Here is a 144,179-nt window from a genome sequence, read left to right as displayed (position 1 = left end):
TGAAATGTACGAGAGTCTGGTAGAACCAGGCTAGCGGAGAAGGCCATTCTTTGTGTTCTTAGTTAAGAATTTTCTGAGCCTGATGAAGTCGGTATAAATATGTTTAATACAACAAAATATGCCCGATGTTACAGTTACTGCACTTGCCGCCCAGAACAAAAGAGAACATCCCAATCGAGTGAAGGGATTTGTGGAAACTGAAATGGAAGCACACATCTTACCTAATTCAGACTAAAACACATCTATTTAGCCTCACATACTGACTTTATTTGTAGTTCATTATGTTTTAATACCCTGTATTTTCTTTCTCATTTTTAGGAAAAGCACTTAATTACCATTGCTTATTTCTATACCAAATGTCATACACTTGCAATGAAGCTAAAAATATAAACAACTACATCATTATGTTGATATCCTATATTTTTACAATAAAACTTACGATAACATGTCTTCTAATATCCTCAGTTGTTGCGAATACCGAGCTGCATCGAACACATTTGTAAATTACTTTCCTTGAACCCATTGTGCAAGTTCACTTTAATACCGCATGCTTTATATACATGTTGCTGCTGATTGGACTGCAGTTCTGACACACCCACCCAACAAGGTATCTCAAACATAGATATATATATAAACACTAGATACCTCGTACGCGCTGTTGGCCAATGGAGGTCGACGTCCGCACACGGCGGCCATCTTGCGACAGGGTGCTCGCTCACTCGTTTAATGGTGCATGTACTTTAAAATAACCATAACTTGCTCAATTTTCTACCGATTTTCAAACGGTTTGGTTTGTTATAAACGTCAGAGATGTAGTTACGACACTGCATACATAAACTGCATAGGCTACATATGAAAAATTGTAACATGCATGTTCAAGCATTCGGAATTATAGCCATGTTAATAACGTTTGTAAGAAACCAAACCGTTTGTACATCCGTCGAGATTTCATCGAGATATGAGGATTTGTGTACGTGCTTGATCATTCACCTTAATGCACAGAGCACTGCCGTAAGATGGCCGAACGGTGATGCCGGAAGTGACTGCGCCATAAGACATCTAGCGTTTGATGATCTCAAACCCCCGTTCCACACCGGTGCACGACGTTTCCAGGAAACATGAGGACACGACACGTTCAGGACACGTTCAACCCGGAAACTGTAGCAAAACGTTGCGCACCGTTTTGAACTTGAACGTGCCCCTGGATTTGCTAATTCAGCCAGGAGATAGAACTAATTAGTGAAATCAGCTGGCTGAGTTCATGGGTGGAATAAACATATGGCAGGACTTCTACTTTTTGACCCCTGGATATACACCTCTGAATTTAAATTAGCATATTTTACTTACATTTTACGATTTAGTCTGGCAGCCATAGCTGCCACTCAATTTACCCTTTTTTATGATTTTTTTTACAATGAAGGTATTTGTTTGTAATAATTCAGAAAATACCTGTGAAATAACAGTGTTTTTCGGTTTATTTAAATTAGAATATTTTACTTTCATTTTACGATTTAGTTTGGCAGCCATAGCTGCCAGTCATTTGACCATTTTTTTAACGATTTTTTTTAGAATGAAGGTATATTGTGATAATTCAGGAAATACCTGTAAAATAACAGTGTTTTTCAGTTCATTTAATTTATTTAAAGTAGTTTTACTTTAATGTTACAGGGTTTTTTTGGGCTGCCAGTCATTCGACCGTTTTATCATTAATTAAACGTTTTGTTTAATTACAAATTATATTTGTAATTTTACATATATTTTTATGTAATTTAAGAATACGAAAAAATACTGTATGAAAAATACAGTAGCTATATTTTCTGTATAAAAAATGTGAATAACTGCAATTTGTCATTAATGTCCCAATACCTAAAATAACAGTTTTGAGTAAAATTTACAATGAAAGAAAATTAACATCAAAACATCACAGTTATTTTCTGTAAAAATTAGAAAAAAATTTTTTTTCACAGTTTATGGTCACAACATTAGTGACAACAACACAAATGTTTGGAAATGTTCAATAGGGGTGCCATCTCTGTATAAATTTGTAGACATATTTAATGAGGCATTTGTGTAATTAAATAATAGTTAATAGTGTCTGATAGACCTGTTTAGACAAGCTAAAGCATAAATTCAATAGGGTGTACCATCTCTGTAAAATTGTATACATTTTTATAAATTTGTAGACATTTTTAATGAGACATTTGTGTAATTAAATAATAGTTAATAGTTTCTGATAGACCTGTTTAGACAAGCTATCCATAAATCAAGCAAAACCTTGCAAATTAGCCCTGCAACTTGAAGAACACATATTGTAGAGACATTTCATATTGTTATTTGATGATTTGATAATTGCATTTAATATATTATACTTTTAATAATACATTTGCAATGGGTTTGTAAAATAAGTTTTTATGCATGTTTTGGTTTGTGCATGTTTTTATGCATGTCTTTCTTGTATTTAGTTTTGACCAGCACAGGTCACAGCGTGTGTCCCGAGCGCTTCGAAACAGTGAATCATTTTGCAAAGCATTTGGTTCAATTGATTCAATGCTTAGGAAAGGTTCGGCGTAGCAGACGAAAATCAAATGCAGTGTGTAGCTCCTCCTCGTCACGTTGCAGATCAACGTGACTGGAGTTCCTGGTCGCGCGCCTTAGCTGAACGTGACACGAGAAAAACACTGAATGTGTGTCAAGCGCGCGCGGGGGGGGTTGTGGTGGGGGTTGACCTACTTTTCACATGTGTATGATGATACGTTAGGTTAAGACGTGGAAAAGGTACGTCAATTTTACAAATATATTTAGACTATTTTGTGTTGTTAGCAATGCATTATTAGATAATTTCTTGTTTTTGACTTTGAGTTACATAAATGTTCTTATTGAATGCAGTAGTGTTGTGCGTGTCACGTGACTGTGGGCAGTCCTGCCATCATAACAAACAACTTACTAGAAGTCAGATGAGTTTGAGAGCTTCGCTTCTCCTGTCGTGTTTGTAGTTCAGGTCGTTAGTTTCTGTCACTGATCAGAAAGTGCATTAGTAACGGTAGCTGTGGATTTAATCTCCCTCATCCAGAGCTCTGCTCTTACTCGAATGGTGAGTTATATATATAATTATATTATTATTATTATGATTATTATGATTATGATTATTATTTTATTTATTTTTTTACATTGATATATATCTATATAGAGGGGGATTTGAAATGCTTGTCCTCTGTTTTATTGGTAACGATTTTTAAAGGTATTTGGTAATGAGTGACGGAACGGTGTCAGTCATTCCTGTTGTGTTTTCTATTCTCTCGTGCGCGCGTGCTCGTGAAGTGTAGTAGTGTAGTGTACTGGTAATTTAATAGACGTGCCGCGCCTACTTTTTCGATGTAAACAAGTCACACTCACAATTTTTTCCTTCAGTGGTTTATAATAGTGCGATCGTACAGAGTAAATTTAATTAAAATTACTGATTTGACTCATGTACGACTCTTTGAAGCACACTGTAATCATTCGATCAGTCATTCGATTATTATATTTATAATTTGATATTAGAGGGGAGGGGGGGGGGGGGGTTATACCATCCTGAGGAAATCATGATCATGAACAGGGAAAGCCTAAATAAAAGGATTCTTTAAGTAGTTTCGCATAATCATATTATTTATTGGACAAAAATAAGTTTTTAATTGATATTAATATGTTTTTTAACTCTCAAACAAAACAAGTCATTCAAAATTTTGTGTTTATGCTCTTTGTTTTTGTATTACCATTTTTAAAATCATTTAATCAAAATATTAGTTGCCATAAATGTTTTTGAAAACCATATTAAACCAACATATTCTTGTTGTGTAAAAAACTATTGTTGGTTTAACTTAAAAAAGTAAGTTACCTGGTTGCCTTAAAATTTGAGTTCATTGAAATAAATAAAAAACAATGAAGGAAATTGGTTTAATTAATAGAAACTCAAAATATGATCCACATTAATCATCTTCTAAGTTGATTTGACAAAAGATAAAAAGTTGTGATAAATCATGATAATAGTTTTTTATAGTGTAAGAACTTGGTATTGTAAACAGCATCTTTATGTTGGACAGTTATATTTATCATTTACCCATATACACAGTGAGTGCAAAATGTAACTTGACACTAAAATCACACTTAAAATGTCTGAATGCCTTTGCATTACACACACAAATGTGTGGACGAGGATAACTGACTTCATGCAATCACCAAAATGCCATTGGATTCAAATACATTGAGCGAAAATGATGTAGAAAAGTGTTGTGCCGGTAACACTAGACAAATTTACTCTAATACCTATACTTTTGGGGCATTTCTCTCCTTTGTCCAATGTTTGACAGGAACATGTCCGTGACACCAGCTGCATGTGATTTTGGGCTGCTGGCCAGGCAGGAGGAGGACATAAAACCTCAGGCAGCAGTAATTCGGCGGAACCTCTTCGGCCCTGTGGACCACCAGCAGTTGCAGCAGGACTTCCAGAGGCTCTTCTGCATGAGTGTGGAGAACGCCAAACAACGCTGGAACTTTGACTTTCAGAGGGACCAGCCTGTCCCTGGCTGCATTGAGTGGGAGGAGCTGCGGTGCCAGGACGTGCCAGCGTTCTACCATAGCTGTGTGGTCAGGCCCGGTATGGCAAAGCAAATGGTGGAAGCAGCTGTTGGAGGAGGATCCTGCGCTTGTTCGTCTCCAGCAAAGGCCACAGAGAAATATCTGGAGCTTTGGACCAGAGGAACTTTGAGGGGAACCAAGCCAGAGAAGAGAAAGGCTGCATTGCTGGGGGTCAAACGCAGACAAGCAAACATCACAGGTATACAGTCGCACACTTTACATTCTCAGTTTCATTGGGTTAAAGCCAGACTGATGTGAGCCGGGACATTGTTTAAAAAAAACGAATAATGTTATTGTTAGTTGTATAGCCACTAATATTAATATTAAAAATGCTAAAATGCTTTTCTCTCTTTCAGACTTTTTCAGAGTGTCAAAAAGAAGATTTCTTCATCACAAAGCTTCACCAGGACAGTAAACATTACTTGGACTTTTTTTGTATAAATGTACATACAATATTTGCTCATGTAGCTCTTCTAACTGACCAGCAAATAAGGCTTAATAGGCTATATATATATATATATATATATATATATATATGCTGCACCTATTAAAAATCTTAACCTCTTGTACTTTTTCAGATTTTATTGTTACAACATGGAATCATGACTATTATAAATTAGATCCAAATTCAGATTTTATCGTACATTTGAATAATTAGAAGCAATTGATTCCAGTCATTGAATAAGCATTCACTCTCTTGCTAAATCAATCAGATGCATTTTGAATGCATTACTAAACTAAAAACTAAATTACTTTTATATTTTGTTCCATCCTGTGTTACACAGTCAAATTTGAAAATGTTATGGAATGTTTTTTTTTTTTTTTTTTTTTGCACTGAATATACATTCATACATTTATTTATATATAAGCAAGTACTGTGAACGTTTACAAAAATGCACTACAAAAGGACTGTTTGGTTACATCATAAACTTTTGCATTCCTCAGATTCAAAATGCATTGATCCTTTTAAGTGGCATCAGTGCCGGCTAACAATGTCTTACCATTATTCTGTCCCAATTTTGTTATTTACATTCCTGTTTTTACATATTACAAAAAAGGTATGTTTAACCTGAGCCATTCATGTTTTTCTTGAAGCAAATTAATTTGGGTATAAAATAAAAGTGACTATTATTACAGAGTTACTTGTACTACATACAAGGTATGCTTCGATATCATTGAAGTTATGTAAAAAGAGATTTTGTAAATGTTTTTAAATGGATATTGCCCTTGAAATATTGTTTGAGGAGTGACCACGTTTCCTATAATTGTGCATGAGGCTTCGTCTTGCAAAATTGGGGGGAAATGTAATATGTTGAAAAGCTACATTTGTCTTAAGTTTGAATCTTACCTGTAGTATTAGCAAAAATTGCAAGGACGTTTTCCATCAATCATTTGTACCATACTTTTTACAATACTGTATTTTTGTCCTGTGCATGTGTGATATATTCAAAAATATGTGTTAAATTTGTTCAATTAGCTATTTGTTTGAAATTATTTGGTATTAAAGAGGCAGCTGATGCAGTTAACCAAAATAATTGCTCTACAATAAATAGAAAGCCTTAAACTGCTGTCAGGAAGATCGAATTAAGTCTAAACCAAACCCACATGCTGAAATATTAAACTGCAATTTAAACAGAATTTGTTAAGGAGAATTCCAGTTTCAGCTTTTTAAAGACATATTTGTCAACTAGTTGTTCAGGCAATTTATTAGGGCCCAAGCCCTGAAAGGGCGAAGGCCCTATTGTTTCCGGTAGGATTATTTATTAGGGCCCAAGCCCTGAAAGGGCGAAGGCCCTATTGTTTCCGGTAGGATTATTTATTATTATTATTATTATTATTATTATTATTTTGTCAACCTTTCGGGCACTTTTGGGGCTCTTAACATGCTCGAAAACTCTTGAAATTTTGCACACACGTCAGAACCCGCGGCCATCAGGTCCGGACTGAAGCTGGTACCCGGGCGTGGCAGGGGGGCTCAACAGCGCCCCCTGGAACGGGATCCGAACACGTGTCCATAAATCAAACACGCTTGCATGTAATAATATGAAACTCGGTACACATATAGATCTCATCGGGCCGAACAACTTTCGTGCTCTAAGTTTTACGCCAGCCAAACAGGAAGTTGGCTATTTAGCGTTGTTTGGAAACGCATGCTGTGGAATTTAATGTACTCCTCCTAGGGAATTCATCGATTCGCCTCCAAACTCGGTGTGCATGAAGTCAAGACATTGAGGATGCTAAATTGCGGACGGATTTTTGATATCTTGAACGGTTTGGCCGTGGCGAGGAAACAAATTTATGGCGAAAAAATTAAACAGGAAGTGTGTTATAACTTCTGCATACATTAACTGATCTTGATGAAACTTCAGCAGTGTGTTCGTTGTAAGAGGCCGATCACATGGATGTGACTATTGTGAGTCAAAGTTATAGCGCCACCAACAGGCAGCAGGAAGTACATCACTTTCAAAATGCTTTGAAATCAGTGTCTTATTTTTACCCGATTTGCTTCAAACTTTATGTGTACAATGTAGACACACGGCAGATGTAAACCTGTGAAAGGATTATTGATATCTTAGATACTGTTACCGTGGCAATGCATCAAACTTTAATATTCTTTTTTGATGCTTTTGAGACTCTTAACATACTTGAAATTGCATGAAACTCAACAGACACATCACATTTATTAGCCAGTAGACATGTGCAAAGTTTCAGAAACGGGCATGGTGGAATGGCTCAGTAGCGCCACCTTTAGTCAAAAATGGGGGCTTAGTTTTTCCTAGAATCACAAAACTTGGTATGTGTATTGTTCTCATCAAGACGGACAACTTTCTAATTTACATGAACCATCTCCGACCAACAGGAAGAGAGATATTTTGGTTTGAATGTGGATTTTCTGAAGAATTTTCTCTCCCTCTCTCTGTGTCTGTGTGTGTGTGAGGGGAGGGGGGGATTTGACTCTTGCTTTTATATTGTTAATCAAGGTTTCAGGGGCTTTTGGGGTCCTTAACGTGCTCAAAAACTCTTGAAACTTTGCACACAGGTCAAAACCCACGGCCATCAGGGCCGGGCTGAAGCTGGTACCCGGGCGTGGCAGGGGGGCTCAACAGCGCCCCCTTGAACGGGGTTCTAAAACTTGATCCATATATCAAACACGCTCGCATGAATTAATATGAAACTCGGTACACATATAGATCTCATCGGGCCGAACAACTTTACCCCGGTCAAGTTTTACGCCAGCCCAACAGGAAGTCGGCTATTATGGGTTGTTTGGAAAACGCTTGCTGTGGAATGTGAAATACTCCTCCTAGAAAATTCACTGTGTCCCCTTCAAACTCGGTGTGCATGTAGTCAAGACTTTGAGGATGCTAAATTGCGGACGGATTTTTGATATCTCGAACGGTTTGGCTGTGGCGAGGAATCGAATTTATGGCGAGAAAAGAGAAACACGGAAGTGGAATAACTTCTGCATACATTAACTGATCTTGATGAAACTTCAGCAGTGTGTTCGTGGTAAGAGGCCGATCAGATGGATGTAGCTATTGTGAGTCAAAGTTATAGCGCCACCAACTGGCAGCAGGAAGTGTGTCACTTTCAACATGCTTTAGACAAAAGTGGGGGGGTTAGTTTTAACTACAGTAAAGAAAAAATAGTTTTTATATTGTTCTCATTAAGCCGGACAACTTTCTAATTTACATTCAATAGCTCTGGCCATCAGGAAGTCAGATATTTGGGTCTGAATGTGAATTTTTTTGCAAAATCAGCCTCTGAATTTTTAGCCACTCCTCTTAAACTATTTATTTTATTCGTACCAAACTTTTTCAACATGATGAAACTACATTAAATATGCTAAGTTGTGAATGGATAATAAATATCTCAAACGGTTTTGCTACGGCGAGGGATTAATGTCCAAAAAGGAAACACTAAAAATCTTCTAAAAATGTAATTATATACCATTTATTTCTATATAAAAGTATACAAATATCACAACTAAACCCATTTTATTCTGTTTTTGCAATTCAAGAAGAATGAAAAAGTTAAAAACAGGCTATTTAGTGCTATTTGGTTCAACAAAAAAGCAAACATAGGGCTATACTGCCCTCTTGTGTCCAAAAGGACATCAAAATAGTATATAAAACTTTTTACCAGGTAGGCCAATATTGTATTTAAATATACATTTATTAGGTATGTGTCTGAGGATATTTTCCCACCGGTTAATCGACGTGTGACACGAGTGGGTGCTTTTAAATCGCTAATATAAAAGTGAAAGTAAAAAAACGGACGTCCGCACGGACATTGATAATGGTGCACGTTGGAAAGAATGATACTTTTAAACATAACACTAAACCGCCATTAGGTGTCGCCAGGCGACCATCTTAATGAGCGAGTCATTGATTCATTCGTTCAAATGATTCGTTCCAATGACTGAGTCATTCATGATTGAGACAGATGTTTATGGATTGACCATTGAATCTTTGAGTCAAGCGATTCGTTTCAAAATGCTGAATCATTCAGTAATGAGAAAACAAGTTGCTGTGATCTTTGTTTAACTATTTTTGCTGCTGAAACAGAACAAAAACAGTCAATATTGCATCTAAAATGTAAGTGACTTAATTGTAACTGTTTATTAACCTGTTGTATGAAATCAATGTCACAGTTTCAATCGTGATTGTATTCAGGAAATAGTTGCCTACTCGTCAAGTGAGGTTGCTTAACTCTATCATATGTTATAAAAAATATAAAAACTCCATATTTGTAATTTTTATAGTCAGTATGTTGTTAACTGGGTTGCTTTTTTGTGTGCTGCGCTCATTTGTTTACAATTCTCCTGGAGAAGCAGCATGAGCCTCAGCAGTGCAACCCCATTGATCAGTAATACATTTATTATTAACTGATGATTGCAACTTAAAATGAATGTAATGAAATTAGAATAATCTCTCGTTTTAGTGATTCCCAAGTTATTTTTTTGTTATTGACGTTCTAATCAGGCTATACTCTGGTCGGGCAAGTAAAATTCTCTTTCAGGTAGGCCTATTGTATTTATATATAAATATATTAGGGATGTGACTGTGATAAAATTTTCCCACCGGTTAATCGACGTGTGACACCACTGAGCGCTTTTAAATCGCTAACTATAGTATACTATATACTAGTAAAATACAGACGTCCGCACAGACATTGATAATGGTGCGGAGTAGAGCGAGCATTTTCAATTTATTCCTATGGATGTAGGAATTAACTAAAACATTTTATTTATGTTTTTGTGTCCACTGTTCAACCGCAACCGCGTCACACACACACACACACATTCCAGAATTGCAATCTTGACATCGCAGCCTGTTCATTATAGCCCTAATACAATATAATAATAAAAATAGTCAACCTAACATAAACGAATTACACTGCTCTGTTTAAATAGTCAGTAGTACAATCTGTACCATTCACAGTAAGCAGAGCTCCACTGTGATGTTTCCAAGAACATTTTTGCGCGTGTGAAGAGGATGATTTTTTCCATCGATATTGGAACACGAGTGAAGTACAAAGCCTATAATAAAGAATAGTTTAGCATCCAAATACATCGCAAATATTGAAACATTTTGATTCTAATGAGAGGGTTACGTGAGACCAACACTGCTTACTTTCGTTTTTATTTTTACATTAAATTTAAAGGATTTGTTGTGGAATATTTTGGGTGTATCATAAAATCAGAATAAGGTAAGACAAGTAAAATTTTCTGTCTTATATTTATATATATATATATATATATATATACGTATATATATATAAGTATATATATATATATATATATATATATATATATATATATGTGTGTGTGTGTGTGTGTGTATATATATAGATATTTATATACATATATATATATGTATATAGATATTTATATATGTATATATATATATATATATATATATAAATATAGCTGCGAGCAGCGATGGAGGGCCAAAGCCGGTGGCACCGCCATCCCCGGTGCCTTTAGGTAACTAAAGGCACCGGGGTGGCGGTGCCACCGGCTTGGGCCCGCAATCGCTGCTCGCAGCTATATTTATTATTATTATTATTATTATTATTATTTTGTCAACCTTTCGGGCACTTTTGGGGCTCTTAACATGCTCGAAAACTCTTGAAATTTTGCACACACGTCAGAACCCGCGGCCATCAGGGCCGGACTGAAGCTGGTACCCGGGCGTGGCAGGGGGGCTCGACAGCGCCCCCTGGAACGGGATCCGAACACTTGTCCATAAATCAAACACGCTTGCATGTAATAATATGAAACTCGGTACACATGTAGATCTCATCGGGCCGAACAACTTTCGTGCTCTAAGTTTTACGCCAGCCAAACAGGAAGTTGGCTATTTAGCGTTGTTTGGAAACGCATGCTGTGGAATTTAATGTACTCCTCCTAGGGAATTCATCGATTCGCCTCCAAACTCGGTGTGCATGAAGTCAAGACATTGAGGATGCTAAATTGCGGACGGATTTTTGATATCTCAAACGGTTTGGCCGTGGCGAGGAAACAAATTTATGGCGAAAAAATGAAACAGGAAGTGTGTTATAACTTCTGCATACATTAACTGATCTTGATGAAACTTCAGCAGTGTGTTTGTTGTAAGAGGCCGATCGCACAGATGTGACTATTGTGAGTCAAAGTTATAGCGCCACCAACAGGCAGCAGGAAGTACATCACTTTCAAAATGCTTTGAAATCAGTGTCTTATTTTTACCCGATTTGCTTCAAACTTTATGTGTACAATGTAGACACACGGCAGATGTAAACCTGTGAAAGGATTATTGATATCTTAGATACTGTTGCCGTGGCAACGCATCAAACTTTAATATTCTTTTTTGATGCTTTTGAGACTCTTAACATACTTGAAATTGCATGAAACTCAACAGACACATCACATTTATTAGCCAGTAGACATGTGCAAAGTTTCAGAAACGGGCGTGGTGGAATGGCTCAGTAGCGCCACCTTTAGTCAAAAATGGGGGCTTAGTTTTTCCTAGAATCACAAAACTTGGTATGTGTATTGTTCTCATCAAGACGGACAACTTTCTAATTTACATGAACCATCTCCGACCAACAGGAAGAGAGATATTTTGGTTTGAATGTGGATTTTCTGAAGAATTTTCTCTCCCTCTCTCTGTGTCTGTGTGTGTGTGAGGGGAGGGGGGGATTTGACTATTGCTTTTATATTGTTAATCAAGGTTTCAGGGGCTTTTGGGGTCCTTAACGTGCTCAAAAACTCTTGAAACTTTGCACACAGGTCAGAACCCACGGCCATCAGGGCCGGGCTGAAGCTGGTACCCGGGCGTGGCTGGGGGGCTCAACAGCGCCCCCTTGAACGGGGTTCTAAAACTTGATCCATATATCAAACACGCTCGCATGAATTAATATGAAACTCGGTACACATATAGATCTTATCGGGCCGAACAACTTTACCCCGGTCAAGTTTTACGCCAGCCCAACAGGAAGTCGGCTATTATGGGTTGTTTGGAAAACGCTTGCTGTGGAATGTGAAATACTCCTCCTAGAAAATTCACCGTGTCCCCTTCAAACTCGGTGTGCATGTAGTCAAGACTTTGAGGATGCTAAATTGCGGACGGATTTTTGATATCTCGAACGGTTTGGCTGTGGCGAGGAATCGAATTTATGGCGAGAAAAGAGAAACACGGAAGTGGAATAACTTCTGCATACATTAACTGATCTTGATGAAACTTCAGCAGTGTGTTCGTGGTAAGAGGCCGATCAGATGGATGTAGCTATTGTGAGTCAAAGTTATAGCGCCACCAACTGGCTGCAGGAAGTGTGTCACTTTCAACATGCTTTTGACAAAAGTGGGGGGGTTACTTTTAACTACAGTAAAGAAAAAATAGTTTCTATATTGATCTCATCAAGCCGGACAACTTTCTAATTTACATTCAATAGCTCTGGCCATCAGGAAGTCAGATATTTTGGTCTGAATGTGAATTTTTTTGCAAAATCAGCCTCTGAATTTTTAGCCACTCCTCTTAAACTATTTATTTTATTCGTACCAAACTTTTTCAACATGATGAAACTACATTAAATATGCTAAATTGTGAATGGATAATAAATATCTCAAACGGTTTTGCTATGGCGAGGGATTAAAGTAAAAATCTTCTAAAAATGTAATTATATACCATTTATTTCTATATAAAAGTATACAAATATCACAACTAAACCCATTTTATTCTGTTTTTGCAATTCAAGAAGAATGAAAAAGTTAAAAACAGGCTATTTGGTGCTATTTAGATTAGATTAGATTAGATTCAACTTTATTGTCATTACACAAGTACAGGTACAAGGCAACGAAATGCAGTTTAGGTCTAACCAGAAGTGCAATAGCAGCAAGTGCAGGATATACAGTGGTTCATAAGTGCAGAACATGGATATGTACTGAATAAATATAGAGTTGAATACTATTATAAACAAAAATTTACAGATAGATTGTCCTATGAATATAATATACAGATAACTATTACTGTGAACAGAATTTACAGCTAGATATGTACTGAATATAATAATATACAGATGGCTATTACTATAAACAGAATGTTTACAGATAGATATGTACTGAATATAATATACAGATGGCTGTTACTATAAACAGAATTTTACAGATAGATATGTACTATGAATATATATACAGATGGCTGTTACTATAAACAGAATGTGAGCATAATATACAGATGGATATTACTATAAACAGAATTTTACAAATAGATATATGTATAAGTTAGGCTAATGAGCAGTATAACAATGGATTTAAGTAGTGCAAATAAAGTTTGGACAGAAGCTATCCGAGTGAGTGCAGTGGAAAGTAATTGCATATTACAGTTAAGGTACGATATTGCAATGTATATATAAACAGTCGGTACTGTAAATAAACAGTCGGCAGTGCAAATGAGCATATTCCAGTCAAGGTAGTAGTGCAAGATGCATATGTAAACAGTTGTTACTGTAATAAATGGAGGCAGGTGTGAGGAGGGAGAGGAGAGTCAATCAGTATATAAGGGGAGTGGGATCAATGAGGGTTAGAGTTTAATAAAGAGACAGCTCTGGGGAAAAAACTGTTCTTTAGTCTGCTGGTCCTGGTCCGGAGGCACCTGAAACGCCTGCCGGAAGGCAGGAGAGAAAACAGTCTGTGGGCTGGGTGAGAGGAGTCCTTAAGGATGCTGCGAGCTCGATGCAGACAGCGTTTCCTCTGGATGTGCTCGATGGCAGGTAGTGGAGTCCCAGTGATGCGCTGGGCGGTTTTCACCACCCGCTGCAGTGCCTTGCGCTCTGCAACAGAACAGCTCCCATACCACACTGTAGCACAGTTGGTCAGGATGCTTTCTATTGCACAGCGATAGAAGTTCACCAGGATAGTGGAGGAAAGCTGATTCTTCCTCAGTGTCCTCAGGAAGAAGAGGCGCTGGTGAGCCTTCTTGACCAGGCTGGAGGTGTTGGTTGTCCAGGTCATGTCCGCCGAGATGTGGGTCCCCAGGAACTTGAAACTGGAGACACGCTCAACAGCCATTCCATTGATGTGGATGGTGTCGTGTGTGCCTCTTGACACTTTCCTGAAGTCCACGATGAGCTCCTTCGTTTTGGTGGTGTTGAGGAGCTGGTTATTTTCGGTGCACCATGTGGCCAGGTGCTTGATCTCCTCCCTATAGGCAGTCTCATCGTTGTTGCTGATGAGACCAATCACCGTAGTGTCGTCCGCAAACTTGACGATGGAATTAGATCCGTACACAGGCTTGCAGTCGGAGGTGAAGAGGGAGTAGAGGAACGGGCTTAGCACACAGCCCTGTGGTACACCAGTGTTGAGTGTGATGGATGTGGAGCAGTTGGAGCCTGATCGAACATTCTGGGGTCTGTTGGTCAAGAAGTCCAAAATCCAGTTGCACATGGAGGTGTTGAAGCCCAGGTCTCCAAGTTTGGCTATTAACTTAGTTGGGATGACAGTGTTGAATGCTGAGCTGAAGTCAACAAACAGCATGCGTGCATAAGTGTTCTTATTGTCCAGATGTGTGAGCACAGAGTGCAGTGCCATGGAGACTGCATCCTCTGTGCTCCTATTGCTACGGTAGGCAAACTGGTGTGAGTCCAATGTGGATGGTAGAGAGTCTTTTAGGTGTGCCAGGACCAGCCGCTCAAAGCACTTCATTACGATGGGTGTGAGTGCTACAGGGCGGTAGTCATTAAGGCACTTCGGGCTGGAGTGTTTTGGCACTGGCACAATGGAAGTGCATTTAAAGCATGTTGGTACAGTTGCTTGGGCAAGAGACAGGTTGAAAATGTCTGTAAAAACCCCAGCGAGCTGCTCCGCACATGCCCTGAGTACGCGTCCAGGGATGTTGTCTGGTCCAGCAGCCTTGTGCGCGCTGATCCTGCTCAGTGCATTGCAGACATCTGTGGAGGAGAGTGTGATCGGTGGGTGGTCAGCTGAGGATTTGAGCTTGGTGGCAGTTTCTCTGTTGTCTCTTTCAAAGCGAGCATAAAAGTCATTTAGCTCGTTCAGGAAGTTGACATCAGTGGCTGCGGGGGTGGAGTGAGAGGGTTTGTAGTCACTGATGGCCTGAATGCCCTGCCACATGCGCCGAGGGTCAGCGTTGGAAAAGTGTCCCTCTATCTTAAGCTTGTAGCAGTGCTTGGCCTCTTTGATGCCCCTTTTCAGATTTGCTCTGGATGTGCTATAGGCTTGTGCATCTCCTGATCTGAAGGCAGTATTGCGTGTCTTCAATAGGAGTCGCACTTCCCTGTTCATCCATGGCTTCTGATTTGGGTATGTGGTGATCTGCTTCTGGGTTGTAACACTGTCAATGGTGGTATTAATATAATCCAGTACAGAGGAGGTGTAGCAGTCAATGTCCGTGTGAGAGCCACTGGTGGCTTGAGAAGCAAACATACTCCAGTCTGTGTGTAGAAACCTTTCCTGGAGTGAGAAATCTGCCCCCGCAGGCCACACCTTGATGGTCTTCACTGATGGCTTCACGCGATTGATCAGAGGTGCATATTTGGGGGTGAGGAACAAAGAAAGGTGATCTGACTGTCCCAAGTGGGGGAGGGGTGTCGCGACGTAAGCTTCAGCCATGTTTGTGTAAACATGGTCTAAGGTTTTGTTTCCTCTGGTGTGACAGGAAACATGCTGGTGAAATTTCGGTAGCACTGACTTTAAGTTTGAATGATTAAAATCACCCGCAACAATAAACGCAGCTTCCGGGTGAACGGTCTGTTGTTTACTGATGGCTGCGTGAAGTTCTTTCATAGCAAACTTGGCATCAGCATCCGGGGGAATATAGGCTGCAGTTATAATAGTGGAAGTGAACTCCCGCGGTAGATAAAACGGTCTACATTTAACCATGAGAAACTCAAGGTTAGCTGAACAATGTCTCCCAACAATTTGGTTCAACAAAAAAGCAAACATAGGGCTATACTGCCCTCTTGTGTCCAAAAGGACATCAAAATAGTATATAAAACTTTTTACCAGGTAGGCCAATATTGTATTTAAATATACATTTATTAGGTATGTGTCTGAGGATATTTTCCCACCGGTTAATCGACGTGTGACACGAGTGGGTGCTTTTAAATCGCTAATATAATAGTGAAAGAAAAATAATGATAATGTTGCACACACAAATCACACACATGTGGGAAAGAATGATGCTTTTAAACAACACTAAACCGCCATTAGGTGTCACCAGGCATCCATCTTAATAAGCGAGTCATTGATTTATTCGTTCAAACGATTCGTTCGAATGAGTCGATCATGATTAAGACAGATGTTTATGGATTGATCATTCAATCTTTGAGTCAACCGATTCGTTAAAAATGCTGAATCGTTCAGTTATGAGAAAACACGTGATGCGTGATGGTTCTGCCGTGATCTTTGTTTAACTATTTTCGCTGCTGAAACAGAACAAAAACAGTCAACATTGCATCTAAAATGTAAGTGACTTAATTGTAACTGTTTATTAACCTATTGTATGAAATCTAAGGGTGGGAGAAAAAATTGATTCTTAGATGCATCGCGATGCGGACGTGGACGATTCTGAATCGATTCACAAATGTCAAAAAATCGATTCTCTAAAAAAATATTTTTCTAACAACGTAATATTGACGGAAGGCAAAAGGCGGAACTCTAAGCGGACGTGCGTGCAGTCTGTGGCGCGCACATAACAGAGAAGTTTCTTCTGCTCACCAAGGCTGCATTTATTTGATTAAAAATACAAACAAAAACAGTAATATTGTAAAATAGTATTCCAATTTAAAACAGCTGCTTTCTATTTTAATATATTTTAAACTGTTATTTATTCCTGTGATCAAAGCTGAGTTTTCAGCATCATTACTCCAGTCGTCACTGTCACATGATCCTTTAGAAATTATTCTAATATGATGATTGATACTCAAGAAACATTCATTATTATTTTAAATGTCGAAAACAGTTGTGTACAGTCTTTGATGAATAGAAAGTTCAAAAGAACAGCATTTATCTGAAATCTAAAGCTTTTGTAACGTTAAACACTACCGCTCAAAAGTTTGTGGTTAGTAATAATTAAAATTTTATTTTTGGGGGAAAGAAATAAAATAAATCAGTACTTTTATTTATGAAGGATGAGTTAAACTGATCAACAGTTACAGTAAAGACATTTATAATGTTAAAAATATATATATTTGAAATATATGCTGTTCTTTTGAACTTTACATTCATCAAAGCATTTTGAAAAAAAAAAAATCTGTACACAACTGTTTTCAACATTGAAAATAATAATGAATATTTATTGAGCATCAATCATCATATTAGTATGATTTCTGAAGGATCATGTGACACTGAAGACTGGAGTAATGATGCTGAAAACTCAACTTTGATCACAGAAATGAATTACTATGTAAAATATTTTAAAATTGAAAACAGCTGTTTTAAATTGGAATAATATTTCACAATATTACTGTTTTTGTTTGTATTTTTAATCAATAAATGCAGCCTTGGTGAGCAGAAGAGACTTCTCCTAAAAACATTAAAAATCTTACTGACCCCAAACTTTTGAACAATAATATATATATATATATATATATATATATATATACATATATATGTATGTGTGTGTATGTATGTATGTATGTATGTATATATATATATATATATATATATATATATATATATATATGTATAAATATAGCTGCGAGCAGCGATGGAGGGCCAAAGCCGGCGGTACCGCCACCCCGGTGCCTTTAGGTAACTAAAGGCACCGGGGTTGCGGTGCCACCGGCTTGGGCCCGTAATCGCTGCTCGCAGCTATATTTATTATTATTATTTGCATTCATTGCAAACACACATGTTAAACATTTCTGATACATTCAGTAACTTCCTCTTAAAACAGTGCATACATTTGAATATTTTTAAAATGCAGTAATAGAAAATATTAGTACTCTACCTCATGAAATGACAATGACCTTCATTTTATACACACTTACACATGTATAAGAAAACAAATATGTAAGATGTAGCGTTTGTTTGTTTTTCCCTCAGAAGTACAGCAAAATTTCAATAAATTTTCTTGTACTTCACTTCAGGTTTACAGGACATTGTGTGTACTTTCATTGTTCCAGTTCTGTTTTTGAACAACTTTTTGAAAAAACTCACGTTCACTTTATTCTGTCATTCTGTGTTTTCAAGTGCCTCTTGATATCACCAATTAACTATTGGATTTTGCACTATATGTGGTCATAAGATGTGATGCCAGCTGACTTTTACCCCGCAGCTTTTGTTGCAGATATGTCAACAGTGTTGTATTCAGTGCATGATACTTCTTGTGAATTTGTAGTCATGTATACTCCTATATGATTGAATGTTACTTATGGTAAAACATGTTAATACTAGCTGATTTTATATGACTGATGTACGAGTTTGCATAGTCATCAAAAATCACTGATAAAATGTTTGTTTATAATATTTTTGGAAGTATGTCTTTATTTGATTGTAATACACTATATATATCAGAATACAAATGAACATAATACATTTTTTTTAAAAACACTTTAGTACTGTTTTGACAAGTGCTACGGTTTCACAGTTCACAACTCCAAACTAATCACTTGAAGGCAGTTCATTCAAAACCTTCTATGTGCCTTCATTAAGGTCTACATATTTCTTTACATATAATTACTTCACAATAAGTTTAATAAACTAAACACAACAGATTTGTCTTTAATTTCAGACCGGTTTCAAATTTACCTTTTTTAGCCAAGGTTTTAGAAAAAGTGGTTTTTAAACAATTCCAAACTTATATTACAATGAATTCAATAGTTGAGCCTCTTCTATCAGGATTTAAGTCATGCCATATCACTGAGACAGTGTTGGTCAAGGTGTTAGAATTACATTTTTCTATCATTGGACAATGGAGACCCACAAGGGTCAGTCCTTACTCCGTTACTTTTGGGGGCTATCTTCCGAAAATACAATGTTGCATTTCCTTGCCAGTGGATGATACTTAGATTTATGTGCCAGTAAGACAGTCAAATACAAATTAAATGATTTCTACAAGACATCAAAGGCCTGGATGGCTGCAATGTTTTTTAAAGCTTAACGAAGACAAAACCGAGATAATTGTGTTCGGCTCTGACAGTGATGTTGTGAGTCAATCTTAAAAATCAACCCCCTCTCTGGTTTTATGAAATCCAGTGTGAAAAATCGGGGTTTTGTTTTGGACAGTAACTTAAAAATGGAGTCAAATAAACTGTTTGTTTTTTTATTTACGTCTTTTTGCTAAGATTTAAAAAAAATGATCAGTTTCAGATTTTGAGAAAGCAATTACAGCTTTGGTCTTCACATGAATGGGCTATTGTAACTTTCTTTTTTATGGAATTGATGCTATATCACTTGCCCGCTTACAGAAAGTCCAAAACGCAGTGGATAGGATCATTTTAGTCTGCCAAAAAATATGACTTATGCTGTTATTAATTTCATTGAAATGGCTGCCTGAATGGTACAGAATTCGGTATACAATTCTCATACTTGTTTTTAAGGCTCTTCACAATCAGGCACCCAGGTCTGTCCAGTATGTTGTCAATATATACTCCCCCCAGATCCTTGAGATCGGAGAATAAAATAAGCCACTGGATTCAATACATTGAGCGAAAATTATGTCAAAAAGTGTTGTGCCGGTAACACTAGACAAATGTACTCTAATGCCTATACTTTTGGGGGAAGTATATTTTTTGCTATCTTTTATGTGTTCGTAGGACAAAATATAAACATGGGAGACAGAGCTTTCTCCCTTCTCTATAAGATCAGCCAAATCACTTTCAAATTTTGGTTAAAATCACTCCTGTTAAACGCTATGTGAGAACTCACGAAGTGGTTTTCGACTGCAGCTGTGTCTATTTTATGTAGTTCTATGTATTGTTATCTCTATGTATTGATGTTGTATTGTGATTGTGAAGGACTTTGGGCAACTCGTGTTGCACTAAATTGTGCTATAAGAATAAAAATGAATGAATGAATGAATGAATGAATGAATGAATGAATGAATGAATGAATGAATGAATGAATGAATGAATGAATGAATGAATTGTTGACCTTGCTCCGGCATATGGTGCAGCCAGAGTGGGTGACTAGTAGCTCTTGATGGCTGTTCTGTCAAGTCTTTGGCATCAGTTAGGAACCTGGGTTTGATAGCAATATGTCTGAAAGCCATATTTATACCATTTGTAAATCCACATTTTTCCATCTTAAAAATATCTCTAATTTACGACATATAAAATGTGGAAATGGTTACTTACTTGCGTTCATGACCTTAAGGCTAGATCATTGTAATGCTCTACTGGGTGGTTGCCCTGCGCTTAATAAACAAAGTCCAGCTGGTCCAACATGCAGCAGCTAGAGTTCTTACTAGAACCAGGAAGTATTAGCCCGTTCTGCAAACACTGAAACTCAGTGCTCCCTATTACACATTGCATACATTTTAAAATCCTTCTCACTGTAAAAAAAAATTAAGCTTGAACAACAAAAAAAATCTTAGTACTAATTTCCCTTATAGCTTTTTCTTGTTGACTCAACTTTTGTAAATAACAGTTATACGAACTGAAAATAATATGTCTGTGATACAAAAAAAAAAAAACATTTAGTTGAGTCAACTTGACATTATTTGTTTTCTGGAGAGGTGGAACTATTCTGTAACAAATCTTTTGTAGTTGAGCCAATTCACAAAAATGTGTCTATTAGTAATCATTTGGTCATCACAGGCAGTTTGACTCTTGGCTTTTTGTGTGTGTTTTTGTGGTCTTTGTAACAGTGTTTAGCAAAACACATAATTTGTTGCTATGAAAAAGAAACCAAGATGATCAAGTTTTAGCCTCATAAACTAGAATAAATCACTAATCATATTTCTGACCAAAATTGATTATTTGTTCTATTAATATTTCATCAGCAAAACTTTCTTGCAGTTGGCAATTGGCTCACCTACAAAAGATTTGCTACAGAATAGTTGCACCTCTCCAGAAAACAAAGAATGTCAAGTTGACTCAACTAAAAGTTTTTTTTGTGTGTCACAGACTAACTTATTTTCAGTTCGTATAACTGTTATTTACAAAAGTTGAGTCAACAAGAAAAAGCTAGGGGAAAATAGTACTACGTTTTTTTTTTTTGTTGTACGAGATTTTTACAGTGTGGATTTTTGCTGAACCAACACATCAGAATCAGTCATTTCAACTTTTTTCAAGTTGTGTTTTTACAGTGTAATTACTTAAAGTACTACATGGTTTACTCCCCCGTACTTGAGCAAGCTTTTAACGCATTATAGATCTTCACGTCTACTGCGATCTCAAAATTCTGGCCAGTTGATAATACCTAGAATATCAAAATCAACTGCAGGTGGTAGATCCTTTTCCTATTTAGCACCTAGACTCTGGAATAGTCTGCCTTGACTAAAAAAACACCTCTTTAACCTGGCATTCACATTATCACATTTCTAAAATTTAAATCTGTTAAAGGATTGTTAGGCTGCATAAATTAGGTCATCCGGAACCGGGAAAACTTCCTATAACATCTGATATACAGTACTTGTTACACCAGTTTGTCGCATCCTTATCCTGAGGTTACCGTAGTCAGCCTGATCCGGTCCGTATCCAGATCAGATGGTGGACCTGCACCTAGACACGACCATAACAGCCCTGAGTGTCAACGGAGACCACAACAACTACACAAGCCCTAAAGATAGACCTTGTGTGAAGACCTCGTCGACACCACAGTGTCTTCAGCAAAGACAACGAGAACCAGACAAGTCCTCTGCGCAGACCTATGGCAGGCTTCGACGACTCCTCCCACCATATGCAAGCTTAGAGCCCAATCTTCAAGCAGAAGGAACTGGATGAAATATTAAGAATGATATCTGATACTGAATGATATCAGTCCACAATCTGACTTGTGATGCAGCCTGGAATCATAACCACACCATGTTTGTCCATCTGGCCAGAGGAAAACTGGCCCCCTGACTGAGCCTGGTTTCTTCCAAGGTTTTTTCTCCATTTCTGTCAAAGACATGTCTATTTCTGCCAAAGACATGCAAGATACTGTAGGTGAACTGAACACCTTAAACTGTCTATAGGTGTGACTTCAAGAGCTAATGATTTTTCTGTATTATCCCAGTGATGGACTGGTTTATCTTTGCCTGAGATGCTGGGATAGGCTAATGTTATTAAATGTATAGCTTACATGTCAACTAGTTTGCCATGTTATTTTCAGTATTGTACTGGCAGGTAAACTGACACTTCAGGGATGTGTTGTGGTCGTGTCTAGGTGCAGGTCTTCCATCTGATCTGGATACAGCCCTGATCCGGCTGATTACAGTAAACCTCGAAATAAACACAAATACATTAGTGTAGATGCCATTCTTCTTATGATGTAACGAGTACATTGGGTGTTTATAGGAAGTGTTCCCGGTTCCGGCTGACTTAGTTTATGCAGCTTAATAATGGAAGAGATGGAAAAACTGGAAGACAGGGCAACTCTCTGAGAGAACAAAGGAAATCAGAGGCGGACAGAGTACACAGCTTCATTACTTGAGTAAAAGTACAGATACCCCTTGCTAAATTTTACTCAAGTACAAGTAAAAGTACTACAGTCAGATGTCTACTTAAGTAAAAGTACTAAAGTACTTGTTTTTAAAAGTACTTGAGTATCAAGAGTACAAGAGTACATTTTCTAAATATTGCATTACTACTGCCACAGTGCTTACATTGGTAAACACAGCAAACACTTGAAGCGAAAACTATCATTAACTTGTTCAGAAAATTTAAATAGTCTGGCGAGGTGGGGCCACGGGTTGGCACATTCCCGGGATGCGTTTTTTTTTTTTTTTTTTCAGGATGGTAGGGGAAGACTCATGAATATTCATTAGGGAAGTCATCCCTGATTGGTCTAATGATCTACCCCTAACCCCACCCCTAAACCTACCCGTCACTGGGGGTCTTATGACCTCCATAACCCCGCCCCTAAACCTACCCGTCACTGGGGTTAAGACCAATCAGGGATGACTTCCCTAATGAATATTCATGAGTCTTCCCCTACCATCCTGGGAAAAAAAATATTGCTCCCGGGATGGACCTGCTGCGTCTTCATCCATTGTTTCGTCCATGGTTTCGTCTCTTATCTAAATCTGACCATGGAGTTGACTTTGGCGGAAAGCTGAAGGTGATTGCTGATAGGCTGTCCCAATCAGTGGCGCCTGCGCAATCCAATCACATTTGAGAGGGTTTCCGAGATGTTTATTTTTTCCTTTTTTTTTTTAGAAGTAGTAACGGGTACTCACAGTTATGGATAGAAATGTAGTGGAGTAAAGAGTACAATATTTGCCTCTCAAATGTACTTGAGTAAAGTCATGAGTACTCCCCAAAAATTATACTCGAGTAAAGTTCAGATCCCTCAAAATTGTACTTAAGTACTGTACTCAAGTAAATGTACTCAGTTACTGTCCGGCTCTGAAGGAAATTAACATTTGAACTCACTCTTGTGCACCATTTGAAACGCAATCTACATCTTTTTTTCAGAATCATCCTAATCTACATCTTTTTCCCTCTTCCCCCATTCCTTCTCTCACCCAAGAATCTATTTCGTTTAATGTGAATAATTATCATACAGTATTACACATGTTTGGTATCATTTGAAATGTCTTAGTGTGACTGGTACAAAGGTCTCATTCCCAAAGAAGTAAACCAAAAGGTAATAAGGTATTTAAGAGTTTCGAGATTTTAGACACAGAGGAGGGTGTGTCTTCCAGGCAAATGGCATCCTGCTCTCAAAGGTGTATACTCAATGCAAATTCCCGTTGTTAGCAAATGTTTCCATGTAAATCAACCTCTGTCCCAAGTTAGTCTGGGACGGTGATTAATGCAAACTCCCACTGTGAACTTTTACATTTGAAAAGAGGTTTCTGCCTTGGTCTGAGTATTTAGGGAGATGCTGAAGAAGGCTTGTGGCGATTTGTAGCTCAAATTAGCCCGTGATGCTGAGAGTGGTCAAGACTCTCAGCATCATGTATTTTCTAATGTCAGGTTCGCATGTTTTCTCTTTATTTCAGAGCATTTGATGTTTGTATTTATTATCTTTGAACTGATAATGAAATTGGCATGATACATTTACCTGACATAATAATGTGACGCTCGGTATAAAACGGGGGATTCAATTGCAAGAAAAATGATGTTTATTGAGAACAGGATGGTAATATTGCAGTTAACAGTCTGGTGAAGCAAGTGCCCGGAAACAGTCTCTCTTGGCAGCGAAGGGACGCTGATGAGCAACCCGATCCTCTGTGGTGGGCGAAGGAACGAAGGCAGTCCAAACTCGAACTCAGAACAGACTCAGGAACTCGAAGATAAATATCCTCCGTAAAAGAAGGCAGAGCGACTGGATTGGTCCACTGTGAAACTCAGGGAACTCGGAAGCAGGCAGGAGACAACAACAACAACAACAACAACAACAACAACAACAACAACAACACCGGGAAAACATCCACAATGATCTGACAAACACAAGATGAAACCTGTGAGTATAAATAGGCGCTGCTGATTAGCTGCAGCTGGCGCCGATGATCAGAGTGGTGATCAGTGACCACGCCCACACGCACACACGACAACACAGCAAGAAAGAGTCTGTGAATTCATGAACCGTGAAAAATAAATTGTTATATTTGATTTTATTCTCACTGACTCTGAAATTGTTTTCCCAAGTAGATTAAACGGATTCATATGTTCCCGCAAGTTTTGCATCAGATTAGTGACGACTAATATTTGGCATCAAGTGTAGGCTACTTGGTTTGCAAAGACAAGAAGTGAATTTCCATTTAGAACAGCAAATGCTGCTTGACCAATCTAAATTTGAGTGTATCTTACCTCTGTTTTAATTTAATGTTACTTTAGATAAGTGTACGTGTGAAACCACGGCATGGCCAATCCAAAGCTATTATAAGAGAAGTAGGCTAATGTTGGTCGGCTTACATCTGTAATAGTGGCATAACATCATCTTTTTTTTTTTAGAAAAGGTCTGTACATAGATCGATTGGTCAACCAAGGGGAATCCCAGATTAATTTAAGACCAGAGATAAAGTACAATTAGGCTTTCAGTCTATATTTGTATGGATGACTCCTAATAAAAACGCAGAATGAATTATATTATATTCTAATTCTACAATTCTATTGATTGAAATGCATGCAATTGATTCATTCTGCGTTTTTAATAATTCAATTCAATTCACATTATTTGTATAGCACTTTTCACAATGCACATCATTTCAAATGAGTCCATATTACAATTTAGAGTGTTCTGTTATCAGGTAACTGTATTTCAGAAATGTACATATACAAAATCACTGTTAACTAAAAATGAATTAATTTAAACAATGTAGTAATTTAATGCAGATACAATGAGCTCATTGAAGTAATGAATACTTGTTTGTTAACAAATGATTATGACATTCAGAAAATATAGCATTGGAGTCATCCATACAAATATAGACTCAAAGCTTAATTTTACTTCTCTAAATAGTCGATAAGCATGTATGTTACAGAGTTCTCTAACAGAGAGAAAAGGGGGGCACAAAGAGTTCAAGAACAAAAATATGATGATAAAGCTATGATGCTGGTCACTATTTTTATTATTTTTATGTTATTTTTTGGGATGGATTTTTTTACATACTGTAGTCTTTTTTTTACAGACTGTTGTACCTTAACTTGTACTCTTAAGATTAAAGAAAATAGTCCAATGCCGTGGTACAACGAGAGAGAGCAGCCAGAAAAATGAAGCGCAACTGGAAGAAAACAAAACTAGAGGTATTTCGCATTTCATGGAAAGATAGCTCGATTGCATACAGAGAGGCCTTAAAAGCTGCTAGATCTGCTTATTATTTTTCAACCCTATTAGAAGAAAATAAACAAAACCCTAGGTATTTATTTGAAACAGTGGCTAAACTAACGAAAAATAAAGCTTCAAGCCCAGAAGTTTCCAAGCAGCACAGCAGTAATGACTTTATGAACTTCTTCACTCATAAGATTGATAATATCAGGGAGAAAATTATAACTATGCAACCGACTACTACAGTATCGCATCAGGCAGTGCATTGTAGTTTCCCTAAGGAAAAATTTGATTCATTCATTGCTATAGAAGAGGAAGAATTCGCTAAACTCATTAAATCATCTAAATCAACAACATGTATGTTAGAACCTATACCGACTAAGCTACTGAAAGAGATGCTTCCAGAGGTCATAGATCCTCTTCTTAATATCATTAATTCATCTTTGTCATTAGGATATGTACCAAAAACTTTTAAGCTTGCTATGATTAAACCGCTTGTTAAAAAAACGCAACCTGATCGTACAGAATTAGTCAATTACAGGCCGATCTCGAATCTACCTTTTCTGTCAAAGATAAGACAGAAGATAAGACGCTTTATTAAGAAGGTGATAACAGCTGCCAGTCAGGCAAACAACACAGATAGTCCACAACACAGATGATGGGTCAGACAATCACAAACTCAGATGGTGGGTGACGCAGGGACCTTGGTGGACAACCAGTGATGGTGCTCGGTGATCCAGTGCTGTATCCCTTGTGACGGTGCTCGTAATTCCAGTGCAGAGTGCAGGAATCCAAACGAAAGACACAACGAAGAACAGAGGGGGAATCCACAATCCAAACGAACAGCACAGGAACAGAACAGAAACACAACGGAGAACCACAACGATCTGACAACATGAGACACCAGTTACTGCACATATAAAGGCACAAACAATTGGTACCAGCTGGTACTGCTGATCAGCAGTGATCAGTGACCACGCCCACAAACACACACACACACACACACACAGAATACGCAAGACGAGAGAGAGACAGTGGATTCATGAACCGTGACAATAGTACTGAGACAGCTCTCATTAGAGTTACAAATTATTTGCTCTTATCATCCGATCGTGGATGTATCTCGCTATTAGTGTTGGTAACACTTTATAATAACGCTCAGTTGTAAGTCATTTATAAGTGGTTAGTTAATGATGAACTAATCATTTACAAAACATTCCTAAATGATTAGCAAGTGATATACTAACATTTTTGTTACAGTTTTGTAAATTGTGTTACAAGTCATTTACAATTGATTAGTAAATGATTAACTAATTATTTATGAAACATGACTATGCATTCATAAATGATTAATTAGTGATATGTTCATTATTTTATGTATGTTTTGTAGATTCAGTTATAAGTCATTTACAATTGATTAGTTATTGATTAACTAATCATTTACAAAACATGACTATGCGTTTCATAAATGTTTAATAAATTATGTTACATTTTTTTTTAATGTTTTTCTCACATCAGGTGCACAGTGGTTAGACTCCATGTGTTTCAGAGAAGACAGCTGTCTATACCCTCACCAGTCAGCACTTACACTGCAGTACACACTAGTGTTCAACACCTGTTATAGATGTGTAAACGCATGAATAAATCATTTACAACACTTTCTGCATCCCCTAATCTGTGTAACTATTTATCACTTGTAAATGTCTTACACTTCATTTGTAGATTACCACTTCAAGAATCAAAAAGGCATACGATCTACGAATGTTATCTACAAATGTATATGTAACACATTTACAAGTGATGAATAGTTTACACTTTATATTAGGGGATGCAGAAAGAGTTATAAATCATTTACAACACTTTCTGCATACCCTAATCTAAAGTGTAAACTATTCATCACTTGTAAATATGTTACACTTACCTGTTACAAATGATCTGAACGTGTATTCAAGGCATTTACAACACTTTCTGCACCCTCTAATTGCTACATACATACACTTTTTTTTTTATAATAATAACATTATTTATTAAACATTTAAGCATAATGCATATTCATGTTTTGTAAATGATTAGTTAATCATTTACTAATCAATTGTAAATAACTTATAACTGAATCTACAAAACATATATACAATAATTAACATATCACTTATTAATTATTTATGAACGCATATTCATGTTTAGAAAATTATTAGTTAATCATTTACTAATCACTAGTAAATGACTTGTAACGGAATTTACAAAACATACATAAAATGTTAGTATATCACTTGCAAGTCATTTATGAATGTTCTGTAAATGATTAGTTCATCATTAACTAACCACTTATAAATGACTTACAACTAAACATTATTATAAAGTGTTACCAATCATACTCATCTGACCGTTATCAGTTTGTAGCAGTAAATGAAGAGATGTCTCATCGATCACAAGTTCAGTATGGTGTACCACAAGGCTCAGTACTAGGGCTGTTGCTGTTCACTCTGTACATGCTTCCCTTAGGAGATATCATTAGGAAGCATGGTATTAGTTTTCACTGTTATGCTGATGATACTCAGCTCTATATTTCTTCACGCCCTGACTAAACTTACCAATTCACAAAATTAACAGAATGCATAGCTGATATAAAAAACTGGATGACCAGTAATTTCCTACTACTAAATTCTGAAAAAACTGAGATTCAAATTATTGGACAAAAAACTTCCACACGTAATAACCTAGAATACTGTCTAACACTTGATGGCTGCTCTGTCAAGTCTTCGTCGTCGGTTAGAAACCTGGGTGTGCTTTTTGATACCAATCTTTCATTTGAAAGTTTTTTTTTCTATGTACATTTCTGAAATGCACTTTCTGTAAAGCTGCTTTGAAACAATATGTATTGTGAAAAGCGCTATACAAATACATTTGAATTGAATTGAATTGAATTGAAAGTCACATGTCTAGTATCTGTAAAACCGCATTTTTCCATCTTAAAAATATATCTAAGATACGTCATATGCTCTCATTGACAAATGCGGAACAATTAGTTAATGTGTTCATGACATCAAGGCTAGATTATTGTAACGCTATTATGGGTGGTTGCCCTGCACGCTTAATAAACAAATTACAGCTGGTCCAAAATGCAGCAGCTCGAGTTCTTACCAGAACCAGGAAGTATGACCATATTAGCCCAGTTCTGTCAACACTGCATTGGCTCCCTATTAAACATCGGATAAATTTTAAAATATTGCTGATTACTTACAGTGGGGAGAACAAGTATTTGATACACTGTCGATTTTGCATGTAGAAGTCTGTAATTTTTATCATAGGTACTCTTCAACTGTGAGTGACGAAATCTAAAACAAAAATCCAGAAAATCACATTGTATGATTTTTAAGTAATTAATTTGCATTTTATTGCATGACATAAGTATTTTATACATCAGAAAAGCAGAACTTAATATTTGGTACAGAAACCTTTGTTTGCAATTACAGAGATCATATGTTTCCTGTAGTTCTTGACCAGGTTTGCACACACTGCAGCAGGTATTTTGGCCCACTCCTCCATACAGACCTTCTCCAGATCCTTCAGGTTTCGGGGCTGTCGCTGGGCAATGCGGACTTTCAGCTCCCTCCAAAGATTTTTTATTGGGTTCAGGTCTGGAGACTGGCTAGGCCACTCCAGGACCTTGAGATGCTTCTTATGGAGCCACTCCTTAGTTGCCCTGGCTGTGTGTTTCGGGTCGTTGTCATGCTGGAAGACCCAGCCACAACCCATCTTCAATGCTTACTGAGGGAAGGAGGCTGTTGACCAAGATCTCGCGATATATGGCCCCATCCATCCTCCCCTCAATATGATGCAGTCGTCCTGTCCCCTTTGCAGAAAAGCATCCCCAAAGAATGATGTTTCCACCTCCATGCTTCACGGTTGGGATGGTGTTCTTGGGGTTGTACTCATCCTTCTTCTTCCCCCAAACACGGCGAGTGGAGTTTAGACCAAAAAGCTCTATTTTTGTCTCATCAGACCACATGACCTTCTCCCATTCCTCCTCTGGATCATCCAGATGGTCATTGGCAAACTTCAGATGGGCCTGGACATGCACTGGATTGAGCAGGGGGACCTTGCGTGCGCTGCAGGATTTTAATCCATGACAGCGTAGTGTTACTAATGGTTTTCTTTGAGACTGTGGTCCCAGCTCTCTTCAGGTCATTGACCAGGTCCTGCCGTGTAGTTCTGGGCTGATCCCTCACCTTCCTCATGATCATTGATGCCCCACGAGGTGAGATCTTGCATGGTGCCCCAGACCGAGGGAGATTGACCGTCATCTTGAACTTCTTCCATTTTCTAATAATTGCACCAACAGTTGTTGCCTTCTCACCAAGCTGCTTCCCTATTGTCTTGTAGCCCATCCCAGCCTTGTGCAGGTCTACAATTTTATCCCTGATGTCCTTACACAGCTCTCTGGTCTTGGCCATTGTGGAGAGGTTGGAGTCTGTTTGATTGAGTGTGTGGACAGGTGTCTTTTATACAGGTAACAAGTTCAAACAGGTGCAGTTAATACAGGTAATGAGTGGAGAACAGGAGGGCTTCTTAAAGGTAGGGTAGGTAATCCTGTTCAGAAACACTTTTTTTTATACTGGGTGAAATGGTCATTCCATCCTGATAGTAGTCAATACATTATGTGTTTAGAAAAAGGAATGAAAAAAATCAGACCTCTGTAGCAGCTGCAGGACAGTAAAAACTCTGACCAATCACTGCCATTCGGTGCGAATGTAAAGAACCAATCAGATGCCTTCATGTCTCGTGCCCGAGCCCCACTGCGCGCGCTGCCCTGCGTGCACTCATCACATGTCACCGACCGTTCCGGAAATATTCAGCTCAAAGCACCTGCATGCAGTCAGCGAAGGCAAACAAGGCAAAAACTACTTCCTCGGACCCTGCCCGCACTCTTGAACGACCTCCTCTGCTTCGCCCTCAACCCCGGACCTGTCCTCGAACCGACGATGCGGTACTTGTCTCCGGACTCGGAGTGTATGTTAGTCTTCAGTCAACAATGTTTTCATCATGGAAACTCTTACATGCAAAACACCGTATATGTTATGAATCTTACACGAAATTCACCTTCATCACAGTGTAACTGATGGTAATGGAAAAACGTGTATCAATGCAACCTGTTTTTAGTTTTGCCTTATAAATATAGCTCGTTACCGAATGAAACTTTTCCATTATCGATATGCTAGCTTGATAGTGAGTACTAAAAGAAATCTTATTTGTTTATATTCATAGTGATAAAGTTAGGTATTTTATTACATGTGATTCTGACATGATGTCACTGTATGTACTGCGCTCCTTCCTCTCCACTCGTCTCAGGTAATAAATGCGTCTTCCAGCTGAGCCTGAGCGTTTGGCGTCGCGCGTTCATGTGTTTTGGGGGCGTGGCTTTGGAAGGAGCTCAGAAGGGAGGGGGTGGGAGTGAATGGAAATAATGAGTTGTGTTTATTGCAGATTAAAAGGTCTACAGTCACTCGATTTTTATATTTTCTTTTTCAGAGTACTTACATTTTAATTATGTATTGGTATATAAAGACAGTTTAAACAAATTTGGAATGTTTTTTTTTAGAAAAAAGATTACCTACCCTACCTTTAAAGAAAAACTAACAGGTCTGTGAGAGCCGGAATTCTTACTGGTTGGTAGGTGATCAGATACTTATGTCTGCAATAAAATGCAAATTAATTATTTAAAAATCATACAATGTGATTTTCTGGATTTTTGTTTTAGATTCTGTCTCTCACAGTTGAAGTGTACCTATGATAAAAATTACAGACCTCTACATGCTTTGTAAGTAGGAAAACCTGCAAATTCGGCAGTGTATCAAATACTTGTTCTCCCCACTGTACAAAGCACTAAATGGTTGAGCTCCGCTGTACTTGAGCGAGCTCTTAACGCATTATAGTCCTTCACGTCTATTGCGATCTCAAAATTCCGGCTAGTTGATAATACCTACACTGTTAACCCTTGCTGTAAAAAAAGGCCAAATTCTGACAATATCATACCATTTTCCATTAAAACAGTAATATACCGTAGAAAAAAAAATAGCCTGCAGGAATATACTGTAAATTAACAGTGATCAAAATCGACACTCAGAGGCTGTTTTCACAATCACACCCTATACCCTCATTCACTATTCCCTACATTAGTTCACTAATATGGTCCACTTGACAGAGTGAATGAAAAGAAGTGAGTGAATTGAGACACTGATGAACACCTGATAAGCAGAATCACTGAAGGACAGAGAAACAAGAACAGAAACAAGAGAAACACAAGAACTACAACTGACTTCCAGCAACACTGAGTATGAAAACAGTTTACAAACCAGTTTAACATTATTTCTCTCGTACAAAAGTTATTGTTGAGAATTAATAGATATTTAGTTGTTGATATTTTACTGAAAATAATAGTTATTATCACCATGATGGAGATCGGTATTTGTTTTAGTTGGGCTCTTGAACCATTGACTTTATTATATCAGTTTTTCTCTGACTGATTTAACTATGAGTTTATAAAACACATTTGTTATGGTAAGAAAAAGTCAATTGAAAGATGATAAGGTGTTTTCAACCATTGTGATGATTACATAATCATCCTGGACATGTCAGTCTCTGATCTTAACCAGTGTATAAGCTTTGGATTCATGGGTATTTCATATTTATCGTATGTCTTTTAATCTACAACATGAAATACAGCAATGTTTCTGTAATCAGTTATTCTGAAGAATATTGAAATAATATAGTGCTTTAAAACATTTTAAACTGCTTGACTCAGACACACAGAGACATCAACAATAATCATATGAATCTCAACAATGGTGACAATAAAAAGTTTCATGTCGCAATGCATCCTGGGTTCCAGGATAGTATAAAACTCCCAGCATGCATTGCTGCAGGAATAAATAAATAAAAATAAATTACTGCCACCATTGATGAGAGACATATGCAGATTTTTGATATCTCTGTGTTTCAACAATACATCTGTTTCTTTTTTAGGTTGTGCGTGATGTGTTAAAAAAAAAAATCATCATTGTACTTCATTGCTGTAGTTTCACAGCGTGGCACTGTAACACTTTTGATTCAGGATTAAAAACTGAATGAGACTTAGTGAATGAACAGGCTATATGATGATTTTGTCATCATAATCAATAAAACCACAATCATTCACAAACCATGTGTGCACAAGTGTGACCTGCAAATACACAGTTCAAGCACCAATTGATAAACTAATACTATTGCAAGGGTCAGCATCCCAACTAAAGCAAACTAAACATCTTTATAATGGTAACTTCAAACCAAACATTTTCAATTAATCATCTTAATAACAACTTTTGTAGATCTATGACAGAAATAAATTCATACTGGTTAATAAGTGTAAAAATGTGTAATGGCTGGAAGTCAGTTGTAGTTCTTGTGTTTCTCTATTTTCTGTTCTTGTGTTTCTCTTTCCTTAATTCAGTGATTCTGATTGTGCAGGTGTTCATCACTAATGCTCAACAATCACTTACATATTCTCTTAATTATCTCACTGCAACACTGTCTCAATGTTACTTTTACTCTTTGTAGTGTGGATTTTCCTGTGGGGTTGAAAGGGTTAACAGTGTAAGATAAAAAGACACACCCACAAAATGTATTTAAACAGTAATAAACTGTAAGTTATAAAACAGGTATAATTTACTGTAAAATTGAGTTTTTTGGGTCACCGTTGTGCTGAAGAGTAGCCTGTGCTTCAGTCCAGGAGAAGATCTACAAACATTGATGATATGCTGCATGTTGCTTTATTTAATAGGTGGTCACTGTGTAGTTGCTGATCCAGTGGAAATCTTTTTATGTTCAATAGTTTTTTAGTGGTCTCAAATGAAATAAGTTCACAGTAATAATTTGCTCACATTATTAATGCATTATAAATTTTAGTTAATACATTTAAATGATAGTTGGTCAATTTAAGGCAGTCGGTTTCTCCAAGTGAAATTAGTTAACTCAGGTTTTAATTTAGTCCATTTTTACAGTAACACACTGTAGATTAAAGTAAAGAACTGTACAATTAACAGTATATTACTGGCAACAGTGTTGCCAGTTTTTTACTGTAAAAAAACCTGGTAAGGTCTAACAGTGTAGAATATCAAAATCGACTGCTGGCGGTAGATCCTTTTCCTATTTCACCAAAACTTTGGAACAGTCTTCCTAATATTGTCCGGGAAGCAGACACTTGTCAGTTCAAAGCTAGACTAAAAACACATCTCTTTGACCTAGCATACACATCACACATTATAGACTTCTATAATTCAATATTAGGCTGCACAGTTTAGGTCAGCCGGAACCGGGAACACTTCCCATAAATCCTGATGTACTCGTTACATCATAAGAAGAATGGCGTCTACGCTAATATTAGTCTCTCTGTTTATCCGAGGTTTACCGCAGTCCGCCAAATCCAGGCCGTATCCAGATCCGATGAAGGACCTGTGCCTGGACATGATGACAACGCAGTCCTGAAGTTCCAACCAGTCTCTCCCTGTTTACTGAGGTCAGCTGGACCCCGGCCGTATCCAGATCAGATGGTGGACCTGCACCTACACCCATCCATGACGCATCCCTGAAGTGCCAGCCTCATCAGCCCTGTGAAGGCCTGATCGTCACGACCAATCGGACTTCTGACCCGGAATGCTGCCTGGATCATAATCATACACTGTTCGCTCGTTGGCCAGAGGAGAACTGGCCCCCGACTGAACCTGGGTTCTCCCAAGGTTTTTTTCTCCATTTTGTCACCTGATGGAGTTTTGGTTCCTTGCCACTGTTGCCTTGGCCTTTGGCTTGCTTAGTTGGGGACATTTAATATTCAACAATATTATTGATCTGCCTTACTTAAGGTGGACGATGACACAATTTTCTTCTAGAAACAAACTTTGTTGTATTATTTTCATGTTATCAATGTGAAGCTGCTTTGATACAATCTGTATTGTAAAAAGCGCTATATAAATAAAGGTGACTTGACTTGACTTGACTTGACTTAATAGTGTTAAAACATGTAGACAGGTTAATGGCAGCAGTATTTAATCACTAAAATCTGTTAAACATCTTCAAAGCAGCAAAATATCAGTGCTGAGATTATACTCCATTCAGTATACTGCTTCATCTGTAGACAGAGCCATCAGCCCTATATCATGGTGGAGACTAAAATGAGACAGACCCAAAAAAATTCTAAATTTAAAGGCCTCTAAATGTATAAAATCTGAACTGCCTGGAGCATGATTTCTTTTAACATCTCTGTGTCGATAATTTTCAACTGAAACACTGTGCTTTACTATAAATAGCATATCACTTATGGCACAGGCTTAGATAGCAGCTTTTAGCTGACTTTGAATGAGAGAGAGACTCTGAGGCATTCAGGACTGGTACACTGCATTTTCATAAACTTGTAACATCAGACTTTATACCTACTATCTTTTGACTCTAGCCCAGCTTAAGACATCTTTGCCAGAAATTACATGCGTTTTCAAATAAACATCTTTGTATATTTTTGCAACTCATATGTGTTGATGTCATTGTCTGTAATTTTACATCAACCTGTATTTATCCATTCACAAAAAAAGTATAGATCTTTCCTTCAAAAGGATTCTTAATCTTCTGACATTATTTTTATCTCTTGTTCTTTCTCAGACGAAAACTTTAATATCGTCATATTAAACACTGATCTTCTTTCAAACCCACATTAACACCAGAAATTTGTTACTATCACTGTTTTGTTTTTGTTTTTTACACCTTCTGATTGGGTATTTACAATTACAGGCTAAATGGCCCTGCTGACCACAATTGGTGGATTTGTGTCTCAACTACAGCAGCAGACACCTTGCCTATAGTTTGATCACTGAAACAGCTCCAACTTACTGCACAGTGTCCCAATCAGGAATGTATGTCTCTGTATTATTTAGATTCCATTTGATTCAGTCACAATAGCCGAATTGTAATCTTCATCATTATCATCATTGGCAGCACATTCATTTTCATAAGCTGCACGGAAACGCTCAACAATATTTTGAGGGGTTTTCACAATATCAACACCAATTATCGTGCCTACAGTGTTTACCCCAGCCCATTCAGTCAAATAAGCATTACCAGAGTTTTACAAAAGTTAGAGGGACAGGAACAGACTTTTGATACTATTTATGAATGAAAGGACCAAGATCAGTGTTATCACAGGAACCGGAGGCTGCTAACCCCTATAATCCTCACCTAACGGTTTTCTCAGTTTCACAAGTTAATTCATTTTTCAGACAGAATGGAATCTCTTTTCTTTAGTTTCTTTCTTCCCTTTACAATATTTGCAAATATGGCCAAGTTTCCCACACTCATGGCATTTTAACATCTTCTTGTAGCAGTCACGAGCCATATGCCCTTTCTTACGGGTAACATTCTATGTTATTCAGCACCCTACGTGCTTCAGTCTGGTTCTCAGTCTGTGGGGCGGTGCCCAAAGCAGCAGCTGCTTGAACAGTCTGAGAAGAGAGCTTGCGGGGGCAGATATAACAGGCAGTGACTTACAATTCATGGTGCTATCTGCTTTTTCAAAACCATCACATTTGGTAATCAAATTGTACCATCCCTCTGTTACTTCTGGTATTTTTCCTTTGTGGGTTAATGGTACCCCACCCATTTTACAAATCCATTAATAAGCACAAACGGCTAGAAATTATTTATTTTTTTCTTTGTTTGTAGCCAGTCAAGTTGTTGTTTAACTTTCCAATCAGAATCAAAACCCTGACTAACCATTTTCTTAATAATTTCTGCAAATTTCTTTGAAGTGAGGGCTTTCAGAGCAAAGCTGCTTACAGTGTTTGCTCTCATCTGTCTCATTGTTTGTATCAGGACTGATCAAGTTACTCAATTTGTCAGGCATATTTTAGTCACGGTTAAAACTCACCTGAAGTTATAACAGCAGAGATGGAGGCGGTGAACTCTGAACACAGCTTGGCTTCTGAGTGATGAAACTGCAAAGTATACTTAAAATCACAGCGTTACATATACTGGTCCAAGCCAATTTTGGGTCACAAATTTTATTTTTCTCAGGATCATTCCAGATACATCCCTGGCAAACAACCCTATTTCTATTTATTTTATTTAGCTCATCTAATACCTAAATCCCTACCTGCCTAAATCACTTAGTTCAGGGTACCACTATCTGAAAGGGGGAGAGAAATCAAGAGTCAGGTTCACGATTTTACACTAAGGCTATTACACTGATTTTACTTTTACTCTAAGTGTCTTTACACTCTGCTCTAGTGGGGGTGCCTACACCTTATGTACGGCCTGTACTCACTACAGGCCCTTCGTTCTTCCACTCAGTGTGTCTGTTGTGCTACAAACGACTTTAGTACACTTATACGTACCCAGCACCCCGCTGGTCCTTGTGTATATCCACTCACTTCTGAGTGAAACTATCAACCCCCCCTACTCTCAACCTCTTCCACACAGACAGTCCTACAAAAATAAAAGTAAAATTTCCTTCCTTGTTTGTTGATTAGCCACGGATATCACCGAAGAATAATTGCCCGTGCACTCTCCTCCATTAACTGTTAGGGAATTTACAGTTAGTTAAAAACACAAGGACCAGATATAATTAATAAAGACCAGGAGTTAGAAGTGCAGTCAATTTAAAACAAGAGTCAGAATTATAATAAATTAAAGAAAAGTTACTGAAGATAGTTTGCAGTTTCATCAGATTGTAGGCCGCCCCCCTTACAGTTACAAAGATCACAATAATTATACCCATCATCAAGGTCTAAGCTACATCATTACTTTCAGGTTGAATGATTCTGATTGGCTAAGGAATAGATAAACATGGTAAATTTCCACACATGGACTAATAGGCAGTAGCACATCTCCATAGTCTGTACAGCTGCCAACGGGACCCTAAGTTAGGTACGAGTGGCCCTCCGAGTTCACAAGACTGTGTCTAGGCACCAGCATGTCGAAGAAAACAAGTCAGTCAATCTCCAATAATGCCACTTGTTCCTTAACCTGTAACCAAGAATACTAACACACAGACAGACACACAGCTTCTTCAAGGTTGATTCGGTCAGCTCTATCAACAGGAGACTCTTCCCAAAACATCCAGATAACATGTTCTTTCTCTTAGTGAGAGGACACTGTAATATAATACTATGTAATACTTAAGTAAATGCTTTAATAGTTACTTAAACTATTGGTTCCAATGACCCTTGTGACCTATAGCTGTCATGGTGAGCTAGAACAACAGATATATGTTTTAACACATGTTGAAGACCTTTCTCAAACAAAACAAGTCCATATTTGATCTCTGGAAGCCGGGCTAAATGAGCAAGCACTGTTACTGCATTCCTGGCCAGACCCTCAGTCACCTCTCAGATATCAAATACAGACATTAGAGAATACATGAAAAGAACATTTCAGTAATCACACTGGTAACTACTATAATGAAGTAAAATCTCATAAGCTTAGAGAAGTCATTCTACTCATTTGATATTTAGAATGAAAAATATTGATACCTTGATTAAAATCACTCATTCGATATACGTTGAAGCAGCAGTGGATTCCACAATCCTTCACCTAGTTCACGCATATAATTGCACTCGGAATGAAACCAGTGGTTTTAGCCCGTTCTGCCCATTATTTGGTCATGGTATATGTTGTATTGTATATGGTATACATTGTCAGAATTGTAGTTTGTTATTTTTCTGTACATACGCAGTGTTGATTTATTAGATCGGCAACAGTTCAACGTGCAGCATCGATTTCAATTCGACGCACAAACAGTCTTTGCCTTGGAGAAAGATATGCCTGTAAGTTTATTTACTATTTGTAAACGACATTCAATGCTCCCCATTCATCTCACATGGGAGGAGTGTGGGAACGAATGATAGGAATAGCCAGGCGCATTCTAATGCTGTTAGAAAACACTCGACTTACAAATGAGGTTCTTACCACGCTGATGGCTGAAATAGCAGCTATAATGAAAGCACGTCCCTTGGTTCCTATTTCAACACACTGTGAAAAAACAGAGATTCTTACTCCAGCGATGTTGTTAACTCAAAAGGCTTGCGCAGTATCAGCACCACCTGGAGAGTTCAGCATTAATGGAAGCAAGTTCAGAATCTTGCAGATACATTCTGGAAACGTTGGAAACAAGAATACTTGTCTACACTTCAGACTCGGAGGAAATGGACAGACGAAAAACCAAATGTCCAAGAAGGAGATGTTGTGCTGTTGAAGGACTCTCAAGTAAAACGCAACGAGTGGCCAATGGGACTTCACTTGTTACAAGGGTCATTCCAAGTGCTGATGGGAAAATTCGCTAAATTGAAGTGAAAATAATTAAACAAGGAACTGCTAAAGTATATCTTAGACCAATCTCAGGTGTAATTGTTCTTCTGTCTTGTGAGAAATAACTTGATAAATTGGTAAACGTACAAAATGTGATTGTACAAAACTAACAATGGTAGGCTATAACAATTTATACCAGGTGAGGAGTGTTCTGCCTATTATTTGGTCATGGTATATGATCGCCACCTAGTGGCCATTGTCAGTATTGCAGTTTGTTATTTTTCTGTACACGCAGTGTTGATTTATTAGATCGGCAACAGTTCAACTTACAGCATCGATTTCAATTCGACGCACAAACAGTCTTTGCCTTGGAGAAAGATATGCCTGTAAGTTTATTTACTATTTGTAAACGATCTTTAAAAGTGTTATGTGGTAACATAATATTACCTCTTGAAAATAAGTTTGTGATCGATATGAAAATGTAAGGAAGTTTTCTATCACTTGTATACGCACGTGCAGATTGTAGTGCACGCGTTTATATTTATATCAAACGAATTAATGTACAAGTTGTAATTTCATTTCTTGTTTATTGTATTTCAGTTTTACAAAAGAAAAAGGATCACACAAGTAAACATTCTGGAAAGGATAAACTGCTTCATGTGTGTTTGTTAGCTAGCTGTCTAGTTTCCTCTAAGTGAGGCAGTTGCAACGACAGCGTAGCCCCTACAAACTAATGTTCAGACGCCATCCTAGATGATTTAGCCTCTGGGTTGTGTGGTAGATTTTTCCCTAAACCTAACTACGTACTGTACCTGGAACCTAATTACCTGTGGCATCTCTGTCGACACCCAAGCGTCTACGGTCGACACTTAATAATTATATTTGGGGCGTCTACAATCGACACCCAATAATCTTTATACTCTAGCTCTTGCATCTACAGTCGACAACTGGCTTTGAGTTCCTTACCCTAACTTCTTCCTTTAACTAACTTGCTGTGCAAGCAATAATAGACAGACCTCTAGCATATAATATATAATAATAGCAAATGTCCTCTTAATGCTTTGATCACGGCCGGGAGAGTTTTCCTGAGCAGTTCTCAGAGAATCTCCCCCAAGAAGAAGCACGGCCGAAGGATCTCAGTCAAATTTTAGAGAGAATCCCACCAGCGAACATGAATACAACAGTTTTTATCGAAAAGGAGCATGGCGAAAATTCCTTGATACATTACATAATTTCCCAACAATTTGATTGGTTCTTCATATGCAAACCCTCTTGTTACTAGGTAGAAGCAAAATGATTACTTAATAATCACAAGGTTTCAAGTTTAGACATCTGTCTAGTTTCATTTCCCGTATTTGTTATTTTTACACTCACACAACCAAAGTCACGAGTTTTCGCCAAAGGGGAAACATACATTTAGCCAAAGAACAGAACGTCTTAGTACATTGTGTTAGAATGTTAGACCTAAAGGGGAAGGTTTATATGTTAGAATTGTTAGAATCATGGTTAGTTTAAAAGATAGTTTACTATCTTATCTATTAAAAATCCATCACAGTTGCCTCTGAAGGGAAGTGCCACACTTCCAATACGTAAAGAACCTCAAATCTAATCTTGAGGAAAGTTTCAAAATAGCAATGGAGAATTCAAGGAAAATGGCAGACCGAAGAAAAACTCGATATGACCAACGTGTAACAGTATCACAATTGAAAGAGGGAGACAGAGTTCTTGTAAGGAATGTACGCATACAAGGAAAAAAACAAACTTGCGGTCAAATGGGAGGGAGCGGTTTATGTAGTGGTGAGTCAAAGTGGTGACCTGCCTGTCTTTAAGGTATGTCCTGAGATCCAAGCTGGACCCATTTAAACATTACATAGAGATCACGGCAGGCGAGACTTCTGAAAAGGAAGCAGTGTTCCCTGTTTCTGAGGAAGAGGAGGTTGTCTATTGTTAAAGGCCTGTGTTTGACATTGTTGATGAGTCCTTTGTCAGACTGTTCTATACAGGATTTGTGGAGTACAATGCAAATGAAGCTACATCTGACACCAGTCTGCTGGTAAATCAAGGCACTGCAGATGACTTAACCTTCTGTGAGAAATAATTTACCTGCAAGTCCCAAAGTCCAACCTGTGGAAGGAAAAGTCAATGAACCAAGTAGTTCACCTGCCTTGAATATGCAAAGAGAGTCAGGAGTTACATTAATTCGGAGTGAAGGAGGACCTTGGCAAGAGGCGAGTTCAAGTGGCCAAGAGCTGAATAAGGGAGCTGTAGTTGAACCTGCAACAGAACAACATTAGCATGAAGTGAGGAGATCTTCAAGACGAAGAGAAAAACCAAAGATACTGACTTACCCTGAACTGGGAAATCCTGTTGTAACAATTGTTCAGTCCCTTCTCCAAGGTCTTAATATGGTACTGGTAGAGTCATTTCAAAATGTCACTCATGTGGACAACCAATTTTGAAATCATTGATGGTCTGCAAAGGGAATTGCACATGTTAAAAGGGGTAGAATGTAGCCCAGGGCCAAAATATGACCAAATTAACAGCGAACAGTTAACAGTTCCAAGAAAAGTAATGAATAAAAATCTCTTAGTTGATCAAATAAATGTTTTAGTTTTACGAAATGCAATAATATCAAAACTATATAAATTTTAATATAATTAGGACATACTGCGGAAAACCTTTCCCAGTGAAATGAAATCACACTGTAGAGGTAGATCAACCAATTAGGTTGATTCACTGATGGTTACTCCACCCACAAGTTAGACGGAGACAATTTGGTTGAACTTGGGGAAAAAGATAAATTTTCTGCAGAGAACCCTGAAAAAGAAGAATTTTAGAGAAATTATTAGTTAAACCAAGACCTGAATTGTTTAGAAATATATAATGAATGAGATTTGCCATTTTGAGGGAGTTTTGTACCAAGTTATAGACTTTGAGATTGATTCGATCAACTTTCAGCTGCATCACACAAGGGAAAACAACATATTAACTGAGTTGTTTACAAGGGAATTGGTGAGTTCAATATTCAAATTGAACAATGTTTTGTTTGTTTGAACCAGTCTACTGTACAAACTAAGAGACTAACGAATGTATTTTGTTCTGTGCATGATTTATTTTTGTAATATCACTTTTATGATGTTAACATCTGATCTTGTGATCTGTTTAGTTGTTAAATGAACGATGCTTATGATTTAATGTGAGTATGCGGTCTGGTTATGTGCAGGCCGAATTTTTTTGTGCTTTTGCGGACTGTGTTCGAGTTAATCGAATCGCTGACGCTGGACTGCGTATTCGAGGAGAGATGGCTGGAGAGATTCCAACAGATGGCTGGAACAGATGGTGGGCCACCCAAAGAGCAGAATGGGTTGAAATTTCTTGGATTCACGTCAGATAAACTGGTTGGATACATCTCTTTGAGTTTTCTTGGACAGAACATTTAAATGTTTGCTCACTGAATGAACTGAGCACTTAAAAAAAAGATGTTATCTACTGATCCTCCCATTTCCATGGAGACTTCCATAACTCATTTGCAGTGTATGGACATTTATAATTGTATTCACTGTTCATGTGATGTGTTCATCGATATGTGAGATTTGATTTAGCTGATTCTAATAATTTGTGTGTGGTATTTACCTGAACATTTCAAAAATAAAATAAAATAAATAAGAAGGAAAGAAAGCTACAAATTAAGAGTATTCATACAGGGATTAAATAAGTAACTGCAGGGATTAAATAACTGCACAAATATTATACTGGTGAAATAAGAGAAGAAACTGGTCATCTAAAAGGGAAATTTCCAACATTGAATGTGATGTGCTTTGTTTTTTGAGTTGTTAATTTTTCTTTCCATTTTTCTCAATTTACAGATTTTGAAGGGTCAAATCATTTGAAATTTGATACTGCTTTTAAATTTTGTTTAGTTTGTGTTTAGTACATCATTATTATTATTTTTTCCTCAATGCATAACAGAGGACAGCTAGAAGTCGCTGTGCAAGTAAACCTCACTCTTCTGATCTCAATAGGCACTCTAGCGACAGACGCTAGAGGCTGCAGTCTTTAGCTTGTTAGAGCGCTGACTCTCACGCCGGAGACCCGGGTTTGAGGCCTGCACAGTTTAGAAATTAAACTTGGATATATTTTAGAGTAGTCATTGTGCTGCTTGTATAGCAGTATATATTTACTGTCCTCTGAAAATAACTCAACATACAGCCATTATTGTCAAAATAGCTGGCAACAAAAGTGAGTACACCCTAAGTGATAATAGCTGTACGTCGTTTAACCATGCAAAGCCACATGTCCTATTCATCACGTTCATGTTTTTTGTCTGCTTGACAGGACCATACAAATGTATTTATCTTGTATTAGAGCTGTTAAAATTTGTAATTTGAGTACAATTCTCTCATACTGACCACTGGATGTTCAACATGGCACCTCATGGCAAAGAACTCTCTAAGGATTTGAGAATTAGAATTGTTGCTCTCCACAAAGATAGCCTAGGCTATAGGAAGATTGGTAACACCCTGAAACTGAGTCACAGTTCAGGCCAGGGTCATACAGAGGTTTTCCAAGACGGGTTCCACTTGGAACTGGCCTCGCAAGGGTCAATCAAAGAAGTTGAGTCCTCGTGCTGTGCGTCAGGTGCAGAAGCTGGCTTCAAAAAGCAGACGCATGATCATGCCAGCATTGCTTTAGAGGTTGCAGAAGCGGAAGGTCAGCTTGTCAGTGCTCAGACCATACGCCGCACACTGCAACAAGTCGGTTTGCATGGCCGTCGTCCCAGAAGGAAGCCTCTTCTGAAGCTGGCTCACAAGAAAGCCCGCAAACAGTTTGATGAAGACAGCCTGTCCAAGAGCATGAATTACTGGAACCATGCACTGTGGTCTGATGAACCAAAGATAAACTTGTTTGGCTCAGCTGGTGTCCAGCATGTGTGGAGACGCCCTGGTGAGGAGTACCAAGAAAATTGTGTCTTGCCTACAGTCGAGCATGGTGGTGGCAGCATCATGGTCTGGGCCTGCATGAGTGCTGCTGGTACTGGGGAGCTGAGCTTCATTGAGGGAAACATGTATTCCAACATGTACTGTGACATTCTGAAGCAGAACATGATGCCCTCCCTTCAGAAACTGGGCGATATTTAATAATAATATGTGTTCGTACTCTCCATATGCTTGCAGAAGCTCATCCAGTTCTGCTGGTGAGAAATATGCAGACCTCTTTTTGTCTGGCGCTGTTGCCATGGTGACTCATAATATCTGCGCTCCATTGATAATGGCTTTTTATAGTTGTGGTGCACGCGCTTAACTCAGAGTCAGTCAACTCAGAGTTGATTGAACTAACTCATTTCAGCTGTTCTGTAACCGAAAACTGAGAGTTTCCCATCTCAGGGTAAGTCAACTCAGAGTTCAAGTTTTAACTCAATACTGGTTAAGACAATGATTTAAAACAAGTATCAACACAAAAATGGGTCTCATCCCAATCCCCTGATCTGAACTGAAGAGAACAGTGCACCAACATTGACCTGGGAATTTGAAGGTTCTAGAGATTCTGTAAGGAGTGCTCTCTGATATCTTGTCAGGTGTTCTCCAAATCCATCAAGAATTACCTATAATGATAACTGTTTTCTTGGCAAAGGGAGGTTGCAAAAACTATTGAATAAAAGTGTACCATTAATTGTGGCCAATATGTATTTAGAGTAAAACATGTATTACATAATGAGACTTTCAATTGTTTTACTTCAATAAAAGGTTCTTTTTTTTTTTTTTTTGAATTATTTGAACAAAAGGTCAAAAGGATTAACAATACAGATTTATTTTCACAGGCTACTTCGTTCATATTTACCAGTAGTCCCAATAATTCTGACCAGGTCTGCGTTTCCCAAAAGCATCGTAAGCCTAAGTTGATCTTAGAGACCATTAGTGGTCCAGGACTGCATGTATGAACATGTAACCATACATGGTCCATGCATATATTACAGTATACTAGAAAATATAAGCACCAGTTTCCTATGTATATATATCTATATACCTAATATATCACATTTTTCTGTATATTCCCATATATTTTTGTTTCATAAGGGATAGTTTTGACTGGATGCCAAAAATGTTTGCCACTTGACTGAAAAAAGAAGATAAACAATAAGTACAGTGAATACAACTAATTTAGGACAAGATGATAAGAGACGCATGTGCACTTTACTGACATTGACATACAGCTCAGTAAAAATAGTCAAGCTCTGTTAATCAGTCCTTGACTGAATCAATGATTGGCTCTAATGTGTTAAATCAATAAAGACATGATGTTTGCCTGAATTTATTATTACTTATATATGCAGGAACAATGGATCACACAGCAATACCTGTACAGGTTCCAATAGTTGAAACAAAACATCAAATTGCTGAACTGTAGTGTTACATTTAAACATCCCATAATAAACTTAACATATGTGATACTAAAGTGTAACTGGTGCAAACTGTAAATTAGTGCAAATTTAACACATAAATTACAACCCCATGATGATGCTATGAATCTACTTCTTCAGTTCAAGCAACCATTCAATACAACAATTTAATCAGGCTACAATCACCATGAATTAAACTCAAGAGGGTCCTGCCCTCTAACAATTATAAAATTAGAATTAAAAAAAAAAATGGTTAAAAAAAAAAAAAAAAAAACAGCACAGCAATACACAGAAATAAAACAGAAACAGACCTTAAGCACTGTCTTCATAAATGAAATTACTTGAGGATAGGTTTATTCTTGTTTGCTCATCAGACTAGAATACAGGAAAAATAAACACAGAATTGCTGCCTGTCTGAACAATTACGTGATGTAGAGTAGCCAGACTAAATGTGAGGTTTGTTTTCGAGAAAAAAACTTAAATAAGAGGTGCTACAAAAACAAGTCTGTATTTTCAAAATGTCAGATTTTCAATGAAGATTCAGGCAAAAGAAGTCACCCGAATGACCTCAGAGCTGATGTGTACGAGCTTGACTGTCTCGGCATAAGGAGCGGATTTCACGGAAGAGGAGTGGAATGATGAAGAGTGCGCTGCACCCTGTCTGTGGATGAGAGAAAGACAAATGTTAAAGTCTCAGCTCAATGTCTTCTCAGCTTTCAGAATACTGACTTTAGAGTAGATGGCTCATTTAAGGAGAAGATCATGCTCATTTACGCAGTGTTCAAATCGTTTACAAGCTTAAAGATCCATGAAATGGTTTGATAAGCACAGTTTTCTTTCTTGTGTTGATGTATTTCCTATTGAAACAGGAAGTTTGGATTGGACACAGTAAAGAGATTGTGCCCTTCCTTTAGTTCTTTTTAAGTATAGCCGATACGTTGTGAAGCCGATTACTATTATGAAGCATGATTTTCTGCTTGCTAGTCAGTGGTAAATGGTATTAAAGGGAGGTACATTCTTATTCTAGAGAGCATTTGATTAGACACAATTCTGTGTGGTTCAGGATGAGTCATTCATATTTTTGTCCATTTCCTGTTTTAATGATTCAGTCTGGTGATGCTAATTACACAAATTACACTTCACCTTCAATTTGACAATTAAAAATGAGTCACTGTTCACTGAATAGTTTTTGTCTAATGAAAAGATGTGCCTTTAATGCTTCACTGTTCCATTACAATTACCTACCATGACTACGAAGAAATAGAAGACGCACATCCATCCAAATTTGCTCTCGATAAGTGACACCAGGTACTACAAGACAGAGACATTTTTAAAATTAGTACTTATACATCAAGTTTTAGCAGCAAAAACACAAAAACAATAATGGAACCTTTTTCACAGATTTTGATGACATTTACTCAGTCAACAAATCTAGAATCAACTATGTTTTTCATTTTTTAATTTTTTTTTTTAAGAAAAAAGATTTCAGTTATTTCAAAGGTCTTTACAGCCTACAACAGCAAAAGAACCAAAACCCACAATGACACTGACCAAGCTTATAAGCTTATATTAAATATAGAAGGATAAAAAATGTTAAATTATTTCCATGTATTTTGCCACAAAATAACGTTTTATTATGTATGGAAAGCACATACTGTTTCTCCCACTCTCTCTCTCCTATTCAAATTCACACATACAGTAAGGACACACACTTGCACAGAAATGTGTTGTCAGTGCTGTTCTGATGATTTTATAAATAGTTTTGCAACTTAAAAGCTACACGTAATAACGGCGCTGTACTTGAAGCAAATAAACGTACAGTTTTGCTATTTGTAGAGACGCTGGCGCCTGACCCTGTTGAGATGTTGTTGAGACTCTCAGGTAATTCACACCCGCTTAATCTTTCTCTCACTCTCTTTAATAACTGCATTAAGGTCCTTGCACAATGAATCCGAAATTTTCGCATGCGTTTTTTCGTATCCGTCATTGTGGCTCTAAACCAGGGGTGTCCAAACTCAGTCCTGGAGGGCCACTGTCCTGCAGAGTTTAGCTCCAACCCCAATTAAACACACCTGAACCAGATAATCAAGGTCTGATTATCTGGTTCAGGTGTGTTTAATTGGGGTTGGAGCTAAACTCTGCAGGACAGTGGCCCTCCAGGACTGAGTTTGGACACCCCTGCTCTAAACTGTCAAAACACCATTCAAATGCTTGTTACGGATGCGAAAAATGCAGAAAATCGAACCCGATCCGATTTTTTTTTGACGGACGAAAGTTTCGGAGGCAGTGTGCAAGTGTGATTGACATAACGTGAGGTTGCATTTATTTTTTAACGTGCGAAAATTTCGGACGCGAATTTCGCGCTCAGTGTGCAAGGGCCTTTAGACTGCTATAAATGGCTCAGCCTCTGTTACTAGTGAAATATTGACTCCCAGTCCATTGAATTATTAGAAAATAATTAGCTTTACGTGGCCGTGTCCATTTTCTAATAATAATAATACAACCTTGACAGTAAATGACAAAGAAAAAGAATTAATCTAATACAATGGCCTAAGGGAGTGATGGCAAATTTGATATCTTTTTCTCTTCTGACTGTTGTAATCAGTGTCTCTCTATTTTTTCTTCTCTTTTGGAAAGTCGTGAAAACGCAGTTTTTTTCTTTAGCTATTAGAGCAAACGGGAAAAATGTATATTTGCTGTCCTCTCCCATTCACCACTATAGAAGTTTACCCAACTATGACGATTTCTGCTTCAAAGAACCCTGGAAATGTGAAAAGGGTCCATAATAATGAAAATAATGTCTTTAAAAACAAAATAAATATCACACATAGAACTAAAATGCATATAATTTTGGCAGTGTGACATATTTCAGAGTGAAAAAGAAAATACAGTGGAATAGGAACTTGATTTTGCATTTGATTGGATTATGAGTAGAGGACTATGACATTATTGATTAATAATGTTTTGTACAAGTCATTAAAGCAGCATAAGGATTATTCTGGACTTCATGAGCCACATTAATACAGCAAGGTTCAATAATTATTTATTTATTTTTTAAGACAGACTCTTCCTGCTCTCACCAGAGTTACCCATTGCGATCGCTTTTGTTTGCCTCGTTGCTCCTGCTGCTGCTGTTGCGTTGGTTTGCGTCTGCAAGCTTCGTATATCTTCCTGTTTTGAATCATTATTTACTATCATTCCTTGTTGTTTATACTGCTAAACATAGCTTACTCAACATCACACATTAACCTGACATCGCTAGCTTCAATCTAAATCGTTATTGCTAGCACAACACACTAGTAATTCGCGTGTTAAGGCCTATTTATACTTCTGCGTCGAACTGCCGCCGTAGCTACGTCGTAGGCTGTGTGTAGCGCGTGTACCCTACGGCGTACCCTGACGTGCACCTCTCCAAAAATGTAACAACGCGTCAATTCTATGCGAACACAAGCGCTGTGATTGGTCTGCCAGAACCCCTCCCTCGGGGTTTCACATGCTCCCTAGGTGCGCGTCAACGCGGACAACGACACAGAAGTATAAATTAAAACCAACACGTTGCCTACGGCGTATAGGCTCCGGCGTAGGTCCGACGCAGAAGTATAATGAGGCCTAGTAGTAGCGTGCCATCCGTCCGCTCTTTATTTATTTTTGCTCGCACGCGCCTTTTACGAGTTCATCAAACAACTTAGGTGAGTAGGATCAGTCAACAAACACGGTGAGTCATGTCATCTTCTTCTCTTATTGTCACTTGCAGTTCATATCCTCTGTATTTGGATGGTAACAACATAATCAAGTGCCTCATCTTGTTTCCATGTGATTTTTTAAATGAATTTCAAACCTGAACCAAACATATTTTTATTCAAAGATCAACAGTCTGTCATTAGTCTTTAGTCTGCCACAAAAAAACAACATTAAAATCATGAACTCAAATGTCATTGTGAAAAAAAACAAAAACAACAATGACTGTTGTAACAGTAATTAAATCAGACCTTTCAGGCTATAGCCTAACGCTAATAAACCTTATGCCAAAATTATTATTAGCCTACAACTAAATTGTCGGTCATTAAATAAGAAAAATAAATAATTGTGTAGATGATTTGCTTTGTGTAACCCGACATCAGACATTAGGCCGAATGCATTTTTTTGCACACAGTGCCACTAGCCTGGAAACGCAGGCAATCAACCACTTGGACCAATCAATCACTCCTTTACCACTGGCTGCTTGCACATTCACTGTCCCCGCGGCTGCTGCAACTTGCGCTCTCTTCGGTATCTTTGTAGAACTTCAAAAAAAGAAACAAAAAAGATGCTGCAGCCAATGAGCAGCCGGCGGGGGCTGGCTGCACGACGACTCAAACTCCACGGACAGTTTTTAATGTTTTATCAGACAATAACTACTCAAGATTTTACTGTAGTAGGCTATAATTTACAGAACAATTAGGGCCGGATTCGGAAGATTTTTTTCGAGACGTCTGGTCACTCTAGTCAGCACAGGATTTACATGTGATAAATGCAGGGAGATAGTAAAGCTGACGGGGGGAAGATTTCAGAACTAGAGACACGCATCCAAACTTTAATCGAGGTTAATTGTAAGAGTGCAAGAGCTTTAGATACTGCTTTGGATGCGACTAGCTTAGTGAACTCTTTACATTGTTCGGTTCTGGCTGTAGTAGAGCCTGTACAGCAGGGCAATTGGGTGACGGTGAGGCGCTGCAGTCACGGGACAAAACACTGCTCTTCCGTCTACCGTCTAAGTGGTGTCCGCAAAATAATATAGAATTCATAGACAATTGGAAAAGTTTTTGAGGAAGAGGAAGAATTTGCTAAAATTGCTCGTTAAATCATCTAAATCAACAACGTGTATGTTAGACCCTATACCGACTAAGCTACTGAAAGAGATGCTTCCAGAGGTCATAGATCATTAATATCATTAATTCATCTTTGTCATTAGAATATGTACCAAAAACTTTTAAGCAGGCTATGATTAAACCGCTTGTTAAAAAAACACAACTTGATCCTACAGAAATAGTCAATTACAGGCCGATCTCGAATCTACCTTTTCTGTCAAAGATACTAGAAAAGGCAGTATCTTCATGGCAGTATCAGTATGTTCCTTTTTAGAAAGAAATGATTTCTGCGTGATTTTTCAATCAGGATTTAGACCGTACCATAGTACTGAGACAGCTCTCGTTAGAGTCACAAATGATTTGCTCTTCTCATCCGATCATGGTTGTATCTTTCTATTAGTGTTACTCGATCTTAGTGCTGCATTTGACACTATCGACCACAACATTCTTTTAAATAGACTCAAAAATTATGTTGGCATTAGCATGGTTTAAATCATACTTATCTGACCGTTATCAGTTTGTAGCAGTAAATGAAGAGATGTCTTATTGATCACAAGTTCCGTACGGTGTACCACAAGGCTCAGTACTAGGACCGTTGCTGTTCACTCTGTACATGCTACCATTAGGAGAGATCATTAGGAAGCATGGCATTAGTTTTCACTGCTGATGATATGCTGATGATACGCAGCTCTATACAGGGTTCGTACACCTTGTCCAAATATTGCTTCTCACATAATTTTCAGGCTGTAAAACTGTAGTAATTTCAAGGCCTGAAAATTAGTGGTGGGGGGAAAAATCGATTCTGTTCACTATAGCGATATTTTGCGCATGCAATTATATCGATACAGTAGCGCAAAGTATTGCAATATTTAATTATAAAATTATATGTTTTACTTTCGGGTTATAGGGCTGTGACGGTGGGAGTTTTTTTACCACCGCGGTGGTAATGGAAATAAAAAAATGTTGTGTTTATTTGAGCAAAAAGTGTTTATTTGAGCAATTCCGTCAAAGAAACAACACACTAAAGCCTGTAAAGAATCGAAATAAATATCAGTAAATATTGGCAAATTAAATAATATGATAAAGTTAAATCTATTTTTTTTTAAAGACGCGTGATACAGCCTACTGCTCTGCGCTTTGAGAGAGAGGGATGTGGGACACGAGCAGGAAAGAGACCATCGATCTCTTTTCTGATATCTTCATGTTTTCTAGGTTATTTGTTGTAAAAGGTATGAAGAGCGAATTTTATCTTCCACAAGGGCAAGACATTTAGGTTATGTTTGATATTGCGCTGTCAGAGAAAGCGAAACTAAATCACCCGCGCGTGTGAAACGCGCTTTACAAATGAACTTGACACGCCGCATGTCTAATAACAAGCACAAACTGTGTTAAAAAGAACTTGACGTACAAGGAAAAAAGGCTATCTGTCCTATAGCGTTATACTTCACCACAGCAAAGCATACGAAAAATAATAGGCCTAATTAAAAGCGAACAAAGGAAGAAACGTTTAATCCCCTTTGAAAATGAGTGAGACGTGAGTGAAGATTTGAGAAAAGAAACAAGAGATTCCAAGTAGGGATGAGTCACGATTTTTGAATATTCGAGTAGTTTATTTAATTATACAATATCGAATAGGTTGTGTGATTATTCTCTAAAATAAAATCTCCATGTTTTCGGTGCTGATGAGGTGACGCGTTCATAATGTAACCGGAGGGTGACGCTGTCAATAACGAAAAGAACCGGCAAAAGTAATGATTATGAATGTGTCAAATATAGCAAGGAGGCATTTTAATTGTTTATTAATAAACTAGCGTTTTCTGTGTCAGTGTCGGGCTGCAAAGATGAAGTTGACGATGCTGACTCGTCATCTTCGCAGTGAACGCGCCTATATAGAGAGAAATGCACACTTCACGGATTACATTAAGCAGAGAGTAGGCTAGTCGGTTTCTTTTCGTTTTGAATTGTTTAGTTTAAAAGTAGACAATTCAAGCTTTCTTTATGGAATAACTAATGGAATATTGTTAAATTCGCTGATAATCGGGTGACCAGATCGCAAACCAGAATTCAAAGCCGATAAGCTTAACGTTAAAGTTATGGGCTCACGCACAACTCTCTCATTCGTCATGAATCCAAACGTTTCCATGGCTGCGATGTAACATTTAATTGCTAACCTATTTTTCCCTTTGTAAACAAAGCTTTGTGCTTCACTCGTGTTATAATATTCACATAAAACAGCATTCATATACAAAAAAAAATTGTTTTGGCGGACCACCGCCAGTGCTACTCAGCCATGGTGGTGCGGTTGTCAAGTTTACCGGCACAGCCCTATTACTATTATGTCTGCTTTATGTTACTCTATTGTATTTAACAATATTTAAAGGCACACTGTGGAGAAATTGTGTTTTTGTCAAACAGCGACCCCTAGAGTCACTGTGGAATACTTGCACTGTCGTAAATATGTGAGACACTGAAAACTGTTCTCATGATAATCGCAAGAATCAACGCCAACAGCGTCGTCTGATATCCCTCAGGACTACGTGATAAATACACATCACAACACCTGAGTTCAGCTGGCAAACTAGTGAGGCAAGCTAGGCAATAAAACATAACGCAAAAAACACGTAAGAGAACGAGTGTTTGTAAGTCTGTCAACAGCTCTGATAATCGAAAGCTAGCTAGACATATGTGGAAATTATTGGACTGGTCTAATTATCAGCAATGGATGAATGAACAGCATGTAAAAAAAAATGACATACTACAAGCAAGCGCAACAACATACAACATAGAATGCAAACAAGTTTACAAATAAGAGATTTATTTACTGGCCACTTCATGCGTTTTCTCAGATCGGATAGCTATCTGATTTATCAAAACGATTCCATTTACACCTGGTCACATAAATGTGTTTTTGCGAAAAGGATTTAAATCCGATCTTCAATTCTCGCGCTATATGCAGATTTAACCCTCTGATGGTCTTCGTTTAGGAGTCACGTTCTTGGCCTTCCCGGTCAGAAGTGACCGGACACCTTAAAATGAAACTTCCTCCATCCCAGTAAAAACCAATGCAATTTATTTTTTTTCTATAATATTTATTCTTTTTAATTTAGTATTTTGAGACAATTTGATTGAACGTATTAATATTTATGCAATATTTATAGTCCATTTTTTGCCATGATGATAACATGATTTATTTAATTTTATGTTTCATCCGTTCACCCATATTCTTTTTTTTTTTCTTTTTTTTCTTTCGGGGTTCTAAACAGATCATTGCACAAACAATATAGGCCTATATATATATATATATATATATATATGGGGTGTGCGTGTGCCGGTTTCAGAATTGGTGTGACGGTTATGACGTGAGTCAAATGACATAACTCATCGGTTATTATATTGCCTATTTCTTTTTTATTTTATAAATAGGCCTACATGCAATTGGTTGATGAAACATTTATTAAAATTAAGATACAATTTGTACAAAACGAAATTCGTTTTAAATAAATTATTTCTACAAAGCAAAGTGGTAAAAATCATGTCTCACGATTTACAAAACAAAACTTCATTAAGTGGTAAAAACCCAATATAGCATCTTATGATCCTATCTTTTATTACAATTGTTTTTGAGCTAAAATGTAATACACATCATATATACACACTGTATATGTTTCTTTTATCAAACATGTTTGGGGCCAGTCAAGGGGTAATTAAACTGCACGATCAGTTATCGGTAATGATATTGTTTATTATTGCAAATGTTTATTGCTAATGTTTATTATTGAAAATGTTTTTCATTTGTTTAATAAATCTCATAATGATGGCACATCACTATATCATAGTCATAGCTTTTATTTCTATCTCAAATGATTGAAAGAATCAATTACAGTTGGAAACGTATAGACCAATAATAACACAGACTGTCAACAATTGTTTTTAATTAGTATTTAAACATTCTCTATAATAGAAAAGATAGAAATTTTAAAATATTTTAATAACACGTTTTTTTGCGGTTATAGAGTTCTAATGACGGTGCTCAACTATATATATATATATATCAACAATTTTGTCCCGCCGTCCATTTGCCATTGGAATGCGCCAAGACTTGTTGTCAGCTCCTGTAGTGTGTAACCCCCTGTTGCAGAAGATTTACGTAGTGTCACATAGTCTGAACACCACAGCGACTTCAAGACTCCAGAGCAAGTCATGTAGTCTGAACAGCACAGCGATCTGCCGACGTTTAAAGTTGTGTAGTGTGAACTAGGCATTAGTGTATTACCAACAGTAACCTTGGAAACGGTGGTCCCAGCTCTTTTCAGGTCATTGACCAGCTCCTCCCGTGTAGTTCTGGGCTGATTTCTCACCTTTCTTAGGATCATTGAGACCCCACGAGGTGAGATCTTGCATGGAGCCCCAGTCCGAGGGAGATTGACAGTCATGTTTAGCTTCTTCCATTTTCTAATGATTGCTCCAACAGTGGACCTTTTTTCACCAAGCTGCTTGGCAATTTCCCCGTAGCCCTTTCCAGCCTTGTGGAGATGTACAATTTTGTCTCTAGTGTCTTTGGACAGCTCTTTGGTCTTGGCCATGTTAGTAGTTGGATTCTTACTGATTGTATGGGGTGGACAGGTGTCTTTATGCAGCTAACGACCTCAAACAGGTGCATCTAATTTAGGATAATAAATGGAGTGGAGGTGGACATTTTAAAGGCAGACTAACAGGTCTTTGAGGGTCAGAATTCTAGCTGATAGACAGGTGTTCAAATACTTATTTGCAGCTGTGTCATACAAATAAATAGTTAAACAATCATATATTGTGATTTCTGGATTTTTTTTTTTAGATTATGTCTCTCACAGTGGACATGCACCTACGATGACAATTTCAGACCCCTCCATGATTTCAAAGTGGGAGAACTTGCAAAATAGCAGGGTGTTCAAATACTTATTTTCCTCACTGTATATTAATTATAATTATTAATTATGTTATGTTTTTCACTCTTGATGTTTTAGAGTTTCACCCCTTCATTGCTGAGCACTTTTTTTCTGTATCGTGGCCGATTTGTAGAGAATTTTTGTGTTTTTGTCAATTTCCCATTAATTTCCTATGGGGGTCATTTTTGACCGAAGACCAAAATCGTGACCAATTTTTTTACGACCACTTAGCATGCTCGGATCATGAACTCAATTTTTTGTGTGTTCACATACCTAATGCCAGAAAAGTCACCAAGTTTCATAACATTCCGATGAAGCTGTGATTTTTAAAAATTCAAAACAGATTTTTGTAATCTGAATTTATTGGTGTGTATGTGTATAAAAGTGTGTTTGTATGTATGTGTGTGTGGGTAGGTGTGAATTTTTTGCACTCTTGGAGTGTCACCCCTTTACTGCGGTGTACTTTTTTTTAGAATCGTGGCTGATTTGTAGATTGTACAGACAATTGATTTTTAGAAATTCAAAACAGAAAATTATTATTATTAGGACCATCAGAGGGTTAATGGAGTGCATGTCACCGAAAGCAACAGATATGAACTGCATTTTATTGATCATCAGCTAAAATTTCAAAATCAAAGACCGCAATAAGAGAGAGTGGTAACAGCCCTGGTAAGATCATTTCATTTCTCTACTTTTAATGATGATGATTGTGTGTTAAGCGTCTGCGACTTACTTTCACTTTGATTTGCGATAGTTTGCACGTTGGCTTGATGAATCGATGCTCGGCTGCGGTGATGCGTGTTCCAGTAGCGTCGTCATATCTGGCAATAACATATAGCCTATAACACGCTCTCACACGTTTTTTTTATTTTTATTTTTTTAGCATTTTTGGGAGGAGTACAATTTACATATGTGGTTTCAACAACCAGATGCAGCCATTTACACTTGTCCAGTTTCGTCTGGAATGCGTCTCAGACCTCCTCCTGAAGTGGTTTGAGCGATCGGATTCAAATCCGTCTCGAATGCGTTTCGGAGGGCATTTACACCTGGTCTTTTCACAATCGGATAGCTATCCGATCTGAGAAAACGCATGAAGTGGCCAGGTGTAAACAGCCCCCATGACAAAAACATACGCACGAAAGCCGAAAACAAACGCTGGTTGGCCTCTCACGTCCAAATTTGAGGAAGTGGTGGGGGAAGTGACGTATGCCGTAAAGCAGTCGAATTTTGTAGTTCTTTTTGTGCTCGGGTTACTACCCGAACCCCGAAGTTACATAGTGCCAGTAAAAGCGATACAGACCCCGTCAGGCTATGGCAGACGTGTCATTCAACCTATTGTAAGTCGATGTACCATCACAAGGGTCTTGGAAATATATTATGAAGATTGAAAAGCTACACAGTGTTCCTTTAACAATGTATTTATATTTAGAGATAATTACGTCCTTTTGTTTTGTTGCTGCGTCGACCAAAGCATTCGCGAGCTCGCGCGCACACCGCGGTCAAAAATAGTTCAACTTTTGCCGCTGCGCTCAGTGACGATTATCCGCGCGGCCAATAAAAACGGGGCATCCAAACAAGCGCGGAAATCAAAATGAAAACTCCGCCTACTTTTGCTCTGACCAGCGCAGCGCTAATCGCTCTGTATCTGAAGGGCTACATTTTATTTCTCCATTTAATAAACGAACTATTCAGTCAGAAGAAATCTGAGTCTGTGAAAGAAATACAGTTACAATTTCAAGCACTTTCAAGCATTTTATCCCAAATTTAAGCACTTTTCAAACCTTGAAAACACAACATCAAAATTCAAGGATTTCAAGCACCCGTACGAACCGTCTATATTTCTTCACACCCTGACGAAACTTACCAATTCACAAAATTAACGGAATGCATAGCTGATATAAAAAAACTGGATGACTAGCAACTTCCTACTACTTAATTCTGAAAAAACAGAGATTCTAATTATTGGATAATTACTGGTTTAGCTCCCCAGTACTTCAGTGAGCACTTAACGCATTATAGTCCTTCACGTCTATTGCAATCTCAAAATTCCGGCCAGTTGATTATACCTAGAATATCAAAATCGACTGCTGGCGGTAAATCCTTTTCCTATTTAGCACTAAAAATTTGGAACAATCTTCCTAACACTGTCTGGGAAGCAGACACACTCTGTCAGTTCAAAGCTAGACTAAAAACACATCTCTTTGACCTAGCATACACGTAACACATTATAGACTTCTATAATTCAATGTTAGGCTGCATAGTTTAGGTCAGCCGGAGCCGGGAACACTCCCCATAAATCCTGATGTACTTGTTACATCATAAGAAGGATGGCATCTACGCTAATATTAGTCTCTCTGTTTATCCGAGGTTTACCGCAGTCCGCCGGATCCAGATCCGATGAAGGACCTGCGCCTGGACATGATGACAACACAGTCCTGAAGTGTCAACCAGTCCCTCCCTGTTTACTGAAGTCAGATGGATCCCGGCCGTATCCAGATCAGATGGTGGACCTGCATCTGGACCCATCCATGACACATCCCTGAAGTGCCAGCCTCATCAGCCCTGTGAAGGCCTCATCGACACAACCAATCTGACTTCTGACCTGTAATGCTGCCTCATAATCATACACTGTTCGCTCGTTGGCCAGAGGAGAACTGGCCCCCGACTGAGCCTGGGCTCTCCCAAGGTTTTTTTCTCCATTCTGTCACCTGATGGAGTTTTGGTTCCTTGCCACTGTTGCCTTGGCTTTTGGCTTGCTTAGTTGGGGACATTTAATATTCAACAATATTATTGATCTGCCTTACTTAGAGTGGACGATGACGCAATTTTCTTCTAGAAACAAACTTTGTTGTATTATTTTCATGTTATCACTGTGAAGTTGCATTGATGCAATCTGTATTATAAAAAGCGCTATATATAAATAAAGGTGACTTGACTTGACTTGAATTTAAACTTCCATAATAATCTGAGGTTTGACACCTCTAAGTTAATGGTTTAAAACCAGAGAGAACAATTTAAAGAATGCTTTTAGAAGATGCATTACCTGTCCCGCCGCAGCTCCAATGCTGCCTGTGCCGTCCACGATTCCTGTGACTGTGGCCAGAGCCTGTTGACTGTTCTGCAGCGCCTCCTGTCGGCCCAAATCTGCAGAGATTGCTGAACTGATCATGTTTGATGGGCCTCCAATAAGGAAACCTGAAATAAAATTTTCCCGAAATATTCAATGTTAATACATTCTTAGATAAGGAGAAGGAATAACTGTTGACTGAGCTTAAAAAAAATGTAATTTAATAGTTAAAAATTTAATAAAAAAAATTTGTTTCAGTATATTATAATGTGTCACCTGTTGTTGCTAGAAGAGCTCCATTCACTATCTGGTCATTTGGAGAGTCTGAGTAAGCATTGAAAGAAATAAAAAAGTTGCAAAAAAACATTTATTCAGCTGTCATTTCTCAAATTAAGCAATAAAAGAAAGAAATGGTACTCAGATTCTCAAGACAATATGATTTAGTCTTCTCTAAACTTACGGCTGTATCCCACTAATGCTCCCATGGCCAGCAGCAAACTGACTACTAACACAGGAGCTCGCTTTCCCAAAAGATCGGAGATCAAGCCTTGTACTGTTCCTCCTAGAAGAGATGAGCAAAATCCTTAAACTGTGTTTGCAAACTAACTCAGGTCTAAAGGCGCCAATATACTCAGAGCAAAGTATTTCTTCATTCTTTGCTTAGAGGTAAAACAAGGTTAAAAACAGCTGTGCAACATTATACTATTAGCAATCAGACAGAATATAAAAGGAGCGCCTAGAGAACATGTCATCCTCTTTTCGTCTTCAGGGACTGTTTTGTCTGATTTACAATTACCTGAAAAAGGTAAGAATTATGGCAAGTGAAAACAAGCGTTTCAAGAAGTGTGTGGATCCGTGTCTCGTTTCTGACACCAAATGACACACAACTTGTGCATTTACTGTTTGGGTGAAGAGCACGCACAATCAGCTCTTGAGGGATCTGATTGTGCAGAATTGTGAGAGTTTTCCATTTAGAAAACTCTGCTCTCGTCTGGCCCTCTTCTCGAGGGAAGAGGGACAGGCATTTGGGCCCAGTGGTTCGGGTCCCGCTCGTGCTGAGGCACTGCGGAGACTCGGATCATGGGGTTCCCAGATGGAGCTCGCTAATGAGTTTGAGAGAGGCGTTTCTCTCTCATGCCCACCAGAAGCTCGCGAGGGTGAGATGCTGGATGAGGATGTGTCATCTCTTACATCCTTTGATCCAGCAGCAAGTGCTCTGCTGGCACCTAGCCTGAGATAGTAGGAGATGGCTGATGAGGGTGAAGAAAAGGTACAACCTGAACCCTCACAGCCTCCCTGCCCTGCGTATGATGAGCTGTTGGGTGTTATGGAGCGTGCTTCAGCGAGGCTTCAGCTGCCGTGGGAGCGCGTGAAGTAAGGACTTGTTTGCGGCAGGCTGGATGAGCGGTTCCTTTCTGACCATAACTCCCCAGCTCCCGTGAGCCTTCCATTCCTTCCTGATCTGCATACTGAGATCAAGAATGCGTGGAAGAACCCATATTCTGCACGTATCCATCGTTAGCAGCGGGCAAACTATGCTGATGTCGAGGGGATGCATGAACATGGGTATGTGTCGATGCCCCCAATTGACGAGACGTTTGCAAACTATCTCGCTGCTGGAGAGTCATCGGCACTAAAAGCTCTGGCTCAGCAAACATTTTAGTATATCTTCTCAAGGGACAATACTATGGAAATTAAACTTGGATATATTTAGAGTAGTCAATGTTCTGCTTGTATATAGTATATATTACGTATATATTTACTGTCCTCTGAAAAAAAAACTCAACATACAGCCATAATTGTCAAAATAGCTGGCAACAAAAGTGAGTATATTGTGTTAATATATTGCGTGAGCACCATTGTTATCTAGCACTGCCTTAATCCTTTCCTAGGCATGGAATTCACCAGAGCTGCACAGGTTGTTGATGGGATCCTCTTCCACTCCTCCATAATGACATCACGGAGCTGCTGGATGTTAGACACATGGCACTTCTTTTTGTCACGAGCCATAATAGGCATGCACTCCCCTCAGCTTGGTGGGAATGTACATTGTTCCCCAATAGCGTCATCGACACAGTGCGAGTTCCCTTTCGAAAGGGAACGTCTAGGTTATGACTGTAACCTGTTCCCTGAGAACAGGGAACGAGACACTGCGTCATTAGCCATGCCTCAGTGATGCCTGCTGAACAGTCCCTAGACGCCCCTTTTATACTTCCGGGTCTATACTTCTAACATGTGTCTGCTTCCCTGAACCATTTCATTACATTGCTGCGTCAATTACAACAGTGTAAATTCTTCGTGCTTTAGTTATACATTGTCCGTGTTTTTTAGCGCATTGTTACAGAAAGAGCCATTCACAGCGTGAGTTACACATTCTGACTAGCATGTTATTTAGTTCAGGTTGACTTGTGCATTTACATAATTTTGTGAAGATGTAAAGGCCAATTCACACCACACAGAAAGATACCAAAAGATCAGTGTGTTACTATGTTACTACTGTATGATGTGCATTTTTTGTTTTGTGTTTACCATCAGTGACATAAATAAATAAAAAACTTGGTTAATAACCAGTTTCATCAGTAATTCCAATGATGAGATAAACACTGGTAACAGCAAACATCTTTCAGTTAGATGTGATGTTGTTTCTTTCAGAGTGATCAGAGAATGCTAAGGGGCAAAATACTAAACAGGACAAATTAGCATGAGAGCACAATTCCAAAACAGCACAGATGGGAGTGGAAAGTTCTGCATGTGATCTGCTGAGGGCGTGCAAATTAAAGAACACAGACGCAGCTGGATCATTTCCATAATGACCACTGTAATCTACCAGGTAACGTCTGGAAGATCAGGTCTTTCCTAACTGAGCATGCAACACAACTTCTCGTCCAGGCCCTGGTCATTTCTAGGCTTGACTACAGTAATGCTCTTCTGGCCGGACTTCCAGCATGTGCAACCAAACCCCTACAGATGATCCAGAATGCTGCAGCTCGTCTTGTCTTCAACGAGTCCAAGAGGGCCCACGTCACTCCTCTGTTCATCTCTCTGCACTGGCTACCTCTCGCTGCTCGCATCAAGTTCAAGGCATTGACGCTTGCTTACAGATCTATCACAGGCTCAGCTCCCTCCTACTTTCACTCACTCCTACGAGTCTACATCCCTACCAGACGCCTACGATCAGTCAACGAGCGACGTCTCGTGGTTCCATCACAGAGAGCCACAAAATCACTTTCCAGAACATTCTCATTCACAGTTCCATGCTGGTGGAACGCTCTCCCCACCCTCATCTGGAATGCAGAATCCCTGACAACATTCAAAAGACAGCTGAAAACTATTCCGTGAGCACTTAACCTCATAAAAAAAAAAAAAAAAAATTCCTTTCCCTTTGAAACATCACTTATCAGGCTTACGCTACTCTGAATAATGCCTGAACTTCGTATTTTGAGCACTTCTTGCGTTGTTGTTGTTTTTGCCTCTTCATGATGACTCGCTTAATTTAGTCCTAATTTGTAAGTCGCTTTGGATAAAAGCGTCTGCTAAATGACTAAATGTAAATGTAATGTAAATGGTTTAAGACGTGCTTTTCTTGTGCGGTAAATAATGGCGCAAACACCAGTACATTGACACGTGCAAACCTTAGTAAATCACCTTTGCGTGATTCATTTAAATACTCTCCTCCCATAAATTTTGCGCCTGAAAAAGTGAAACTCCTACAAATGCATATGTAATAGGGTCAGCCGCAAAAATTACTGTGTCCACTGTTACTGTTAGTAAATCTGGCCCTTAAACTTGATTGGTAACATCTGTTTAGGACCAAACTGGGTACTCACCAACAATTCCTCCCACATCATACCACACAGATAGTCGGTCGGCCTGAACTTCCTTCCAGCCGAAGTTATTGCTGAGATAAAATGGCAGCCAGAAGAAGAAAGAGTAGTTGACCAGCTTCAGACATGCATAAGCCAGGGAATACTGCAAGAGACAGACAATAAATACATTTCAAATCTAGTCGATAATAATGGATAAGGATAAGTAAGGAGGTGTTTAAATGGACACAGACGGGAAGGACTCCAGGCAGGCAGAAGGCCTGTAGGAAGCCGATGGCTTTGGGCTGTGGTTCAGGTTCCTCTTCCTGCTGCTGAATGGAGGAGTTTTCCTCACATAACTCATCTTCATCATCACTCATCAGAGGACGCTGACTGTCTGAGTCTCTTGTCATTGATCTCAGACCTGTCTCAGAGGGGTCACTTAGTCCTTAAAAAGAGACCAACAGATGAGAACACTCTTTTACATCAAGTTCAATATTGCAGGGGCCCATTTGTGAGATCAACGCAAAAACATTTTTCTACTGGCCCTGCCACCAAAAATAAAACATTGTTTACATTGTTTTTGACCAGTGTAACCTTGCATTTTAATAAATAAGGTTGTTACGACAACAAAATATTAGATACCAGTGAAATTTCATTATTCTCCATTCCAATTTCAACACCATAGCAAAAACTATTAGCTTAACTAATATAAAGTTAAAAAATATTAAAGACAAATAAACAGTCAGAAATAAAATAAGACCAAATAAACAAATAAGTCAATAGCACAAATAAATACAACAGAACATAGATACAAATTAAATAAATAGTGCTATAAGTTTTTGAAATACTACATAAATTGAATAAAGTTAATGAATAAACAATGTGTATCTGTCTAATTTGGCTAGCTTCTAAGTGACATTGATAGTGTTTGAGAGTTTGATTGGAGTCGAGAGTTGATTTAGTATGATAAACATTTGGATATGAATGAATGACTTGTGTCGTTATCTGTGCCTGATCAGACTGACACAGACACATGTCATTAATGTGAAAGATTTTTTTATGGATCTAATCTCTTTTCCATCACACTGCAAAAACACCAATAAGATGTGTGTTTTTGTTCACATGCCCAGAGCTGCTGCTGTTACATACAACTATGGGGTGCGTCTCAATCAGCTCCCAAGATCGTGTAAGATCGAAAAGTACATTATGATAAATACTTTTATTGTTACACATCCCTTCAACGTTTCAGCTGTAATTTAATTGTAAATGGTAGCAAGATTATGTTAACTACCTATCTATCAATGTTTGTTTATGCTGAAAAATTAATTAAATAACTGTTATAATACAATTAAATAACATCTTTCACATGTCATAATGTGTACTGAGTTGGCTTGCGCAATTTATGTTTCACGCATCAGAATTTCCATTAAGAGACCATAGCAAGCATCGATGCTCCCTGGTTTTCACCACTGTAAATACAAAAATCTGAAAGGCTATTTGAAAACTTGTAAACACTGTGTGACTTCCTTTCATTTCTGTGACAAGTGCTTTGTGTGCCCGAGTAACCGAGGTAACCAGTGAATTTGCACTTTCATTCAGTCTGTCTAAAAAATTTTGCACATGCGAAATCAGAATGAATTTTCGTGCAAAACATTTTTGTAAGTGTGAAATGGCCTTAAAGGAGTAGTTCACTTCAGAATTATAATTTCCTGATAATTTACTCACCCACACGTCATCCAAGATGTTCATGTCTTTCTTTCTTCAGTCGAAAAGAAATAAAGGTTTTTGAGGAAAACATTCCAGGATTTTTCTCCATATAGTGGACTTCAACGGGGTCCAAACTGCAGTTTAAATGCAGCTTCAAAGGGCTCTACACGATCCCAGCCGAGGAATAAGGGTCTTATTTAGCCAAACCATCTGTCATTTTCAACAACCAAAAAACCACAAAGGCTCGTCCTTCACGTTCCACGACTTCATGCATTACGTAATCACGTTGGAAAGGTCAGGCGGTAACCTAACGTAGGCGGAAAATGTATGGTAGGCCGAAAAACTTCATCTCATTTTCTCTTCCAACTTCAAAATTGTCCAAGATCGTTGTTTTACCTTTTTTTTTTTTTTGTAAAGGGCGAATAAGTCTTTGCACGTTCGCTTTGTAAATTATAATTCTGAAGTGAACTAATCCTATAACTGTACATGGATGTAAGAAATAAAAGAGACATTGATAAACTGAAACACTGAGAAACAAAGAATCGGCAGCGTCCATAATGAACTTACCAATTTCTTTTGGGGATGTGAGCAGGCCAAAAAACACCACCACACCACCCGCAAACTGCACCACTGATGTCACGAGGAAAGCATACTGAAACACACATACACACATTCAAAAACACACTTTTCAAGACTATATTGTTTGTATACACAGCTAATGATCCCCTTCTCTAAGCATAACCCTCACACAAACATTTATGAATTTTAATATAATATAATATAATATAATATAATATAATATAATATAATATAATATAATATAATATAATATAATATAATATAAATTAACTTTCACAGAAATCTTTTTGCATTTTGACATTTACATTAAAGGTAGGGTAGGTAATCCTGTTCAGAAACACTTTTTTTTATACTGGGTGAAATGGTCCTTCCATCCTGATAGTAGTCAATACATTATGTGTTTAGAAAAAGGAATGAAAAAAATCAGACCTCTGTAGCAGCTGCAGGACAGTAAAAACTCTGACCAATCACTGCCATTTGGTGCGAATGTAAAGAACCAATCAGATGCCCTCATGTCTCGTGCCCGAGCCCCACTGCGCGCGCTGCCCTGCGTGCACTCATCACATGTCACCGTTCCCGGAAATATTCAGCTCAAAGCACCTGCATATGCAGTCAGCGAAGGCAAACAAGGCAAAAACTACTTCCTCGGACCTTGCCCGCACTCTTGAACGACCTCCTCTGCTTCGCCCTCAACCCCGGACCTGTCCTCGAACCGACGATGCGGTACTTGTCTCCGGACTCGGAGTGTACGTTAGTCTTCATTAGAGTCAACAATGTTTTCATCATGGAAACTCTTACATGCAAAACACCGTATATGTTATGAATCTTACACGAAATTCACATTCATCACAGTGTAACTGATGGTAATGGAAAAACGTTTATCAATGCAACCTGTTTTTAGTTTTGCCTTATAAATATAGCTCGTTACCGAATGAAACTTTACCATTATCGATATGCTAGCTTGATAGTGAGTACTAAAAGAAATCTTATTTGTTTATATTCATAGTGATAAAGTTAGGTATTTTATTACATGTGATTCTGACATGATGTCACTGTATGTACTGCGCTCCTTCCTCTCCACTCGTCTCAGGTAATAAATGCGTCTTGTTCCAGCTGAGCCTGAGCGTTTGGCGTCGCGCGTTCATGTGTTTTGGGGGCGTGGCTTTGGAAGGAGCTCAGAAGGGAGGGGGTGGGAGTGAATGGAAATAATGAGCTGTGTTTATTGCAGATTAAAAGGTCTACAGTCACTCGATTTTTATATTTTCTTTTTCAGAGTACTTACATTTTAATTATGTATTGGTATATAAAGACAGTTTAAACAAATTTGGAATGTTTTTTTTTTAGAAAAAGGATTACCTACCCTACCTTTAAGATGTTATTTAGCATGTTTCCTAAGCTGTTTCCCTCATGGGAACATTAATTGACTTGATCTAAAATGAAGTAATGTACTGTGCTCTTACCTCATAGCCATACTTCAGGACACTGGAGGCAAGAAACGCACCCAGAATATTCCCCACGGATGCACATGCACTCCACAGTCCAAACACAAAGCCTCGGCTGGCAGATAGAAGATATGAAAAATGTATAAGCAAAATTACTGCCATAAGGAAATATACTGTTACATGTCTGTGAATTCCTTGAAATCAAAACATAGTTTCTCTCAAAGAAAAACTTGGACATTAGGTATGTTGGTGAAATACATTTTTGATCATGTGTCCCACCATGTGTGCAAGTATATCATGGTGTAATTACGGGTGCACATGCACAATGACAATTTTGTTTTGATATTGAGTGTATATTTTTTTGTGCACCTGCATCATTTGTTAATGTGTAATGTGTATAATCTGTTAGTATAAATACCCTTTATCATGAATATATTCATATTCATAATTTGAAAGATAATTGAATTTTTCAACTACACCAGGTTTGGTACATGCTATCTTCATTGTTTTAGCACTCAATTTACTACATAAATTGTACAAAACAGCTAGCCTAAGAAAGGAGGCAAGTTTGCACTGGCGTAAAAACACACAGCACAGAGTCATTTCAACGCATTTAGCACCTAATTAAACTAGATCAAGGATGATAAGTTGCAGATATTTTTGCATAAAAAGTCTGAAGTCATGCATACATTTTTTTTTTTTTAATAATCACGAATTTCTGGAATCATGTGTGTGTATTACAGGATGAGGTGAAATACTGACACCTACCCAGATTTCCCAAACCAGTTGCCCATGATGGCGACCACACAGGGCCAAACTGTAGATTGCAGCAGTCCATTTATCACCCACAAAACGCAATAAAAGTACACATTATAAAAGTGAAGCCATTCTGTCAAAGTGCCAAAAATAAATTCCTAAAGAGAAGAGAGGGTGAATGTAATTAAATAAAGACATGAATTTTTGTTCCCTTTCATAGGTTCGCTCGACACTGTGTCAGTAGCTGACGTTATGGGAACACCAACCAGGTGTGAGTGACAATTTTCTCATTGGCTGATGGTGATAGAGTTGCACTCTAAAGCACCGCATCATCAGTGCTTTAAAAGGACATGTGCGTGCCATCACTCCACAGATTGTTCTTCTTAATGTAGGTTTATCTGCCCAGGCTTGGATGACAACAGTTCAACTGTGCTTTTTTGATCAACAATTTGATCAAACACTAAGGAGTTCTTCTGCAGCAACTTGCTTATTTCGATTCTCTGATTGGTGGAGATTCTTTGCAGAATCTTGGGTAATGTCGTTTTTTTTTACCAAGAATTTCATTGTAAAACATGATTATAAAAAAAGTTGAAAATGTGAACTAACGACTTCAACAAAAGCATTTACCATTTATAAGTTGTTGTTACAAATCAATTCCACCATGGAGATAATGTATGGAAATTTTACCTCCGGAATCCAACTGTTGCACTATTGGCGCATTGATTCTATATCAATTCAAGCAATTGTACCACCTGGTGGGTGTTTCCATAGCACCATCTAATATTCAGGGAACAACGGCTCCAAACGTAACCGAGAGGTTTTCTTTGCTTTATACTTGATGCATTCAGCTCAACTTAATAAAATATTAGTTTAATCACAATTAAATATTTGAATTGTTTCAGAGCTCTAATTACAGTATACCAACCGTGATTGCTGATCCACATAAACCAAATGACAGAACATAGCGGAGGTTGAACCGATCGCCCATCACCCCGCTGATATACAAACCCTGAAAGAAAAGCAAACAAATCACTGTCACATAGGGATGTGTGCAATCCTCTACGACAATATCACAATTATTGTTTTATATGCGATTTGACATTATCAAGTCTCACTCACTTTTCAAAAACTGCTTGATGCAGCCTAGCAGGATATGCTAGTGCACGACTGATAAGGATTTTTTTGATGGCCGATGCCAAAATAAAGTCGATATACAGTGGGTACGGAAAGTATTCATACCCCGGTAAATATGATCAAAAATGGCTGTAAAAAATAAATCTTTCATTCAAAAAATTTGATCTTTCATTCAAAAAATTGGCAAAAAAAAAAAATCGAACCTTTCATTCAAGTAAAAGAATTCAAATTGGGGGGGGGGGGGGGAAATCACATTATGAAATAAATGTTTTTCTCCAAAACACGTTGGCCACAATTATTCATACCCCTAGAATGTTTTATGAATAAAATATCTCTGAAGTATATTCCCATTAATATTTACCTTTTTTTAGCACACCAGGGGGACTAGGAACATGAAATTGTCCAGCCATGACTTCTTGTTTCACAGGATTTTAAATATGAGGAAACACAAAGGCCAAATTCCCTTAATCATCCATCACAATGTGTAAAACCAAATAATACAGTTCTGATTTGCAGCAAAAGATTGTTGAGCGTCACAAAATAGAAAGTGGCTGTAAGAAAATAGCTAAATAATTGAAAATACCCATTTTGACCATCAGGGCAATAATTAAGAAGTTATAATCAAGTAAAAATGTTACAAATCTGCCAGGAAGAGGACGTGTGTCTATATTATCTTAATGCACGGTGAGGTGCAAAGTGGCAAAGGACTCTTCAATGATCAAAGATGGAGAATTACAGAGATTAGTTGAGTCTTGGTGTCAGAAAGCCTATAAAAAAAATACAAATACAAAAATCAAACAACCCCTACATCCCCACATGTTGTTTGGGAGGGTTTCAAGAAAAATGCTCCTCGCTCATCCAAAAACAATCTCCAGCATATTCAGTGGTCAGACACGACTGGAACTTCAAACAACACAGGGTTCTGTGGTCAGATGAAACTAAAAAAAGAGCTTTTTGGCAGCAAACACGCTAGATGGGTTTGGTGCACACAAGGATAAAAAGTACCCCATGTGTACAATTTAATATACCACTGGATCTTTAATGTTGTGGGCCTATTTTTCTGCTGGAGGTCCTGGACTTCTTCTTCAGATACATGGCATCGTGGATTCTATCAAATATCAACGGATAAAAAAATCCAAACCGGGAGGCTTCTGCTAGAAATCTTATAATGGGTTGTGGTTGGATCTTGCATCAGGACAACGATCCAAAACAAACATCAAAATCAACACAAAAATGTGTTTCGGAGCACAAAAAGCATCTGCCATGGCCAGTTCCCTGACCTGATGAGTGGAGTGAACTGAAGAGAAGAAGCACCAACATGGATCTGGGAATCTGAAGGATCTGGAGAGATTCTGTATGAAGGAATGATCGCTGATCTCTTGTCAGGTGTTCTCCAAACTCATCAGTCATTATAGGAGAAGACTCAGAGCTGTTATCTTGGCAAAAGGAGATTGCAAAAAGGTATTTACTAAAAGGGTATGAATAATTGTGGCCAATGTGTTTTGGAGAAAAACATTTATTTCATAATGTGATTTTCCCCCAATTTGAATTATTTTACTTCAATGAAAGGTTCGAATTTTGCCAATTTTTTGAACGAAAGATAAAAAAAAATTTGAATGAAAGATTTATTTTTTATCATATTTACCGGGGGTATGAATACTTTCCGTACCCACTGTAGATGATATCACACTGTTTAATTCAAAGATACTATTTGAATTAAAAATTCAAAGAAAATAATATTATATTAGTAAGTCAGCTTTTAAACAATATCTTTTAGAGATTTTTTTCTCCATCCAGTTAGACCTAAAGATTTTGCTGTTGTAATGGATTCAATCCTCTGGAAAGTATTGATCCTTCTGAGAAATACATTACAGGAGGAAGATCTAAATTTTACAGATATCATGGGTAACATATTTCTACAACACAAATATTTTACAAAATAGAGTCTCAAATAATTGCATTACAAATATATTTAATGATATTGTTTATCCTCCAGCTCGCCTTTTCTGGTCATCTGTGTTTAAAGATGTAAATTGGCGTAATGCTTGGCGAACAGTGAATCAATTTTACATTAATAACAAAGTAAAATAAGTCTCTTTTGAAATAATCCATAGAATATATCCAGTAAAACATGTGCTGGAACGCTTTAAATTAGATATTGATTACTCTTGTAATTTCTGTAAAGGTGAAAAGGAAACTATTTTTCATTTATTTTTCCATTGCATACATACAAAAATATTCTGGATTGATGTGGAGCATTTAATTAATGAAAAATTGAACACTGATTTGCAGCTGAGTGGATTTGACATAATGATACACTTCAAAGATCATGGGATTGAGAAAGATAAGGCACACTTCATACAATTGTTAATATTAATTAATTCATAAAATGAAATGGTCTGACTCCAAACCTAACTTTTCTTACTTTAAAAATGATTTCAAGCTTTATTGTTCTGTTTTGTGTAATTGCACAAGTAAAAAGTGCAATTACACAAAACAGAAAACAATACAGAAACAAAACAGTAAAAAGTGCAAACACACAAAATATTACTGTTTTTAACTTACCACAGCATAAGAGAAGAGAAAGATTGAGTCCAGAGCACCCAAAAACAAAGTGGCCTCCCCCACATCAGCAAACAGTTTGTTATCCTCCCATGTCTACAAAAGTTTAAAAAAAAATAAGTGAGTAGCATTATTATTATAAATGAATATTAAAAACTGAAAAGTCTGCATTGGACTTTTCCAATGCTTTGTACAACTATATTGCAAGTTGTGAAAATGTTAGTTTGTATTTTTGCCAAACAGAAAGAATAAAGTGTGTACTGACTTAATGCTTGACCATGTGTTGCCCTTTCACAGCCTTTTTCACAAAAGAATTCATGTGAAATACAGTATAATATTGATACAGTACTGTGAGGCATTCAAAAGACAAGCATCAATACAGTGTTGTGTGCATCCCTACCTGGCAGAACACATTTCTCCAAAGCACACAGTAAAGTTAACAGATAAGACATGGACTACTTGGATTTTAATAAGACTATGTTAAACCATAACAAATGTGAAAGACCTTATACAGTTTCTGTGCATTACACTAATGGCTGCAATCTACTTCTCGAAAGTTTTTTTTCTTCTGATTTTCGGTTTTTATATTTTTTTATATATATATTTTTTTTTTTATTGAATTAAGATTCAAATTTGAGTAATCAGTAACTCAGTAATCAGTAACTCTTTTTTTTCGACAACAAAATTACTGGAAATACTCATTACATCATTAACTATCAGGCTAGGGAAAATGTTGCTTCTTTATATAGAATAGAAATCATTTGAAAAAAATGGGAGATGAAACAAGTAAGAGAAATTGGGAAGTATGTATTATATGCGTACCACTCCAGGAGACAAAGCTACAGCGCTGCCATTCTGCTGCAATCCTGACGGTGTCCATTGTGCTGAGATGCTCACTTTCACATTACTAAAAGTCTTACGTGACGAGTGAAGCAGGACATAGCTGGAGAGAGTGGGGAGAATAGACAGTATGAATGGAGATGAGTACATGTATTATGCAAGCTCATTAACACGATGTCCTTCATTTAGTTCATGTATATGGGTCATACACTCACTGTAACTCCTCAGTGTTTTTCATTTCTGCATGATTATACATGAATCAGACTTTTCAAAACCACATGAAACCAACATTAATACAAAGCATGCATTTCTAAGAACTTGCCACGTTCCCACGTTGTCTAGTTTAAACTAGATTTTTCTTCTTTTTAAAACATTTTCTATTTCTTTATTGTGAACACTCTTATAGTTCTTTGCAAAAGTATTCACACCCTTTCACTCTTTTCACATTTTGTCATGTTGCACCAATAAATGACAAGGCAAATTCCACATTACATTGCATCAGTATTCAAAGCCTTTCTTGTGGCACTTATTTTGTCCAGTTAACTGGTGACAAATTGAATTATTTCACATGATTTGGAAAAACACACACCTGCCTACAAGTCACCGCTGAAAAATCATTACAGAGCAAAAACCATGAGGTCAAAGGGAGGTCAAAGGGACTACCTGCACAGTTCAGAAACAGATTTGGGAAAGACCACAACATTTTTTTTAGGCAAAGGGTTCACATGAGCACAGACGGGCTCAATAATTCTTAAATGGAAGAGGTTTAAAATAACCAGGGCAGCATTTCCCAAAAACAATGTGAGCCAAGCTGATGATCATAGAGACCATTGTTATCACATATCTGGTCTTCGACTTGCCAATATGGGTGAGAAAAAAGTAATCTAGAGCATTTTAGCATAAGGATGCAACATTACAAAATGTGGAAAAAAATGAAGGTGAATGAATACTTTGGCAAGTCACTGTACATCACTTACCCATATACTCAGTTGAGTGTGGAAGTGAGTGAAATTTTTTTATTGTGATGTTGCTAATTTATAGCCAATTACTGCTAGGTTTCTGCATAACAGTTACTGTAGATTAATCATATAAAGGTCATAATTCTGTCAACCTGGCAAAAAAAATTGATAAAAGAAATACATAAGGAAAGTCATAATAATAAATTCCATGGATCAATATTTATTGTGTGTGGGGGTGGGGGGGGGGATGCCTTTAGAAAAATGACTGAGGACTGAGTTGTCCGTGTCCAGGCGCAGGTTCTTCATCAGATCTGAATACGGCCTGGATCTGGCGGACTGCGGTAAATCTCGGATAAACAGAGAGACTAATATTAGCGTAGACGCCATCCTTCTTATGATGTAACAAGTACATCAGGATTTATGGGGAATGTTCCCGGTTCCGGGTGTCCTAAACTATGCAGCCTAACATTGAATTATAGAAGTCTATAATGTGTTATGTGTATGCTTGGCCAAAGAGATGTGTTTTTAGTCTAGCTTTGAACTGACAGAGTGTGTCTGCTTCCCAGACAATGTTAGGAAGACTGTTCCAAAGTTTTGGTGCTAAATAGGAAAAGGATCTACCGCCAGCAGTCGATTTTGATATTCTAGGTATTATCAACTGGCCGGAATTTTGAGATCGCAATAGACGTGAAGGACTTTAATGCGTTAAGAGCTCACTCAAGTACAGGGGAGCTAAACCATTTAGTGCTTTGCAAGCAATCAGCAATATTTTACAATTTTTACTATGTTTAATACGGAGCCAATGCAGTGTTGACAAAACCGGGCTAATATGGTCATACTTTTTGGTTCTGGTAAGAACTCGAGCTGCTGCATTTTGGACCAGCTGTAGTTTGTTTATTAAGCGTGCAGGGAAACCACCCATTAGAGCATTACAATAATCTAGCCTTGATGTCATGAACACATTAACTAATTGTTTGGCATTTTTCATTGAGAGCATATGACGCAATTTAGATATATTTATAAGATGAAAAAAATGTGGTTTTACAGATACTAGACACGTGACTTTCAAATGAAAGATTGGTATCAAAGAGCACACCCAGGTTCCTAACCAACGACGAAGACTTGACAGTAGGGCTAAACGATTAATCGCACTTTCCATGTAATCGCACTTAAATCAAGATGGCTTATCGCGATTTTAAAATCGCAAAGGCTGCGATTATTTTTTATGCGCAGTTTGTCATTGATGTACGGCTCTGTAAACGCTGCTCCATCTGAAAACACTGTGAGTTTGAGTCACTTATAACGTGCATTTGAAAAAACAACACGCGTCAAACATCTTTCCAAGCATTTATGAACCTCTTGTCCAACAACAGACAACATTTAATAACATGCATTTACTCCAAACTCACTTCATAATGACAGTTGAGCTCCTCCTTCTGTAAGATGATGTGCCTTCTTACACAGAATAAGGCAGTCATGTATTTATAAGTCATATTTAATCAAAGTGTTTCAATCTTCTGTTTATTCAGCTACAGCGATAGGGATTTCCTGGAATGATGCGCATTATTGTACTTCTGCGGTGGGGCATATTTAGCGTGTTTGTATGAGAGCGCCCTCTGGCGTTCAAATGGGGCAGTATTTACTACCAACCAGCCGCACTCCACTGACAAGCTGCGCATAAGATAATCGCAAATCGCGTGCGGTTTTGTTGCGATTAATCGTTCAGCCCTACTTGACAGAGCAGCCATCAAGTGTTAGACAGTATTCTAGGTTATTACGTGTGGAAGTTTTTTATCCAATAATTAGAATCCGTTTTTTCAGAATGAAGTAGTAGGAAATTGCTAGTCATCCATTTTTTTATATCAGCTATGCATTCCGTTAATTTTGTGAATTGGTAAGTTTCGACAGGTTGTGAAGAAATATAGAGCTGCGTATCATCAGCATAACAGTGAAAACTAATGCCATGCTTCCTAATGATATCTCCTAATGGTAGCATGTACAGAGTGAACAGCAACGGTCCTAGTACTGAGCATTGTGGTACGCCATACTGAACTTGTGATCGATAAGACATCTCTTCATTTACTGCTACAAACTGATAACGGTCAGAAAAGTATGATTTAAACCATGCTAATGCAATTCCACTAATGCCAACATAATTTTCTATTAATAGAGATAGAGTCTATTTAAAAGAATGCTGTGGTCGATAGTGTCAAATGCAGCACTAAGATCGAGTAACACTAATAGAGAGATACAACCACGATCGGATGATAAGAGCAAATCATTTGTGACTCTAATGAGAGCTGTCTCAGTACTATGATAATTTACTGAGATTATCAATCTAAATCAAATCCTGACTGAAAATCCTTGAAGATATCATTTCTTTCTAAAAAGGAACATAGTTGTGAAGATACTGCCTTTTCTAGTATCTTTGATAGAAAAGGTAAATTCGAGATCGGCCTGTAATTTACAAATTCTGTAGGATCAAGCATCTCTTTCAGTAGCTTAGTCGGTATAGGGTCTAACATACATGTTGTCGATTTAGATGATTTAACGAGTTTAGAAAATTCTTCCTCTCCTATAGCAATGAATGAATCGACTTTTTCCTCAGGAGACTACAGTGTACTCCCTGATGCGATACTGTTGCATAGTTATAATTTTCTCCCTGATATTATCAATCTTGTTAGTAAAGAAGTTCATAAAGTCATTACTGCTGTGCTGCTTGGAAACGTCTGGGCATGAAGCTTTATTTTTCATTAGTTTAGCCCCTGTTTCAAATAAATACCTAGGGTTTTGTTTATTTTCTTCTAATAGGGTTGAAAAATAAGCAAATCTAGCAGCTTTTAAGGCCTCTCTGTATGCAATCGTGCTCTCTTTCCATGAAATGCGAAATACCTCTAGTTTTGTTTTCTTTCAGTTGCGCTCCATTTATCTGGCTGCTCTCTTAAGGACCTGAGTGTGCTCGTTGTACCACGGCGTTGGACTATATTTCTTTAATCTTCTTTAAGCGCAATGAGCAACTGTGTCTAAAGTGCTGGAAAAGAGAGATTTAAAAGTTTCTGTCGCAATATCGAGTTCTTCTAAGCTATCGGGATGCTGAGATGATGAAACTGATCAGGAAGATTATTAATAAAGCAATCTTTAGTGGCAGAAGTGATAGGTCTAACATATTTGTAACACGGAGTGGGCTTTGCAGTCTTGGCTAAATTAAGTTTACACGAGAATAGATAATGATCTGAGATGTTATTTATTTTTAATCAGATGACTTTAACAATCCTTTGTTGCATTACACGGCAATGGTGACAGTCCAAAAATCGGGGAAAAGCTTTTTTTGCATTTTCCCACCTCAAGTTTGCATGCTTATAACTCAAAAAATATAAATTATATCTTCACATTTTATAGATCCTGGTTCTTAAACTCAAGATCCTACGATTTAGAACTAGAAATATGGCCTCAGTGTGGCTCCATGAGAATGAGAAATGTCTGAAGAACAAATAATTTTGAAACTAGAAATGTTGTTTCCCTTTATCAAAACAATAACGTAACTGTCTGAACACCTAGAATATTCTTTTTCCAAAGTTTACATGCCTGTAACTTAAGAAGTATTACAGATATCGCAACATCAATATAGATTCTGGTTCTTAACAAACTTTCCTTTTCTTTTCGCATCTTCATTTTTAAAGCCTAGGATTTTGGATACTCAATGTGGCTCTATTTACAAACTGTTGAATTTTACCAATTTTTAATGTGGTAATTTTGCACGCAGAAACTACTTTTTGAATATCTGAATAAGAACAACGTTAAAACTAGAAATGCACCTTTATTTATTCACATTAGGGCTTTGACTCCGAACTTCGTTATTCGAATATAAAAAATAAATAAATAATAAAAGATATTCGAATGAATATTAGGCAGCCTTTAATATTCGAACATGTTATGGGCATTATCTTTTGTAAATATGTTTGCTTGTAAACGTTGTTTTCAATGCAGACTCCGAGGCTTTTTCACGCCTGGTGAAGTAGTGAATCGCGAGCTCATTAGCAAGGCTATTATTAGTCATCAGGGGCCTCATGTACAAAGACTTGCGTTGAATTCATACTAAAACATTGCGTACGGACAAAGCTGTAAATGTGCGTACGCACAAAAAAAAAAAACAGATGTATGAATCTCTGCGTACAAAGGATCCCACGCATATTCTCTTTGTACATCCCAATTAACGTAAAATTGAGCGCACATGCACGAGCACAACGCCCCACCCAGTCTCCTCCCTTAATTAAATCAATTTAAATATGGTAATGAGTCCACTTTGGCAAAAGAAAGCAGTAAGAAAATGGCTAAAGCAAGCGGCAAGAAACAAAACTTTACAGAAAGTGAATTGGAGGTGCTACAATCGGAGGTAGAAACGAGAAAAATATATTTTATTTGGAACTTTGTCCTCCGGAATTAATAACAAAAGGAAAAAATATGAGCGGGAGAGTTTGGCTGATGCCGTCAATGCGGTATTATTATTATTATATATATTATTTTATATATATTAAATATATTATTATATATTATATTATATATATATATTATATTATTATATGAATTAATATTTAATATTTTTATTATTTTATTTTATTTAATATTTTATTTTTATTTTATTTACAGACTAAGCGTTGTATCAATTTGCATATGCTTTTATATGTTCTTACTTAATTGCATAATTGATAGAATATTCCCATAAGGCTCGTGTGACAATATGTGTCAATTATTTTATAAATTGCAAATTAATAGCAATGCTTCCCACGGTTGGTGGTGCGATAGACTTGTAGAAAAATTCGTTGTGTAATGTTTGCAACTTCACTTCATTGCCTGTAAGAGTCGCCAACGGACAAAAACAATGGGAAATGTACGTACGCCAGTCATGAAATTGGCGTGGAGGAACGCACATTCTCGCGTTAATTTCACTGTTAGCAGAGCCCGTCTACGGAGAGCCTGCCCACTCCCTATTAAGCTCTATTGTACCGAATTTTGGTTGTAGTACCACCAGAGTTCCACTGGGGGCGATCGCCATGAGTGCAAAATGAATGGGAGTCAATGGGGCTAGACAGCTAAATTTGTCTCTTTCACCCGATTGCCGTTGAGAAATCTCAGATCTGATTGTAGATTTTCCAAGTTCAACATGGGTTATAGGTCGAAAGTTGAATGAACGAGTACTTATGTCCTTTTGATTTCTTACAGGTTGAGTTGTTGTTGCCCATAACACGCTAGCATTCTGCTAATGAACGCTGATTGGTCAGTGATGGACTGATTACGACCAGAGATACCGCTTGATGGCATCGTGTCATCCGCAGCGGGACCAGAAACAAACAAAACAAAAACTCTTCTAGCACGTGTGTTTACCTGTGTCAGCTGTGTTGTCGATGCCTCGAGTGAAAAGAAAGTGCAGAGCGCGAACGCACCAGAGTGAGTGAAGGATTGCCGTGAAGCAGTATCTCTGGTCGTACATGTGTATGACGTCATTGACACTTTAAAAGACTTTTTAAAGCAAATAAGTGACTCAAAAAAATCCATCACCCAGCAATGTGTAATTTATTTGCATCTCCTTTCGAATTCAACATTCAAATTACTAGACAAAAAATTATATCCTGAGAAAAGTGGATTTTTATTGGTATAGCGCCATAGACCTCCATTCATTCTGCACTCGTCCTGTGAGCGCCCTCATATGGAATCAGAGAGGAACTGCAACCAGTTCAGAAGCCGGAAGTGTACTGAGAGTGAAAGTTCTCGCCATATTAGACATTCTCTGCTGTTAGTACATCCGACCGTGAGCATGAAAGCTGGCGTACGCAAAGTTTTTGTGCGTACGCAAGATTGATACATGAGGCCCCAGGGCTCCGGTAGGTGCCGTTAGCGTCTTGGTTAGCGCCTATTGCATATCAACAATGGCCGCGCCAACGCCTACAACGACCATGCTTGACGAGGAGTTCGAAATCTACACTCCTGACAATTTGAAAAGCAACGTTTGGCGCTACTTTGGGTTCCCAAAGAAACAGGGACAAATCACGAGCAAGGACAAAGTGATGTGTAAAATATGTAAGACCAAGCTCACATACCACGCGACGACGTGACTGAAAACATCGCCTGCCTATTGACATTGACTGATACACTGCCCTCTGGTGGACAGAACATACACAACTTAAGTTTGATACCAATATAGGTCTTACTGAAGGCATTTAATGGTCAAAATATTATTAATAAATATACGAATATATTCGAATATTAATAAACAAACGAACTTCGAATATGATTTTTGGGCAAAAGTCAAAGCCCTAATTCACATAGAAACAATAATGTCAATATCTTGATTTTTGAATCTATACATTGTATAAACAAGTTTAGCTGGTGCAATACCTCATTTTTGGATTTCATGTATATCGAACAAGCTCTGGAAGGTATAACGGTAAATTATCCCTTGAATGTCTTTTCGTTTGAGGTGATATCAGTGATTCTGTTAAATATGCTCCTCAGCAGTGGATACTACTAAGTCTATGTGCACATTTTATAACAAGACCAAAATGTAATACTTAAACAATCCAGGTGAGGCAAATATTGGTTTAAATACACATGTGTGGGGAGAGAAAGCACACTCTCCTGTTTGCCATGAAACTAGTTTCAAGCATGTTTACGATACTGTGTATTTGAACTTTTAGAATATATCTATATTCAAATAAAGAAACTTATGAATACACTATTGAAAACTATTGAATACACTATTGTTAACTTAAGTGTATTTTGCCAGTCTGACAAGTATGTTCTATGCAATCATTCTGATAAAAGGAAACAGGATACATTTCTAGTCTCTATTTGTTAGTCAGACATTCCTCTTTGAATACAAGTATTCGCCATATGCAAAAGAAACAACTGATAAGAACCAACATCTAAAAGGATATTTAGATACCTTTAATATTTCTCAAAGTACAGGCATGCAAACTTTGGGGGGAACACGAAAAGTGCTTTTTCCCTTATAAAAGGTTACTAGCCGACCTACCAATTTCTGTATAAAAATAAAAATGATGATGCCATTTTTCTAAAGTCATTTTCACCCTCATATAATTTGGCTCCAAATCTGAAAATTGTAAAGTATTCAGTAAATATTGATCCATGGCATTTAATATGTTGGCTTTCGTCACTATTTCAATTTGTCTTTCTTCACCAAAAGTATTAACAAAATCATTTTAGCCGGGTAGGTTTCTGAAATTTGGTTGATTTGACATGGAATGACCCATAACATTTTAAGTAATCAGAATACAGCTAGTTAAATGACACAGCACACAGAACTTTGCGCTACGTCATCTAAGATGGCAAACAAGACAGAGTTCAGTTCACTTCAGAGTTCAATATACTTATTATGCACAATAAAACAGTGCCTGACACGTCACCAATTCATTCATGTAAAGCAGGTCTTTTCATCCACTACAGATCCAGGGACCCCCACACAGACTTTAAGCCAACGCAGGTAGAAAATGTTATATTAATATTATAGAAAAGCTAGCAATATTAAAGAAAAGCTAGATACTCTCAGTAACGCAGGCAGAAACTGATTAACAGTTACCATAGCAAGAACAGACCAGAAGGTGGTAGGAACAGGACAGCATACCTGAGGAAGGTGAGGAGGAAGGCTAGCAGTTGATGATAGGTGTAGAGGGGCCACATTATAAGGGTCTGGATCAAAAGGGGGAGGAAGAGAAGGGGCTGGAGTCTTCAGGACACTCTACTGGACCATCTACAAACACTACACACCACACCACTGTCAAATCTATCCATCGACAGATTGATAGATCAATCGGATTATCAAGATAAATATGTACAGCCTTTCACAGATACACTAATAGTAAGTAGCTATACTCACCAGTAATCATTTGCTGTAAATAAATCTCTGACTGGAAGATATTATCGTTAATGTTTTGAAATGCAACGTAAACGCGTTCAATCGTAAACACGGACGTCATCCGGAAGTTGCACGTTTCAAAATAAAAGTCACTTTATTACGGGTCCGAGCAGGGATCTTATTATTATTATGGGGAGATACCAACCGCCTTTTCCTTTTAATTATTGCTCTCTTACAGCTTTATAATACAACAAAATCTATAACAACAGTAATTATTAAAGTTAACAATAATAATAATAACATAATAATAGTTAAATGGAACATTTAACAATAGCAAACTCCATAACTTACAAAAAGAACATGGCTAAGAATTTACACATCGAATAAAGGGACAGGTTTGTAGACTGTGCAATAGTACAAGTTTTTGTTTTGTTTAGTTTTTTGCTGACAAAAGTAATCATGAAACTGTAATCATGTAATGTTTGATCTTATTTAACAAAATAATAGGTTTCAAGTTTGAATATAGTTATATATATATAAATATATACTGTATATATGTTTCTGAATATAGAATCTAAATAGAAAAATAATTAAGTTTATTATAAAGCAGCCACTTCTGCTTCAAAATATCCAAAAATAAGACTAGAATTCATCATTTAATGAATATTTATTGGCAAAAGGCTATCAGACCATCCGGTCCCCGCACTGTTTTACTTGCACTGTAAAAGAAAATCCAAATTTTACAGGAAATAACTGTGATTGTTTTTACATGAATTTTCTTTAAATTTTAAATTGTACTCAAAACTCTGTAAAATTATAAATAATATCATACAGTATTTTTTCTGTTTTCTTAAATTACATAAAAATGTATGTAAAATTATGAATATAATCTGTAATTAAAAAATAACAAAACATTTAAATGATAAAACGGTCGAGTGACTGGCAGCCCCCAAAAAAACCTTGTTAAAGTAAAACATCCTAAATTAAATAAACTGAAAAACATTGTTATTTTACAGGTATTTCCTGAATTATCACGATCATATACCCTCATTGTAAAAAAAAAAACAAGATTGTAAAGAAATGGTCAAATGACTGGTAGCTACGGCTGCCAAACAGAAACCATAAAATTAAATTAAAATATTCTAATTTAAATAAGCTGAAAAAACACTTATTTCACAGGTATTTCCTGAATTATTACGATCAAATACCTTCATTTTTAAAAAATCAAATGACTGGCAGTCTATATGATCCTGTCAAAAAAAAGTGTATAATGACTTATAGTGACACAGTATTGGCATGCAAAATTAACAATAGTTAACGACTTAATCAGATATTAGACTTCAGGTATTACTAAATGAGGCCACTGCATGATGACTATCATCACTAAAACTGACCAAAAGTGACTCTGATCTGAGTTTCTCTTGGATTCCTACCATAACAAATATGTATCAGAGACACACAGTTAAGCAGCAAGTGCTTTTTGTGTATGTGTGGTTTCAGTTGTTCCTATATCTTTAGGTATATTTAGAATAAATCTTACTACAACATTTTTAGTGAATCGTGATTCGTTCTTAAAATCGCTAGTACATCGCTGAGTGATTGAGAACCAGTATTTGGTTATGGTTACACTTGAATTGGTTCAATATGAATATGGTTACACCCAGGATGTGTGTAGCATGTTACCTGAGAAAGCCAGAGAGAGAGGGTGGAATTGGGGAATTCACTATGGCCTACGGCTTTATCCCAGTTTTCCAGGAAGGCAGAGCTCAGGTAAAGAATAAGAGCAGAGGCCCAAAAAATCAACAATCTTCTTTCATCCCTTGAAATGCTCCTTTCAATACACAGAGCATTTGTGATAGATCTGGAAGATTATTAATGGTTTAAAAGTTATCTTTAGTAATTAAAATAATAGTTCTACCAGTTTGGTAATGCTGAGCAGGCTGAGTGACCTTGGCTAAGCGCATATACAGTTAGGAAAATAAGTATTTGAACACCCTGCTATTTTGCAAGTTCTCCGACTTGGAAATCATGGAGGGGTCTGAAATTGTCATCGTAGGTGCATGTCCACTGTGAGAGACATCTAAAAAAATAAATTACAGAAATCACAATATATGATTTTTAAACTATTTATTTGTATGATACAGCTGCAAATAAGTATTTGAACACCTGTCTATCAGCTAGAATTCTGACCCTCAAAGACCTGTTAGTCTGCCTTTAAAATGTCCACCTCTAAAATGTCCACCTCCACTCCATTTATTATCCTAAATTAGATGCACCTGTTTAAGGTCGTTAGCTGCATAAAGACACCTGTCCACCCCATACAATCAGTAAGAATCCAACTACTAACATGGCCAAGACCAAAGAGCTGTCCAAAGACACTAGAGACAAAATTGTACACCTCCACAAGGCTGGAAAAGGCTACGGGGAAATTGCCAAGCAGCTTGGTGAAAAAAGGTCCACTGTTGGAGCAATCATTAGAAAATGGAAGAAGCTAAACATGACTGTCAATCTCCCTCGGACTGGGGCTCCATGCAAGATCTCACCTCGTGGGGTCTCAATGATCCTAAGAAAGGTGAGAAATCAGCCCAGAACTACACGGGAGGAGCTGGTCAATGACCTGAAAAGAGCTGGGACCACCGTTTCCAAGGTTAATGTTGGTAATACACTAAGACGTCATGGTTTGAAATCATGCATGGCAACGGAAGGTTCCCCTGCTTAAACCAGCACATGTCAAGGCCCGTCTTAAGTTTGCCAATGTCCATTTGGATGATCCAGAGGAGTCATGGGAGAAAGACATGTGGTCAGATGAGACCAAAATAGAACTTTTTGGTCATAATTCCACTAAACGTGTTTGGAGGAAGAAGAATGATGAGTACCATCCCAAGAACACCATCCCTACTGTGAAGCATGGGGGTGGTAGCATCATGCTTTGGGGGTGTTTTTCTGCACATGGGACAGGGCGACTGCACTGTATTAAGGAGAGGATGACCGGGGCCATGTATTACGAGATTTTGGGGAACAACCTCCTTCCCTCAGTTAGAGCATTGAAGATGGGTCGAGGCTGGGTCTTCCAACATGACAATGACCCGAAGCACACAGCCAGGATAACCAAGGAGTGGCTCTGTAAGAAGCATATCAAGGTTCTGGCGTGGCCTAGCCAGTCTCCAGACCTAAACCCAATAGAGAATCTTTGGAGGGAGCTCAAACTCCGTGTTTCTCAGCGACAGCCCAGAAACCTGACTGATCTAGAGAAGATCTGCGTGGAGGAGTGGGCCAAAATCCCTCCTGCAGTGTGTGCAAACCTGATGAAAAACTACAGGAAACGTTTGACCTCTGTAATTGCAAACAAAGGCTACTGTACCAAATATTAGCATTGATTTTCTCAGGTGTTCAAATACTTATTTGCAGCTGTATAATACAAATAAATAGTTAAAAAATCATTAATTGTGATTTCTGGATTTTTTTTTTTTTTTTTTTTGATTATGTCTCTCACAGTGGACATGCACCTACGATGACAATTTCAGACCCCTCCAAGATTTCTAAGTGGGAGAACTTGCAAAATAGCAGGGTGTTCAAATACTTATTTTCCTCACTGTAAGACACAAGGTAGAATGTCAGTAAACATTCTTCTAAAATGTTTAATATTTTAAATCATTTTCATTATCGATGCAAGTATTGAAATCATCTACAATCACATCTCTATCAACAGAAACTACAAGATCTGACAGAAAATCAGCTAATTCTTAAAGAAAGTCTGTACTGTAGCAAAAACAAAGCAGGGCTCGTGTTTATAGCAATGACCTGGGGGATAGACTCATTTAAACGAATATATTCATCTGATTTAAGCCAGGTTTCTGTCAAACAGAGTGCATCTAATTTATGATCAGTAATCATTTATTTTACAATTAGTGATTTAGATGAAAGTGATTTAATATTCAGAAGCTCAAACTTTAGAAAATAATTATCTTGATTTTTTTTCCGTTAACATCTTTTCTTTTTCAGACGAGCTAACAAGCATTTTGCAGAACAGACAGTCTCTAAATTAGATGATGCAGTCACTATGTGTTGTAATTTATTTGAGCTACTTGACAACTCAAGCCAGCTAACATACGTGTCTGTCTGCTTCCTGATCTGAGCCCCAGTTAGTCAACTACGAACACTGTGAAGACTTTGAGCCAGATTTTGAGAAAAGGAGAGTGGCACCTTTTTCTGAGGGATGGAGACATATTTCTTTAGCAGGTCAGGTCTACAACAACTTAGACAACTAGCCATTCATTGACAGGTCAGGTCTACAGCAACTTAGACAACTAGCCATTCATTGACAATAACTTACTTTGATATGAAGAGAAGGGCCAGAGCAGCATCTGACATTGTTTTTGTGAGTTCACACACCATTTTAAAACAATCTTTAGTTGTAGTTATTGATGAAGATTTAAAGTTTATTTTTTTGGAAATTACAATGTTAATTCAAATGAATGAATGAACGAACAATGAAATGGCATTGGATCCAGATGATGTCATAACGGCCTGTATGCTTCAACTGGTCCTTCAGCTTCTTTGTCTCTCGTTGCTTTCTTCTTTTTCTGCATTTTAAAAACATACCTAATGTGCCAAACTTTTTTTTTTTTTTGGATTTTACTGTACATCACTGCTACCGTGAATTACTTTGTATGTATGCAAATAGAAAATAGGCTACACAGCTGTTTATAAAATAAATAAAAAAAGGACATGCACCACAATATTATGAGATTTTTAATTCCCACTTTAAGTTGTCGACACATTTATTTAGTTTAGTATGAGGCTATAATATTCAGCACATTACATTAATAGTTGCATACTGAGGATGATGCTATCTTAAATGATATTAGAAAAACCTAAATCTAAAAGAAAAACTAACAGTGGGCTCCAAACCTATATTTCTACAGAAAATATCCATGGCACAAAACTGTTTTACACATTAGTAATGCAAGAAAATGTTGAAGCTGTTCTTTAAATGACTTTAACAACTGCAGAGCCTCATTAGAAGGAAACAGAGTTGAAACATTTTAATTAAAGGGACAGTTCACCCCAACTTATTTACTCACTCTTATGTCTGCTAGTCTTCTTAAGTCTTAGTTTTGTGTGGAAAACAGACTGGAACTTAAAGGGATAGTTCACCCAAAAATGAAAATTTCATCATTTACCCCCTCATGTTGTTCCAAAACTGTATGATTTTCTTTTTCTGCTGAACACAAAAGAAGATATTTTGAAGAATGTCAGTAACCAAACAGTTGATGGGCCCCAATGAAAGAAAAAGGTTTGGAACAACATAAGGGTGACCTCACCTTCAGTAAGCTGTTTTCTTTCTTTTTTTAAGACAATTATTTTTAATAAACCATTTGGTTTGGTTTACAAATCAGACTGATCTAGTTCTCAACTCAATGACTGAACAGCTCAGAAGAAGGGGAATATTATCATTGAATAAACAACCTGAATTTCAATCTGTTACTCACAGAAAGGAATCATTTGTTTTAAGACTTGGAACATAATGCATAAAATGTATGGATTATAATGATACTCTCCAGACTTTTTGCCATTTTTAGAGCTTGAAAGATGTGGTCAATTATGATCTGTCAATTGGAAAAGAGCTGTGGAGAGATTCTTTTTTTTTTTTATCTGATCCACAGAAAACAGTGTAAACAGGTTTGGACATGGACATTAGTCATGAGGGTGAGTAAATAATGACAGGATTTTAAGTTTTGATTGAACCATTACTTTAAAGATCATAGTTGTTTTCAACCCACACAAGGCACTCAGGATGACAAAATGATTCAAGTCAAACACTGTGGCTCTTCATGTGCCTGTTCAAGTGTGTACGGCACGTGTAAGCCTTTGGGCACAGAGGACATGGGAACGGCCTCTTCCCAATATGAGTGTACATGTGCTTGCTCAAGTCATAGCGCCGGATGAATCGTTTCCCACACTGTAAGCAGCAGTGTGGGCGCTCTCCGGTGTGAAAGCACATGTGAGCCGTCAGGTGACTCGAAACCACAAATTTCTTGCCGCAGATTTTACACTGATACGGCTTCTCTCCCGTGTGAGAACGCAGATGCACCTGCAGGCATCCGGCAGAGACAAAACCCTTTCCGCACTGATGACAAACGTATGGCTTCTCCCCAGTGTGAATTCTGATGTGGATTTTCAAATTCCCTGATAGTGAAAACTGCTTCTCGCAGTACGGACAAACGTGCGGCCGCTCGCCAGAATGACATCTCATGTGGGATTTTAATTGGATTTTGCTGTAAAACCGCTTTCCGCATTGCGAACAAAGGAGAGGTTTCTCGCCCGTGTGGTTTGAGAGGTGGGCGAGTAGGCTGCTGTTTGCCGAAAAGCACTTCCCACACTGGTCGCATATATATGGCCTGAACTCTGCATGTGTCTTCAGGTGGCTTCTTAATTCGCTGTCGACGCTAAATGTCAAATCACAAAAACGACACTTTCCTGGCTGCCGTTCCGGTTTAGATTGGTGGACGTCTTTAACTTTATGAGTCTTCTGGTGGATTAAACTGGCTCGGTACGACCCGAAAGTCTCGTTGCATTGTTTACAGGTATAGTTCCTTTTAACACTGGGAGTTCGGTGAGCTCGCCGGTGACTGACTAATCTTGAAAGACTTGTGAACAGCCGTCCACATTCAGGGCATTTGTGTGTGGTTTTCTCTTTGTGCAGCCTGTTGTGTCTGTATAGGGTCCTGAGGGATCTAAAGTGGGCAGTGCATTTGATGCACTTAAAAACTCTGGTATTGCAGCTGGTGCTCTTATGCGCCGCTAGCTGCGTCAATTCGTCAAAAACTTGCCCACACTGAAGACACTCATGTGTCCCCGCCTGGGTGTGAATTTCCTGGTGCTTGACAAGATCAGAGCGATAGATGAAGTATTTCGTGCACTGCTGACATTTGTGTACGGTCCTGCCTGCATAGTGGAAGCCTTTAGAAGGTGTGTTTGGGAAGTTGTCGACAGCAGGCCGCTGTGGCACAGCGGTCTGAAAAATTAAATCACCTAAAGGAAAACATGGGACAAACAGAGTGGTTCAGTCTAAAGATGATGAAAAGGTATAATGAGAATCTTGACAGATATTCGGAAGGGCTGTACCTCTATGAGCATCATTGGTGGATGACGGTACACTTGGCTCTTCTGAGTTACTCCTACAAAAAGAATAAACAGGATATTTTACAATGAAACATTTTATCTTAATTCATGAACACTACAGAGCAAATTTCGTAGTAATGTGCTCAGTCCTCAAAATTAGACACTCAGAGATTTTCAATCACAAATAGACTAATAATGGGGAATATTACTCAAAGCAGACATTTTGACAACAGTCTGACAGTAATCATCTTAATTATAGAATTTTGGGCACAAGATGCACTCAGAAATTGCATATCAGAAAATGATCACCTACACCATTAGCACCAACACTGAAAAATGACTTCATTTGAGTGAGACAAACAACTAAAATTTCACTGTGTTCATCATACAAAATGGCCATATTGCTGATTTTGGAGCTTGAACCTTGGATCCCATTGACTTTTTATTGTATGGACAAAAACAGCTGAAATATTCTTCAAATATCTTTCTTTGTGTCATACAGAAAAAAATAATTACAAATCTAAAGACATGAGGGTGATAGAAATGATTTTTGTACTATTCCTTCAAGATAAAATAAATAAATAATCAATCTAGTTAACTTCAGTAATAGCTGGTTGTTATATAACTAGCTGACCATTCTGCCCACACCTAGTAATATGGTAACATACCGTTGCAATTCATCAGCATTTGAGTTTGTTAACTTTTGTCCATCACTGTCTCTGGAGAACTCTGAGGATTCACAGCTGGAGCTGGATCCCACATCCTGGACATTTGGATCACCTGTCACAGTCTCCTTGTCCATATCATGTTGTTGGTTTGGCAGGTTTTTAGAATCAAGTGGCAGTAACTTTCCATCATCATTGTGCTGGTTTATGACTGAGTCGCCAACAGGCGGCAGTGACAATGATGAAACTATTCGATCCTCAACTATTGATGGAAGAACTTTCAAAATACAAATATGAAAACAAAATTAGCCATTGACCAATTGTGCTTAATTATTGTATTTTTCTAGTAATAGAATTGGGTCTTAATCTTTATCTGGGGCTTGCTTGGTTAGCCAGATAAATTTTGGTATATCTCAACCAGAGTTTCCGCTAGAAAAAAATGGTTTCCGGACATTTTGATGATATGCCGGTCAAATACCGCCTCTTAATTAGGGGGGCGGGATTATTACACGATTTATTATTTATAATATTACCATCTTACGTGACAGTTCTCCATTACGGACGCGTCGCGACCGTTCAAAGCGGCACTAAAAGACTGCTTTAAAACTTCCACAGAGACCTCAAACAGAAAGCACAAAGCCTTTCTTTAAAACGAATTTCGTTTTGTATTAATTGTATCTTAATTTTTAATCAGTGTTTCATTATCCATTTTTCTCGATTTAATAAATAAAAAGTAAATATAGCAGACAATAAATAATCACGAAATGGAGGCGCCAGCGCCTGAACTGTCTGGAGGAGCTAACGTTAAGCTACACTGTAAAAAAGAATACATTGATTTTATTAATATCTAATTAATAAAAATGAGGCAACAGATTACAAGCAATATTATTAATTAAATTTAACAAATTAGAATTGAGTAATAATTAATCAAATGAATTCCTTAAAAGTTAACCATTTAAAATGAGTAAAATGTACAAAATATCTTTTATTGCCAACATTGAAGACACCTGGTGTTAACAAGCAGAATCACTGAAGGAGAAAACCATAATTAAAGTCACCATTGTGGAGATCAGTGTGTGTTTTAGTTGGGCTCTTGACCTTAAATTATTAACTTTAAGTTTTGTTCGGCTGCTGTGCATGAGTTATAACAGCCAGATGAACAAAGAGAAAAGATGATCTGATGGTGTTGGTTGTGATTTAACATAATCATTATTTCACAATCATTAGACCTGAATCACTGAACCTCATATAGAGTCCAATTTATGAGTTAAGTTAACGTTATTAATTACAGCAGTATAATATTTTTAGCCTTTTCAATGAAATCCAAATGATCAAATCAATAATAAAAAATAAATAAATATATGTTTTTTTTTAGGCACAAACACACATCAAGATTTTGCGTATGAATCTCAGCAATGGTGACGAACAGATCACCTCTGAACATAAGCTCATTATTTATTCATGCAGCAATGCATGATGGGAGCCATGAATGAGTTTTGATTGGTGGAACCCAGAATGCACTGCAACATGCTTTATAAATGTCACCATTGTTGAGATTCACAGGCTGATTATTGATGTCTGTGTGTCTCCTTTTTATGTAAGAGAAACTTTTTAGAAATGATTTGCCTTACATTGTAAAAGTTAAAAAATATTCTGCCGTACAACGCCAGTGCTGCTATAATTAATATAATTCACCTAACTCATAAATTGGACTCTATGAGTTCAGTGATTCAGGTCAAATGATTGTGAAATAATGATTATGTTAAATCACAACCAACGCCATTACATCACATTTTCTCTTTGTTCATCTGGCTGTTATAACTCAGGTACAGCAGCCAAACAAAACTTAAAGTTAATAATTTAAGGTCAAGAGCCCAACTAAGACACACACTGATCTCCACAATGGTGACTTTAATTATGGTTTTCTCCTTCAGTGATTCTGCTTGTTAACACCAGGTGTCTTCAATGTTGGCATTAAAAGATATTTTGTAAATTTTACTCATTTTAAATGGTTACCTTTAAAGGAATTCATTTGATTAATTATTACTCAATTCTAATTTGTTAAATTTAATTAATAATATTGCTTGTAATCTGTTGCCTCATTTTTATTAATTAGATATCAATAAAATCAATGTATTCTTTTTTACAGTGTATCATCCATGAACCGAAATTTAACGTATAGACCTAAGGTAGCCTACTTGCCTCACACAAAAAAAAAAAAAAAAAAAAAGAAATATCTATTATCTACAGAAATCTCTACTTTTAAACAGAACCATTCAAAACAAAATAAAACGATGTAATCTGTATGTCTATCTCTCTCCGGCGCGTTCACTAGGCTACTGCGAAGATCGCGAGTCAGACTTCATCTTTGCAGCCGACACAGAAAACACTTGTTTATTAATAGACAATTAAAATGTCTCATTGCAATATTTTACATATTCATAATCATTACTTTTGCTGGTTCTTTGTGACAGTTATGAAAAATTGAGTGTGAGGGATTTGTTCACTTCACACAAAAAGATCTTGGAATGAGATGGCTAACTGTAGTAGCGTTTAGTCCACTGCCTATAATAGCCTAATTTAGAGATCACTTTTTTTTTTAACCGACTACCGACTAGAGAGTAAACTTGAGGCACTCGCAAGAAAATGGATAAGTAGCTACATAATAACATTCACAGATATTACACCATTTAAAAAATAGGCTACTGAGTTACTAAAATATTCTTTGTCAAATAATACACCTGTTTGTTCACAGTTTTAACGTTCATGTTTCCATTTGTTTAATTTCAAGATCTGAGGTTAATTATATCCATTGTTGCTTTTACAGCTTCAAAGCTGGAGCACTAAATGATATTCAAAGTCACATTTCACGCTTTTAACATTAAATAAAGCACATAAACAGTAGCCTACCAGAGATTATCATTGCCACACTTTGTGTTTGATGTTCCAGCGCGACGTCGCAGAAAAATAGATACCGTTTCTAAATTAGAAATGTGGAGTGTCGCCGTCGCGTCTGGTTAGGACAAAAACTCTGATTAACATGGAAAAGATAGGCCTACCTTTTATCGCGTCTCATGTAGTTAGTTAGGACACGGTGTTAGGCAATTTTAATCGGACAATTTGACCGGAGAGATTTGATTTTGTCGGACATTTCTTCTTTTTTTTCGGCCAATGTCCGGCAATTACCGGACAACGGAAACCCTGATCTCAACATAAATTTGTGATTTTCCATTTTTATCTAGAAAGCTTTATACAGCTATATTAAAGAAGCAGTGAATTAGAATTCTCAAACCTGCTTGCTGGGCGAAGTAGATATCTCATGTTTGTGTCAAACAATTCTCTAACATATCTGATTAACCAAGCAAGGCAAGTTCAACCTAAAGCATATGGAATAACACTAATATTCAAGGACTAGATTTTACCATTTTTTTCCAAAGTCCCACAAACATCTGTTTGCAGCAAGGATAGCAAATTGTGTGATTTACAAACAGAGTCCACACATGCATCTAGCTCCCCAGGGAGACAGCTGAGCAACAGTGAAAGCTGAAATGAAAGAAAGTCAAGTTTCACACATTACAAACACAAACAAATTCTGTATAACCAAGTAGCTGGCCTTAATCATTCAGATATGATAAGCGTGTATCATCAAACCTGTTTGAAGTTTGGTACAGGCAGAAGTTGCTCCAATCTGGAGAGGAAAAAGCCAACAAGGACTTGCAGTGCTTTATCAAAGTCAGGACCATATTCGACTGGAAATACTTCCTGAAATACAAAAACAATTTCACCTGAAGTTTTCATGCAAACCTATCTGAAAAACAGCCATTATTTTTTTGCAACTTCCACTGCAGTTCATAACAACTATGCTGCAGGCTGGACATCAATAACATTAATTGTCTTTAGCACGTTCACAAGCCTTTGAAATTAATTGTGCTTGAGAACACTTAAATAAATCCTATAGAGCTATTCATATTGGGAACGAACATTCACTCATTGACAAAGTTGCACATTATACACTTGCAATGACAAGGTCATTTTTTTACTGTATGAATTAAATAAACACTGATTTTTAAAGCTGCAAAAGTTATTCCGTCAAGAGCAGTGAGTGATTTTCTGTTTGTCTATTGTTGTTTGATTAACATTAAGCACACAGACGGAAGCAGGTTTATTAGGCTGCTGTCAATTTAAGAGCTGCACGGATCCAATATATTAATCACACGCACGCTTTCTTTCTCAACTGTTTACTCCACCTAAGACATAGCTGACTGCGTATACATGAATACTCAACAAGACAGGCATTTTGACATAATTTTGTGCATGTATTTGGCCATTTAAGCTGTGGAACAGAACTGAAATCAGGATTACACGCTGTCCGAGAGGCAGCTTCTTGTAGGCTTGAGTAGGCCCTACTTCACTTATTGCGCCTAATAACATTAATCATGTCACTCATATTATACACTTGCAATGCCAAGGTTATGGGTTTGATTCCCAATTTATGTGTGGAGACAGTGGGGTTATTAGTTAAGAAGGGTAGTTACAGTACAGGGTTTCTTTTAATGGCACAAATCGAGCACAAAGGAGCACTAGGACTGCACGATATTGAAGAATATGCGATAACTTGTTCAAAAATGTGATATTCGATCAGATATTTTAAGTGTGTAAAATAAATGTAAATTATATTTAAAAACTGAAAATGATATAAGCAACATACATGTTTCACATTCTTTTTGTGAGAAGAAAGCAACCCTACACCTCCTGAAAGTGAACACCAGTGTCTTACTGTAGCATTAGCTACATAAAAAGTAACTGTCATTTTAACGCCAAGTTTAAACCAGGGGGTTTAGGGTTTCAGGTTGCCCTACATTAGGTTTATTTCACAACAATTATTTGACTGAAAGAATTCAGTGTTTGTCTATAGATAATTATATTTCTACTCATTTAATAGTGAAGACAGGTGTTCCTCAAGGATAAATTTTAGGACCAATTTTATTTTCTATCTATATAAATAACCTTGCCGTAGGATTAGAGACAGTAAATGTACACTTATGCAGATCAGGGTTCGACATTAGAGACGTTATTACAGTTCTTCTGGATTTAGTCGGTCTCAGTCTTTTCTGTTTCTTCGTGTAATCATAGACAGACTCGGTGATGGTGAGATCAGATCATACCGGCCATTGTCAGACTACAGAGATTCTAATTATTGGACAAAAAAAACGTCCTCACGTAATAACCTAGAATACTGTCTAACACTTGATGGCTGCTCTGTCAAGTCTTCGTCGTCGGTTAGGAACCTGGGTGTGCTCTTTGATACCAATCTTTCATTTGAAAGTCACGTGTCTAGTATCTGTAAAACCGCATTTTTCCATCTTAAAAATATATCTAAATTACGTCATATGCTCTCATTGACAAATGCGGAACAATTAGTCCATGCATTCATGACATCAAGGCTAAATTATTGTAATGCTATTATGGGTGGTTGCCCTGCACGCTTAATAAACAAAGAACAGCTGGTCCAAAACGCAGCAGCCAGAGTTCTTACTAGAACCAGGAAGTATGACCATATTACCCTGTTCTGTCAACAGTGCGTTGGCTCCCTATTAAACATCGTATCAATTTTAAAATATTGCTGATTACTTACAAAGCACTAAATGGTTCAGCTCCATAGTACTTGAGCGAGCTCTTAATGCATTAAAGTCCTTCACGTCTATTGTGATCTCAACATTTCGGTCACTTGATAATACCTAGAATATAAAAATCGACTGCTGGCGGTAGATCCTTTTCCTATTTAGCACCAAAACTTTGGAACAGTCTTCCTAACATTGTCCGGGAAGCAGACACACTCTGTCAGTTCAAAGCTAGACTAAAAACACATCTCTTTGACCTAGCATACACAACACATTATAGACTTCTATAATTCAATGTTAGGCTGCATAGATTAGGTCAACCGGAACCGGGAACACTTCCCATAAATCCTGATGTACTTGTTACATCATAAGAAGAATGGCGTCTACGCTAATATTAGTCTCTCTGTTTATCCTGAGGTTTACCGCCGTCCGCCAGATCCAGGGCGTATTCAGATCTGATGAAGGACCTGCGCCTGGACACGACGACAACGCAGTCCTGAAGTGTCAACTGGTCTCTTCCCTGTAAAGGCCTCCCTCCCCTCCCTTTTACCTCTCTACAGATAAAGCGTTGTCGGGATAATTCAGGTTTGCGTGGCTACGCGGAAGTGTTCTCACGGGTTCGCGTTTTTTTAAGTTTGCGCAGAAAGAACTTAAGAGTTTTCTGTTAAAACGGTGTGGTGTTAGCGGCCCCTACGTTAATAACTAATGATCGTTGCGACGGAAGTGAATCAATCAAAACTAACTTTAGCTGGACAATAACTTTATTATAGAGCTGCTATAAAGCCAAAACAATCACTGTTACTTTAATTTCCTATTATCAATGTAAAGCCACTTTGGAACAATCTACATTGTTAAAAGCACTATATAAATGAAGAAGACTTGACTTTAGGGCTGCAACAACGAATCGATTAAATCGATTAAAATTGATTATTAAAAGAATCGATAGCGAATTTCATCATGGATTCGTTGTGTCGCGCGACTATTGCACCAGTCAATAAGTCGCGGAGATTGAGTATAAATGACAAAAAGTTGAGTTGAGCGCAGAGGGGAGCAGAGTTATGAGGCGCCGGACTGGGAGAGAGACTGAGTGTGTCAGAGAGCGCGCTCGACAGTGCACGAGAGAGACCGAGTGTGTCCGAGAGTCAGCGAGCGACAGTGCACGAGAGAGACCGAGTGTGTCTGAGCATTAGTAAATTGGTACATAGTAATATATAATTACTATATAAGAGGCATGGAAGTTCGATAAATGGACAACAATATAAATAAAACCAACAATTAAATTCTTACCACTGAATTAGCAGACTGTGATTTGAATCAGATGGACAGAGGATGAAAACACTTTCTTGTCTGTCCCAAGTAGCCTACCACTACAAGGGGAATCTTTTTTCCACAATTTGCAGCACTGAATTTTTCAGTCTTTACTCTAAATGACTCAGAGAAACTTCACTATATTCTCAGAAAGGATGAGCTGCAAAATACCTTACACACCATACAAGGTGGTCAATCCATTGTATTTGTTTTTATTGTTTTTATTTTATTTTATATTGTATTTATATTTTATTTACATTGTATTTATAATTAATATTAGGATAGTCCAGAGATATTATCTTGTTATTATTATTGCTATTATTATTAATTACCTATTATCCGACTGCGCGAGACTTGTCTTTTGTGTGCATGTGCTTGTCAAATAATGTCAAACATTTTGTTAAAGATTATAACATCTTTAACAAAAAACAAAAAAAACAAGTTTGTGAGTGTGTGTATCTGTTAGTGAGAGTTTGTGAGTGTGTGCGTCTGTGAGTGAGAGTTTGTGAGTGTGTGCGTCTGTGAGTGAGAGTTTGTGAGTGTGTGCGTCTGTGAGTGAGAGTTTGTGAGTGTGTGCGTCTGTGAGTGTAGTGTAGAGAACAAGTTCTGATGTTCAAACAAATCCTTTTAAGGTTTCTGGCTTTTTTTTGTATTTTCTAATTTTTTTATAAATTATTTATTGTTCTGACATCTCAGGTCGCTTTAAACAAAATATACATCTTTTTGTGCACTTTATTTAAAAAAAAAAAGCCTATATATTTGGCAGATGTAAAGCATGTGTATGTTTTTTGTTTTGTTTTTTATTACTTTAACAGCTCAGGGATGTTCAAGGAACAACCTGTTTGTGCACTTTGCACTGTGAATTTGCACTGTCAGTTCTAATTTTGAATAAAGGGTTGGAAATTTGTTTTGTTTTTTTTAGATTTATCGATTAATCGAAAAAATAATCAACAGATTAATCGATTATTAAAATAATCGTTAGTTGCAGCCCTACTTGACTTGACTTGAGCATTCTAAAATCTCACTGGATTATTACAATTAATGGCAAAATGAATGTTTGGAAATGTAAACTGATATTTCATACTGACACACTACAGCAAAATATATAAATAACTGGCTTAAAACCTTTTTTTTGTGAAACTAACGTGCCAAAGAAGACTATTGCACAGTACTGTATGTCTCTTGCAGCATAAAACATGATGATGTGCATATAATAACTCATCTATTTTAACAGTATTGTTTAAAATTCATACGATTACTTATGACACTTTATTGATCTAATTATTGCCTTATTGTTATTGTATGTGTATTAGAAGTCATTTTAAAAGGCTTGGTTCACTTGGGTCTATTTTTATTAGTTAAAAATAATAATATTCAGAATAAGTGTCTAAATAATAGATAGTGACAGCCCTAATTTTTAAACTGTACACTTTCATCTTTTTAAAGATTCCTTATTATGTATGTAATTATAAGGATTATAAGGTTATAAATTATAAGGGTAGCAACCTTTTTATTTGTGCATGTCATTTTTGCACTCTCCTTACAAAATGAGGTGGAGTGCTTGAGAAGGGGTTAAGAAAGTGAGAAGTATTCCTCTATTACAGCTCATCTTCATTAGTCAAGAGGACAAATGCTTTTAGGCATGATACACTTCTGTCCCATGACAAAAGTAAATGCCACCAGCATTGTAGCGCTTCACAGAGGGTAAATGAACCTGATGCACCAAAGCTGTTATTCAAGGAGTGCAAAAAATGGAGCAGGCTTTGTTTGAAAAAAAATGAGGAACATTGATGTACACAGCCTACTACATTGCAAAGGAGGAGCTACCTTTCAGTCAATTTCCCTCTCTTCATGGGCTCATCCAAAGAACATGTAGAAAACGTCCAGACTGCTATGATTCTGACAAAGCGTGTGCTAGGTGTGTATGCCTTTATCACCAACAATTGTAAACTGCTATGTTTTTTGTTTGTTTTTTAATCGGAAAATAAACAGAATATGTTTGCTCTTTTTACAGCTTCATAAGCATCATATATGACATGGAGAGGAAAAAAACTAATGGAGACTTTGAAGAAGACCAATTATTTCTCCATTATGATTGAAGCGCCAACTGATGCAGGAACAACTGAAGGTGAGCTGATATATGTCCGCTTCCTGGAGAAAAAGGGCCAGTAAATGCCTACCTCTCTATTCAGGATGTAAAACAGGGAACTGCTGCTGGAATTCTGAATGCCATTTATACAGGTAATGTATGGGTGTCATTTTAACCTAATTGTCTCTGTCACCAGGTTGGATCCCCCTCCTGTGCTCACTTATTTACTCTTATTAACTCTTAATCTTACTTATTAGCTCACGTCTATTTTTGTGTTTCTTAAAAATAATTTGAAGAATCAGGTATTTCGGGCTGGAAGCACAGGCTGGTGCGATTTGGCAGTGATGGAGCAGCTGTCAATGTAGGATGCAAGAATGGTGTGTCAGCCCAACTTTTAAAGGACATCTCTCACCTAGGGCTGTGCGATATATATTGATATATATCGTTTCATATTATGCTCTATCGTTTATTTCGTGGTGTTGCAAAATACATTGTTTACGGCAATACTTTTCATCATTTGGATGACTGCAATCTTACATGCCACCATGGCGATGCAGGCAGAAATGTGAATAGCAGCATGGTGAGTGAAGGGGGAGACAGAAGCGGATGTCTCAGAGCAGGAGAAGGACCAGCCAGGACAAATCGAGGAACTCGTTCCTAAATTAGGGGCTACATCTGTAGCATGGACATGGTTTGGTTATGAAAAGTCTGACATAGGGCTGCACGATTTGGGGAAAATGTCATATTGCGATAATTGAGGTCAATATTGCGATTGCGATATAATAAACAAATGATTTCATGAGTCAACTTGCTTGGTTCTCAAGGAAAATAAATGCACACACAGATTAGTGATAATCTGCCTAAAGAAAAAAGTTCTTTAGTCATTTTTCTCTGTTTCCTTTGTTCTTTGATTAACTTTAGCGACAGATATAATTAGTGGCTACTGTGTAGACTACTGTCCCTTTAAGACCAGCTGCTGCTGTCAGAGACGCGGATCTCACACGCGCCTCATTCTACAAACTCTTCATGTTCATCATAAAACTACTCTTATGTTATGAAGATACTCGACAAAAAGACATTTTGGCAAAATTGTGTTTGTTATTGTTCGTTCAAGCTCGAAAGAGAACTGTATTCTGGCATGCTGTTTTGTGCGCACGCACGAAATTTGCGCGAGTCTTTCTGTGTGTCACAGTCAGGACATTCACAGGCAGCGCGTTCATTTTGGCATACATGTTATTTTGTATGTTATAATAATGTGTTGTTCGTTCTACCGCGAAAGAGAACTTGATACTGGCGCGCATCTATCTGTGGGTCGTGTGTATGTGTGTGTGTGTGTGTGTGTGTGTGTGTGTGTGTGTCAGGAGGACATTCACAGGCAGTGCGTTCTTTTTTTTGTCTTATCGCGCATGAATGGTTTAAAAGCATTTGCATGAATAAGAGCGGGATCATGTAACACTAGCCAAAGGATGCCAAAAATTAACAGATGCTGCTTTAATTGCGTTAACAGCGCTAATTTGTTTATTTAATATAAAATCGCAGCATTTTGCGTCATATAATCGCGTAGGCTTGACATCGCGATCGCGATTGCGATACGATTAATCGTGCAGCACTAGTCTGACACGGACCAAAAAACTGTACTTTGCAAATTATGTCGGATGACGTTTCCCACAACAGAATCAAACACCGACGTAAAACATCATGCTTCACATATAGTGAGGCGGTGGTCACGCTGCACAGCACAGATTGTACTACGGACTATTTAAATTGAGCAGTCTAACTTTTGTAACGAATGGACTTAATCCAAAATGCTCTAGGCCTCATAAAACCTTCCCCCTCTCCCCTGTTGTCTTCGGCCCTCAAACCAGTTCTCTTCAAAGGCCGTTATCACCTCTGCTCTCCTGAACGATCTGAGCAAGAGACTGTGTCTGCCACCCTCAAAGACAGCACGAGAGTCCAAAAACGGCACTAGCCATTTAGTTAAAGACTATAGAGATAAACTCCAATACACAAAGGACATTTACTCCATTCTTACCCACAAACTTTCCCAAATGTTTATATTATTTCTCCTGTGTTCTATGCATGTCCCTATGTTTTATTAGTTATGACTAGTTATGATTCTTTAGTTATGTTAGAGTAACTTCAAATGTTGATATCCAAAGATGATGCATCACTGCTTTAATGTCTTCAAATCCCATTTCTTGGTATCAAAAGAATCCTCTTTTGATTTTATAATCAATGGTGTACAACATGTTTTGATAAATTGCATCATAAATATTTGTACCATACTTTTGTGTAAAGACTGCACAAATTCTCCATGCCAGCATGAACATGCAAATGCGGATAAGATGGAACAAAGACTTTCTCCCGGTCATCTTTGATTGGTCACCTCAACAAATGGGTGTGAACTGATAGGACCTGTAAGAGTATCTGATTAGTTCAGATCTTGGCTCTTTGAGACAACATTCTCCTGTCTTCTTCCGGCAACTTCATCTTCAAGTTAACTTCTTTGGATTCAACGTGGGACCAAGTTAATTTCTTATTCAACGTGGACCACCCCAAGAACCCAAACGAACGCTTCAGCGCACTCCTGGCGAAATCATCAAGAATCTCAAGAATCTCCTGCATCTGTACTTGTTCAGCAACCAAAGTCAATGCAATTACCTGTTCGCAGCCATTAGATGCATTTCTAAGTTATTGTGCCCCTTCAAGGAGACCCATGTTTCTCGTAGTTTGTGGTTAACTGATTGTAATTTTGCCATTCTCTTTTCTTCTCTCTCTCTATTTCTTCACTTTTCTTTACTTTCTTGATTCTGTATACATTATATTGATGCTTTATTTTCTCTGTGTTTGCCACATATTGAAGTCACTTAAACATCTTGATCTAGCGATATATCTATGCTATTACCCTGCTACTTTATTTACTTTAGTTGGAAAAGGTTATTCTTTCTTGGCCAGAAACATAACATATGATTATGATTATGATTATAATTGATTATGCTTTCTGTTCATTGGATTAACTGATTAGATAATTGTACTATTAATTCTGCTACAGTCAATTCTAAAAATAATTAAAATATTTATAATTAATTATAATCTGTTAAAATTAATTATTATATTAATATATATATCATTATATTATATTATATTATATTATATTATATTATATATACATATACACACACAATTTTGAGCTAATTTGCTACACTTTCTATATGTTTGGTTGACTATTTTATTTTGATAATGAACGGGCTGCGATGTTAGCAATGCTAGAAAATGTTGTGTGTGCGCGAGAGGCGCTGGCGTGACCACGGGAATTTTGCCCTTCTGAGGAACCTGTTATCACTCCGTAATTTATGGTCATACGGATGGAAGCAAGACATGATTCAAAACTGTAAAGCTATTTTTTAAATACAGAAAAATAGCAGGATGCCGTTTTCTGCCGTCTCGGTTTCCTTTCTGTGAACTTTGGAGCCAGTCACAATAAACCGAAACAGCAAAAAATTTCCTTTTGTTTTGTTAATCTGTAATTATTTAAGTAAAATATATTTCGCATATAGGTCTATATGTTAGTTTTATATATTTGGTTTTATTCTATTTTCTCCGTTCACAGAAGCATTTTAAGTGCGTAATGTGACGTTGTGTGAATGCATGTTCTACACTATCCTGCAATTTTCGCTAGTTAAAAAAACAAAAACACAATAAGCTGCATATTACCTGCTATTCAGTTTCACTGAAATGTAGGCCTAATTGTTTGACAGTTGGTGACCTATATATCCTCGAAAAAACTAAGGCCAGCGCATTGCCATTGCGACTTCCCTATATGACTTGACAGCTGAGCGAGGGCATTTCACTCACGTTGGATAGGCTATGCGTCAATATCACATTTGCATAGTCTGTAGGCTACTATTTTAATTTGTGATTGGTTGACTGGCAAATTAAAATATTAAACAGAACGATAAAATTACGTTATTAACCGGTTAATGGCCATTTCAAATAAGCGTTTCTATTCAGAACGATTAAATTTGATTTTGTTTCCATTTCTGGTTATGTTCCTGTCAAAATTGGTTCAGAGCCCTGATTGCTGCTACATTTTAAACTTGAAAGTACAATGTTTACATTTGCCATTTTATATATCAATATTTTATTTTGGGCCTGTAATAATTTGTTTTTGAAGTGTTTTATATTCAAATCATATTTTATATTTCTACATTCTTAATAAAAAATTTAGTATATTCTTTAAAATGTAAAAAAGAAATAGTCCTTTCCATGTGGTCAATATATATATTAACTATTAATAGATTGAATTTACAGAAAAGGTACTATATTGAGATTTTGATCATATCGCCCAGCCCTACCCTCACCTTATATCAATTCACTGTGTCACTCATCGCTTGAAGCTTGGTGTTATGAAAGCAATTAAAGAAGATTGCAACATGGCTAAACTTCAGACAACCTTGAGGCAGATTTATGAGCAGTACCACTACTCCCCAAAGGCCCTCAGAGAGCTCCACCTAATCACAGAGGCTCTGGAGGAGAAAGCGACGATGCTGGATGCCAGACACAAACATCTAGGTTTTCTAACGACATATGAGAGGCTGGCTGCCAAAGCAAAGCTGCGCGAAATGGCATACTGTGGTTCTGACCAGGTCCCATACAGAAAATGCAAACAGTCGAGTTACTCAAAGTGTGCAGCAGGCCCGAGCAGGAAGTGGTGACGGGAAAAGAGCCCTTTCGAATGCTTCTCGGAAGTAATTACAATGAACGGTGTATCAACATCTCGGAAAGCGAAAACTTTCTTAGAGAACAGCCTCCTTCGCTTGACAAGTCCAATAGAATAGCATTGTCTCGGCTGGCAAAGGGGTATTTATGCATACCAGCAACATCCGTCCCATCAGAACGTGCTTTCTCAGCAGCTGGCCTAACGGTCAACAGACTTCGCACAAGACTAGGGTTGGGAATCGAAAATACTTGTGGTCAGGAATCGGATACTAAACCGAGGTCCTGACTCTCTGTGGTCATTAAAAATCCCAGGATGTCCTTCGAAAAAGAGTAGGGGTGTAACCCCGACATCCTGGCCAAATTTGCCCCTTGGCCTCTGTCCATCATGGCCTCCTAATCATCCCCATATACTGATTGGCTTCATCACTCTGTCTCCTCTCCACCAGTAAGCTGGTGTGTGGTGGGCGTTCTGGCGCAATATGGCTGCCGTCGCATCATCCAGGTGGATGCTGCACATTGGTGGTGGTTGAGGAGATTCCCCCTTCCTTGTAAAGCGCTTTGAGTGCCTAGAAAAGCGCTATATAAATGTAACGAATTATTATTATTATACTTATTATAAAATTAAAAATTAAATTCCTCTTATCGATTCCTTTGTGTGCACTTTAGCGTGCTCACAGAGAAAGTGATTTTAATGTGATTTTAATGTGATTTTAAGCCATTCACGCGCAAGACGACTCCCGTGCTGTGTTCTGTGCTGCGCACACATCTTAAGTGATTTTAATGTGATTTTAAACCATTCTGTGCTGCACACATGGGTAACAGTATATTGTGTTGCTCTTAAAGGAGAACTCGGCAACTCTAGCGAACTCTAGTCTCTTCTTCGCTGATTTTCCCTTTTGTTGTCGCATGTTTTCCCCACGAGCTCCCCCTACAGCTGTGGGGGGGTGTATATTTCACAACATGGTCGTAAAAAACTCGCTTGCGGCAGCCTCCTCCCCCTCTCTACCGCTGCTCATGTGCGTTTGTTTTGATCGGAGCAAGCCAACTGTATCGTGTGGAGCTATGTCTACCGAGGTGGGTAATCTGGTAATACATCATACATGCGTGTGTGTTTATGTCGAATTGCCATAAAGCAATTCGTGTTTCGCGCTCGTTCTCGCTTCTCACGAGACTTCCAATTTCTATCTTGCCGGGACTGTAGTCCCCAAGTTGCAAGGTTGGTTTTCCGCCTGGGAACGCTGGGGGGAGTGGGGAAAGTCACCAATATCATCAGAACAGGTTGTTTAACCATCTAAAATGATTTCTAGACAGTTTTATTAAGTTAAAAAAGTTACCAAATTCTCCTTTAAAGAGCCTAATATTGCTGCTGCCATCTCTATACTATTCAAACAAAAGACAGAGAAAATTCACTTGATGTTCTTGACAGAATGAATTGGGGCTCAGGTCAGGAAGCAGACAGACTGGCTAAACCGACCGTCTGCTAGCTGCCTCGCGTCACTGAGGTCAGATAAATCCCATCATATAGAGACTCTTTCACCTAGATATCATATAGAGACTGTGTCTGTTCCCCGAATTAGGACATACAAAAAACTTCTAAACCCATCTAAGGGTAAAAATTTAATTGATGTTCAACAAATAAAAAACAGATATAATACAGATGAACAAATGATAAAGCTTGGGTTGCTGAATATTAGATCCCTTACTTCAAAAGCACTTATTGTTAATGATATGATTACAGATAACCTAGATGTACTGTGTTTGACAGAAACCTGTCTAAAACCAAACGATTACATTACATTAAATGAGTCCACCCCCCAAGATTACGGTTATAAAAATGAACCTCATCTGAAAGGCATAGGGGGAGGTGTTGCTGTAATTTAGTTATATCTTCAGAATTACTAAGAAGTCTAGTTTCAAATATAATTCTTTTGAAGTGTTGGTGCTTAACGTAACACTATCTAGTGTAAACGATAAATCACATTTGAGATGTGTGCTGGCTACTGTATACAGGCGAATCAAAGAATTAGCTGACTTTCTATCAGAGTTAGTACTGGCTGCAGATAAAGTCCTAATTGTTGGTGATATACATGTAGATAACAAAAAGATGCATTGGGATTGGCATTTAAAAACATTCTGGGCTGCGTTTCCCAAAAGCATCGTAAGCCTAAGTAGATCATAAAAACGATCGTACGACTGATCTTAATATTATGGTCTGTTTTCCAAAAGCATCGTAACTTAAGTAGCACTTAAAAATCATCGTAGATCTACGAGTGCTCTGGAGTAATCGTAAATCCCCAAGTGCATCGTAAGAAGACAGAGTTATGATGTCACCTCCAGGACAACCGGCAGATTCCACTTTTATGTAGATTTAACAGATTACACTGCAACCTATAATATAAGGTTTTGATTGTAGGACTTTATTGTACTCGTTTTTGTTTACATGAATTTATAAATGAAATAATTAAAAAGAGAAGACAAAAATAGAAATACACATCTAAATTAAATGAATGAACAACCTACTCATTGTCGTAATCATACTCTAGATCTAATATTTTCACATGAAATCAATGTTGATGTTGTTGAAATTCTGAGATTTTCTGAGATTATGTTGTTGAAAATTTCAGATCATTATCTAGTCTCGTGTAAACTAAAATTTTACAAAGAAAATGTATGTCGCAAAGTTCACGCAATAACATGTTTTTAAATAACATGATTGTTTTTTTTTATATATTTTTGAAAGTGTTGAAACGTTCACATTATGGTTGTGATGGAATGGGAAAATTAAGATTATTTTAATGCATGAATGCTTTGAGTATGTCAGAACCTATTTTTTACAGTCTATGGTCAGAACAGAACGGGGCATCACTTTACTGTCCGGGGTTGTCGTGTTGTTGCGCCGAGCCGCGTCCAGTGTAGACGGCATCATCAGATCTTTACTATCCGAAATGGATTAGCATGAACATGTAATATATAAATATTATAATGCAGGGCTCGACATTAACACTTGTCCGCTTGTGGATTTTTTGAAGGGACAAGTAAAAGAGAATTTTACTTGCCCTAATTAAAACGTCAATAATGCAGAATAACTATAATTATTAAAACAACAAAAATAACTAGGGAATCACTAAAACGAGAGAATGATTCTGATTTTATTACATTTATTGTAAGTTGCGATCAATAGTGGATAATAAATGTAGCCTATTACTGACGGTAACTTGCGCTGTTGAGGCTCGCGCAGGCTTACGAGGAGAAATGGAAACAAATGAGTCAAATGAAGTCACTTACATTTTAGATGCACTATTGACTGTTTTTGTTGTGTTTCATCAGCCAACATAGTTCCAAACAAAGATCACAGCAGAACCATAGCGCATTTCACAGCAACTCTCAACCGTGTTTTCATTACTGAATGATTCAACGTTTTGAACAAATCAGTTGAATCAAAGATTCATTGACCCATTCATAAGGAACTGCCTCATTCTTGAATGAATCAGTCATTTGAACGAATCGTTTGAATGAGGACGGCTCATTAACCTCTGGGCTTCTTCGCCCGAAAACGGGCGAAAACTTGAACGTTTCGAATTGTTTAATTTTTTTGCTTCATCGGATGGGGGTGAAACTTGGTGACTTTTGTTTTATTACCTATATGAACACACAAAAAAAATCAAGGAGATGATTCTGATATGTTATCTTAAAAAAAAAAGTCACACTTAGCTTCCTCCCGCCCGAAAACGGGCGACATAGGAAATGAATGGGAAATACGAAAAAATAGGAAAACTCAGAGAAACTTTTGGTGGTACAAGCTACAGATCAGCCACTGTGCTGAAAAAAAAGTGTACAGCAATGAAGGGGTGACACTCTAGAACATCAAGAGTGCAAATAAGACACCCTCCCCCCCCCACACACACACCTACACACACAAACACACACACACAGAGAGAGAAATGAACTGGTAAGACTGAAACAGCAAATTTTGCCCCAAACTATATAAAAATTATATAATCATAATAACTCCAAAACTATAGAAAGGAGAGTCAAAAGGTAGGTATCGTTTGAAAGAACTCTTTTTAAATTTTTTGAAAATATAAATTACATTACATTTGGACATTGTCCTGCCAAGAAACAGCGGATAAAAGACAATATATATATATAATTTTTATTATGATTTTGCATATCTTTCTTATTTGTCATGGAATAACTCAGGAAGGAAATAAGGTAGGAGGAAAATTCTTTTTTAGTGAAGTCCCCCTACATGTTAGCTGCATCTGGATAAAAAAATAATAATTTTTGGACAAAGGAATCAAAAGTTACAGCATTTGGAAAAGAGATAGCCTTTTTGTACAGTCTTTGACACCCCCTCATTGGCAATTTTTTCTTCATGAAGAATATCTTGTCATAAAAGCAATAGATTATGTTAATTTTGGGCTCATTTTAATTGTAATAATATGCTGTAAAAAATGAAGTGCCATTTTCAATTATCTGAGAATGTTTCATGAGCTGTATGATGTTTTTGACACATTGCAGTACATTATTTTATAGATTATGAAAAAAAAGAAATTCTATTTATCAGCAAATAACTCAGCAATACTTAAGAGTTTTTCAAAGTGGATACATTCACTGTAAAGTTCAGACTCTAAGCTTTCAAATGACATCAACTTTGTGTTAATCAAGGCAAGATCTTTTAAAAATATGGTAAAGAATATTTTCGCAGCTAGGTGGCGCCTGCTGGCGGTACACTCGGTTTTAGAGGGATTACTCAGCACTCGTTAGGAGTTAATAAATGTAATTAGATGCATTAAAAAGCTGAGATCCTAAGCTTTAAAATGATATATAATTGGTGTTGTTCCATTCAGTGGGTGCTTAGTAATAATTTTTTTTCTTTCCGAATGGGAATAAATCAAATAAATAAATAAAAAAGCTATAGGCCGCCTATAGGCGGTTATAGGACATGACACAAATTAATACATTTTGAAGCCACTAGATGGCGCTCTTCTCAGTTGAAAATTTTTTTTTTTAAGGCCTGCACTCTATTTTGATGTGAAATGTTGCATTTATTGAAAAATAAAAAAAAATAAAAAAAATAAAAAATAATATATTAATTCTAATGGAAAAAATAGCTCATAAAAATTATATAATTAATGCAAAATATCATAAAAAATTCCAAAAATTCTAAATAATAATCAGAAAACATTATAGAACAAAAATATATTTGATTGGTTATCCTGGGAAAAAGTAAAGTAAGATTTTAAGGCTTCGCCCGTTTTCGGGCGGGAGGAAGCTAAGTGTGACTATAATACGAAGAAGCCCAGAGGGTTAAGACGGTCGCCTGCCGCCTCCTACTGGTGGTTTAGTGTTATTTTTAAAAGTATCATTCTTTCCAACGTTTCTTATATGTATATTCAAAAATATTTAAAACAATCTCATAACATTATTTAATGCAACTGTAATTGTTCAGTGTTAATGATTTAATTTGATCAGCCCTAACAGCCCTAAATTCCTAAATTTTAACAATAAATTCAATTAGAATAATAAGGCACTATTATTATTCTAATTGAATTTATTGATCAAATGTAGGGATTTAAAGTGAAAGATGAAGCATACATTTAATAAGATAAGGGGGGAAATGCCCTTTTAAGGTGCAGATATAACAATATGCTGATTTAAATACATCAAAGCTGATTGAACACTGATGAGAATATTGCTTTAGAATCAATTATATTTACAACACAAAAAAATTAAAAAAGAAAATCTGGACAAGCAACTTTATTACTTGGAAAAGTGAATGACAGATTTGTGAAAGTGAAAAGGCTTAATGTCAAGCCCTGAGAATGTTATCCATGTGAGGTACATAAATCTCAACTTAAAGAAGTGGGCTAATAACTATAAATGGCATAGGCCTTTAACATGTAACAGACATTCATGAGTAACCGGTGGCTCTTTCCTCCAGATTTTCCTTATGCACAATATCCTAAACAGATTTGGGGGGAAAAATAGGATGCTTACAGTAAGAAAAACTATTTGCAGACATGGACGCACGCATGCACCAGTTGCCAGAGTGCGCATCTGAGACGACGTTATATTAGTCATCATATTTGATTATTAAATAATTCTATTAAAATGATCAATCATTGATTCATTTTAAAATCCTACTAGCCTTTTATTTACAGAAAAAAAACTTTCCTTTGGGTGAGGATGCTTGCGTTTTGAGTGTTGCACATCCTGTCATGCCAGTGACTATATACTGCAGTAGCCTGTAGCCTGTTAAGGTTAACGATTAATTGAGCGTTAATTTAAACGACGATCGATCATGCGAATTTGTGGAAATTGACATCCTGCATAAAATTTAGAGAGAAAGGGCATTAAGTTGGTTAACTATCAATGCATTTCCTTTCACTCTGAATATTACATCATCCTCAGCAAATTCCTATTCTGACAGCAAACATACATCATGTAGACATCTATATGCATGTTTTTTTTAATCTGGAACATTTCATACTTAAGGTGTTTGTTCATCTGCAGTATGTCTTTTAAAAAAATGCAGTATGATTTTGTTAATGGATCTTGAAGGCACTGACCTGAAAGAAGTATTCTCTTTTCATGGAGTCCTCTAGCAAGCTCAGTACGAGTTGTAGTACGCTGTCTTGTAAGCTCTCCATGTTTGTGTCACTCACCTGTGGACAGGTAAATATATATATATGTAATTATGCTAATATATATAAAGTTTTATGATGGGATGATAAATGATAAATGGGATGTACACTAACTTGTGTAAAACAAGTTTTTAATGCATATACTCAAATCATTAAAAAACATAAAAACAGAAAGTCAACTCAAACCAAATTTGTAACAACAGTACTAACTAGTAAATTATGTGTGAAAAGCTTAGGTGTGTAGTCCAGACATTAGAGCTGTACATATACACATACTGTGCAGAGAGTGAACCAACCTGTGCAGCATCACCCACAAGAGTAGGACTGCACGATTAATCGCAATTACCATGTAATCGCACTTAACTCGAGATGGCTTATCGCGATTTTAAAATCGCAAAGGCTGCGATTATTTTTTATGCGCAGCTTGTCATTGATGTACGGCTCTGTAAACGCTGCTCCATCTGAAAGCACTGTGAGTTAGTCGCTTATAACGTGCATTTGAAAGAACAACACGCGTCAAACATCTTTCCAAAACATGAGAAGCATTTATTAACCTCTTTTTAATAACATGCACCATTTAATAACATGCATTTACTCCAAACTCACTTCATAACGACAGTTGAGCTCCTTCTAACACAGAATAAGGCAGTTGTGTATTTATAAGTCATGTTTAATCAAAGCGTTTCAATCTTCTGTTTATTCAGCTACAACGATAGGGATTTCCTGGAATGATGGCAATATTGTACTTCTGCAGCGGGGCATATTTATTGTGTTTGCATGAGAGCGCCCTCTGGCGTTCAAATGGGGCAGTATTTACTACCAATCAGCCGCACTCCACTGACAAGCTGCGCATAAAATAATCGCAGCCTTTGCAAATCGCGTGCGGTTTTATTGCAATTAATCATGCAGCCCTACACAAGAGCTTTCTTTGTGAGGGTGGCATTGTTCTTAATGTTATTGAGAGCAAAGAAGGTGCTGAGCTCATCCAGAGGAGAGACAGCAGTGTTCACAGCCAAGTTCACAGTCTATGATGTTGCTGATTCCCTGCTAGAAGCTTCAAGTGTCAGTGGAGTTGACCTGCAATTTCACTTTGTCTCTGTACCCGGGCTGTCCCCTAATAGCCCTAGTATTGCTGCTAGAAGTGGCAAACTGTGTAGGTAAACATTCATCTATCATTTATCGACTCCAAAATTGGCTTTTGAAACATGTAAGTAGTAGACTAACATTAGCCTCTTTAAATAGCCACTCACTTTAATATTAACCAAGGTAAATGTGCGCCATCATTCGGTGCATATCCAAGTGTTCATGTGGAAGCTAAATTAGTATAGCACTTACTGCATGACATGTTCAACTTAAAGGGTTAGTTCATCCAAAAATGAAAATTCTGTCAGTAATTACTCACCCTCATGTTGTTCCAACCCCGTAAGACTTTCGTTCATCTTCGGAACACAAATTAAGATATTTTTGATTAAATCTGAGAGCTGTCTCACTCCTTCACAGGCTTATGGACACTATAACTTGCTGGCCCAGAAAATGCATTAAAGACATCGGTAATATAGTCCAGGTGACTACAGTGGCTCAATCTTAAGTTTATAGAGAATGAAATGAATAGTGGAATAAAGTCGTTATTTATTTATTTTTTGCGCACAAAAAGTATTCTCGTCGCTTTATAAACTTAAGATTGAGCCACTGGAGTCACTTGGACTATATTAACGATGTCTTTAATGCATTTTCTGGGCCAGCAAGTTATAGTGTCCATAAGCCTGTGGAGGAGTGAGCCAGCACTCAGATTTCATCAAAAATATCTTAATTTGTGTTCCGAAGATGAACGAAAGTCTTACGGGGTTGGAACAACATTAGGGTGAGTAATTACTGACAGAATTTTCATTTTTGGGTGAACTAACCCTTTAACATGCATTTCTCTCTATAGGCGCATCCACTGTACTGCAGAGATGACTAGTAGAGAAAAATTATAGAAAAATCTTTGGTCAGGGGCAACCCTACTCTGTACTGATGCTTGGCTGCTCTGATAAATTTACAGAGGAAGTAACTGGAATGTTTTTGCTCCTCCCGTTACTCCTAGTTTTTCAGCTGGGGAACATCCATATTGTTTTGGCCGGCACTGTCTTCAATCCACTTCCTGATTAAACATGTCACGGTACTGGTATGTACAAAAAGTTCAATGTCTTCATCAGAGGTGGACCGGAACCAGGACTGGATGTAGGGCTGGTGGTACTGACACAGATCAAAAATCGATTGGATTCTGATTCACAAGATCTTGATTTAATTTATCATCGATTCATTTGGATATATATATATCAGATGTGGATCGCAGAAGCGTGTGTGTGGGGGTTGTAGTTGAGACCCCTGGGTAATTGAGGTCTGGTACATCTATGACATACAAATTTACATAGGCTATAGGCGTATATGTATGCACAATTAATCATTAAAGGACCGCAATCTCGATTCAAACACACACGTGATTTTATTCCTAAATGACAATGATTCCACTATGTCTATTAAGTCTTTGAAATTACGATCGCACCAGAATATTTAAACCTGATTTTGCACTGCCACTTACCCAGAGAGAGAAGCGATCATGTAAGCCAGAGGTTCTCAAGCCTGTCCTGGAGTACCACCAGCGCTGCACATTTTGTATGTCTCCCTATATTTGATACACCCATTTCAGATCTTGCAATCTCTACTAATGAGCTCATGAGTTGAATCAGGTGTGATAGATGAGGGAGACATACAAAATGTGCAGGGCTCTACCGTGCGACCATTTCACATCATGCGACTGTGAAAAAGTATTTAGGAGCACCAGTGCAACTGACCCGATCAGGCCCGGTTCTAGTTGAAACTAATAACACCATATTGTCCAAAAAGATTTTGCAAACGTGCCAGTGCGTATGATGAGAGAACGTGTTTTTGCAGCGTTGAGCAATAAAGCCAATCACAGACATATCTGGTGATTTCTTGAGACACAATGGCCAATCAGAGGCGTTTAAGTTAAAACCCACTCACTTCATAAAAACCTGGAGTTTGTTCAGTGCTGAGTCATGCAAGCTCGCGAATCCTCTCATTATAACAAAGGAGACGATGTAAATAAGAGATTCATTGTGCAGTCTAGACAACTTTATAGATTATTAGGGAGTTTGCAAATGTAATATTGATTTTATACAACAATTCAATGAACATGAAGTTAATATTAAGTGACTTACATTTTAGGAACAGTATTGTCAGATTTTGCTCTATTTCGTCAACGAAAACAGTCACAGCTAAACCGCTGCGCATCTCCGAGCAAAGACGGGTGTTTAGTTTATGAATTTATCTGCGTTTTCAAACTAATCTAATGATTCAATGACCCATTCATAAAGACAGTCGCTTGCTTTGTTCCTGAATGAATCAGCCAGTGTTGTAGTCGAGTCGCCAACTGTCGAGTCCGAGTCGAGTCTCGAGTCCCCAGTGTTCAAGTACAAGTGGAGTCAATAAGGTTGAGTCTGTGTTATATTTCAAGACTGCCTACATTTCTTTAATCTGGCACCTTTAAAGAGCTGATATAATTATAAAAGAGGGTCTACATTAAACAAAAATGACACCAGTGTTAACAAATACAACTTTTGATTTCAATGATGTAGGCTATTAGTAGCCTAAATGTTAAAATGTTAAAATTAACATTAACAATGCTGTAGAAGTGCAGTTTATTAATAGTAAATGTTAACTAATGTAGTTAACTAGAGTTTAATAAATGGAACATTATTGTAAAGTGTTACCGATTTGTTATAGACCAATTCAGACGTCTCGTGAGTTCGTTGTTGGACAGATGTACAGTTGTTTTAACCATTCATTATAGTGAATCGGTTCAAAGGAGTCATTAGTTCGCGAATCGGACGTGTCATTAATGGACGTGTAGCCTACGGCACGCGTTGTGTGATTATCGCGGCAGTTTAGGACATGACATCGCACAAGATTTGTGTCAACACAGGAAACATTTCATCACTGGATAGGTTTTTTCGTTTATTGAAATTGTGGTTAATGTCAGCTGAATGTGCGGAAGGTTTTTTTTTTTTTTTTAGCACAATTCACACCCCGCGGTAATTCAGGAGAAAAAAAAATCTCTGAATGCTCCACATGAAACTTCGGTCTTCCGACCTATTACTATCGTGTCAATTGATTTTGATTAATATGTGCGAGGGAGAGAGAGCAAGACAGCGCTCGTGTTGTTTGAAGACGGTGAGAGTGTGCGCGCGCAGCCAGGGCTTTCTCTCTGCTCGTTCTTATATGCGGGAAAAAAAGAGATCCCGGCCGGTCTTGGGCCCTGTCCCAAACGGCACACTTCATATGCACTTTCGGTCTTGTGGACTTACAATGGCTGCCGCGAGCGCGTGTCCGTTAAGCCCGTGAGACCGTAGAGTGTCCCATTTGTCATTTTAGGCCCCATAAGGGTGCTCGCGAGCACCCCCTTTGCGGTCGTTATGCGCCCTCGATGCGCACTTTTGCCGAGCCCGCACTGATGCAGACTCCGCAGCAGACTTCTTCCCGACAGTCAAAGTGGCATTACGTCACGAAAGTGCGGACTCGTAGGAAGACCACGAGTGCTTAGGGTGCCATTTGGGACAGGGCCTTGGAGCCCGAAACAGGAAAAGTGTAACATCTTATATAAAATTTTAAAACCTATTTAGTCAGAAACTTCATCCCACGTCATTCATTTGATGAATGCTCAATCCCGATTTTATATATCCTTGAGTCCGAGTCCAAGTACAAGTCATCAGTCCGCAAGTCCAAGGCCCTGTCCCAAATGGCATACTTCATATGCACATTCGGTCTTGTGGACTTACAATGGCTGCCGCATGCGCGTGTCCGTTTAGTCCGTGAGACCGTAGGGTGTCCCATTTGTCATTTTAGGCGGTCGATATGCGCCCTCGATGCGCACTTTTGCCGAGCCCGCACTGATGCGCACTCCGCAGCAGACTTCTTCCTGACAGTCAAAGCGGCATCACGTCACGAAAGTGCGGACTCGTAGGAAGACCACGAGTGCTTAGGGTGCCATTTGGGACAGGGCCCAAGTCAAATCACGAGTCTAGAGAATAGAGTCTCGAGTCGGACTCGAGTCCAGGACTCGAGTACTCCATCACTGGAATCAGCCATTTGAACGAACCGATTGAATGAATGATAGTGACAAAGATAGTGACTTGCCGCCCCCTACTGGTGGATTTAGTTTTAGTTTTTTTTTACAGTATTATTTCAGTTATTTAAATCATTTAATATTTCTATATTCAAAACCTTCTATTTAAAACACTAATCTCATAACATTGTTATTATGAATTTGAATGCATTCAAGCCACTTCTGAGCCTCATTAAACAGTCTGTAAATAAACCTAAATGCCACCTTTTTGTTCTTTTGTTGATACTGATTTAATTTGTTTGGTAACTTATTCTTCCTGATTGCGTCCTATTATTCTAACTCAATTTATTAATATAAATTTATGAATTTGACATTAAAGATGACACATTTAATAAACTTTAATAAAAAATGCCCTTACAAAGGTTAAAAACATGCCTCGGTTAAGTCATTTTAAAGAGTCAAATATCGCCTCATAATGGGAAGGTTCATTTCTGTCATTGATCCTTTTGCTGTCATTGATCCTTTTGCAAATATTGCTCCTAAATATTTGACTGTGCTCCTTAATTTTTTTAATTAGGAGCACAAGTGCTCTTAAAAAGAAATGTAAGCATAGAGCCCTGTTCTGGTGGTACTCCAGGACAGGTTTGAGAACCACTGATGCTTCACAAACAGTTTTTAACCACACAGTATTGCTATTTCTGTGTTGCAAACATCAAATAATAATTGAAGTATTTGGATAAAAATTGTTAAGCAATCAAAATGAATAAATGACCTTTAAAACTAATGTTACACTTCAAATAAACATTGTATCCATTACATTGTTATGCCAGTTGGTGGCATCCAGTGACTATTAAAATGTATTTGATGCATCATTGAATCATTCATTCAAGAGATTCATTCAAAAACTCAGAATCGTAGACAAAAAAGTCTTCAGAATCGTGGAGAAGCCATGATCTCTATATTTTTTTTTTTTAAATGCAGATTATCCAAAATAATAAATTATGCTTTAAAGAATATATAATATATCTGGCATCTAACTTATACTATTTGCACAGTTTCTAATATTAAAATGTACAGACTAGGATGTAAAATGTACAAATTTACAAACTAGGATGAAGTCTTTATGTACATTAACACGGATCTGGGACAATTATAATGCATTATAATGCAGGATTCTAAAATGTTAATATGGACTACAGCAGCACAGTTCTAAATAAAGTGATAATCACAATTTTGTTTTGTTTTTCACAATTCTCTGAATAGCTAAACAAAATAACATGCAAATTACTAGGGGTTCCATCAAAATGTTAATTGCTGAAGTCTAATTTAAAAAACTATTTAATTAATTAGATTTATTTATTTTTTTTCTATTTGAAATGATTCAATGACTCCGTCATAAAGACTTCACTTGTTTAATTACTAGATGAATCAATGTTTTTTAATGATCTCTTGAATGAATGATTTAATGAAAAATACATTTTTAACAGTCACTTGTTTCCAGGTGGAAACTAGTGCAATGATGTAATTGATACAATCGTTATTTGAAGCGCCAAGTTACTTTCAAAAGGTGATTTGCTCTATTTTGGTCACTATCATATACATCAGTGTTTATAGCCGAACTTTAAACTTTTATCCCAGTACTTCGGGGATAAATTGAATAACTGTAACCGAAATAATGATATTGTGTGGTTGAAAAGACTGTGAAGCGTCTTCCTTTTTAATGGCAACTGCTCTCTCTGGCTCAGCAAACGCAGATTTGAATGTTCGCTGTATCATACTTGTCAAAGGTTTAAGACATGGCCGAAACGAACAAGATTGCGTGGTTGTTTGCATCGAGATCACTATCTTTTAACTAATAATCATGCAGCTTTAGTATGAACAATGCTGAATGATATTTGTATCTGCAGGTATCAGCACTAACATTTTAATAATTTTTATATCATTTTCAAGACCTTTCAAAAAACAAATTAAGACCCCTGCTCAGGGATTAACATAAAAAAATGAACACTTGTCTTAAAAAAATAAAAATAAAAGTGTAATATTAATACTGGACTGAAAATATATAATAATTGATTTTTATTTGGGGGGGGGGGGGGGGGGGTAATAAAAAAAAATTAGGCTTCACATACCTTTAATAAATCAGTAGTCTTAATTTGGTGAATGTGTGATTTGACAGTGTGAAGGTCCGCGGGGAGTTCGCCTCGACACATCTCAAGAATCATCTAAAAGATTATCCACAGTGAACAAAGCATACAACAATTAGTTATCAATGGACAGTATCTAATAGGTTTTAAAATCTCAAAGAGTTCTTTAGGCCTCTTTGCCTAATCTTGGCAAAAAAAAAAAAAAAAAAAAAATTTCATTTTAAATTCTGCTTCACTTCTTAAATTGACAGATACACTTTACTCTTTGGGTTTTATTAACAATGAAAAAACTAAGAAAATGAAATGCTCTTTTACAAAATTAAAGAGCGTGCCTCTCCTTAAGAACTGAAAGATTTAGCCCACATTCCATTTTTTGAAAATGAAAAACACTTTTGTAACTTCAACAGAATGCTCAACAATTAAACAATTATTAAAAATTGCTTCTGCATATTGCTCTGAAAGCAAGTAGGGTCTCATTTCAAAGGCTGTGAAGGTTGCATTGGTTGGCCGCATACGTCGAAGCTGCAACAATTATACAATTGACTATTAGCTCTTATGAGCCATAACTACTATAATTTCTTTCTTACTTAAGAATGTGATAGTTGCTTTTGTGAAATGACACACAGGTAGTAGTCTTCTTCACGCATACTTAATAGCCTATATTATGTCTGGGTGTCAGGAAATGTGTTGCATGTGCAAGAATAGATTATGTAACATTGGACTGACACATATTACCACTGTAACTGGAGGAGAGCAGAGCTCAATGAAAACAGTAACAAATACATAAACACATCTAACCTTGGCTCGCAGCCCTACTATCAAAGTGGCTCTCTGCCTCCTACTTAAGAGTTCTGGCACGAGGTTTGTCATCACGGAAACAAATTCTTCCAGTTTTCCAAACTGCTCCACATTCTGATTCTGGACAACTTGCCACATGAAGGCAGATGTAAGACGAAGGGGAGAAACCAGCAGGCGAAGTGAGGAGAGAGGAGGGACAGACTCTACGGAGAGACAGAGATATGCAAACATTTGTGAAAATGTTTAACAATGTTCTGCATACACATGTGTATTAATTTATACGTAAAAATATTGTAGCAAAAACACAACTAACAACTAATAATAACGTTAAATGCCAGAAAATAACCTATCGGTCTCATCCAACATGATGTACTAGCTGTGTACTTCAAAGCTATGATCCTCTAACGTTACATCAACAGCCCAGCCATGAGAAATGCTGTAGCTCTGGGCATTATAGATCTAACGGCAAATAATATAAATAATTGTAATGTAAATAATTATACACACCCATTGCTTCTTTCTTTAAAAATATCTGGACTGACAAACAGTCTTGTTCCCAACTTCGTCCGTTGACTCGTTCCTTTACACACTGCGCATGCGTATGAAATACACTGCGCATTAGAGCGGAAAATAGCATAAAGAATGACTTTTAAAGGGGCGGGCTCATCGGCTTTTGGCTTTATCTCTGATTGGTCAGGTACGATGGTCGCAAGTAATAATTATCCAATTTTTACTTTCACTTTGTATCTATTTAAAAATATATATGTTTTAACGGCCATCAATGACATTACATTACATTGGTAAAAAATATAGTCCAAACCAGAAGCAGTACATAAACGTCTGTCACGTGATTATACGTCACTTTTCTCAGCGGCGCTCAAGATGGACCAATCACAGTCGTTTGTGATTATTGGATATACGGATGTTTTAAAAAATAATTGTATACAGATTAAAAGGGCTACATTACATGTGATTGTCAGGTGGCAATCTGTGCATCAATCTGATTTAAAAGATTGTTAGTTTCAGTGTACAAACATCTCTAGTGAGACGAAAAACCTCTGGAGATTTGAATGAGGTGCTATTGACTCTCCGTCTTCATGGGCCATCAGGCTCCCCCTGGAGGAAAGGACTTTACGTTATTTGTTATAGGCTAGCGTCATTAGCCGCCCAAACAGCACAATGTGTCTTTAAGCCTCCCTCACATCTTCTTTCTTTCAGTTGTGTACTGCACACAAGGAGAGTGTACTGCCATCTACCGTTCACTACAAGTGTATACTGTAAACATCTCATATCATTCACCACTGTCATAAAAAGAAAAAAAGAAATTAAACAAATTACAGAATCAATAAAACATTGTTTGACGGTGATCCTTAAAAAAATTATTACTTTAACAGTAACTATGAAGATCACTTAACCATTTGGCACATAGGCTACATGTGAATATGCATACTATGCAGACTAGTAAGCAAAAACAGTGTGTGAAACCAATATGCCCGAATCTTCAATGATGCAATGCAACTGACCCATGTAACATGACAATGAAAACATTATGGTAAGGGTAATTTATTCAATGAAGTACACATACATTACAATGGCATACTTAAATGTGTTAATCTCTGACATAGACATAAGTGTACAGTAGACATAAGTGTCATAGATACTATAATACATTTTGTGTGTAAGTATAGAAAATGACATTTACTCAAAATGTTTAAGTAATAAGTTTAAGTTTTAAGTAAAGTAATGGACTACATAAATTGCATAGAGTTTAATGAAGTGATCTGACCTGTAGTGAGATAGAACTATTTAGATTTTACAGTATTTTGTACAGTATGTTGTACTGCTTTAAATTAATTGACCTATTTGATGGCTAATTTTAACGCTGGGAATATATGTAAGGGATTTAACATCCAAAAAATGACACACTTCACCTTTAAAATCAATTACAAATCTCAATATCATAAGTAGAAAGAAAGAAATTGAGAGTTCACATTGTACTTTCATTGTACATTGTACTTCTAAATTCTTAAGAAGCCACTGTATAATAATGTTTTTTTGTTTGTTTGTTTTTTGCATAAACTGACAAGCGGCCAATAAAATCACATGATTCAGAGCCTGGGCCAGAATATCCAAGCAAACCCAGGCAGGAACAGTGCTATAAGGACGGAAGAGAACAGATTTACTCCGTTGTTATCCAGGATGGGTTTCCCACATATTCGTTTAACACTTGGTGACTCGTAACTCACAACTTTCCCGATGGATTCATCGTATCCTTGATGGAGAGGGAGAAATGGTCATCATGAATAATTTAAAAGAAATACTGAAAGAAAACTAAGCACAAAGGTCAATCATAATTAAGTTTGTCCAATATGATGAAAGAGCATGTTTTACGTGTTGGCTATGTCACACTGACCTTTTTACCCCAAACATTTTTTATTTTAAAACAAAACTGCTTCACAAATTTTAATATTTCCAAATATTTTTGTCCATTATCACAAGCAAAGTTAATATAATGCAACAACACATGGACAGCAATTTTTCCAGATTTGGAGTTAGGAGCATATTCAAAACAGTTATCAACACCTTCATTTTTATTCTTAAAGTGCCCCTATTTTGTTTTGTTTATGGGATATCATATTTTATGTAGCGTGTAATATAGCTGTTTGTGAATGTAAAAGGTTTGCAAAGTTTCTTAGATCAAAGTGCATGATAAATGCCCTAAACTTCTTGTCTCCCAAAAAAACGAATGATTTTGAACAGCCTGAAATGAGTCGTCAGTAATTCAAGTCTTACTTCCTGCATGAACCTACTTAGGTTTGTAACAAATTTGCACAATGTGAGCCTATGAAACAACCTGTTACCTGTTGCCTGTAAACAACATCTACTTAGACCTGCTCTCAAACACAGTAGTTGTAGGTCTGAAAGAGTTTGGTTCATGTTGTCGACAAGAAGGCAAATTCACTTTGCATGCACTTCAAAAAGGATGAGGATTCGGGCTCGAATTAATACAGTAAAACCAACACCATAGTTACTGTTCGTATTAGATATGGGAATCGGATTCAGATATGCAAATGTTTTGTTTTCCGATGCACTGTAAGCGGTAGACCAATCAAAGCAGAGCAGGATCTGGGAAAGAAGGGGTTTAGAGAGACCGGATACTTGATCAAACCGTTACGGACACTGTGAGAAAACAGCCAGGTGATGCTGCTACGTATATAGTGAGAAAATTATAGTATTATTTGACCTTGAATGCATGTAAACCTATTGTAAGAAACCTCCAAAACAAAATAAGTAAACTTTAAAATAGCATAATAGGGGCACTTTAAATTAACAAAGTAACATTTGTTTATCTTTTATTTTGCATTATTAACATAACATCTGTCCCTTCCTCCCCTACTAAGCTTCTCTGAGATGAGGAGGCTTTTTCTTATGGTAAGACGATTTGAATTGAGAGTGCATCTAGCGACATCTGCAGGATATTTGTTTGTTACAAATAAAGTGACAATTTTAGTCAGCCACATAGATTAAAAGATTTATGTTGGGATTTTAAAAATACATAAGGGATCACAAAACTAACACGTGATGCCCATTATATACTACATTAGATGCTCAGTAACTTGGCATGCCCAGTTAGAGTAAAAGGAGGGTAGAAGTTTCTATTGCATAAAAAGTAAATTACCACTCTTAGTATGACTCGTACAGAAAACCTGGAATAATATTATGAGTATTTGATTATATTTACCTTATAATATTTCTATTGATTTACCTTATTTTGATTTTATAATATTAATCAGCCAGTTTACCTGAATACTGCATGGTTGCACCGAGGAATGAGTCCAGCAAAGATCCAAACAGGCCAGCTATTGCTGCATACAAGATGATAGGCCACTGAGGAACTGTCAGATGCAAATCTTTCACCAACAGGAGCTGCATGAAGAAGTACGCTACACCCACTGTGCCTCCACCCAAAACACTGGCCACTAATCCAACAGGAGTGACTCCGCCATTGGTACCTATAAACCGTTTTATTTCAGTGAGGACAAAGGCAATATATATATATATATATATATATATATATATATATATATATATATATATATATATATATATATATATATATATATGTATATAACTTCAAAGAGGCCATAATCAGGGTTTAAAATGAACACCTGCCAAATGTAGGTGAAAATCCCCCATGGCGGCGGGTAACAGTATACTAGCCAATTTGGAAGCTATGGTTAGTTCTGTCAATTTGCATGCCATCGCTATCAGAACCTCCTCCAACATTAGCAAAACAAAGTTTAACACTACAGTATTCTAGCAAGGAGATATTTTCATTTGAACCCATTCTCACTCCATTCGATAAATGCTCCAGATTCACTTTTGCGTGTCACTATACCCAGCAAAAGTGCCCTCTGGCATCTTTATTCAAACACTGCCATTAAACCCATGCTTTCAATGAGAAATATTTGCTGTAAATACACTGATGCAAAGGAGCAAAGGTCATTGTATCATCGTAAAGTATAATATTGTCATTGTGATATTTTGGGGCATGATTATCACTAGCATTGTTATGCACCTTGGGAGTGAGAGTAATGTTTTTGTTTTGTTTTTTTATACGGATGTCAATGAAAAAGTGGATTCAAAGCACTGAGTTCAGTACACTGACTTTTGTGTGCAAACCACTGATCACAGCTGATGAACTGACAGCCCGTCTACTAATCTTAAACATGTTTACCGTTAAACATTAATTTTGGAGCTACACTACCAGCAAAATTTTGAATAATACGATTTGTTAATGTTTTTTCTGTATTTGAAAGTGTCTTATGCTCACCAAGGTTGTATTTATTTGATTAAAAAAATATAGTAAAAACAGTTATGTTGAGAAATATTACAATTGTTGCAAAAAACAACCGTTTTCTATTTTAAGGGGGTCATAAAATGCAGTTTCAGATTTTTATATCATGTTTGTTTCTTGAGGTTATTATAAGTAATGAATTTAACTACGGATCTGTGAGACCAAAGGATGACCGTCACTACGGCCTAAAGTGAGAAAGTGACAAAGATATGGCTCAAGATGACTCCAAAAGGGTCTTGAGGAACAGAAGAATCTGCATTATCTGAGCCTTGCTGGACAGCAGACATAAGAGCTGCAGGTGTTGCATAGATGGTTCTATGCTCATGCTACTTATGACATAAGAACAAATAGATTTGCAACGCAACAACTGTTGCTGTTGCATCCTGTGTAGAAAATAAATGTACAGTGGGCTCCACAAAAATTGCCACCCTTGGTAAATATGAGCAAAGCTGACTTAAGTCGTTCCTCTTAGTCTTGCATTCAAAATATTCACAAAAATCTAACCTTTAATTAAAGTCAAATAGAAAAAAAAATCTTATTATAAAATAAATCTTTTTTCTGAAATACATGTATTCCACAGTTGTTGGCACCCCTACAAATTCTAATAAGCAAAAATCTTTTATATCTTTTAAAATTGAAAATCTTTTAAAATCTTTTAATTATATTCCCATTCATATGGTATGTTTTTAAGTTCACCTTAGGATAAGGAACACCTAAGTGATAGGTCATCACTTCCTGTTTCACTGGGCTCTAAATATGTAGTGATATTTTGAAAATACTATGGAAAATACCTGAGAATACAGTAATGATGTGTGACAAAAGGTTGTTGAGTCGCACAAATTATGAAATGGCTATAAGATAATAGTTTAATTGTTGGAATACTCCACTATATTTCCACTATCTGGGCAATAGTTAAGAAGTTTAAATCAAGTGGAGATGGTAACAATCTACCTGGAAGAGGATGTGTGTCTATATTGGCCCCACACAGGAGGATGGATTGAGGAGGATGGATTGAGTCACAAAACAAATTGTAATGAGAACTGCAGATGCTAGTTGGGTCTTGGGGTCAGAAAGTCTCCAAAACTATGATCAGACCTCACCTATATAACCACAACTTGTTTGGGAAGGTTGCAATATAAGAGCCTTTGGTGACATCAAACTGCAATCAAATACAACTACAGTTTGCCAGGTGTTACTGGAACTTTCAGTGGGACAGGGGTTTATGTTCAGGTGAGACTTTTGAAAAAACATCAGAGGTGGCTTTGGCATAGACAGAAACGTAATGTAGTGCTAGTCCATGTAGAAAAGTACCTCATCACCACTGTGAATTATGGTGGTGGATCTTTAATATTGTGGGACTCATTTTCTTCCAAAGACCCTGGACAATTTGTTAGGATTCACAGTATCATAAACGCCATCAAGTATCAGCAGATATTAAATTAACACCTGACTGACCCCATCAGGAAGCTTAAGCCGGGCCGTGGTCGGATCTTCCAGCATGACAATGATCCAAATTCAGATTTTTGTGAATATTTTGAATTAAAGACTAAGAGGAGAAATTGCACACGAAAAAAATTATAATAATAAAATCATAGTCAGTTTTGCTCATATTTATAAAGGGTGCCAATAATTAGCAAAACAGTCCATTTAGAAATATGAAGAACAAACAAAAACTTTATTCATCAGTCACTCAGGTGCATCATTAAAAATAAACTTCAGCCATGCATTTGTAATGCTCAGATCTTTAGGATGGCTATGCAGAGTTTTTGGAGTGCAGAGTGCTGACATTGACCACAACAATCTTTTAAACAGACTCGAAAATGATTTTGGCATTAGTGGAATGCCAATGGCATTAGCACGGTTTAAATCATACTTATCTGACCGTTATCAGTTTGTAGCAGTAAATTAAGAGATGTCTTATCGATCACAAGTTCAGTATGGAGTACCACAAGGCTCAGTATTAGGACCGTTGCTGTTCACTCTGTACATGCTACCCTTTGGGAGATATCATTTGGAAGCATGGCATTCGTTTTCACTGTTATGCTGATGATACTCAGCTCTATATAAAGATATCAGAGCTACTATAAAACCATCTTCTGAGGTTTTATCCTGGTTTATCTCCCTCGTGCTCTTGGGATAACTTTTCACCCATCACTCTAGAGCAGGGGTGGGGAACGTTGATCCTGGAGGGCCATTGTCCTGCAGAGTTTAGCTCCAACCCTGAAAAAAACATTCGGCTGCCTGCAACTTCAGTAATCCTGAAGACATTGATTAGCTTCAGGTGTGTTTGATTAGGGTTGGAGCTAAACTCTGCAGGACAATGGCCCTCCAGGATCAACGTTCCCCACCCCTGCTCTAGAGGATATAAAGGGTTTACTAAAAAACAAAAAAAACAAAAAACAAGTAAAACCATGACCTAGATGTTTTGCTGACTCCATTGCTTTTAAATGTGTTTGATTTAGTTGGACTGTAGTACAGGTCAAAAGTTTGGAAAAAGTTTTTTATATTTTTGAAAGAAGTCTCTAATGCTTATCAAGGCTGCATTTATTTGATCAAAAATACAGAAAAAAAAAACCCAGTAATATTGTGAAATATTATTACAACTTAAAATAATAGTTTTCTATTTGAATATACTTTAAAAAATAATTTATTCCTGTGATGCAAAGCTGAATTTTCGGCATCATTACTCCAGTCTTCAGTGTCACATGTGACATCTATCACATGATCCTTTAGAAATCATTCTAATATTCTGATTTATTATGAGTGTTGGAAACAGTTCTGCTGCCTAATATATTTGATGAATAAAAGGTTAAAAAGAACTGCATTTATTCAAAATAAAAAAATATTTTCTAATAATATAAATCTTCTTTACTATCACTTTATCAATTTAACACATCCTTGCTGAATAAAAGTATTGATTTATTTCAAAAAAAGAAAGAAAAAAATTTACTGACCCCAAATTACTGACCAGTAGTGTATATTGTTGTTACAAAATATTTCTTTCTTTTTTTTAATTGCTTCTTTTTTTTTTCTTCTTTTTTTTTTTACTTTTTATTCATCAAAGTATCCTAAAAAAGTATCACAGATTATGAAAAAATATTAAGCAGCAGAACTGTTTCCAACTTTGATAATGAATCATCATATTAGAATGATTTCTAAAGGATCATGTGATAAGACTGGAGTAATGATCCAGAAAATTCAGCTTTGCATCACAGAAATAAATGATCATTTAAAGTATAATAAATTGAAAACCAATTATTTTAAATTGTAATAATATATCACAATATTACATTTTTTTCTGTATTTTTGATCAAATAAATGCAGGCTTGATGAGCAGAAGAAACTTCTTTCAAAAACATTAAAAATAGTAATGTTTCCAAACTTTTGACCTGTACTGTATGTTGTTAAACTGATCAACCTTTCCCTTTTAACTGGTTCTGTGCCCAGCTTTTTTAAACAAGCAGTTGTCAGCCCCATATTGAAGAAGCCCAATTTGGATTCTTTTGAACCAAATAACTACAAGCCTATCAAAACTGCCTTTTTTATTTAAAATCCTGGAGTGAGTGGTGGCGGGGTTCCATTTCTTAATGGAAAAAAGTTTTCACAAATGCCATTCAGCTGAGACTGCGCTTCTAAAAGTATCAAGTGACATTTTGATGGCTGCAGACTCAGGACATTTCACTGTTTTGATTTTAATTGATTTATCATCTGCATTTGATACATTGGACCATAATGTACTGATAAATCGGTTACAAAATGAAATGGGGTTCTCTGGGTCTGTTCTTAAATGGTTCTCCTCTTATCTGAGTGACAGATCATTCTGTGTTTGTTAACAGTATTCTGTCCGAAATGTCCCCTCTGTCATGTGGAGTTCCTCAGGGCTCGGTTTTATGTCCTATTTTGATTTTATTGTATATTAGCCCTCTTGGTGAAATAATTAGTCATTTTAAAAGTGTGTCTTATCACTTACATGCTGACGACTTTCAATTGTACTGTTCATTCAAAGAGTCAGAGTTAATTAAGTTAACTGAATTATTAGAATGCCTGTCTTGCATTAAGAACTTGCTAAACAATAACTACTTACAACTGAATACAAAAAAGACTGAAACCTTAATCATTGCTCCAGACCAAAAACTACCTCAAATCAAACAACACCTCTGTTTCTTGGGCTCATCCGTCCGGTTAAGCCTTGGAAACCTGCCGTTTTGTTCGACCACTCGATGTCTCTGGATCATCATTCTAGACAGTTGGTCAGAAACTGTTTTTACCATTTGAGAAATATTTCTAAAGTGAGAACACTGTTGTCCAAAGCTGACATGGAGATGATTATTCATGCCTTTATTTCTTCTCGTTTAGATTATTGTAATTATCTTTTTACTTGTTTTAACAAATCTTCTCTGAGTCGTCTTCCAAATGGTGCAAAACGCTGCAGCCAGGCCCAACAGAAAGGGCACACATTACACCGGTTTTATCCACACTCCATTGGCTTCCAGTCAAACATAGAGTTGATTATAAAGTTTTAGCTTTGACTTTTAGAGCAGTACATGGACAGGCCCCCCAGTGCATCACAGACCTTTTGACCCCTTATTCCTCCTCCCGCACTCTCCGGTCCTCAGGCCAAAAACTCCTGATGGTCCCCAAAACCTGTTTTGACGAAACCCTGACGAAACTTACCAATTCACAAAATTAACAGAATGCATAGCTGATATAAAAAACTGGATGACTAGTAATTTCCTACTCCTTAATTCTGAAAAAACTGAGATTCTAATTATTGGACAAAAAACTTCCTCACGTAATAACCTAGAATACTGTCTAACACTTGATGGCTGCTCTGTCAAGTCTTCGTCGTCGGTTAGGAACCTGGTTGTGCTCTTTGATACCAATCTTTCATTTGAAAGTCACATTTCTAATATCTGTAAAACCGCATTCTTCCATCTTAAAAATATCTAAATTACGACATATGCTTTCAATGATGAATGCGGAACAGTTAGTTCATGCGTTCATGACCTCAAGGCTAGATTACTGTAATGCTCTTTTGGGTGGTTGTCCTGCACGCATAATAAACAAACTACAGCTGGTCCAGACCAGAACCAGGAAGTATGACCATATTAGCCACGTTCTGCATTGGCTCAACACTGCATTGGCTCCCTATTAAACATCTTATACATTTTTAAATATTGCTGATTACTTAGAAAGCACTAAATGGTTTAGCCTCCCAAGTACTTGAGCGAGCTCTTAACGCATTATAGTACTTCATGTCTATTGCGATCTCAAAATTCCGGCCAGTTGATAATACCTAGAATATCAAAAATGACTGCTGGCGGTAAATCCTTCTCCTATTTAGCACCTAAACATTGGTCTTCCTAACATTGTCCGGGAAGCAGACACACTCTGTCAGTTTAAATCTAGACTAAAACATCTCTTTGACCTAGCATACACATAACACATTATCAATTTTTATAACTCAATGTTAGGCTGCATAGATTAGGTCAGCCGGAACCGGGAATACTTCCCATAAATCCTGATGTACTCGTTACATCATAAGAAGAATGGTGTCTACGCTAATTTCAGTCTCTCTGTTTATCCAGAGGTTTACCGCAGTCCACCAGATCCAAGCCGTATCCAGATCTGATGTTGCGCCTGGACACGACGACAACGCAGTCCTAAAGTGTCAACTAGTCTCTCCCCTGTGAAGGCCTCCTTCCCTTCCCTTTACCTCTGTACAGATAAAACATTGTAAAAATGATTCCAGTTCACATGGATATTCGTAAGCGTCAAAAAAATTCTGTATTATGATTTTTTTTAAGGCCAGACAAGTCATTTGGTGAGGTCAATTTGTAAAGAAAGACTACACGCCTGCGGACATATATATTCAAACGCGCATACCTGTAGAATAAACACGTAATACATATGTGCACGCCGTCAGCGTTTTCACAGATAGTTTTGAGTTCTGAAACTTGAAATTATTCCAGTCTTTAGTGCCACATGGTCCTTCAGAAATCATTCTAATATGCTGCTCAAAAAACATTTCTTATCAGTGTTGAAAAAGTTTTTGATGTTACATTTTTGTGGAAACCGTGATGCATTACCATGATATATTTTGGGGTAAATAAGATTTTAAGAAATGAATACTTGATTCTTGGATGGATAAAAAAGTGACTGTAAAGACATTTACAATGTTATAAAAAATTCAGTTCTTTTGAACTTTCTATTCATCAAAGAATCCTGAAAAAAAAAATGTATCACAGCTTCCACAAAAATATTAAGCAGCATTTTCAACATTGATAATAATAAGAAACATTTTTTATAATTGTGCATAAATTATTATTGAGCAACTGAGCACCAAATAAACTGAAGTGTGACACTGTTATATAATGTGACACTAAAAACTGGAGTAATAGCTGCTGAAAATTCAGCTTTGCCATCACAGGAATAAATTACATTTTAAAATATAACAATAAAACTGTATTATATTACTGTATTTTAAAATTTCTATTTTTCCTGTATTTATTACATTTACTATATTACTCTGTTTACTGTATTTTGCCTTGGTGAGCATAAGGTACATTTTTTTCAAAACCAAAAATACTTAATTTCAAACTTTGACAGGTAGTGTACAGTAGTGGCCAAAGTGATGTCCAGAGGGATTAATGATCGATTAAATGTTCAAAATGTAGGAAAAATATTTTATATTTTTCAAATATTTTAAATCATTCAGAATCAGATTTATAATAAATATTTTTAAATCTAAGATGTCATTTTATTTCTGATATTTCTGTGTTGGCTAGTAGAAGTTCTGAAAGGCAGGTAACTTAATTTTGTAGCCAATTTGACAGGTGAATTAAAAAGTTCATTTCAAGCCCTGGACCATAATTATTTTCTGTGGTCATTTACAGCATCTGAGGCATCAGTTTGTGTTTTATATAAACATAAACTGATTCCACATATTCTGCTAATGTCCACAATTTCATTTTTGTGCTTTTTACCTGGTGGGACATCTCTCCATGAGGTGATGAGCCTGGGCGTGCTCTTACTAAGAACAGGACCCACCTCAGAAGCCCAGGTGTCCCCTGTGCTGCAAGCCAGGGCTCCTAATAGGGATAAGCACATCCATGAAGCAGAATATTGCTTCACAAAATCCACAGGTATTTCTCCAGGACCAGCTTCGATCATATATAGCAGGGCTAATTCTGTAGGAACTCCACCATTACAGAAAACTTGCAACCAGTTCCTCTGGCCACCTGCAGAGATTAGAGAAGTCAACATCTGTCATAATTTCAGTGGTGGTTTTAGAAAGGTTGGGTTAGACAGCACTGGAATGATGTGTCTATAAACAAGAACTAAAAAGCTTAATCATTTTAAGGATGTTTTGGATTTTTGAGGTCGAAAATGAGAGCCATATGGCTCGGACCAAATTAGATTTTCGGAACACAACCTGAAATGTATCTCATGATATCACCAGTGCTGATAGAAACAACTAAGCCTCTGCAGAATTCAGAAACGGTGAAGAGAATTATGAGGGCCAAGCAGAGCAGAGCAGAGCAGTTTAAACCTTAATCCATTCGATAGGACATACTGTATAAACATTTGACCGGATTAAAAAAGTCTGCACATGTCCAATAATGTAGAAATGGCGTAATAAAGTATGACACACAGAACGAGCTGTTGATGAATATAGTGTAATAAATGACTGTTGTGACGTTCTAAAATTCTGCTTCCACTTGAAGTGGAGCAGGAAAAAATCCTAGCAGTGCTTTCTTCAGACTTTCATCCACAGACACCTTGTTAAGGACGTGGGATGGGGCATTTGTACTGGCTGACTAATTGTATGTCATTGCAACAACATATGAAGTATGACAATGATAATCTCAGTTAATGTTAGGCTATTATCTGCCAAAATGCAGATTCATCATACAACAACTTCTTAGGCAAATGAGATTGGGGGAGGGATTAGGAAGTTTGATTTGATTTATTAATTTATTTAACATGTTTAAAAATATATATATATATATATATATATATATATATATATATATATATATATATATATATATATATATATATATATATACTTTTGAGTTGAAAATATTAATTTAAAAAATATTAAGTAAAATCTTTCAGTCAATAGCTACGCCCATGAAATAAGTGTATCAGATAATGTAACATTTTGGAGTTTTAGCAATTGTTTAAGGCCATTTCACAATTTCAATCATCATACAATAACCAGCACCCCCCACTTTTCAGGACAGAAAATACGGAAATCCATATAAATACGGAATCACATCCCTGCCTTATGTTAAAAAATAATGTGAATTGCACGCAAAGTATTTAAATACAACTAATGTCTTTGGGCTTATTGAATGACCTTTTATGCACTCATTCAGTGAGTTAAACACAAGACAAACAACTAAATTAGAGATTTCTTTCGCTATTTAATTTCAAATTAAACCAAAAAAAGAGGATAGAAATAATGACCAAATATCTTAATTAAGTAACAACTTACCTTCTTTGTAATCGGAGTCAATTTGTTTTTTGATGTTCCCCTTCCATTTGGTTAGTTTGGTGGATGTGACGAAAAAGGTGAACAAAGCTGCAAAAAAGCTCATGTTGGCCATAGTAAGAACAAAGCCAACCAGCATCGCTGTAAAGAGGAGGAAAATGTGTTTATTTGCAATTTATTAATCTAGTCACATCATCAACAGTACAGTAAAGTCCATTGGCAGCAACATCAAGATGATCCAACTTTAATATTATATAAAATTACACAAGTTAAATTCTCGTGATGTGTCTACATGTGTATCTGAATGCATACTGAAGAAAAACTGACTTTAGGACTCAGCGGAAACAGCTCATTTGCTCCATATAGAGCTATAAGGCCATCTAATTTTTTTTCCAAAAGAGGTCAGCAAAGACAAAAAGATTTAAGATATTTTGAGCTGAATTAAAAGGTTTAGTCATGAAATTCTGAATATGCTTCTAAATTACTATTTATTGATTATTTATTGATTAAATCTAGTAATTTAAAGGTAAATTAAAAAATTGCATTAAAAAAATTATCAAAATGAAATAAAATAAGCTTTCTGGACAAAAAAATGAGGCATCATCTCGATTGGCAAATCATTTGCCTCAAAGTTGATGGATTACATATTTTTGGCCCTGAAATACTTTCTCCCTCAGTTGAGAGGCTGTCATGTCCTAGTCGGGGGACAGCACAGAGGCAGTCTCTTACATAAAACACCAGGGAGGTCTGCACTCACGCAATCTGAACAGAATAGCGAGGCAGATTTTTCGCTGGGCCCAGGGCAGTGTTCATTCAAGGGCATCTGAATGTGGGAGCGGATTTACTGTCCAGACAGTAATTACAGATGGGGGAATGGAAATTCCACCCAGAAGTAGTGAAACAGATCTGGACCAGATTTTGCCTCTTATCATACTGTCCCCTCTACTTCTCTCTGAGTCACCCAGCCCCACTGGGTCTGGACGCGATGGCGCACACATGGCCCAAAATGCGCCTGTATGCGTTTCCTCCAGTTTCTCTGCTCCCAGGAGTTCTAGCCAGAGTTCGTCAACAAGTGTCTTGCCTCTTACTGATAGCGCCACGTTGGCCGAACAGAGTATGGTTCTCGGAGATAATATCTCTCCTCGACGGCTCGCCATGGCGATTCCGGAAAGGAGTGACCTTCTGTCTCAGGCAGAGGGCACAATATTCCATGGCATATTATGTGCATATAGAGTAGTAATATGTTTCCTTGAAGTACTACTATGAAACTTTTAAGGGTAAATAAGGTACAAAGATGTCCATACTGCCCCAGTAAAATGCTGGGCAAGAATTTACGCACTAATTTTGAGCAAAAACGTAAAGTTGCTTGTTATGACACCACCTTCTGGATGAATTTGGTACACACTCTCATTTACACACAATGTGAGAATATTTCCATTATTGTAACAGTAGCCCATTCAGTTGATATCGGGTGAAATTTGAGGGTAGAAAAAGAATAATTAGCAAAACAGTGCAAATACACCAAGGCTCAGCACCTTTGGTGCTTGGGCCCCTAATTACAATAATGTTTCAGCGCTTCACGCAAGAATTCCAAATAACAGGAAACCACTTTGCATTCACAATGCATGTTTAAGCCTTGTATTTTGCATTGATGCAGGCACACAGCAGGGCCTCAATTCATTTGTTATTTCACATACTGCTGACACAAAGAAATAATGATTCCATGTCATTTCTATATTTGGAATATATGTTTAGAATCTGCACAATGATTGTGGTTATCCCAAATAATCATAATTTGATCAAACAATCATGATCAGGCGATTACGCAACAATCATGACAGGCCTACAGTACTACTTCCTCAAAGCCAAAGATTAAGAACAGATGGACTCTACTATGGACATTTCCTGCTGAATGTGGATTTGACTGAAAAGAAAGGAAAGATAACATTAAAATATACTAATATAATAAACATGGGCTGACAATAATAATGCTGAGGACTAACTTCCTTTCATTAGATACATTTATTTCAGAAATCCAAGCATGAATGTAAAGTAGCTTGGAGTGGATCTTTACACAGTGTGTAACATTTTTAGAGGTGTAACATTACAACTGATTAATAGTGAAGTAGTGAAAAGGAGGCACTGCATATATTTAAAAAATAAAATACATAAAAAAAGTATAAAATACACCTTAGCTTTCTTTGGCACATTCATGAGAGAATGAATTTGAATGAATCAATGTTTGCAGCCAGATCTTTTCAGTGAATCAGCTGCCCCAATCATGTCACAGTTAAAACTGCAATCTGGAATGTTTCTAAATATTTGAAATATGACAATTTGGCCAAATAATGTGGCCTTGAGTCAAGAATATTAGGTTTTTTATATTTTAGAATTTGTTCTTATAATAATATAATATATAAGATAATTACTATATAGTAAGTTGTCTTTTAAAGGTTCAGTTAAAAAAGCTGCTTTGGCACTTAGTGACACCAGGGAGGAAAATCTCAAAAGACTTTTGGGAAGAGGGAGTGAAACTAATTCATATCTAAATGTCAGGCTACAACTCATACAAATTAAAATAGTACATAGGTTACATTATTTGAAAGTTAACAACTTAACAAAACGTATTCTTCATTATACCCTTATGTGATCGATGCAGGAGCTCAGAAGGAACTCATGCTCACATATTCATGTGGTACTCACACGCTTTTGAAAAGGATATCGGTCCTGATGTTGAATTAGTTCTGTTTAGACAATCTGATCTTTTATTGGCATTGCTGCATTTTCAGTGGTCTTTTACGTTTCGTGTGGTGGTGGCTGAGGGTAACTCTTGATCCAGTGCTTCTAAAAATGTTTACAGGTATCATCCTCATGTTTCTTATGAAGATGGATTGTGCATTTGTCATTTTGTCTTAAATTTACCTTCAAGGATTTAAGTGGCTAAGCATTTTTGCCTAGGACAATTCTGTTAAGGGTGTATAATTAATATCTTGGTGTGTGTTGCGATAGGATGGGTTAGTTTAGATTGTTTAGGGTTTTTGTGTGTGTGTGTTTTTTGTGTTCTTTTTGTACATATGTGAAATTCCAAGCGTGTCTGTTTTATGGGTTGTATAAAAAATTGTTAGAAATGTCTGGGAGGGGTTTTTTTAAAGAAAGAGCTGCTTTGGGACATATTCTAGTGGACTATCTCTTTACAATCTGTAACGAGTGTTGAAACATTAAAATGTGTCATTACAATGAACCCATAAAGCCATCTGAACTTTAAAATATATTCCTCACCTCCTATGGCACCACCATGATCAAGACTCCTACGTTTAAAGGCTCGAAATGTGATGAAAAGAGGGACCAGCACTGAGAACAGCCACCGCCATGGTGAGACTGGCTGCAGAGTACCTGCAAAACAGCATTTTATATACATTGAATTGTAAATGAAAAGTCAGAATCCTCTGACTTAAACATTACTTTTCGAAATTTAGTTAACTATCGCGACATTTCTAGGCCTGGAAATGACATTTTTTATATTCCCTAATATTTCCAGGAAAGTGGGACCCCTGCTGTTTACTCAGCAGACAATTTCAATTTGCTTTCAAATCCAATCATTTAATGACAAAAAGCACACTTATTTGCAAATGCTTAAAATACATTTTTAACTTAACTTTGCACTTTGTTGAAATGCACACTGTAATCATTACGTTTTAACAACATCTTTTCATTGTCATACTGTTGTCACACTTTGTTGTCAATTGTCACAATAAATTTTACTCCAGTTTTCAAATTATTGAAAGTGTACCTGTATTTGCAAAGTAACACACATGAATTAATGATAAACAGCCAAATTGTTCTGTGATGGAAAATTTTGGCTAAGTCTGATTGCTGCAAAAGCTTCAAAAATCCCAAGCATAAGGACACACTATCCTGTGTGTAGATGGTGGAAAGAATGATGTATAAATGTCCATTTTTACCAATTTAAGTCACAATTTCTAGTGAGAAATAAGAATTGTAATTTCGAAAGGTGTCCTTGACTATCCATAAAGATAAATTATATATTAAGTTGAATTCATTTTTAGATCACTAGTTGTGAGGCTAAGGTGTCTGAAACCAGTTTCCATAGGAGGCCCTTTCATACACTGGCAGACTGGGCAACAAGGCTGGTTTCACATACAGCCCTTATGGATTCAGATACGACTAAGTAACTCCAAAGCATGAGAAAGTGAGCTCTCACCGTAGTAAGTGCTGGCAGTTATAGACAGGACCCAGAATGATAATGAAATTGCCAGTGTGAAACACAACACGATCATATACGTCATCATCTTGATGTAATCTTTGATGAATATACCATCCTCAAATTGAATGTTCATTGAGGAGCGCACAGCTATGGAGAAAATCAAACAGAATAGAATGAAATGTCAACCAAATGTTGCTTATTATTTTCTCAGGATAAAAAAATTATCATGTTAAAATTGATTGGTAATCCTAATGCTACCTTTCCTTTCAAAAATCTGTCATGCTAATTTTCTGTACAACTACAGCTCCTCTGTGACAGTATGTCCTGTAGCTAGTTTCTGTCAAAATATTATGATTATTATTATTGTTATTATTAAATATCACAGTCAATATCATCCAAAATAAGAAAAGTATCAAACTAACAGATATTTTGAGAATATCTGAGATTTTATAATATAATATGGGATCCTAATATCTTATAATTATTATGATATAATTTATTATAAGTTTATTGTTTTAATTATACCAGTAGTAACTATGATGAGTTAGACATAATGATTGTAACGTTAGAGAATTTTTGTAAGGTTGTGTACTAGCTTCTAACACCCTTTACCACTAACATGAATATTATAAACTATAACCAACAACACCTGAAATAATTCTGCCACAAATACTTGTTCCCCACTTGCTCCATGTTTCCTGAAGTACAGCCACGTTTGGAAGTTTGTAATAGTAATGAGCATAGCAAAGAGCAAAGGTCTATTCGCTGTGAAAGTGTGAACTAGTAGACTGATTTCCGGTGAACTCAAACAAACGGCGAAATCTGACCTATCAGGATGATAAAGTACACATATACACAGATGACGCACAGCGATTGGCGGAGGGCAAAGCTGGGCTTTACCTTGATTGGTGAAAATCTGTTGCTCCATGTCAGTGATTGGATAGCAAGCCGTCTATCAAGCGGGGATCTGATCTTCTTCTTCTTTTGCTTTTATAGGGCTTCGCAAACGTCACTAGAACACCTGCTTATGTACTGTGGCGAGACCAAAGAAAGTATGACTCTGTGCCGTTTAACTCTGTGGACTTATAAAGAATTAGACTCTCTTAAAACACACTTTTCAGTTTTCACACTACCTGTAATTTGTCCTGAAAAAGCATGCAACAGAAACATTCTGTCATTTGTCATGTTTTTAAACATTTTGACCATGTCTCAATTGATTGTGTTTAGTAACATTTTAAATATGTTTACAATAAAATAGCTGCCTTCCTTGACTTGATATGGCTAATTCCATAGGTAGTGTTTTAATTATCCTAAGTGCACACAATACCTTTTAAAATGTAATTTTATTTATTTATTTAAAATGTTAAAAGTATCTTATATCCAGTGTTGGGTGTAATAATTACTCATTACTAAGTAATTAATTACTGTAAGTTTATTACTTTTCCCTTGAAAAATTAAAGTAAGGCATTAGCCTACTCTTATTTTTCTGTAATTTAATTACAGTTACTTATGACATATAATTGTGTTAAATACTGTATATACTATGATGCATTTATATGCAAAATACAGCCAAGCCATTTTATATTATTTATTTAAAACTCGCTTATTTTAGTCCTAATTTGTAAGTCATTCTGGACAAAGGAGTCTGCTACATGACTAAATGTAAATGTAAATGTTAAAAGAGCAGTTTCATATTGTTTAACTGGTCGAGGCTGATATGGGATTAAGAAAGTACTTTTTAGAGCGAGTAAATAGTACAGTTATCTATATACACTGAATATGTAGGCTAATTAGTAGCTAGTAATTCATTACTTTTTTAGAGTAAATTACTCAACACTGCTTAGGTATATCTTACAAAATCTCAACTGCTCTCAAAATTTTGTCTCATTGGTACACAAATTCATAAACATCTGAAAAAACTTTGGTGCAGTGTTTGTTTTGGTAGAACTTACCTGTAGGACAGCCATAATATAAAATTAAAAAGTACATATTTTTTTTAAACTACAACAACAACAAAAAAACATAAAGATATTTTAAACATGTAATGATAATTCCATAATGGATTTTTATCATTTAAGATTGAAAGTCTGTCTATACATTAAATCTACACATTCAATGTTATATACAGTTGCAATCAAAACTAGATGCGAAAGTTCGTCGAGACAAACTTTAAGTTGGCTTGAGAAAGTTTGGACCGCAAAGGTTGCTAGGGTGTTCTGGGTGGTTCCTAAGGTATTTTTGGTGGTTTCTATGGTGTTCTGAGTGGTTGCTAGGGTGTTGCTAGGGTGTCCTAAGGTATTTTGGGTGGTTGCTAGGGTGTTCTGAGTGGTTGCTATGGTGTTGCTAGGGTGTTCTAAGGTATTTTGGGTGGTTGCTAGGGTGTTCTGGGTGGTTGTTAGGCAGTTGCTACGGTGTTCTGAGTGGTTGCTATGGTGTTGCTAGGGTGTCCTAAGGTATTTTGGGTGGTTGCTACGGTGTTCTGAGTGGTTGCTATGGTGTTGCTAGGGTGTTCTAAGGTATTTTGGGTGGTTGCTAGGGTGTTCTGGGTGGTTGTTAGGCAGTTGCTACGGTGTTCTGAGTGGTTGCTATGGTGTTGCTATGGTGTTCTAAGGTATTTTGGGTGGTTGCTAGGGTGTTCTGGGTGGTTGTTAGGCAGTTGCTAGGGTGTTCTGAGTGGTTTCTAGGGTGTTGCTAGGGTGTCCTAAGGTATTTTGGGTGGTTGCTAGGGTGTTCTGAGTGGTTGCTATGGTGTTGCTATGGTGTTCTAAGGTATTTTGGGTGGTTGCTAGGGTGTTCTGGGTGGTTGCTATGGTGTTGCTAGGGTGTTCTAAGGTATTTTGGGTGGTTGGTAGGGTGTTCTGGGTGGTTGTTAGGCAGTTGCTAGGGTGTTCTGAGTGGTTGCTATGGTGTTGCTAGGGTGTTCTAAAGTATTTTGGGTGGTTGCTAGGGTGTTCTGAGTGGTTGCTATGGTGTTGCTAGGGTATTCTAAGGTATTTTGGGTGGTTGTTAAGGTTTTCTGGGTGGTTGTTAGGCAGTTGCTAGGGTGTTTTGAGTGGTTGCTACGGTATTCTGGGTGGTTGCTAGGGTGTTCTGGGTGGTTGCTATGGTTTCCTGGGTGGTTGCTAGGTGGTTGCAAAGGTATTTTGGGTGGTTGCTAGGGTGTTCTGGGTGGTTGCTAGGCGGTTGCTAGGGTGTTCTCAGTGGTTGCTATGGTGTTCTAGGCGGTTAAACACACACACACACACACTAACTCGATAACACTTACACAATCAGAGTTTATATGCGTTTAGAGTTTATAAGTTAAAATGAAGTAAATTCAGTAGTTTGAAGTTTAAATTATCTTAAAGTTTATATAAGTTTGACGTTTAAAAAGTTTAAATTAGTTTAAAGTTTAATTTAGTTTGAAGTTTAAAGTAGTTTGAAGTTTAAAATAGTTTGAAGTAGATAGATAGATGAGACGGTCATTGGATAAATGCTGCGATTATGTCCCGCCCACGGACGCTCAGCGTCTCTGGGGGTGAATGGAGGAGTGGGCTGGCCTGGACTCCGGGCTTCTACGTGATGATTGGAGGGTCTGTCGAAAGGCTGCATCTCCTTTTGATTGACAGCGATTTCATACAATAAAAAGTCGCTGCCGCTGAAGCTATTCGAGCTCAGTCCCATTGCGGATTTTGCAAATGTAGTTGAAAGACAAACTGCTGCAACCTAGCTATTTCTTGTCGAAATTGCTAGCCAATTTTCATAATACATTTCACACAATTATACAATTATATCTTTATTATTATATTATTACTTATTATATTTTTTTATATTATTATTAGTAATAATAAAACATTTAAAAAAAATAAAATAATAATTAGTAGTAGTAGTATTATATACTTTATTATATTATTATTGATACCTTTATTATATTATTACATTTATACAATTATACCTAGCTCTGCTGGCCATTGAGAGGACACTGGTCAAGTCACTGGAAAAGACGCCTAGTTGTATGACAGGGTCACAGAGCATTTTCTTGTAAAGGAACATAGAGCAGAATTTACGTATAAATAAATGGACAATTTTTAAATGAGCTTCCCCTCTTTGAAAGACCAGCCGCCACTGACATATATATACGTAATGCTTTTGAGTTATAGACTATGTCATAAGTTATTTGTATGGTATGGTACAAAATTGTGTTAAAACACAATTAAACCTTTGGAAACTCTATAACAAGACTGAATTAGCTTGTGCTGTTAATACAAACATTTAACCAAACGTGCTAAAGTTGTAAACGAATAAAAGATTCTGCACAAAATTTGACTTTTGGGGGTTGAATAATTTTCAATTTTGTCAAGTAAATATTTTTATTATATTTTTTTCATTTTCTTTCATTTTTCATCAACTTTACATTCTCAGAATCCCTCAAATGTGTATAAATAAACTTTCTATAATAGTTTAGGCTACTGTTGCCTTTGTTGAATTGTTTTCATAAAAGCAGCAAAATGTCGAATAATTTTGATTGCAACTGTATTACAAACATTTTAAAAGCAAATATTCATAAAGGCATTATAAAAAGGTGACCGTTTTAATTAGATATTCATTTAATTAAAAAAAATGATATTAAATCTATAACACCAGACATATTTTTAAACATCCCTTTATAATGACACAATGACCATGTTTCTCCTCTATTTAATAAGCAATTTAATAAAGAACTACATATTGTAGTAGACAATGACACATTTCACAAATAGGTATTACATATATTAAATATACAATTATGATAGAAAGTAATTAATCAAATAATCAAATAACAGCACTTACCCAATGCACTTACCCAGAAGAAGAAATGTATGATTTTTGTATCTCAATGTGACTCTCTGCATGAAAAAGCATGATAATGCATTTCAAGACAGCGATCACATGATATTAAAAGGGCCCTGTGTTCTGGGACACCTTTGATGGCAGACATAACTGCAGCTCAACATGGTTGCCAAGTCTACTATTGGGCTATTTTTAAACTGTTGTCATAGGCTGATTTTTTTCTGAGGGTTAAAGGTTTGATGTATTGCATAAATTATATTTGACTGAAATGCTAAAACTGATATTTCACTCCACTTACAATATACCAGTGATGTAACTGTGCTAGAGCCTAGAGTAAAAAGATTTTTGTCAGGAAGGGACATTGGCTGGGAGCCTTTGCTTGCTCCTGCTAGCTCTATCTTTCATAAGCTTTATGAAAACAGACTGTGTTTATGAATGCTACTAGAGAACAATTTTTCAAGTTGAAAATCATTCAGATATACATTTTAGGTTTGGGAGTGGCATGTCATTTTGGAATTTGGGGTTAGTTTTGATTAGTCAACAGGCTGTTTTTGTTTTGCAGATTTGGCAACCCTGCACCTCAATGACCATAATCATCTGCATGACCCATCAGATCATTTCTGAGAAACAGAGTTCATCACAATATGCAGTATATGCATGGGCCATGTATGGTTATATATTGATACATATAAAAAAATATAGAGCAATGAGGACAAAAACTGAACAATTTTTTTTAATATAAAATAGCTTTATTGAAAAACGTATGCCATTTCTCTTTCATGAGGTAATGCATGGGTTTACATAAAGCTACATAAAGCTTACACTTTATTTTGTGCATAGTTACACATTTCATACATAAAAAATCTGGAAACTCAGACTGCTGTTCCACCTCACTCACCTGGACACCAAAAAAAGATGTTTACTAAATACTGAATAGGAATTCATTATAACAATTATAATTATAACAATTAAAACAAACTATATGTAAAATGGTAATTATTACAATAATACCCTAAAACAATAAGTTTTTATAAGTTTTATACGTTTTTCCTGTGTGGAAAAAATATAGGCTATATTGAAAATTCATGAGCTTAATCACGATTACATGAGCTGGGTAGATTACTTACAAATTGTAATCCGTAACTGAGTCAAAATTATATGAAAATTTAATTTTTTTACATTTACAAAAATTGTAGTTAATGTAATCTAGATTTCGCATTGTATACGAGTTCGTTAATGTACGTAATGTATTCTGACTACTTTTTGATTACTAACTACTTTTCTGACTTTTTATATTACTTTTTACCTAACCCGTTTATCATATTGATTTGAATAGGATAATCTTGTACCAATCCTCTGTACCATTGATATAAAATATACAAAGAGAAAAAAAGAAATTCTTTACATGAAGTGCATTAAATATTACACTATATCATGGTTTCCCAGCCCAGGGGTTTGTGATGGAACTGCAGGGGTTTGTGAGTTTAATGAAAAGCTAAGTAATTAAACCACAAAAATGTAAAATTTTAATAAATAATTTTAAAATAAAAACAAAAAAAACCTGCATGTCATGTGACTATCATAAATAACAGTGTAAACCATGGTGCAAACACGATGTAAATAAGAGATTCAAGAGATTCATTGATTATAACGGGAGTTTTGGCAAGAGTCCACTTTTCACACACTCACACTTTTTTGGTTGACAGCTCCAATGATTGTAAATGGATCGTTCTTTCTGTATATAATTTAATCACAGTTTAAATAACAGATTATTTTCATCCTACTAGAAACAATGTAAAGTTGACCCCTTAGTCACTGGTTTATTTACTGGCACATAAACAAAGAACATCTGACTGTAGCTACATGATTCATTACAGATCAGAAATCACTGGTCACAGATCAGGCATTAGAATTAACACAGTTACTCACATGTTGCAATACTGTCAAGTCCATTTCCTAAAAGTCTGTTTGCAAAGCCTGTGCTGAAATTGTGACTGATTTACCAAAGAATCCACAGTGAAATGTTCCAAATACAAATAAATAATGCTCAACTGAGACATTCACATTGTTAAAAATAAATAACCACATTCCTATAGCATTAGGATCCTTTGGAAGGTAATGTTACTCTTAGTCCTGTGATCCTGTATCCAGTGGGCGTGGCCAAAGTTGCAGTGATGAAGTAGGCGTTGATCTTCTTGCAGAGTCTTTCACCTGTAGATATGCACATTCCACAATGAGTCGTTCTCTGGGCTTGGTTACAATAAAAGTTGTTTTTAGACTAACAAGGACATTTTCAGTTTCAATTTTCAGACCTACAGGATATTCTTATAGTATGATGACTTCTTATATGTCAAAAGCTCAAGGAAAATGTTATTTCTCAATTCATAACAACATTTTTTTTATAAACGATTTACACTGAATTCTAGCACTATAACTGTAACAGTACAGTTACTATAATTCACCTATAATACTGTTACTCTCCAACCCTGCTAATTTTGTCAGGGATTCAGTAGCCAACAAGTTTACTGATTCAATTATCTTTTTTTCTCTCATTCTTTTCATGTAAACTTTTCAAGTACACAACAATTACAGTCATACTTTTAAATTTCTATTTTGCACAATTATTTATTCAGGTGTAACGAGTTACAGTTTAAAATATATATTTATATTTATAATTAATTTTAACAGATTATAATTAATCATAAATATTTTAGTTATTTTTAGAATTGACTGTAGCAGAATTAATAGTACAATTATTTAATCAGTTCATCCAATGAACAGAAAGCATAATCAATAATTATTCCTGGGAAATATATTATCTTCCTGGCCAAGAAAGAATAACCTTTTCCAACTAAAGTAAATAAAGGTCTAGCAGGGTAATAGCATAGGTATAGCTAGATCAAGATGTTTTCATCAAGAAGTGGCATGGAGAATTTGTGCAGTCTTTACACAAAAGTATGGTACAAATATTTATGATGCAATTTATCAAAACTTGTTGTACACCATTGATTATAAAATCAAAAGGGGATTATTTTGATACTAAGAAAGAGGAGATTTGAAGACATTAAAGCAGTGATACATCATCTTTGGATATCAACATTGGAAATTACTCTAACATAACTAAAGAATCATAACTAGGCTAATAAAAGGGTACGACAGGGCTAAAGGCACACCTTGTGCTTTTCATTGCTCCCAGTGTATGCAACAGATTTTGTGTGAGAATAAATCACACAAAGTAGTTTATTTTGTTTAAAAATTCTTATAAGTAAGGGATAATGTCTACATTATCCCGCTAATTGGCTACCTACCAAATAAAGTAGGTAGGTAGCCTTCTAGTAGGCTACATCTTAAAATATAGAGCTCATGACAAATAAAAGTTCCAGATGGACAAACATTAAATGCAAAAACCAGTGTCAATAACAATATCTTGAAATAAACTAGAGAGTGGATACACAGATATGGCCTATTTATGAATGAAATTAATGCATTTATTTGTCATTTAAACTGATGCAAACAGAGAAAGAGAGTAGAAAAGACTTATTATCCTGTCGCCCCCTCTAGTGGACAGCATTAAGTATTAAGGCCTTCATTGCTCAGATAACGCAAGTCAATGGATTTTTTGGGAAAGTAAGTCTGACCAGTTAGAAAAGATATAAGCGAGTCAGACCAGTCTGAGTTTGGTGAAGCATTAAAGTTTTAGGCGGAGTCAATTTCTCATAATAATAATAAATAATAATGTTCAAATATGCTGGCTTTCTTAAGCCAACATAATAAAGAAAACTCAGAGAAACATCGACCAAATTCAGTATGTAATAAAATTGTATTAGTTTTATAATAAAACTAATAACATTTTAAAGGTATGCCACAACCGACATGATTTTAATTAACCCCAAACCTGGTAATTTATACGCTGCCACATACATATTATTTTTCCCCTCAATTATGTCGTAATAACGAGATCTTATGTCGTTAAAACGACATCTTTTTCTCGTAATAACGAGATCTTATGTCGTTAAAACGACATCTTTTTCTCATAATAACGAGATGTTATGTCGTTAAAACGACATATTTTCTTGGCCTTCATTTGTAGTCCTTACAAAATATGTACAAAAAATGCCTTAATCCACATAAAATTGATAGCCTCACGCCTTCATCACACTTACGTTCAAAAAGCTTAAGCAAATAGTAGCAGCAAAATTAATCAATGAGGCCCTTTTTTTTAAATATATTTTATATAGGCCTATACATTTTTTATATAATATATTAGGCCTATATATAAGATTTATTTTTGTTAATAGGCTATCTTCATTACCTAGAGATATAATTAAACAAAAAGTAGTCAAAACACATCTAACAGAACATAGCCTAAGTTGTTTATTTTTTACAACATTGTGTTCTTATTTTGTTTAATTAACGAAATGTCAATCTTCGTCTTTATAACAGAAGATACAATACAAAAATCTTCAAGAGACAGCCTACAATCTTCACATGTATAACGGATTGTCACCTTATAAACAGTCCTTTGTGTGGTGGAATAAGCAATGGTTCTTATCTTAATTTAAACTTTATTGTATTAGTTCATTATGCTAACTCAATAATTGAATGTAAAGAGCTGGATACTAATTAGGCTACTAATTAAATAATGTAAAATATTAAATGTAGGCTATTGATTAGAGTTGCCATATGATTTTTCTAGACTAGTAGTCATTCATTTAAGCAATTAGGACTAATCGCACGTTTAGCCTATATTCAATCCTGGGTGCATACGCCTATATTCCGCGCTCAAGCGGATTACATAAAACTTGCCGCAAAGCACCGGCAAAAGTAGGCTAATGATAATAAATGTGTCTGAAAAAAATAACGAAGCATTTTAATTGTTTATTAATAAATTAGTCTTTTCTAAATCAGTCTAGGCTGCCTGCAAACATATCTCCATACATCTCCGCAGTAACGTAGCCTATGCGCCTTTCATACGGACAGGATTACATAATCAGATGGTACCGTACGTATTTGCTTTCGATTGGATTTTTTTCGTTGGTGGACATTTTTTTTATAAGCTTTATATAGATAGCTATATTTCTCATGTATGTGAGGCTTGTCTATACACTGTTTTTCAGTTTATTTTTGAGACGCGCTCCAATTCAGAGATCATGAAAGCGCGCCCTGTTCGTTTTATTTTATTTTACAAAAGCACAACGTTTGCTTGTTGTTGTGAGTTTACACAAATAAAAGTAGTTGCGACTGATGTATTATTCTTTTCTGTATGACCAGAAATGATGGAGTATTTAAGTTGTTTCCACTGTTGATAGGAAAATGCGAGTGATGGCACCGGCGCCTCCATGTCATGCAGTGCG

The 144,179-nt window shown here is 36.9% G+C and overlaps 4 protein-coding genes across 8 annotated transcripts; 1 reads left to right on the top strand and 3 right to left on the bottom strand.

Moving 5' to 3' along the window:
• The first annotated feature begins 2,700 nt into the window (after positions 1-2,700).
• On the top strand, positions 2,701-5,752 carry cdkn1d (cyclin-dependent kinase inhibitor 1D). Of its 2 annotated transcripts, none has more exons than XM_084408460.1 (3): positions 2,701-2,775; positions 4,347-4,813; positions 4,971-5,752. In XM_084408460.1, exons 2-3 carry the CDS (start codon positions 4,351-4,353, stop codon positions 5,027-5,029), a joined length of 522 nt encoding a protein of 173 aa, XP_084264586.1. In that variant the 5' UTR covers positions 2,701-2,775; positions 4,347-4,350; the 3' UTR covers positions 5,030-5,752. The 2 variants fall into 2 exon arrangements, with proteins under 2 accessions (XP_084264586.1, XP_084264585.1); XM_084408459.1 differs by lacking the exon at positions 2,701-2,775 and adding an exon at positions 2,817-3,091.
• Positions 5,753-45,595: 39,843 nt separating this feature from the next.
• slc37a3 (solute carrier family 37 member 3) lies at positions 45,596-80,326 on the bottom strand. 4 transcript variants are annotated; one of them, XM_084406572.1, is made up of 15 exons: positions 80,214-80,324; positions 79,962-80,120; positions 71,346-71,466; positions 70,527-70,619; positions 67,753-67,836; positions 66,840-66,985; positions 66,090-66,186; positions 64,618-64,702; positions 62,595-62,788; positions 62,365-62,506; positions 58,998-59,099; positions 58,814-58,861; positions 58,514-58,665; positions 46,944-47,009; positions 45,596-46,359 (listed from the first exon to the last, which is right to left on the bottom strand). In XM_084406572.1, the coding sequence occupies exons 2-15, from the start codon at positions 80,015-80,017 to the stop codon at positions 46,267-46,269; spliced, it is 1,479 nt and encodes a 492-aa protein (XP_084262698.1). In that variant the 5' UTR covers positions 80,018-80,120; positions 80,214-80,324; the 3' UTR covers positions 45,596-46,266. The 4 variants fall into 4 exon arrangements, with proteins under 4 accessions (XP_084262698.1, XP_084262697.1, XP_084262699.1 ...); XM_084406571.1 differs by having other exon boundaries at positions 79,962-80,096; positions 80,214-80,320; XM_084406573.1 differs by having other exon boundaries at positions 79,962-80,026; positions 80,214-80,306.
• Positions 80,327-84,775: 4,449 nt separating this feature from the next.
• On the bottom strand, positions 84,776-117,050 carry LOC311288771 (uncharacterized protein). Its single transcript, XM_084406363.1, has 9 exons — positions 116,941-117,050; positions 116,434-116,636; positions 115,621-115,713; positions 108,292-108,387; positions 91,634-91,744; positions 91,405-91,525; positions 87,986-88,259; positions 87,321-87,373; positions 84,776-87,227 (listed from the first exon to the last, which is right to left on the bottom strand). The coding sequence occupies exons 1-9, from the start codon at positions 116,942-116,944 to the stop codon at positions 86,008-86,010; spliced, it is 2,175 nt and encodes a 724-aa protein (XP_084262489.1). The 5' UTR covers positions 116,945-117,050; the 3' UTR covers positions 84,776-86,007.
• Positions 117,051-117,977: 927 nt separating this feature from the next.
• On the bottom strand, positions 117,978-134,840 carry tmem19 (transmembrane protein 19). The gene is made up of 7 exons (XM_084407405.1): positions 134,666-134,840; positions 134,014-134,163; positions 133,071-133,184; positions 129,795-129,932; positions 128,278-128,532; positions 120,237-120,446; positions 117,978-118,705 (listed from the first exon to the last, which is right to left on the bottom strand). Exons 2-7 carry the CDS (start codon positions 134,147-134,149, stop codon positions 118,542-118,544), a joined length of 1,017 nt encoding a protein of 338 aa, XP_084263531.1. The 5' UTR covers positions 134,150-134,163; positions 134,666-134,840; the 3' UTR covers positions 117,978-118,541.
• Between the last annotated feature and the right edge of the window lie 9,339 nt (positions 134,841-144,179).

Source organism: Rutilus rutilus (genome assembly GCF_951802725.1).
Source record: "Rutilus rutilus genome assembly, chromosome: 4".
NCBI classification, from domain to species: Eukaryota; Metazoa; Chordata; class Actinopteri; order Cypriniformes; family Leuciscidae; genus Rutilus; species Rutilus rutilus.
Note: the sequence above shows the minus strand (reverse complement) of the source record. Positions and strands in the feature narration are given on the sequence as shown.

What these genes read in the sequence shown, in the direction of transcription:
- cdkn1d (XM_084408460.1), top strand. Translation starts at nt 4,351, where the DNA reads ATGTCCGTGACACCAGCTGCATGTGATTTTGGGCTGCTGGCCAGGCAG. An exon ending in CAGACAAGCAAACATCACAG is followed by an intron (nt 4,814 to 4,970) that starts GTATACAGTCGC and finishes TCTCTCTTTCAG; the next exon opens with ACTTTTTCAGAGTGTCAAAA.
- slc37a3 (XM_084406572.1), bottom strand. Translation starts at nt 80,017, where the DNA reads ATGTGGCCCCTCTACACCTATCATCAACTGCTAGCCTTCCTCCTCACC. An exon ending in GCCTGCCTGGAGTCCTTCCC is followed by an intron (nt 62,507 to 62,594) that starts GTCTGTGTCCAT and finishes TGTCTCTTGCAG; the next exon opens with TATTCCCTGGCTTATGCATG. An exon ending in AGCTCTTCTAGCAACAACAG is followed by an intron (nt 58,666 to 58,813) that starts GTGACACATTAT and finishes ATTTTATTTCAG; the next exon opens with GTTTCCTTATTGGAGGCCCA.
- LOC311288771 (XM_084406363.1), bottom strand. An exon ending in AAAGAGAATACTTCTTTCAG is followed by an intron (nt 91,745 to 108,291) that starts GTCAGTGCCTTC and finishes TTTGTATTTCAG; the next exon opens with GAAGTATTTCCAGTCGAATA. An exon ending in TGGGACTTTGGAAAAAAATG is followed by an intron (nt 88,260 to 91,404) that starts GTAAAATCTAGT and finishes GTATTTTGAAAG; the next exon opens with TTCTTCCATCAATAGTTGAG.
- tmem19 (XM_084407405.1), bottom strand. Translation starts at nt 134,149, where the DNA reads ATGAACATTCAATTTGAGGATGGTATATTCATCAAAGATTACATCAAG. An exon ending in TGACTCCGATTACAAAGAAG is followed by an intron (nt 128,533 to 129,794) that starts GTAAGTTGTTAC and finishes TAATCTCTGCAG; the next exon opens with GTGGCCAGAGGAACTGGTTG. An exon ending in ATGGAGAGATGTCCCACCAG is followed by an intron (nt 120,447 to 128,277) that starts GTAAAAAGCACA and finishes AACGGTTTATAG; the next exon opens with GTACCAATGGCGGAGTCACT.